General features: G+C 42.3%; 2 protein-coding genes and 1 long non-coding RNA gene across 5 annotated transcripts in view; 2 read left to right on the top strand and 1 right to left on the bottom strand.

Annotated features, from left to right (window-relative positions):
• The window catches only part of LOC137095927 (uncharacterized), a 4,758-nt gene extending 4,605 nt beyond the window's left edge, over positions 1 to 153 (top strand). The window contains exon 3 of the long non-coding RNA XR_010909072.1: positions 102 to 153. This is a non-coding gene — a long non-coding RNA (uncharacterized lncRNA). The remainder of the gene's footprint in view (positions 1 to 101) is intronic.
• A 51,912-nt stretch (positions 154 to 52,065) lies between these two features.
• LOC132779682 (proline, histidine and glycine-rich protein 1-like) lies at positions 52,066 to 56,854 on the top strand. 2 transcript variants are annotated; one of them, XM_060783361.2, is made up of 4 exons: positions 52,066 to 52,226; positions 54,557 to 54,595; positions 54,911 to 55,239; positions 56,719 to 56,854. In XM_060783361.2, exons 2-4 carry the CDS (start codon positions 54,577 to 54,579, stop codon positions 56,758 to 56,760), a joined length of 390 nt encoding a protein of 129 aa, XP_060639344.2. In that variant the 5' UTR covers positions 52,066 to 52,226; positions 54,557 to 54,576; the 3' UTR covers positions 56,761 to 56,854. The 2 variants fall into 2 exon arrangements, with proteins under 2 accessions (XP_060639344.2, XP_060639338.2); XM_060783355.2 differs by having other exon boundaries at positions 52,067 to 52,222.
• Positions 56,855 to 60,500: 3,646 nt separating this feature from the next.
• On the bottom strand, positions 60,501 to 139,283 carry COL6A2 (collagen type VI alpha 2 chain). 2 transcript variants are annotated; one of them, XM_067470005.1, is made up of 28 exons: positions 139,068 to 139,281; positions 128,054 to 128,178; positions 122,743 to 123,344; positions 119,829 to 119,849; positions 118,124 to 118,189; positions 117,684 to 117,737; positions 112,526 to 112,570; positions 110,423 to 110,449; positions 108,960 to 108,986; positions 108,825 to 108,869; positions 106,114 to 106,167; positions 105,745 to 105,807; positions 103,389 to 103,451; positions 102,210 to 102,299; positions 98,049 to 98,111; positions 96,106 to 96,168; positions 94,325 to 94,387; positions 92,097 to 92,159; positions 90,648 to 90,698; positions 88,797 to 88,832; positions 88,400 to 88,462; positions 86,759 to 86,821; positions 84,526 to 84,561; positions 83,561 to 83,606; positions 82,550 to 82,702; positions 77,603 to 78,055; positions 77,219 to 77,257; positions 60,501 to 62,952 (listed from the first exon to the last, which is right to left on the bottom strand). In XM_067470005.1, exons 2-28 carry the CDS (start codon positions 128,154 to 128,156, stop codon positions 62,345 to 62,347), a joined length of 3,060 nt encoding a protein of 1,019 aa, XP_067326106.1. In that variant the 5' UTR covers positions 128,157 to 128,178; positions 139,068 to 139,281; the 3' UTR covers positions 60,501 to 62,344. The 2 variants fall into 2 exon arrangements, with proteins under 2 accessions (XP_067326106.1, XP_067326107.1); XM_067470006.1 differs by lacking the exon at positions 60,501 to 62,952 and adding an exon at positions 69,589 to 71,207 and having other exon boundaries at positions 139,068 to 139,283.
• Positions 139,284 to 144,179: the final 4,896 nt, after the last annotated feature.

The following is a 144,179-nucleotide window of genomic DNA, read 5'->3' as shown; positions in this document are numbered from 1 at the left end:
AAAGGAAAGTGACTAAAAAGAACATGTAGGGGTCATTTATTTATTCAGATGGATTATTTAGCGGCATGATAAATAATGTCATGCGTTTTTTTCCTTTTCAGAGAATACCTGTCTCAAAAAGAATCACCGTTCTTTATCGGAACTCCGATGACAGTAAGTACAATGCACTAGCTGTTTTGGGATACGCTGTGATTAATTATAAAGGAGGGGCAATTGCTCATTATTATGTGTAAGGGAAGGGTCTTGTTTCTTGCCCAGTTTGATGCTCTAATAATCAGGGCATCCTGTCAAAAGGTTTCCTACTGAAATTACAGCAAGTTCTTCCAGGGATAGGAAAAAATATTCTTGGGCTGTGCGGATTAACGTTGCAGTTTGGGAGGTCGCATTTAAAATGCTCCCTGCACAGACTTTGACTTATCATGCGATTGTGTCCTCCCTTCACCAACTTGTCTTCTACAAATAGATGTTTCTGCCAGTGGTAGTCTACTAGGACAGTGGAAACCTCTTACATGTTAACATAAATATAAAGAGGGTTCCTGATCCCATGGAATATCTACAACCAGTTGAATATTGTTGTTGTTGATAAAAATTCTCCATGGGAATCAATTTTAACATCTTTCTTCACAATAGTTTTACAAATTTTACAATAATTTTACAAATTATGTTGTTTGTCAGCAAGACTCAATTACAGTGATATTGTTTTTCTTGATTTTCAGAAGCGACAACATCACAGCAGGCTGGGGAAGCACAAAGAGCAATTCCATCAGTAAGTACAACTATACACTACAAGATATACTTCCATACCAATATTGATCAAAATGAAAGGAGGTGAAGCATAAAGATACCTTATAGTTTTAGTTGAGTTTTGTTGCTGGGCTTTTATGTTGACATAATAGCTGGACATAGCTATGTAAAAAGAGTGTATTGTGGTCTGAAACTGCTCAGAATACACTTGGTGCTGTTTTATTTCACTCGGGAACTTTCATACTAGACTGTTCTAGCACTAAGATGCTACTTTCATTGCCGTGTCAACATCCTATGAAATGTGGCATTCCAGGGCAGGATCCCCTCTGACTCTCTACATCATACAGTTGAGTTACAAATAGCAAGCAGTTCATTGAAAATAGTAAATGCCACAGCAAATAAAGTAATCCACAGCAAAAAGGTAAATCCAATAGATTTGGAAGTAAAAAGAGCAATGAATCCACAAAGAAAGAGTCCCGGAAAATACAATGAACCGGAGGCAAAAAACAACAGCAAAGGTATTTAAACAGGAATCAATCAAATAACAAGGTCCAGGAGCATAACATACAGAACTATCCCTAGAATCCAACGATGCTTTGTCTGAAGTTAAGCTCCGTACTTGACACAATATATTTACTTTGTTTCCCAAACAGCAAGAAATGGATTTTTTCTTAGTTTGGTTTGTCTACTAGCGTCTGTCGCAATCTGGCTGAGCGCCATAGATTCTCATTTGTTTGTCTCTGCTGTCTGAAAGCTCTTTGTCTATTCAAGGCCTCATTAAATTTTACACCTGGTGATAACTGACCCTGTGACTGTCGCTCAGAGCTTCTCCCAGGCTCAAGACCTTGAGATTCCCTTTGCCGCAACACAGGCCTGTCTAAGACATCAACTGAACTCTATTCAGGCCCCACATCCTGAAAACTAGGCCCAGGAGAGAGACTATCATCCCCGTTCCCATCACATTCCCTTCAGGAACATCTACATGAACAGCATCCCCATTCCCATCACAGGAATCAACTTGAACATGAAGATCATTGTCATTCCCATCAATCACAGGCTGAACAGGCTGACATACAACATGAAATCATTTCCAAACCCCATAGCTGATCTGAGGGTGCCTTGGACAGCGAGAAGATCCAACCAGTCCATACTTCAAGAAATAAAGCCTGACTGCTCATTGGAGGGAAGAATAGTAGAGGCCAAGATGAAGTACTTTGGCCACATAATGAGAAGGAAGGAAAGCTTAGAGAAGACAATTATGCTGGGGAAAACTGAAGGAAAAAAGGAAGAGGGGCCAACCAAGGGCAAGATGGATAGATGGGATCCTTGAAGTGACTGAATTGACCTTGAAGGAGCTGGGAGTGGTGACGACCAACAGGGAGCTCTGGCGTGGACTGGTCCATGAAGTCACAAAGAGTTGGAAACGACTGAACGAATGAACAACAACAATAAGCTGATCATGGAGTTTTCTGGACAAGAATTATTCAGAAGAGGTTCACCACTGCGTAAACAGATGAACCGTACCTCTCAATAAGAATTATATACAAAGGATGATACGTTTATAGTAGAGTACTAATGTTTTCCAATAAATTAAGAAGCAGAGACATAACTCATGGCATATCCAAAAATATGTATTTATTTTATTTACATCATTTATATTCTGCCCTTCGCACCCTGAAGGGGACTCAGAGCGGATCACAGAACACTTACATGGCAAACATCAATGCCGTTAAACAGGACAGACAACAGATAGAGGCATTTTCCCCAACTTTGGCCTCTTGGAGGCTGTGCTCTACTCTGTCAAAAGGGGGGTGCTGTCACTCCATCCTCTATGATGAAGAGCCTTGATCACAGACTTCCTCCTTCCTTTGGCCACTGGCATTTTTCTGGTACTTCCTTTATAAAATACCTCCCTGCTCAAGCATGGCCTAATTTCTCTACCAGGGGCGGCTCATCCATTACGCGAAGTAAGCGGTCGCAGAACACTTTTTTTTGCCAGGGGTGCAGAGGCGCCTTTGTAAATGCCCCTCGACTGCCACTTGAGGAGCGCCCCCTCAAAAAAGAAAAAGAAAGCCGATGCTCCCCCCAGACTGCTAGGTGACTTTTGGTGCACACGCCGGGGTCCTCAGGCACGCCTCCGGACCTAAAGCGGGCCAGGCAAGGGAGCAAGTGCGGCAAGTGTAGTTACTGGGATGTATAGTTTACCTACAATCAAGGAGCATTCTGAACTCCACCAATGATGGAACTGAACCAAATATGGCACACAGAACTCCCACGACAAACAGAATATATATATCAATGATTGGTGGGGGGGGGGGGGGCAAAATACTGTTTGCTTACTGTTGAAAATTACCTAGGGCCGCCTCTGTTCTCTACTCACAGCTCACAGCTGTTTTTGAACTGCTTAGGTGAACAGTAAGCTGGGTTGAAGGTCAGGTACTCACCCTGACTTGGACTTCAAACTGGCAACAAGGGATGGACACCACTATATCTCCTGTGGCGGTGTCACATAGTGAAAATGGCCAAAGAGATGTATGGGTAGATAAGGCTGTTTCTTAATAACAGTCCTTTTAGAGAAATATAGGTTACAGCCCTGTAACACTTCTCCAGGGGAGATCAAGTTATACCCAAAAAGTTACTTTTCCAAGGTCTGTTTCACAGGCCTTCTTGAAATCAACTTTTCATATCAAGGGAGATGAAGATTTCCTTCAAATCAAGGAAATATTACAGGGCATGACCTGTTGTTTATTCTGGGAAGACTATGCCATCAAACACCCCCCCCCCCCCCCCAAAGATGTGTTCATTCACCTTTCTTTGATGAGCATGCTGTTTCTCAGGCACCTGAATACATTAGCATTTTCAGGAATAAAATATCATTATGTTATATAATACATTATTAGTATTAATATTGTTGTAGTAGTTATAGTTACCTTTATTTTATCATTTTATTATAGATGATTTAAGATAACACAATATATTATAAATAATACATCATTTTGAGTAAAAATAAACACTTAAAATTAGAAATGTGGACCAAAAATATCCTCCAACACTTCTTCCCCATTAACTTTGGGAATTAGTGGATAAATGTGATTTGTTACACTTTAGAAATACAGCTAGCTGTCACTGTATTAATTCACAGAAGGAAATGTGATAAGTAACCTAAGAAATAAATTGTTGCTTCAAAGCTGTGTTGTAGAGAAGAAAGAGATGAGAATATTAATCATGGAGTCTGAGAACTAGTATTTACATCTAGGAGTAGAAGCATGATGTAGCATGGATATAAGGGAAGCAGGATTAAGTACTATATATCGCATTGGTGAGAAAGTTTCCTTTCCTTTCCTGTCCTTTCTAAAATCTATAATGACTGCTCAGTATTCACTCATTTAGTTCCAGGATTGAATCAGTGAATCCACTGAAAACTGAATTAATTCTTATTTTGCATTTTTTTAGTTGTAGTTTTAATAGTTTGTTGTTTGTAACATAACTAAGTAGTACTACTAGTAGTAATGTGATATATCTCTGCATCACATGTATTGTTTTCATTTTTGTATGTAATTTTAGCTTTTAAAAGTTTTAGAAAGCTATAATGCAGACATAGAAGGATTTCTAGATGTATTTGGTGGGGGCATTTGTAACAGATCTTCTCTCTAGGCTGGCCCTACAGCTCCACTCCTTGGACTCCTATCCCTCTCCTTGGATCCCTATCCCACCCTCTTAAGATCACATGTTGGATCAGACAATTGTGCCTCAAGGTGATCTCAGCATGAACCAATGGAAGTGTTGTTCTGTGGGTTTACTGTTGTAATTGATAGATTTCTCGATCCAAACTTAAAACAGAAACAGACAGACACAATTTTAAATAAAATAAAATAAACAGAGAATTCTATAAATATGCAGTTAAATCACGAATTAGCCCTTGAACTATTTAATCATTCACAGCTTCTCCAAAACCAATTCAGTTCTTCCTCTGATTGATTTTCCTACGTGATGTTCCCTGGGCTCTCCAGGGATATCAAAATCCAAGGATGCCCAAGTTCTGCTAGATCCAATGGCATAGTAAAATGGTGAGCAATTCAAACAAGTGCCTCTGATCATTGCCTTCACCCCATCTCTGTCCAAGTCTTTTGGGAGCATGACACGGCAGGCTCTGAACTTGTGGGCCTTGCAGTAGCTGAGATCATGTAATGTCCCTATCTCCTTTCTTTGTAAGCATAGTAGAAAATGCCATCGTAATAGCTTATAAATTTGTTGAAAGGTTTCTGAATAGATTAATTAATAAGCCTTGGATGGGACAAAGCTTGTGTTGTTTCCTAATACAACAAAAGCGAGTTAACAGGAGCCATTATTGCAAGAGCGGAGGAGAGGGTTCTAATATATTAGCAAACACGGCAATGCAAAATTACTGCTTCTTATTTGACCTCCAGATATACATTAAGTAGTAGGTTGGACTCCCAAGTACAGTGAATAATTTATCAGTAGATTAAATATGAGGCTTCTGCATAATCTGCTGGTGGTTTGTGGCTTGGGATATTTTTACTGTCCATGCATCTGTATTAATCTTCACTTCACTTTATTTCTTAATTAGTCACTCTCCACCAAGGTGCTCCGAGCGACTTACAATTTGAAATAGCATTTCACAATATAAAAACATTCAACAGTGACTATTTGGCAAATTAGATCTGATTACTTAAATGAACAACCAAACAGCCAAGTCTTGAGCGCTTTTACAAAAGGTCGCAACTCCGAAATTGCTCTAACATTTGGAGGCAACGAGTTCCACAGAATTGGAGCATAGGTAAAAAAAGCTCTACACCTTGTAGCTTCCAGGTGTACCTCCCTAGGGCCCAGTATGTATAGGAGATTTTCCTGGGCAGATCGAGGTAACCACTGATGGAAAAAAGGAATGAGGCGGTCCCTAAGATATAAAGGTCCTTGGCCATTTTGAGCTCTAAATGTCAGGATCAGTATCTTGTAAGAGATCCGATGTTCTATTGGTAACCAATGCAGTTGTTGCAGAATCGGTGTAATATGGGATCTTATAGATGATCCTGCTTCAGAAGGTTGGCATATAAGGTGTTACAATAGTCCAACCTAGTGGTGACTGTTGCGTGGATTACCTTTGCCAATGCTTCTACCAGAAGGTAGGATGCCAATTTCCTTGCCTAGCGAAGTTGAAAAAAGGCCTGCTTAATCTGACTTCTAAACAAGGTGAAAGAAGAAAGCGCAAAAGCTGGGTTGCAGCTAAACATCCAAAAAACCAAGATTATGGCAACAAGAATGATTGACAACTGGAAAATAGGGGGAGAAAATGTGGATGCCATGACAGACTTTGTATTTCTAGTTGCAAAGATTTCTGCAGATGCAGACTGTGGCCAGGAAATCAGAAGACGCTTACTTCTTGGGAGGAGAGCAATGTCCAATCTCGATAAAATAGTAAAGAGTAGAGACATCACACGTAACCTACGGATGTGAGAGCTGGACCTTAGGGAAGGCTGAGCGAAGGAAGATAGATGCTTTTGAGATGTGGTGCTGGAGGAAACTGCTGAGAGTGCCCTGGACTGCGAGAAGATCCATCCAGTCCATCCTCCAGGAAATAAAGCCCGACTGCTCATAGGAGGGAAGGATACTAGAGACAAAGTTGAAGTACTTTGGCCACATCATGAGGAGACAGCAAAGCCTAGAGAAGAAAATTATGCTGGGGAAAGTGGAAGGTAAAAGGAAGAGGGGCCGACCAAGGGCAAGATGGATGGATGGCATCCTTGAAGTGACTGGACTGACCTTGAAGGAGTTGGGGGTGGCGACGGCCAACAGGGAGCACTGGTGTGGGCTGGTCCATGAGGTCATGAAGAGTCGGAGACGACTGAACGAATGAACAACACCAACAAATCTGACTGATGGAGGCAGTTCAGATCATTGGTATTCAGCTAAGCATCTTGAATAAGTAAATAAAGTTAGAATTACAACTTCACTGCCAAATATTCACAACTATGTAAAGCCATATGAAGAAATTATTTATTCCATTCTGAATCTTGATGAGATTGCATAGCTAATGTTGATGTTTCTAAGATACTCTATACACTGGCACATAAATTGACCTCCTGTATAAGTCGAGGACAGGCCTGCTAGCCACATTTATGACATTTGATATAACTTGTGGATATAAGTCAAAGGCCATTTCATACAGAAGGAAAAGCTTCAGGAGTCTAGTTGTTTCTGGTGGCAATGGCCACCATTCTCCTGCCCAGTGGAAAGAAGAGAGGGAATCGGTGCTTCTTTTAGATGATTCCAGGATACACTAAGACCTCGCCTTTCGACATTCTGCTCAGAGAAATTTCCTTCTTAAATAAAAGTTGAGGAATGGTACTTACAAAGACCTATGGCTAAGTCGACCCAGTTCTTGAGCCATTTTTTTGAGTAAAAAATTTAGATTTGTGCCATTGTGTAGTAGCAGTAACCTTTATCTGTATCCCGCCTTTTTTCTTACAAAGGGGCCCAAAGTGGCTTCCAACATCTAAAATACATTGAAATACAATACAAAATCAGCACCAATCAAAATACAAACACAAAACATAATAAGCAATCAATAAAACAAACATAAATAAACATTTTAAACGTTGGGACCTATAAAACCTAACTAAATCCATGTTCAATGTATTGTCGAAGGCTTTCATGGCTGGAATCACTCAGTTCTTGTGGGGTTTTTTCGGGCTATATGGCCATGTTCTAGAAGCATTTCTCCTGACGTTTCGCCTGCATCTATGGCAAGCTTCCTCAGAGGTGAGGTCATCACCTCTGAGGAAGCTTGCCATAGATGCAGGCGAAACGTCAGGAGAAATGCTTCTAGAACATGGCCATATAGCCCGAAAAAACCCACAAGAACTGAGTAAAACCATGTTCTTCTCACATTTTACTGCAGACTTACCTAATTTCACACTTTTCTAAATTTTGCAACTAAGTTTTCAAAATTAGAAAAGAACATTTATATTCACTACTTCAGGGGAAAATATTCAGGAGAAATGACTTGCCCAAGTGTGTATTTTAGGCAAAATTACAAAAAAAATATTCAATATGAGAAAAGCATAAAAACACTTCCTCCCTTTCATGCAAACCAAGCAGGTTTCCCCCCAAAGCATTTAGTACAGTTCCACAAGTGGAGGTTATGCATCCCTTCTCCAAAATACTTGGGACCAGAAGTGTTTGAAATTTTAGGAGATTTTGGAATTACAATATTTGCATAATATGATATCTTGGAGATGAGATCTAAGTCTCAACCAAAAATTCATTTATGTTTCATATGCACCTTATAAACATAGCTGGAAGTAATTGTAGACAATATTTTTTTTAACAATTTTGTGCATGAAACAAAGTTTATGTACATTGGTACCATCATAGAGCAAAGGTGTCACTATGTGAGTTGCCCATGTAGAAAAAAATGCATTTCAGAGTATTTTGGAATTAAGAATTACAGATGAATGATGTTTAACCTGTATAGGCAGCTGCCAGTCATACAGAATAGAGCTTCAGTTCTGATCTCAGGTGAGATGGAAACAATAAATATGTTCCTTTTCTTCTTTATTTTCAGCGCTCTAAGTGGCATTTCCCTCCTGTGGTCACAAAAGAAGAGATCGAATTACAGGAAAGAAAGAAAATGGAGCTTCTGGAGCTTATCAAAACGGAAGTAAGTTGGATCTATATATGTTTAGGTAATAAATGCTTACCATGCGTGGCTATCAGAATATGCATACTATGATATTATGATAGCCTATGCACACTATGGAAATTTCTGGTCCTTAATTAGTCTCAAGGATACAGTTGATATATTTTAAAAATAGATAGAAGACACTATCAACTGAGCCTAATTTTGTATAGAAGAATTTCACCATTCCAGAAAAACTTCCTTACCGTGGAGAAACCCCATTTGCAAGAATTCTAGTCACACAAATATTTATTTATTTTATTTTATTTTATTTATTTACTTTACTTATATACCGCTGTTCTCAGCCCGAAAGCGACTCACAGCGGTTCACAACAGATAAGAACACACACACACACAAAATCCAATATTCAAATGTTTTGATAGTAAAGCAATATCTTGGACAAATAAACACAAAATTCAAAATCAACATTTTGATTTCAAAAAGATTGATATCATAACTATGTCCTACTAAATTTAATTAAGCTTATTTTCTGGAGTGTACCTTAAGCCTTCTATGTTCAGTGGGACATTCTGCTAAGGAAATACATTGCATTTTTAGATGGCAGTCTAAGAAGAAGTGCCATTGAATCCCATCGGGATGACTCTTATGTACGCTACTTTAGGTTGCAATTGAAAACTGCAGAGCTGCATCCCGATGGTTAACCGGGGCTGGTGACAGGGAGTATATGGCTCTATGGTTGCAATATCTCCACTGCCTGGTCCATTTCTGGGTATGATTCAAAGTGATCATACCCAGCTTGATGACCCATCAAGCTATTTGAAGAATTGAATCTCCTTTTTTTGAGCCCATTAGAGACCTAAGTTCTTGTGGAGAGGCTCTTCTCTCTATCCTGCCACTTTCTCAGGCTTGTTTGTTGGGAACAAGGGAGGGGGCCTCTTTGGTTGGTGTCCCCATTCCTTCCCAAGGGAGACCCTGTCCTTGGTCTCCTTCCATCAGCAAATTAAAACATTTATTACCACCAGGATTTTAGAAACTGACTGAGATAGGCTGTAATGTTGTATGGTGCTGTTTTAAAGATGTATATATAGTCTTTGAATTTGTTTATTGATTTATTTACCTTATTTATACCCTGCCTTTCTCAGCCCTGTAGGGGACTCAAGGAAGCTTACATATAGGGCAACGATTCAATGCCATGTTGGTATAACTAATTTAAGTGGTGTAGTTTTCAGTGTTTTTAACTATATGAATTTTTATTTGTTTTTTTAAATATGGTACATTTATATTTCGTTGAAACTTTTGTACAGTTTTAAACCATTGTTTTAAATATATTGTTGAATTTCATTATTGAGGTTATTATTATTATTATTATTATTATTATTACTGAGTCTTGTAAATGAATAAAACAACAACTCAAGGGAATCTGCATCACATAAGAATGCTGTCAGCCAACAACAATTGGAAACTCTTCTTTCCTTTAGGAATAAATAGACAAAAACAAAGACTAGTACATCATAAATATTGTTCAAAGTCTATATTTAAAACAGTCTTCTGTCACTCCAATCAAAACAATTAAGCCCTAATATTTAAAACAGTCCAGCTGAATGTTTTCTGAAAAACCTACATAATGACATTACAAAGTCCATAAAATCCTATTCTCATTACTGTAATATCCTGTAGCTTTAAAACAGTCCTCTGGAAACCTTTTACCTTCTCTCTGCACTATTGGCCGATATGACAGGCCTTAATTAGCACAGATTTTTCATGTTCATGGATAGATTGGAATTTGGAGGCACTTAATGAGAAAGGTCTATTACCTTGACCAGGCTAAAATTACAGTTAGAGGACATTTCCTTGCTCTAAAGCCTGACTGCATACAAATATTTGATTATTAACATACTGCATAAAGAAAAAGAAAACATGTGATCTTAAACAATGAAGGGCCAGATGCTCAGTGTCAGTTAATCTTTCCCATTTACAAGAGAAGGCCAACTGCGTTTAGTTTGTCTCCTTCATTATTGGTGTCGTAAAGCAATGGCAGGCTCTTAAGCAAAAGGACTTTGTGTTTCGTGGGGACCCTAACATACACCCCAACTCCTTTGTTCCTTCTGACCTTATCTGCAGTCTTATAATAGCTAAAGGGAAAAATATTTTTCCCACACCAATTTGTCATAATACAAAGCATTTTTTGGCATCTAGGTCTTGATCTGATATGACCATCAACTCTCAGGAACATCTAGTGGTCTTTCTAAGAGATGACCAGTTGGTCTTTCTAAGAGATGAACACTCCTAGAAATTGTTGATGATTTCCATAGCTGATGGCAGTTTTGGAGACGGTGTAGAAATGTGCCTCATGGCTCTTGTTGCTCTGTGCCTTCAAGTTGATGCTGACGTGACAGGAAGTCATAGGGAGGAGGGAGCAAGCTTGTTTTCTGCTGCCTTGGAGACTAGGATGCAATGGAGCAATGGCTTCAAACTACAAGAAAGGAGATTCCATCTGAACATGAGGAAGAACTTCCTGACTGTGAGAGCTGTTCAGCAGTGGAACTCTCTGCCCCGGAGTGTGGTGGAGGCTCCTTCTTTGGAGGCTTTTAAGCAGAGGCTGGATGGTCATATGTTGGGGGTGCTTTGAATGCAATATTCCTGCTTCTTGGCAGGGGGTTGGACTGGATGGCCCATGAGGTCTCTTCCAACTCTTTGATGCTATGACGCTTGGGAACTGTGACTTGTGATTTTGTGATATGAAATCCAGCATATAGATCTCATTTGCTGTGACATGCTGTGTTTTTGTGTCAGTGAAATAATAATGTTGTGTGATTCAACTTTGACTGGCATGGCTCATTCCTGTGGAATCACGAGAGTTCTTGTTCAGTCAGCTATCACTGCTATTTGGCAGAGAAGGCCAAAAAGCCTTGTAAAAAGTATAGCTCCCACGATTCCATAACATTAAACCATGGCAGTTCGTGGTGTCAAGCTACATTCTTTGCATAGTGTAGATGTATCTAAGATTAAAGGAGTCAACTCTCTCCACCAGGAAAGTTTGCCATGTTTGATGTTTGACATCTTTCCCAAAATCTTCCTTGAAAAGGAAGATGAGGTGATTGAAAAGCTATTCCATGGTGAAGAGAGCCAAGATAACAATGTTTTTACACACTAGAAGTTGAAGTGTGTAATAGGAGGAGGAGGAGGAGGGGAAAAGAGAGAGGGGGCGGGGGCAGAGAGATCTCTATTACTGACTGAGTCATGGAAATCTCTTCATTGTCCCACAGCTAAGACCAGAACCTAAAGAATAGTGTCTCTGCACATTTCCCTTATTAAGAATTAGTAGCAGTAACACCGAGGCTTTCAGTTTGTCTAATCCCAGTATTCTTGCTTACAGGGCATCAGAGCGCAGGAGAGGAGGGAGCGGCTCCTGGAGGAGAATTTAAGAAACACCATGCTTCCTCCCATCACCCTTCCAGGTACAGTATCACTTTGTATGAACTACAAATCCGTTTTTTTAAAGGCAGTGCCAGTAGCTTACTATATATAAACTTACTATATATACTAGAGTATAAGCCTAGTTTTTCATCCCTTTTTTTAGGCTGAAAAAGTCCGCCTTGGTTTATACTCGAGTCAATGTTATTTATTATTTTACTCTGTTATTGTTATTATTATTTTACATTTATTATTTTACTCTTGTATTATTAATTTATTATTTTACTTTATTATTGTTATTATTACATTTATTATTTTACTCTATTACTACTGTTATTATGTTTCCCTTATTTTACTCTATTATTATTAAGTTTATAACATTTATGATTTTCCTCTCTTTATTATTATTATTATGAGTCTCCTTCGGGCTGATATGGGCGGGATACATATGTTGTAAATAAATAAAATGAATAATTGGAAGGATACTTAAGCACATTTACATCGGAGAAGCTTAGAATAATGGTTTAATGAGAGTTGGACAGTATTATCTTAAATTCCAGTTTTATGTAAATATTCAAAAACATTTCACTTCCTGACGTCTCAATTAATATAATTTTATTGGTATCTATTTTTATTTTTAAATTTACCGGTAGCTGCTGCATTTCCCACCCTTGGCTTATACTTGAGTCAATCAGTTTTCCCAGTTTTTAGTGGTAAAATTGGATGCCTCGGCTTATATTCGGGTCGGCTTATACTTGAGTATATACGGTAATTCAAATTTACACATTTAAAATACCAAATTCATTTTTCATTGTCACATATGAAATCCAGAAGCAACCTAGAGGAAGGCCCTCACTTTAAGACTTAGGCCCCTTCCACACAGCTGTATAAAATCCACACTGAACTGGATTATATGGCAGTGTGGACTCAGATAAGCCAGTTCAAAGCAAATATTGTGCCTTATTTGCCTTGATATTCTGGGTTAATTGTCTGTGTAGAAGGGCCCTAAATTTTAAAAAACGGCTCCACCTTGAGTGATGTACCTACCATTGCATGAATGGCCATTTATTTATACTGGGTGATAGGGGAAGCCACATTTCATTAGCAGTTCTCCCATCTTCTGGTTTATCAAGGTGATCGCTGCTCCATATGTGCATCAGATATGAGAGAATGATTATGACCTCTTCTTTTCTCAATTGATGCCTGGAATGACAGCAGCAACAACATCTGGAAAAGAAATTAGACAAATTGACTTTTCTACATCAAGGCATTTATTTCTCACAATAATAAATAATCACAGTACGATCAGGTCCTAAAATAAAGATTATTATACCAAACAGCATTTTAAAAATGACTTATGTTTAAAAATAACTTGTGTTTTAATCCCCATCTGGATGGAGAGAACTATCCTTGAAATAAATGAATACAGCATCCAAATTTTCCTTAACTCTCTGGAAAAACACAGTTTCATAATAATATTAGCACTTCCATCCCTTAAAAAATTGTTTTAAACCTCCAAAGTGGACATATCTGTAACTGTAATTTTTAAAAAAAATGTAATCTGTGTTTCTGGGAGGAAAGACACTTGCTAAAATATTGGAAATCAGTTACATTAAGAAGATTTCTGGGAGTTGTAGGCCAAAACACTTGGGGACCCACAGGTTGAGAACCTCTGCTCTAGAGTCAGATATGAGGCTCCCCCGGGTCTATGGCGTGAGCTACCTCTTGTGTGAGCTAAATTCCCTGTCTGACTGTCCATGCATTCCAACTATTTGTAGTCCAACTTTCGCTAGTCACCTCTTCTCCATTTTCCTCAATTCCTTAAGCTGTCTCTACGCTTTGTGTATTTGTTTAGGTATGGCCATATTCAAAATTCATTGAAATGTCCGAAATGCATTCTGATTTTTCATATTTGGAGTATGTTTTCACATTCTGAGTAGCATTTTCCAAACATTGCACGAAGGTGGTTTGGTGCATGTGTGTTAGCAGATTCTTAGCAATGAGTGTTAACACTGTTTATCCCATGATACCATTTCAAAGCAATGGCTTTCTAGTTTTCCCCTTGTTGTTTGGCCATATCTTTGAATGCACAGGGGAAACCCATGAAAAGTCTTATTCCAGTTTTTTCAGAGGAATCAGAAGCCCTGCTGCAGCAACATTGGAAAAATAGATATTGTTTTGAGTATGTTGTGGGCATTACTTTTCTCTGCTCCACTTTCTTGATCCCAAGCAGGGGACTCCCAGAAATCCTAATGGCTGGTAAACTGACTGGGATTTCTGAGAGTTGTAGGTTAAAACATCTGGGGACCCACAGGTTGAGAACAACTGCCCTATCTGAACAGCAAGCTTCTTGGTTCCCATAGAAAGGTAGAGCTTCCTTTCAATACAAGGCTTTGTAAATTATGTCACACTACCTGGAATGCAGGACTCGCCACCTATATGTTGTGGCATACCACAATCCCCTTGGCAATCAAACAGGCCAAAAGGCAGAAAAATGTGAGCTTATGTAATTTGAAAGGTTCATTATACATATTGGTCAGTAAAGTATAGGGTGCTTCAAAAAGATAGACCCAGTTTGAAATCACTATATTTCTGCAACCCCAAACTGTCCATGAATGGCACCTTTACCACTTGGAAGGATGGAGCCTCGAATTTGGAAAGATTGTCACTGGGTGTTCTCCCAGCACACAAACAGCCCCTAGCCCCAGTCATTGTCAAGGTGGGAGCCCCACAACAAAAGGCACCACTTGATAACTCATTAAACCATTTGTCATGTTTTGTGTAATTCTAACATATGTCCATCATGAAATAGACTGCTTTGAAACTGGGTCCATCATTTTGAAATACCCTTTACATTTGGCATGCTAAACCACTACAATTAAGGGACAATGGTAGCTTGCCATTAAGTTCAACTATATGGAACTCCCCCTCTCTCCTTCTGCAAATACCAGAGGAAAGGATTGCAACTCTTGCGGTCGGTCGTGTTAAAGTAGCACGCCCGGTTCAATCTTCTTCTTTTCCTGTCGACAGGTGACTTAGTCTGCAGGAGAGCTTGCTTTGTATTTGCTGACTGAATACAGTTTGCAATTGTCGTGGGGAAGGATAAGAGGGGCTTGGCAAGCAGAGATCCAAATGTCTTCTCTATTGCCTTGAACCATTCACATTGTCTGACCCTTGCCTCTCCCTGCAGTGGATTCCCTGCACAGCTAAGCTGGCCAGCTGTCTGTTTTTTCCACCTTCATTTCAATTCTGCCCAGAGGCTTTTGAAAGACTAGCAGCTGCCTTGATTTAAGTTAGTTTGTGCATGAGGTGGTGCAATACCAATTCTGTTGGTCTTTTCACAAACAAACTTTCTGACATTTGAAGAAATGTCAGAATTGTAGTGGCACTGGAGTCATGGGGCCATGTCCCTAAAACAAGTCAGCATTGTGTCGAAGTGCAGCAAAACAAAGTGGATTATTTTTTGCCATTATGTCTCCAATAGAACCCCCTGCTCCGAAAGTGACGAAGAAGAAATGGTGCTCGTCACGGTTAGAAGAGCTAGCAAAACCAAGACAAAGGTGAGAATAAAACAGGTGATACAAATCAAGGTTATGGTTGGCTCAGCCTTTCCACTACTCTCCTCCATCTTTATTTATTTATTTATTTATTTATTTATTTATTTACTATATTTATACAGTACATGGAGAGAGAGTTGCCAGATGTACAAGCTGGGTTTAGAAAAGGCAGAAGAACGAGAGACCAAATTGCGAAGATTTGCAAGATAATGGAGAAAGGCAGGGAGTTTCAGAAAAATGTCTATTTCTGTTTTATTGACTATTCTAAAGCCTTTGACTGTGTGGATCATAATAAATTGTGGCAAGTTCTTGGTGGACTGGGCATACCAAATCACCTTGTCTCTCTCCTGAGGAATCTGTATAAGGACCGAGTAGCAACAGTCAGAACTGACCATGGAACAACAGACTGGTTCAAGATTGGGAAAGGTGTCCGGCAGGGCTGTATACTCTCACACAACCTATACAACTTGTATGCAGAACACATCATGCGATGTGCTGGGCTTAAGGAATGCAAGGCTGGGGTGGAAATTGCTGGAAGAAACATTAACAACCTTAGATATGCAGATGACACCACTTTGATGGCTGAAAGTGAGGAGGAGCGGAGGAGCCTTCTAATCAAGGTGAAAGAAGAAAGCACAAAAGCTGGGTTGCAGTTAAACATAAAAAAAACCAAGATTATGGCAACAAGACTGATTGACAACTGGGAAATAAAGGGAGAAAACGTGGAGGCAATGACAGACTTTGTATTTCTAGGTGCAAAGATTCCTGCAGACGCAAACTGCAGCCAGGAAATCAGGAGACACTTACTTCTTGGGAGGAGAGCAATGACCAATCTTGATAAAATAGTAAAGAGTAGAGACATCACACTGGCAACAAAGATCTGCATAGTTAAAGCAATGGTATTCCCTGTAGTCACCTACAGATGTGAGAGCTGGACCTTAGGGAAGGCTGAGCGAAGGATGATAGGGACTTTTGAACTGTGGTGTTGGAGGAAAGTTCTGAGAGTGCCTTGGACAGCGAGAAGATCCAACCAGTCCATACTTCAAGAAATAAAGCCCAACTGCTCATTGGAGGGAAAATAGTAGAGGCCAAGATGAAGTACTTTGGCCACATCATGAGAAGGAAGAAAAGCTTAGAGAAAAGTATGACGCTGGGGAAAGTGGAAGGAAAAAGGAAGAGGGGCCGACCAAAGGCAAGATGGATGGATGGTATCCTTGAAGTGACTGGATTGACCTTGAAGGAGCTGGGGGTGGTGATGACCGACAGGGAGCTCTGGCATGGACTGGTCCATGAAGTCACAAAGAGTCGGAAATGATTGAATGAATGAACAACAACAACAACAAAATATTTATATACTGTCCTTCTCAGTCCGCAGGCGACTCGGGGCAGTTTACTAAGCTGGGCTATGTGAATAAGGGTTTCCTTTTGCAGGCTTTAGGAGAAGGGAAGTACATAAGACTCCCAGTTAAGTGGAACTCAGGCAAACCAAATTCCTAATCAATCAACAAAAACACAGATTCAAGTGTATTGCTGGTACCATTTATAAAGGAGAACTAACACTGGGGCATATGTCTTCAATGTTTTTCTCCTCGTGCTTTCTCCTCAGTTTGCCCACTCAGCCATGAAAACCCACTGGGTGACCTTGGGTTAATCACCAACCCTGTCATCACTTTGCCTTACAATTACCTTAAGTCAGAAACAACTTGAAAGCACAGAAGTGATTGAATCTTATTTAGTTGTACTCAACTATCATGCCCTTTTAAACAGTTTATCATTTCCCTGGTGCAGTGCAATTCGGGGAATATTTTCTTCGACGTGGGTGCAGTTGAGTTCATTGGAGCTTGCTTCTCTATGTATGGGTATTACAGCCAAAGCATCTTAACTAGATAAGGCGTGGGAGATCCCATATTTATATATATAGTTTTAACAAATCGTGTTCATAACCTTAATCTAAACCTATGGTGGTGGTTTATCACCCTAAATCCACCTTCTTATCCAGCTGGAATAGATCTACTGAATCAGTTGCTTAAAGATAAATCGGTGCCTCTTTAAATCCCACCGATTCAAGGAAGAGATAGACAACACACCCAACCTCACACTCTCAAACATCTGAGATTTAATTCAGGTTAGAACCTACATGTTTGTACCAATTGGTATTCTCCAAATTTCTTCAACGTATGAGCAAGATATTGTCTCTACTTGTAAAAGTACCACTTATGTATAGACTGACATGATTTGCGTGTTTCTCTGCCATTGGCTATAACATACTAAATGTCTTCATCTGTTTTTTTTTTAATTTCAGAACTATGAAGAAAAAATGAAAGGTCCAGGGGACCGCATCTGCTTGTCCACTCCAACTGCTCTCCATTACCCCCATTAGTTGCATTTGTCCATTTGGTGGATTCCCACCTTAACTGCACACCTCGGAGGGACTCTGAAAGCCAACAGCCTTTCTGCAGAATACAATCGAGCGTTGGGCTGCCTCACTTGGGGAATAAGTCTTTGCGAATGCTTCACACGTCCGCTTACTGGCAGCAATAACTCCAGGACAAGCCTCCGCCTGATCAAAGCACTCCAAAAACAAACAGTGAGGTGACCAAGGTCCCCGTTGACCAAGCCACCACCATTGCCAAGAAATCACTCCGACAGAGGATTGCAGATGAACTGAAACACTATTACAACGGATTCCACTTGCTTTGGATAGATACCAAAGTAGGATGGTGTGGAGACTGTTACATGAGCAGGTGCTCACGCGGAGGAAAAGGCGAAGGCTGATGAGAACGTCTGCTGATCTCTTCCGCCTGGTCCCCTTCCTGGTGTTCATCATCGTACCCTTTATGGAATTCCTTTTGCCAGTGTTTTTTTTTAATATGTCATATTTATTAATAGTCTTGGCTAATGTTGAGGGTACAGTAAACCAATTTTATGTTAATATTGTCTAATACAAAATTAGCCCTTTGAAGTATCCCAATACAAAACAGTAAAAGTGTTAATAATATACTCTTAAAATTGTAAGTATGTTAACTTTTATTCAAGAAAAGTGTTTGGAATGCTCTATAGACTGGCAAGTATCCTGAGGGAGGACAGAAGCTATTCTGATGCCAACTATATTTCCAAAGGTTGAAGACTGCCTGATAATAACTTTAGTTATTACTACTTTTCTTCAACACTAAACATTGGAATACGGCTCACTTTTGCCAGTGTTTGTGAAACTCTTCCCTGAAATGCTTCCCTCAACCTTTGAAACCAAATCCAAAAAGGAATTAAAACAAAGGAAGAAACTGAGTGCCAAGCTGGAGCTAGCCAAGTTCTTACAGGAGACCATTGCAGAGTTGGCCAGAAGGAACAAAGCCAGTACAGGAGAAGCCACACAGCAATTCTCTTCCTATGTTCAAAAGGTCCGGCAAAGCAGCCAGCAGCCCAGCACCCAGGAGATTATTCCGTTTTCCAAGCTTTTTGAGGACAAACTGACCCTGGAGCACCTGGAGAGGCTGCAGTTGATCATCCTCTGCAAACTGCTGGACCTGCAGCCCATTGGCACCAACAACCTCCTCCGCTTCCAGCTTCTGATGAAGCTCATGTCTATCAAAGCAGACAAGGAAATGATTTCCAGGGAAGGTGTCAATGGGCTGAGTGTGTCTGAGCTCCAGGCCGCATGCATGAGGTCCTTGGGCATTTCGAAGGAGCAGCTGAAGGAGCAACTCAACCCGTGGCTGGACCTGCATCTTAGAGAGAATGTGCCCCCTTCTTTGTTGGTGCTCTCCCGCGCCTTGTATTTGACGGAGGTGAAGCCCATACCGATTCCTGTGACTCCAGCACCTGAGCCTTTCAAGAGCGAGAAAGTACAAATTTCCACAAGAGCCAGAGACATATTTGCTAGGAATTGTGAATACGAAATTAGACAAGAGTCAGGAAAGAATACTGTTCCTGCTTAGTACGGCGGCAAGGATAGTACTTGCTAGATCCTGGAAACATAAAGAAGTCCCAAGCTTGGATGAATGGGTTCTCAAAGTCTTTGACATTATTCAAATGGACTGTCTTTCACAAAGATTAAAAGGAACGCATATAAGGGCAAACTGGACCGGGTTTAAAGACTATATTAGAAATAGGGGGATTCCAATACAGATAGATCTGTCTCCCCTCCCCCTTCCTCCCCCTGTTCACCCGATTGTATTGTATTGTATCGTATTGTATGTTAATATATGTCTATATATGTTTATATATGCAAAACTTAATAAAAATCTATTTAAAAAAAAAAGCGAGAAAGTACGTGCTGACGACCGTGAAACCTTGTTGGATCCCGCTCCCAAAGTCCAGGAAAGAAAGAATGAAGAATTTATTTTGCAGCCAAAAGAGGCCTCAATGGTCCCTGAGGTGTCAGTCAGGCCACCTGGAAGTGAGATGGAATTGGAAGCCTCTCAGAGCTTCCAGACTCACTTTTCCCGGTTCTTGTTTTAAATTCCCGAACCCCCTTCCCACCACTCCACTCCCACACACCCCTTCCCCTTCCCTTCCCTACATCTCCTCCCCTTTTATTTCTTTTTTATTTCTTTTTCTCTCTCCCTAACAAGTGCTTTTCTCTATTATGTACTATGAAAACTTGATAAACAATATTTAAAACAGAAAAAGAAAAAATGATTTGCCACTTCCGGGTTGGCGTGACGGCTGCAGGACGGTTTCCGCAGAGCCCGCAGGGTGACCTGCCGACGGTCCTAAGAGACACTCTCCCCTCAAGGGTGGTGTCCAAAGGACCCGGCCAAGGTGGTCCACAGGGCATAGCGGATCGTGCCGGGGCGAGCTAGGGTCCAAAGATAGCCTAACAAAGGAGACAGAAAATCCTTGACTCCATAGCAGAGGGGGGAAAGGTAGAAAGAAGATAGTTTAGGCATAATAAAATAATAAAACACCAAATAAGACACCACATTAACACCCTAAGGGAAATAAAGGAAGTGTTTAACAGAGCTGCTGAAGCAAGAAACAAAGAAGAGAACAAAACAAAATAATAAATAGAACAAATATAATAAAGAATATAATAAAGAAGTGATAAGGGGGAAAAATAAATTAAAAAGAATAAATAATAATAATAAATATAAATATAAATATTATATATATATATATATATATATATATATATATATATAATAAAAATAAAAATATAATAATAATAATAAAAATAAAAATATTGATTGATAGATAGATAAAAATGAAATAAATAAATAAAAATAAAACAAATACAGATATAAGTATACTAAACAAACTGCAGAGTAACTTAAACGGAAGACCAGAGAATAGTAATTTTTAGAATTAAAGGGAAGAAAAGAATCTATTTAAAAGGCAAACATGGCTACATCTAAATCTAGAGTAGATAAAGAAAGCAGAGACCCTATGACACTCAACCTCCACCCCAAGTGAACCAAATATGAAAGACATCCAGGCCTGTAGCGAGGGGGGGGGGGTAGGGGTTCAACCCCCCCCCCCAATTTTTCAGGTTTTTTTAAAAAACCTGGTTTACTCATGAATTTTAACTGGTTAACCAAATCCCCATGCTAAGTCTATGAGACTCTAAAATTGCAACAGCACAACAACAGAGAGGAAGCAGGCAGGGACATCTAATTACCTCTCAAAAAAGTTTGCCCCAGGCACAGTCAGCCCATGGTATGCTAATCAAGGTGGTCAGTTGAGACATTCACACCCAGCTCCAGCAAAGAAGAGTCCTTTGTGTCACCCTGGTCATTCCACAGATATATAAACCCTTTTGCCTAGTTCCAACAGACCTCATTACCTCTGAGGATGCTTGCCATAGATGCAGGCGAAACGTCAGGAGAGAATGCCTCTAGACCATGGCCAGTCCCTCTAAAGTTGTAAGTCCCAATTTTCCTCTCACAGAGCCTTCTTCCTTTGACAACATCACGTTCATTAGTACTGCATGTCTCATCAGATAAACTCACAGCACTTGACACGTTACATTTGGACAGGTAACTTGTGCCGGAGCCATTTAGCACTTTATAGGCCAAAGCCAGCACTTTGAATTGTGCCCGATAGCAAACAGGCAGCCTGTTGAGCTGATGTAACATGGAAGTTATTAATCTGGCTGCCTCTCATTGGACCCTTTGAAGCTTCCAAACCTCCTTCAAAGGCAACCCCACAAAGAGCGCATTGCAGTAGTCTATCCTGGATGTAAAGAGTGCGTGGACTACTGTGGCCAAGTCTTGCTTCCCAAGGTACAGGTGCAGCTAGTGCACAAATTTTAATTGTGCGAAAGTCCCCCCAGACACCGCCTGAGGTTCCAGGAGGACTCCTAAGCTGAGAACCTGCACCTTCAAGGGGAGTGTAACCAGGCACTGGTTCACGACCTGGACAGACTTCTTAGCATGTGGTGGAAATGAGTAATAGAGTTGGACGTCATCTGCATACAGATGGCATCAAACTCCAAAACTCTGGCTAATCTCACCCAATGGCTTCATGTAGATGTTAAACGGCATGGGGGACAATACCGAGCCCTGTGGGACACAACGGGGCAATGGCTGTGGGGCCGAGCAGGTGTCCTCCAACAACACCTTCTGGCTATGATCCTTAAGGAAGGACCAGAGCCACTGCAGAACAGTATCCCCAAAGCCCATCCTCATAGGGCGACCCAGAAGGATACAGTGGTCTATGGTATCGAAGGTCGCTGAGAGATCCAGGAGAACCAACAGGGACATACTTCCCCTCTTGAGCTCTCTGCAATCATGGCTGTCTCAGTTCCATGAAACCAGACTGCGACGGATCCAGATAGTCAGTTTCGTCCAAGAACCCCTGGAGCTGTGAGGTGACCACACGTTCCAAAACTTTGCGCAAAAAGGGGAGATTGAAAATTGGCCAAAAGGTGATCAAATCAGTGGGGTCCAGTGATAGTCACCACCTTTACCCACTCTGCCAAACCCCTTCTGACTTCCTTTATCATCCAGGATGGGCAGGGGTCCAGGATGCATGTAGTTGCCTTCGCTTCTCCAAGAATCTTGCCAACGTCCTTGGGTTGCACAAAGTGAAATGAATCCCTTAAAACCAGACAAGCAGGTCTTCTTGCTACATCTTGAGAGACTTCAGTATCTGCGGCATCCAGGTCGGAGCAAATGACATGTTACATTCTAAAGTGCTCCACTGAAAAATGATAGGTTGATCCCAGTGCAATCAAAATATCATTTTGCACTGGAATATTTTCCCCATTATGAAAACCTAATAACATAGCAACATATCATTTCTAAACTAGCTAGGTTGCTGGAAATACAGCACAAGTTCTGTTGCAAAAACATACAGATATTGCTTAACTTGAAACACTAGAGATCTATTCTGGGAATGGCTAAAATATTCTGCCTTGCCTAATGGTCTAGTACAACTGCACTATGATGTACAGTGTGAAGATATTGCTTAGCCATTACTCGGGCCTTCCTCTTCCGCTTTCTCTGACTTCCACAACTAGGCATGAAGGTAAATCATTTTTAGCAAAAGCAAGACTTGATCCCAGTCCTTCATGTTTTCCACATTAATTGATGGGATACAATGGTGCCCCAATTCTGGTCAATTCTGCCCAATATCTGAAAACTGTTGACTTGGAAAGGATCTACTTGCTGAGCTGCAGAACCAAGAAAAGAGATATTGTGAAGGTTGGTATATATTAATGGAAAGCCATGGTCCCATGGGGGGAATCCCAGTTACAGATTGTACTTCAGGGAAAGCCCTCCAGCAAGACGACTAGCAGAAGAGATGCTCAGCAGAGACCCAACGAGATAGGAAGGCCTCAAAGAACCACTGAGGCTCTTTCTACACTGCCATATAATTCAAATTATCAAATTAGATAATCCACGTTACATGTTTGGACTAGATTTGATGAATCTATACTGTCCTATAACCCAGTTCAAAGCAGATAATCTGGATTTTATATGGCAGTGTAGATGGCACCAGAGGTATGTGTTCTGAGACTGGATCTACACTGCCATATAATCAAAGCAGATAATCCAGATTCATAAACAGGATTACATGGCAGTGTAGATGGGGCCAGATGAAGTTCTTTCTCCTTCCCTTCTCTTCTCCATTGCTTACAAACACGAGACGCCTGATTCCTTTAATCTACAAAACTGCAAAGTATGAAGATGTTCCTAAGACAATGTTCAAGCCAAGGCCTCCCGGGGAGGGAACAGGACACCCCAAAATGTGAATTTGCCTTGATCCCCGAGGCCATGGGTGTATGGATGGACTCAGGGCTCCAGGTAAGTATTCCCTCCATCACTTTGAGACTCAGCCAGCCTGCTCCAGGTCTAATCACATCAATACACCAAGTCTCCTCGGTCATTGGGAGATGCTGAGTAAACAAATGCTTTCCTGGGCATCCTTCTTTAATGGAGCCTGTGGTACCACAAGAGGTAATAATATGGAAAGGGTATGAAAAAGAACCTACATTAAGAAAAAGATGAGTGTGCCAACATGTTTCAACGGGCCTTTATTTAAAGTGATCGGTAGACACATGTGAAGGGGGAACAGTGATGGCTTGGGGGAACAGTGATGGCTTGCCTAGGCGGACACCAACACTGTGTGCCCTCCTGACATACCAAGCCATCTTGTCTCCCTCCTGAGGAATCTGTATAAGGACCAAGTAGCAACAGTCAGAACTGACCATGGAACAACAGACTGGTTCAAGATTGGGAAAGACGTCTGGCAGGGTTGTATACTCTCACCCAACCTATTCAACTTGTATGCAGAACACAACATGCAATGTGCGGGGTTTGACGAATGCAAGGCTGGGGTGAAAATTGCTGGAAGAAACATTAACAACCTTAGGTATGCAGATGACACCACTTTGATGGCAGAAAGCAAGGAGGCACTGAGGAGCCTTCTAATCAAGGTGAAAGAAGAAAGTGCAAAAGCTGGGTTTTAATTAAACATAAAAAACCCAAGATTATGGCGATAAGAATGATTGACAACTGGGAAATAGAGGGAGAAAATGTGGAGGCCGTGACAGACTTTGTATTTCTAGGCGCAAAGATTACTGCAGACACAAACTTCAGCCAGGAAATCAGGAGACGCTTACTTCTTGGGAGGAGAGCAATGACCAATCTTGATAAAATAGTGAAGAGTAGAGACATCACACTGGCAACAAAGTTCTGCATAGTTAAAGTAATAGTATTCCCCATAGCCAGCCCCTATGGATGTGAGAGCTGGACCATAGGGAAGGCTGAACGAAGGAAGATAGATGCTTTTGAACTGTGGTGGTGGAGGAAAGTTCTGAGAGTGCCTTGGACAGCGAGAAGATCCAACCAGTCCATACTTCAGGAAATAAAGCCCGACTGCTCATTGGAGGGAAGAATAGTAGAGGCCAAGATGAAGTACTTTGGCCACATCATGAGAAGGAAGGAAAGCTCAGAGAAGACAATTATGCTGGGGGAAATGGAAGGAAAAAAGAAGAGGGTCCGACCAAGGGCAAGATGGATGGATGGTATCCATCCATCTTGAAGTGATTGGATTGACCTTGAAGGAGCTGGGGGTGGTGACAGCCGACAGGGAGCTCTGACATGGACTGGTCCATGAAGTCACAAAGAGTCGGAAACGACTGAACAAATAATCAACAACAATGTGCTTTCTCTCTCTTTCTTTAGCTGTTTACACACACACACACACAAAGTGCTATTGGCTTCCACATCAGTGGGACAGTTAATCCACTGCAGGTTTGACATGAGCTCTACGAGGTGATGCTTCAAGAGCTCACTGTATATGGGTTTTTTTAGTAATTCATACTCACTAACACAGTTCCTCTTTCCTTGTAAAATTCATGTCTAGACTCAGGATCCCTGCGGAACTATTCAATGAAAAAAAAAACATTGTAGAAATAGTGATCCAAAAGAGAGTACACATGAGGTAAAGGGATTACCCACTTGATGAGTGGTCACTTTGGGGTTGGGGTGAGGAGAACCTGCTAAAATGGCAAATCTTAATGGTTTGCGTTTCCCCAAGCTCCCAGTCTACTCAATCTTGGCATAATGTAATCACTAGAAAAAGCAAGGGCTGTAACGTGAATTTGGCATGGGGTTATCCTTAACTAGTTTACCTGTCCGAACGCATCTCCCTTTATGAATGACCACGAAGACTAAGATCTTCTGGAGAGGCCCTGCTCTCAGTCCTGATACTGTCACAGGCGTGTTTGGAGGGGACGAGAGAGGGGGCCTTCCCAGTGATTGCCCCCCAGCTATGGAACTCCCTTCCTGGCAATATTAGATCAGCCCCCTCCCTCCTGTGAAGACCTGGCTGTGGGACCAAGCTCTTGGGGCAGTGCAATGTGGCAATGATAGAATAGTGTCCTGAGATGGTTTTTAAGTTACTGGTTTTAAAGTGGATAGAAGAGATTTTAATGTTTGTGTATATTTATGATTTTATGTCCCGGCATTGAATGTTTGCCATATATATTTTGTGCTCCACCCTGAGTCCCCTCCGGGGTGAGAAAGGCAGAATAGAAATGTTTCAAAGAAATAAACAAATGGAGTCTGAATTGGAAATGACACGGGGAGAAGAAGGGTTGTTCCCTTGGGCTCTGTGCCGGCAACAGAGAAAGAGCCCAGAGGAGTTGGGTAGACAGCGGCCACTCCTCATAGAAGAAGGAAGGAAGGAAGAGGGAAGAAGCCGGGGACAGCACGGAAAGGTCATGGGGTGGGATCCCACAACCACCGACAGTAAGGGGAGAAAGCCTTATGCAGCACCACAGTTTTCCCTGCGGTTCCCTGGCTTTTTGGCCTCCATGTGAGGTGGCCTTTAATATTCCCCACAATGCCCCTATTGCTTTTTATAGCAATATTTGGTTTTGGTTGCATAGGCATTTAGTTATACCAGCCCAGGAGGAATTTCCCTAATTGTGAGCAGCTCTTTTGACTGTTTTTATCATTTCTATCTAGGGAAGAGAAAGAAGTTGTGAAGAAAAATCTGGAGAAGGAAATGGCTGCTTCCCATCTGCCTGTGCCTGAGATGGAGATTTCTACAAACGCCATGGAACATATTAAGAAAAATGAAAAGGCAGAAATGGTAACGACATAAAGAGGAAAGTGAATCCTATTATCCCTGTGCACGCTACAGTCTTTACTGGCTGGCATACACTCACTTGAGAACTTGACTAACAGCAACTTTGTATTTTGACAATAGTGTGACATCTTGCAACCTCAGGACTACAAAGAAGCAAGCGATTACACCACAGAGGAAGATTTCGCTTTGAAGCCTGTCGGTAAGTTGAGGAGGAAGCCTTTCATTTCATTCTTTCCTTTCTCTATCCTGGGAGATATTCACACAGCATTATTGCAACCATGCAATTCCCCTTTCCTTGCCATGGCCCCATCATTACTTTTCCTAATAGAAGATATAAGGAAAAAATCAAGTAGAAACAAGAGCTTTCCTACCTAGAGTAAAGCAAACCAATCTGATCTCTCAAAGGCTCTTTCAACTTATGGATAAGGAAGAGCAAGCTAATACTGTGAAGCCCCCTAAAGCTAAGAAAGACGAACTAAACCATAAACCTGAACCCAAAATGGAAGTGCCAATGTATCAGACTAAGCCACAAAGGGTCCTAGACGTCCCTGAAGCCAATCAAGTGATATCTCTTATGCAGAATCCTTGGGAAAGTGTTTTGCTTAAAAGAAAGGAAGACAAGGATACCAGCATTGGAAAGGAATGGGTTCAGGACCTTGATGATTGAGATGTGGGGGGCTGGGAGATGCTTCTTGCTCCAAACAGGTGGGCAGTTCCTAACTCTCCGAAGCCCCACGGCCTTCTCTCACCTGCAGCACAGATAGGCCACCTTCTTAGCGTGTTGGATGTTGTGAAGCGCAATGGCATCAGCCCAGCTAAAATAACCCAGCTAGAATATCTTTTTTATAACTACTCACATGCATGGGCAGTAATTACACATGTATAAAGAAGCAAGCAACTAACGAACTCTGCCACCTCAAGAGAAAACTTGCAGAGATCGGGACGCCTACCTCCCGGTATTTTATTAACAGCCCCCTTCCCCCCCCACACACACACACACCTCACTATTCAAACAGGAGCCCAAAAGCTTTTCTATGGCTAATTACAACCAGGGCAATGAAGCCAATCTCATAGATCTAGCAGTAGTCAGAGCAATGGGTGTTTCCTTTCCCCCCCTTTTTCGATAGGAGTTAAGATCATAAATACACATCTGGAGAAGGAAATGGATGCTTCCTGTCTGCCTGAGATGGACATTTCTACCAACGCTATCGAACATATTAAGAAAAATGAAAAGGCAGAAATGGTAAGGGCATAAAGAGGAAAGAGAAATCCTATTATCCCTGTGCACACTACAGTCTTTACTGGCACACAACTTACTTTAGAACTTGACTAACAGCAACTTTGTATTTTGGCAATAGTGTGACATCTTGCAACCTGAGGACGACAAAGAAGCAAGCGATAACATCACAGAAGAAGATTTCGCTTTGAAAACTGTAGGTAAGTTGAGGAGGAAGCCATTCATTTGAAATCAATTTCATCTTCTTTTCTTTCTCTATCTTGGGGGATATCCACACATCATTATTGCAGCCATGCGATTCCCCTTTCCTTGCCATGGCCCCATCATTACTTTTCCTAATCGAAGATATTAGGGAAAGATCAAGTAGAAACAAGAGCTTTCCTACGTAGAGTAAAACAAACCAATCTGATCTCTCAAAGGCTCTTTCAACTTATGGATAAGGAAGAGCAAGCTCAGACAGGGAAACCGCTGGGTCGCGGGGTGGGCGGTACACCAGCAGAAACTCCACACTGTCATGGTTCCCCACCTTCAGGTGGACACACTCAAACCCAGGTGCCTGTGGAACAGTGCATCTGACCACGGGGATGGATTGCCGAAAGACTACTGCGACCCCTCCTCCTCCCTCCCTGCCTGGCCTGCTGATGCACTTCGAAACCCGGTGGACACAGCTGAGTGAGATTTACTCCCCCAGCTCATCCAACCAGGTCTCAGTAATGCATGCCAGATCTGCCCTCTCATCCAGGATCAAGTCCTGAATGGCCGCGGTCTTACCATTGACAGATCTAGCATTAATCAGCAGGACCTTAAGACCGAGGGGACTGCCATGGGGACTACCACTTCCTACCTTCTCCAGGGTCGCAAGAACTCTGTTGCGCTTCTCCCTGGGGCGTTGGTGATCAGCAAATCTCCTCCCCCACACAACCCGAATGGCGCCCCCCTCCTCCGGTCCTCCCCCCCTACATGGTTGGAATCTGTGGCTAGTCAGATCTCAGAAGAAGTGTGGCTGGAGTATAGTCTCCCTTGGGTTTCAGGTAGGGATGCTTCTGATGCTGAGGTGGACAGAGAACCAGCAAGGGAACTGAGTGGGCTGAACAGGGGAAGTGTTCTTGGGCGGGAAAGTGTGGCTGATTGTGTGGGGACTATAAAGGCACGTCGTGTGGCCAAACAACAGCTGGACAGGGGGTAAAGCAGATCCCACCAACTGTCCCTCCAAAATAAAGAATTCACTGGCACCTATATAACGTTTGAGGGGATGTCTCACTAATTCACTTCCGCTGCCACCATAAATAAATGTACAGGAACACTCTAGCTGTTTAAAATATTAAAAGGGGCTTTTAGGACCACCAAGCACTGTATCTTCTTATTTTCTTCTTTAAAGGGAAACAGGTGAGGTTGTTTGAAAAGAACTATAGCCATAAAGGCACACTGGACTCAGGCTTTTTAAGTTTCAAAATAATCAAGGAAAGTTTATTGATAGAAATATACAAGAAAGTAAGTGCTGCTTGAAAATCTTGGCGGTTACAGAGAACTTCTGGCTTGTATCTTGAAAGCTTAATGGTTACTTGTAAAAGGCTCTTTCTTTGTTACAAGATACAGAGATTTTCTTCTCTTTAAAAACCAAGTATACTTGACAGGATCTGAATCTCTGCCAAGATACAACTGTAGCTTAGCTACCCTCAACTGTGGCCTAGCTAACTATACACCAGCTATTTCTCCTAAATAGCTAATCCAGTTTGCTACAGCTTCTCTTGCTGGCAAACCTAAGGCAAACTGCCTTCTCTAAACTAATCTCAAAACACGAACTCCTAAACTGCCTTCCTACTCTATTCTCTAACAACAACAGACTGACTGAAAAAGCCCTCTTCTTTCCCTCCAAACCATGCTAAACTCCGCCCCCTTTTCTAAACCAATCCTGGCTGTTCTAATATTAACTCAGGCCTAGGACACTCCCCCTCTCTGAAATGGTGCTTTCCCTAAACTAAAATGGCTCCTGCTGCCCCCTGCCAGGCCTTCTAAAGCTGCAACTAACTGGCCTGCTTCTCCTAGGCCCTGCCATCCAGGCTGGAAAGGTAAGGGATCTTTATAGGGACAACTGGGGCAGATGGGGTCTCGAATTGGTACAAACCAGGAGGGGAGGCCCTAACCGGGGAGCTATCTGTGGGTTTATCACGGGGACCTGATGGAATAAGGCGGGAAAGAGGCAAAGAGGGGGCGAATATGAAGGTCCACAACTACCCTTCTGATGGTAATGCCCCATTTCTTTAGGCAGGATCGCATTGCCAACAGCTCGTCAAGCCATAAATTGTCTTCTGGTGTGATTAAAAGATGAGTGGAGCGGACAGGTGCCTGATAGTCCCTCCGCAGCCATGTTATGGCTTTCAGTCTTATCTCCCATGGTCTTTTTGCCAGGATTTGGGCCAAGGAGTCACAAATCGCCCTCCTAGAGGTCCATCTGCCTCTGTTAATCATTAGGTCAGCAATGTCTACTGCAAAATTGTCTGTTAGGAGATGTTGGTCCTGGACACAAACTGCGGTTGGCTGAGCAATAGGATCTGATGTTATATTATCAGTCATCCTCTGAGAGTCCATCAAAGTTGACCGCCAATCTAAGATGTTCTCATTCCTATGCATACCCGACATCCCTCCCCTTCCCTCAGTCATCTCATCATCCATCCCTCCTTCCACCCTAAGGTCCAAAGAGCCTTTCTCTCCATTTGAACACAAGTCCTCGGCCAAGTCTGCACACGGGATATTGTCTGCCCTTGGGGGATCGGATTGCACTGATGTTCCTGAGAAAGAGGTGGTCCATTTTCTCGTTCAAAATCTTACATTGAAGCAACAAAAGGTTGAACGATTCACCCAAGAGGTCATAAAAGTGCAATAGATCATTCTTCACACGAGACTCTGTTTCAGCCATTCCTATGTCTATAATAAGTACCACTCACACCACTAACACCCGTCCACTTTTACCAACCCTCACTCACAGCCAACTTCTGTCACAGTCATTCACTCCTCCAGACAACTCCACAGAATCCCATACTCTCCTCATTCTTCCACAATTTCTCTCACCAACTGGTACTGGCCTTCACACTCTCTCACCAATATATACTTCCTATGTCAACACACCTTCACACTCACTCCCCAACATACCCAACCATGTATCATCCACAACCTTCCTATGCCTACAGTTTCTTTCTCAACAGTCAGTCTCGTGGATTCTCTTGGGTCCACTTCATACAGAACATCTATCTAACCCCTGTCCTATGCAATCAATCTCCTATATATTATCCTATTTATTTCTGTCACAATCAACAACCAGCACATACAACAACATACAGCACATAAACAGCACAGCACATCACACAACACATCAGCAAAAAATAAAGTAACATAAAAAACAAAATAAAATAAAACAAAACAAGATGGTGGAAAGACTGCAGCAAAATAGGAAAACCCCAGAGCAGCAATGGGGTAGTTCAGATGACAGAGGGGGATTCCTCTTCCTCCCCCTCCCAGCACGTGATGGTTCTTGGCCCATCAGATAGATAGATATGATTCTCTCTCTCTCTCTCTCTCTCTCTCTCTCTCACACACACACACACACAGATATAGTATCATAGATTTGAAAGAGACCCTTAAAGAAAGACTATGATATGTTGCATATTCCAGCGTAGGCAAACCAGACACTCTCCACATCAACACTGACAAAGAAACAACAAGAAATACTGTTTACTCACAAGCATAAAGGAATTACATATATTCGAAACCAACACTTTTTCATTACTTTATTTTTCAGATCACCAGACTGGGCCACAGCAACGCCTGGCAGGGGACAGCTAGTTGTAATATAAATGTACTTTGTGTGCAGAAAGACATACTCAAAAACACAAGATTTTACAACATTTCTCTCTTCTTATAATTTCAATTGTTTTGTCTGATTTCTCTTTGAATTTTCTGGAGCATGTTGCATGGCTTGGGAAATTCTTCCCAGGAATACTTCACCAGATCTTACAAACCTGGAATCGTTCCACCCGGTTTGATCTTTCTGATGGGCAAATTATATGTTTCAGGTTAGTGCCTTTACTTGGAGTTTTGTTTAGACTGTATAAAATGCAAACATAGTAACCATGTTAGCTGATCTTATTAGAGTTATTGAGCCTGGGAGCAGCACAAAGGGCTGGGCTTAATGATTTTGCAATGAGAAAGCTCTTAAGAAAATCTCAGTGTTGTTGAAGCAACATCTTAGTAACCATACTGAGTGTACAAGCCAACAAGCATGAGACAGAAAGAGACTGAGGATGAAATGTTTCCCCTTTTCCTCACAATAATAGCCTGACAAAGAAAAACTCAATGGAAAATTTTGATAAGTATGGTGGAGAAAAGAAGAGGCTGCACATATTACACGTCCTGGTCTCCTAGCCTCAGGTGGACACATTCAAACAAAGTTGACTGTGGAGTAGGGCACCTGATCAGGGTGATGGAATATTTATAGACTATTGCAACTCCGCCTCCCCACCCCCCAGATCTCGGCTGGTGCTGCACAGAGTAACCTGGCGGGCAAAGCTGGGTAAGAGTCATCCCCCAGCCTCGTCCAACCAGGTCCTGTAATGCACGCCAGGTCTGCCTTTTCATCAAGGATTAAATCCTGAATGGTTGATGGTCTACCATTGACAGACCTGGCGTTCAGCAGCACCACCTTTAATCCGGGAGGACCGTCTACCCTGGTGCTCAGATTTACCATCTCGGGAGAACATTTTGGATTTTTTTTCAACGTATTCTCATGAATTAGCTGAATTGGTTTGTTAACTCTCCTTTTCCCGTATCTCCCCCTCCCCATCATCACCTCTATGGGGGCCCCCTGACCAGTGGAATTCCCCCTCCCACCAGCCCCCTCCCTCCCCTACATCCTGATAATCTGATATTGCACTGTTATATGAAAAATCCACATCCAAAGCAGTTGACATTCCATCATTTTTACCATTCTTATAGTTCATTTCCTCAGCTTCATAAAACCACTTCCAACTCTCCCCAGTCATTCGACCATCCTTGAAAGCAATTATAAAGTGCAAGATGAAAAGTGCAATTGCGGGTTTAAAGTAACAGGTCAAGAGCAACATTGGGCATAGTAACTAACAGATGATTATTATCAATTGGTTAAAGTGCTAGTGGGATTACTTATAACAATAATATAGTGAGGAAGTAAATCTCGATGGAATTCAATCACAAGAGCAAAGATGCTGGCAAAACTGGCAATATTGTCAATAACTCGAATTAATCAGTTCTTGAAATTAAAATCAGCAGACAATAAGGTCAGGGATAAGTGCAAAATAAGGTAGCCTGGAAAGAGGTAGCTGTTCTATAAAGTGCAAATGCAAGACAGGCTACTAGATTAATACAATTACTAAATCTGTTCAGATTAAATTAAATAAAGTGTTAGTAGGGATCCAGTTGAGAATCAGGATTGGCAGTTATCATAGCAACAAGTAATTAATAGCAGGAATGAACAATTAATAAATCTGAGATGGCAATATCAATATCAACTGGCCGGCTCCCAAATCGATGTTAAAAGCTTAGATAATAAAAATTGGGTAAAATTAGCAGCAAGTTGGTTAAGGAGGTGAAATAGTCTCACTGGGTCAGGATTTATCAACCGCGAGCCTAGGAGACCCGTGGAAGCGAGCCGGCATCAGCTAGGCCACGATTGTCCTTATCCCCACTCCAGCAATTTAGTTCCCCACATAATGTAATGTAAAGATCTCAAAGAGAAGATAGGAAGTACATGGGACAACATTAGAAGATATGACTACCAGTTTTAGCGTCGGATGAAAAGAGTATCTTCTTTTTGTTTACAGAGAATATATTGAATTTTCAATACTTCAGACAGTGTGTATAATAATAAATGAGATGAAGATATAGATGTAATAATTATTATAGCAAATACAAGCCTCCCCCCCCCCCCCCGGCCAAACCTCTCTCTTCTTTGGTGATATAGTACACATGTGTACAGATTTTATCTACTAATAAGAACCCTACAACCTTCGTTTTCTTTTCTGTCTTTATTTTCTTTTTGTGTAAAAAGAACCGAGGAAGGAGAAAAAGGCAGAACACAGAGAGGTTGGCTTCCTATGTTTAGCTATGTAACAGGATTCTTCCCTTCCAATGCAGGTGGGAGAATAAATCCAATAAAGTTTTCCAGAATCATGCGATTTTCTTGGAGTAATTCACATAAGTCTAATTTCACTGTGTACTTTGTCCCCAACCCATACAGGTGAATTTCATGCTTGAGTGTGGAGATAAGACAAGGAAATGGTGAAAAGTCTATAAAAAGTGCCTTTTAGTACTGGTTGGTTAGCAACAGCTCCCACTAGCTCCCTGACTGGCAGGAAAGTGTGACAACATTGCTACCAGTTTGCTTACATAAGTGGAGAATATTTATTGTATGATCCAGGAAGAAAAAAGACAGACGTAAGGACTACGTGTTGCTGTGAAGGACTTGGTTTTGGTATTGTATGCAAGCTTTAGCTTTAGTATTTACAAGAGAAATGGTTTGTTTTGGGAGAAAAGAGATGGCTTTCACTTCTGTATTTGGCAAGGAGTTGGAAGCAAAATTATGCCAACACTAAGAGGCATAAGAAAATATAAACATTTTGAATAGCTGGGGAACTAGCTATGTATTTATTTTGCAAACAGATATACTCTACGTATAAGGCGTTCCTCTTTAATCTTTACATACATTCAATCATTCTCTTTATGGATAAGGTTATAGTTCTAAATGACACCATGTTTATTAATGGTAGGAACTCACTAATAAAAATCAATAAATGTTTAAATTACATATCCTATTTCCTTACAATTTTCTCCCTTGAACTTAAAGTGAAGCTTTGGGGATACAAATGGTGCACAACTCATCAGGTAGGCTATTAGCAACGCTTATTTTTCAAAATGGTATCGCCTGTATAAATTTTGTCCACAAATGGTTGTTTACTAGGCAAAGCTCACATTTCCAAACCTTTTTTTTTCAGTCTTTTGTTTTCATTCTATGCGTTCAGCTATTATGAGTGGTACATATTCTCATGCCCCTCTGACTCTCCATTTGAATCATTGTGGGGCATCAGAAATTAAGGATTTGCTACACTATTTGCTTTCCTATTCATGATATTCTGAACCAAGAACCAAATTCTTGGGATCTATTCTGTCTTCTCTTCATTCCCACAATGTCTTGGAAAAGACTATCTGTCTCCTGCATGATACTGGTGGCTCCTCGGCTGTGGAACGCCCTTCCTACGGACATTAGACTAGTACCATCTCTAATGGTATTCCGCAGGAAAGTGAAGACCTGGCTGTTTGAGCAGGCGTTCGAATAATTAGTGCAATGATTGGTTAATGAACATTGGAACAGAATAATGGATGACGAATCTGGATCATGTTTTTGATGATGAGATGATAGTGAATAATGAATGGTTATTGTAGTAATTGTTTATTAATTATGTAATATGTTAGGTTGTTAACTGTTTTTACACTGTAGCATTGATTTTTTGCTGTTCTTATTTGTTGTGAACCACTGTGAGTCGCCTTCGAGCTGAGAACAGCGGTATACAAGTAAAGTAAAGTAAATAAATAAAATAAATAAATTCTATGATGACATGTAAGGTTTCTCTTTTCACTCTGGAGCAATAAAATTTGGGTAAAAATTATCACTGATATTCCACTTGATTTCTCTGGGGATCCTATTATCTAAGTTAATTTTATCCAATCTGAGTTTCAGTACTGTTTTTTAAAAAAATAAATAATGTGTTGTGTTGTATTTTAATTGTATTGATTTTTAAAAATAAGCACAACCCATATACCAATTAATTCGTAAAGTAGTTTATTATTGTACTTTTATATTTTATTTATTTATTTATTTAGTATGTGAATGGACTATGTCCTAAGCATAAATAAATGACTACTACTTCTACTGTTAATTACATTGGAAATTTGTCAATCAAAAGAGCAACTTATTGGAATTCCTTTTTTAAAGCTAACGTGATAAACTTAAGCTAGAATTTCAGCATAAACCGTTCTTTAACATCTTAAGTTTTTTAAAAATACATTAAATGGGAGACAATATGAAAACCCAACATTTTTTGTTTACATTATTCAGCAAGTAAAGCTCTATTTTTGGAAATTTTTGCAAAACAGTGTCTTTCTATTTGTTAGTAAAAGAGAATTGTTGAGTGGGATAGATTGAATTGAGAGATTTCAAAAGTTCATGGAATTTTTCATCTTTTCTTCCTCTGCCTCTGTTTGGAGCATAAACTTGAGTTATAATTATGTTGAAATTATAACTATTCCCTGAAGACTATTGATATGATTTGATTTGACTTTGCATTATATCCTTTGACTGCTTTTTGCTACAAACACAATTAAATCAGAAATTGGTTTTATCAACACTCAGACTAATGGGATAATTCTTTGCCTCAAGCTTTGTTTATATGTGAAATCGAATGTGGAATCGTGAAATGTGAAATCATGCCAGATTTGAATCAGACTCGTTTGGTGTTTGTGTTAAGAACAGCAACTGTAGTATATGAAAACATATTCTTGCCAGGGCAACTCTGTGTAACTTTCATAGATGGTGCATTTGTGGGAATTTTTCACTTCTGATTCTTGGAACTGTCATTATCTGCAACACAGTTGACACTTTTGGATACAACAATTGTGGCAAAAGATTCCCAGTGAATGAAACAAACAGTTTTGAACTTGAACAGGAATGGCTCGATAAAAAGCACTTCCAAAGGGGCCTTAACGCTGGCTAGATTGTTCTTACAGCTACTTCATATGTGACCTTTGGCTGCTTATTTCTGCTGCCTCCCACTCCTTGAGTAAACAGAGCAGTGCAACATGAGCTAGGAAGTCATGAGAGTGTATCTGCAGTGCCTTGGTGATCAAGATAGATCTGGAGGAGAGAGCAGAATTAAGTAAAATACCTCCAACTGATTTCTGATTAATAAATTGACAATTTGGAGAAAGTGTAATCTATACATATGCATGGATTCTTAATCAGAGAAAACATTTTTATTGTCTGAGTAGATGGCACAGCCTTTGAACCTATATGATTAATTAGCTGATCTTTCTAAAAATTTAAAGCTTGATAGAACAGATACAAATAAAACAGCTAGCTTTAAAAATCCAGCATATTTTGCTCAATTGGCTCTAGATATGATTGGCAATTCCAGAGTGCATGACTAACTTCACCATCTAACACAGGACTTAAAATGAGCTGGGAATCAGAGTTGTAGGAACACATATTAGACAGAACATTAGCCAAAATTGGGTCCCCAAATCCATAATGAATGGTTTCAGCCCATATTCAGGAAAATTCATTAAAAGTCCTACAGAAATGATGTAGGACTCCAGAGCTTTAGAAGTAAAGATGCCACACCAGGTTGAGAACTTTAGTTTCATTGAACACTTTCACCTCTGGTCATGATGAAGGGCTCAAAAGAGAGATTCATGGGAGGAAATGCGTGGCTGTTATAAAAAAATGTATAACTCTTTTTCAGATCAAGACCTGTGCTTTGGATATGTGGAACTCCAATCCAGGTAAATTTTTGAAGTCAGAGGCCCTGCTTCTTGGCAGGGGGTTGGACTGGATGGCCCATGAGGCCTCTTCCAAATCTATGATTCTATGATTCTACTTTCAAAAGTCTTAAATGTTAATAGTGATTGCTTCCTGAGGAAAGAGGTAGTGGTTGGTGATATAAATACACTGTTCAACGGAGAAAAAGTTGTGGGCCTGAAAATAGTTGTTCTTTTATGATTTTGGGGTGCTGAAAACGAAAATGACATTTAAAAATGTATATTGGCTCTAGTTTTTATGATATAAGCAATCACGTGATGGTTATGCCTCGCACGTGTGTAAATAAAGCACTATGGAAAAAAGATATCAAGGTAAATGGACTCCGTCAATGCTGTCAGACTACTGCTGGAGCATTGTAAGAGACAATCCTTTCCTTGAATACAAAAGAAAAGTCAAGAGAAGCAAACAGGATATAAACTAAAGTCACGATTAAAGAGACATTTAAACTTTCAGACTTTTCAACTGCATTAGGCCTACTAATATAGTTTCTTGCTGCACAAACATAAACAATAGACTAATTAAATAAATATTTCTCATGTATAAACTATTAGCAATATAATGTGACTAAAATTTAGTAAATATTCAAGGTTTATATACATGCAGTAAGGTTAGGCGCATTATCAATAGGAGCATAGTGTCTAGATCTAAGGAAGTAATGCTACCCCTCTATTCTGCTTTGGTTAGACCACATCTGGAATATTGTGTCCAATTCTGGGCACCACAATTCAAGAGAGATATTGACAAGCTGGAATGTGTCCAGAGGAGGGCGACTAAAATGATCAAGGGTCTGGAGAACAAGCCCTATGAGGAGCGGCTTAGGGAACTGGGCATGTTTAGCCTGAAGAAAAGAAGGCTGAGAGGAGATATGATAGCCATGTATAAATATGTGAGAGGAAGCCACAGGGAGGAGGGAGCAAGCTTGTTTTCTGCTTCCTTGGAGACTAGGACGCGGAACAATGGCTTCAAACTACAAGAAAGGAGATTCCATCTGAACATTAGGAAGAACTTCCTGACTGTGAGAGCCGTTCAGCAGTGGAACTCTCTGCCCCGGAGTGTGGTGGAGGCTCCTTCTTTGGAAGCTTTTAAGCAGAGGCTGGATGGCCATTTGTCAGGGGTGGTTTGAATGCAATATTCCTGCTTCTTGGCAGGGGGTTGGACTGGATGGCCCATGAGGTCTCTTCCAACTCTTTGATTCTATGATTCTATGATTCTATGATCATAATATTAACGAATTACCTATTGTGGAGAAAACTGAAATAGCTGTTACATAAAAACCAGAGCCAATTAACACCTTTAATTATTATATTCGAATTCAGCATGTTAAATTTATTAAGAAACGGCACATTTCATTTCCGAAACTGAGAAAAACTGAAAATTTGTAGAATAGTGTAATGTTCCATTTTCTGGGTAAACTTTATTAAATTTTTGGATTCTATGCTTGATTTAAATCCTCACAATTCCATCAGAGGAATAACTAAACAACAGTTTGAATACCATTTTGTTCCCTGTCAGGAATGCCACCTCAGCAACCTTGCCCTCCTGGTCCTTATCCTGGACCCTATCCTGCTCCTGGCATGCAGCCACCCCCATACCCAGGCTACCCTAGTCCGCATCCCCCACCCACTGGCTATCCTGGTCCATGTGGGCCCCCTCCTCATGGACACCACCACCATGGGCACTACCACCATGGACCCCTCCACCATTTGCTCCACCACCATGGGCATCATCACCATGAGCACCACCACCATGGTCATCACCACCATGGTCATCACTAACATGTGCACAGCCATCATGGCAAAAAGGTAAGAAGCAATTTGGCCTCTGTCCTGAACATCCAGTCTACTGAAGCAGCAGTTTCAGCACTGAGACCTTAAGGGGCACATCTGCATTGAACATTTAATACAGTTTGAAGGCTACTCGACAGTGCAATGTTTACACAATGAATGCTGTGAATGCATGCCATCGGTCACTTTAAGACTTTTAAATGGAGTTAAGGAAAGTTCAGGAATACTCCCAAATTAAGCCCTAAATGCACTCTAGTGTAAACCACATTGCACTGTGAAATGAACCCTGTAGAACTGAAATCTCCTTGCCAACACCCAAAACACTCCTCTGATCAAAAATGTGCATTACAGAGGAGGGGGGAGGAAGATTGAAAAAAACTCGCATTTTATGCATTTTCAGAGACTGTGAATCCTGGAATCAGTGTGAGGCTAATCTCTGTGGTGTGTGTAAGCAACATCTGGGCCTTGGATCCGGTTCAAAGCTGAGATGGTGCTTACACACACCACAGAGGTTGGCTTCAAACTGATTCCAGGTTGCAGTGTAATCATCCACACAGGTTTTTTGTGTGTCAGGAGCGACCTGAGAAACTGCAAGTTGCTTCTGGTATGAGAAAATTGGCCGTCTGCAAGGACGTTGCCCAGGGGACACCCGGATGATTTGATGTTTTCATCATCCAGTGAAACCCTTTCCTTCTGTGCTGTTTTAACCCTGGAACAAATGGTCAGAATAGATGTGCTCAAAGACGGATCAAGCCATTTTTCCTGCTGAGCCGCCAATAGAGGATTTTGATACATCAAGGTAGACTGGGGGAAGTTGTTCCTAATGTTTGCACAGCTTGCCTCCTTCTTTACTTGAAATATTCTTGGAAATGATATTAAGAGAGAAGTTGTATTAGAACCAAGGAGATAAATTCCAAGTGTGAATTGAAAAGGCAAAAGATAAATAAGGGAAGGGGCAAGGATATAACAGAAATTAAGAAATGTCAGTGTTCTTAATTTGATTTAATTCCTTGGGAACTTTTAACAGAGACTGGATGGCCATCTGTCAGGGATACTTTGATTGTGCTTTCCTGTGTGGCAGGGAGTTGGACTAGATGGCCCATGTGGTGTCTTCCAGCTTTGATTCTCTTTTCAGCTCCAGCAGCATCTTGGATTGTGGATGAAGATGTCCTTTCCTGCTCTCAGGAACAGCTCAGCTTTCCAGCATTTTAGGCTACTATTAAAACTACTCTGGAGTTCTTCAGTATCTCTGTGACAAATTGTTTGTTGTGCACTTCTTACCCATTGGCACCATTCATTAAATGTGATTAAATAAACAATTCCAACACAATGATCATGGTAGTCTAATATCACAAACTTTTTTCACAGTTTTTTTACACATTTTTATCCCAAAAGAAAGAAACTGGATTGTATTATATTACTAGGTGACGATGTATACTATGGCAGTTCTTTATCCCCCAAATATATCATTGCAAAATCATAAACTAGATTATTTTAATGCAATTTTGGCTCAAGTTAACATGTCATTCAAGAAACCCCATGAATATACAGCTTGGTTGCACATTAAGCCCATGGCATCATACATCATAGCATGTGGCAGCTCACACTCTTGCCTCGGACAAGTTAAATGCTGTGTTCAAGGCAAGGGAAAGTGTGTTTGTAGTAATTAAAGGTAAAACAGAATATTTTCTATGGGAAGTTTGGGTACTTGGGAAATTCATTCCAATATAGAATGGGGACCTCATCATATTGTCTATGGGATTTGCAATGCACCGAGGTGAGTCTGTCAAGGCCCAACGTTCGGTGTGGGAACCCACTGACCCACATTGCCTGGCTTTCCCCTCCCGCCTTCTCACGAGGGGGAAGCATCCACCATCCAGCTCCCCTCCCATTGATCCTAATGCAACACAAGAAGCCTCCTGTTGCCGCTGTGGTGACATATGATGTTCCTATTCTACTTGCACTGTGGAGCCCTGCTGGAAGTAGTTTGATGTCATGTAATGGGAGCCAGCGATCCCTGTGGTGCAAGTAGGGTAGGACTGTTGTACGATGGGCAATGTAGCCCATCTAATGAGGTCATAGGAAAAGTACAGAAGAAACATATCAACATATCAAGTTAAAAACCCAGAGTGGGTCAATTGTTCTCTCCATGTTGACATGAGGAAGGCAAAGAAAATGATGCAGCTGCCAATGTAATTCTTAGGTGTATCCATAAGTATACAGTAGGGCTGGGCGGTTTCGTTTCGTTAATTCGTAATTCGTTAATAATTCGTTAATTTTTTCAATCACAAAACGATAACGAACCATTCTGGAGCAATTATTTAAAAAAACGAATTTTCAAAAACGTTTTGTAAATGCTTCGTATTTCGATATTGTATTCGTTTTGTTATTGTTTTGAGGTCGTTTCGTTATTATTTCCGCATGTCTGGGCCAGTTTTATGGTTTAATTAGTGAAAAAAAATTATAATATCACACCAACAGTCAACAACAGAGGGAGAGGGAAGCTTCAGAAGGTTTTGGAGGTTTTTTAGCGTATTTCGCGGTCGCGTCCGCCATTAACGAATCGTTATTGTTTCGGAAATCGATTCGTTAATTTTTTACCATTTACGAAATTTCGTAAATATCGAACTTTTTAAAAGGAAAATTTTGTAATTATTTTAAATATCGAAACAAAAAAAAAACCCAAATACAAATCGCTTTTAGAAACAAATTTTTCCGTTGTTACCCAGGCCTAGTATACAGTGTGCAGATCACATACCATCTGGCGTTGCCCACCAAGAACCACACTTTCTCCTAATTTAGCACATACACACACAGACTTCTCCCCAAATATAAATAAAAACTGCTTTACATTTCAATTTTTTTCACCCTTTACATTTCCAGTTATGTATGCACATGTTTTAATGAAGAAACAGTAGAAAAAGACAAAATACATGTTTTTCTCTAAAACTTTAAGACCCTGTCTTTTCCATACATTTCCAGGTGTGTGTGTATGTGTGTGTGTTTGTGTGTGAGAGAGAAAGAATGAGGGCAAAATTAGCACACTATAACATTATGACCGTTTCTGTTCAACATCTTTATCAATGACTTAGATGAAGGGTAAAAAGGCATGATCATCAAGTTTGCATATGACACCAAATTGGGAGGGATAGCCAACAGAATGGGGGATGCCTGGCCCGAGAGCAGTACATGTGAAAAAGATCTTGGAGTCCTTTTGGACAACAAGTTAAAAATGAGCCAACAATATGATGTGGCAGCAAAAAAGCCAATGGGATTTTGTCCTGCATCTAAACACAGGAGTCTAGTGTTTAGATCCAGGGAAGTCATGCTGATGCCGAGGGCTCCCCAGGCCCCTGCTTTTAAGCTGATCTGACCAGCCGCAGGGAGTTCCGCAGTTCCTGGATGTCCAGTTGGACCATAACGGATGAAATGTGCCCCAGCAGCAGCCTCAACCGAGGACTCTTTGCAGTCTGGAGCTCTCTCCTTTCACTTCTTTCCCCAGCCCAAACTATGTAACAAATCCCTAAATAAAGACTAATTGAATTGTAACCTTAACCCAGTGGTTCTCAACCTGGGGGTCGGGACCCCTGAGGGGGTCGCGAGGGAGTGTTATAGGGGTCGCCAAACACCATCAGAAAACACAGTATGTTGTGTTGGTCATGGGGGTTCTGAGTGGGAAGTTTGGGCCAACTCTATCATTGATAGGGTTCAGAATGCTCTTTGATGGTAGGTGAACTATAAATCCCAGCAACTACAACTCCCAAATGTCAAGATCTATTTTCCCCAAACACCACATTTGGGCATATTGAGTATTTGTGCCAAGTTAGGTTCAGATCCATCATTGTTTGAGTCCACAGTGCTCTCTGGATCTAGGTGAACTACAACTCCCAAACTCAAGATCAGTGCTTACCAAACCCTTCCAGTATTTTCTGTTGGTCGTGGGACTTCAGTGTGCCAAGTTTGGTTAAATTCCATCGTTGGTGGAGTTCAGAATGCTCTTTGATTTTAGGTGAACTATAAATCCCAGCAACTACAAATCCCAATTGACAAAACCAACCCCTCGCCCAACCCCACTAGTATTCAAATTTGGGTGTATTGGGTATATGTGCCAAATTTGGTCCAGTGAATGAAAATACATTCTGCATATTGGATATTTACATTACAATTCGTAACAGTAGCAAATTTACAGTTATGAAGCAACAACGAAAATAATATTATGGTTGGGGGTCACCATAACATGAGGATCTGTATTAAGGGGTCGCAGCATTAGGAAGGTTGAGAAACACTGCCTTAACCTCTCCAGAATGATACTTTGTGTCCTTTTCCTAACTCAAACTGTTTAAATGCATGAAATAACTTTTTCCGGGCCGCGGGAGACCACGGGTCTGCCTGGGATGCCGAATCTGTGTTCCTTCAAACAGCAGATACTGCTGATACTGAAACCCCTCGGGCCCCCATATCCGCGACTCCATTTTGGTGCCATATTTTTCTTAGCCAAATTATAACCCTATCTGCCATCTCGCTTTTTGCATTTCGGGTCCCTATGCTTGAGGAGTAACCTTTGATTTCTTAGGAATATTTTTAAAGGGAAACAGCTGATTGTCAAAATCCGAGCCTCACTATGCTGCCGCTGCCATCGCTGCTTCTTTGTGCTTCTGGAGCCCCCTGCCCCGGAGACTTGATGTGGTTACCCCATGGGGCTTTCAGGGAGCAGACCAGTCATCAGGCTCCAGCCCTTGGAAGGAGCTATAGTTTTCCAAGGACCAAGGACAAGCTTCGACCTTAGCGCTGCAGGGCTCCATATTTTGGCTCAGTGGAAATCATCAGACTCCATTTTGTGACTTTTGGACTTTCTGCCACAATTTTTGGACTTTTTTTTCCCCTTCATGAACTTATTTTCACCCATGAATCTTCCCAAAATGAACTATGAATTCATACTGTGCCATGATCAAGGCTTTTATCAATTGCTCTATGGGGGGGGGGGGGGGGTGCCTGGATATGATTTTTAACATGATTCCTGTATTTCTATATTTCCCTTCATGTATCTGACCTTGTCCTGACCTTTTTGCCCCCTTCCCATCTCATTGAGGAAAATGTAGAAGGAAGTTGCCTTGCCTCTGAAAAAAAAAGCAATTAGTGATTGTGGAAACCCTTATCTAAGAACATTCCTTGCATGGAAAATAACAAAGAAATGTCTCCCTGACTTCGAAGGATTTGGCCATCAGGGAGATAATCGCTTGGCCGACTTTTAATCACATTACAATAGGAGGAAAGAGGACTTTCAGAAAGTTCTCCCCTCCTGACCCATTTCCTTTCAAGCCTTCCCATTAAAGACATTAACCAAAATCTCCCCCATTGTGCCCCTGTCTGACCACAAGAGGAAAATCTGGATTAAGTGGTATCGCCCACATCAATGCTTATCTCAGATCAATCACGACACAATAGATTGGCTTTTCTTGAAGGCCGTTTCGGACTTGTTAAGCCCTCTGGACATTTCCTGTAACTCCATAATCCATTCAAGAGTGCATTGTATTCCTTCGTCCCACCTCCCTCCCTTCTGATTCGCTGGAGCACCGAGGCGGCAGGAGGCTTCTGATTGGCTCTGGTGCACTGTGGAAGCCCTGTGATTGGCCCAGACGTGCTAGAGGTGGCCAAGCCTCCTCCCAGCTGTTTTCGCGCCAGCCAATCACCTCCAAGCCGGGCAAGGGGCGGGGAGCGGGAGATTTGAACCACACAACTCTGTATTTTCTATAAAAATGGCATTTATTTGTGTACATGTATGCTTAGCTTGGCAAATGATTGCTGCTTTGCATCCTTTTCAGCTGAATCGTTAATAAATCATCTCAGTGGCGCTTTCTTCAACTTTAGTGAGATTCTTTTTGGGAACCTAGGGGAAATACATTGCTTAAAATTAGGTTTCTCTTTGCTCACCAATGTAGTGATCCCTCTTTGGTGGGGCCGCAGGGTCTCTCTCTCCTCCTGGGGTAGACCCTTCTAAAGTTCCTATCAACTTCAATGCTACCCCTCTATTCTGCCTTGATTGGACCACACCTGGAATCACACTGTGTCCAACTCTGGGCACCACAATTGAAGGGAGAGGTTGACAAGCTGGAATGTGTCCGGGGGGGGGGGGGGTGGTGGTGGTGTGTGATCAAAATGATCAAGGGTCTGGAGAACAAGCCCTATGAGGAGTGGCTTAAAGAGCTGGGCATGTTTAGCCTGCAAAAGAGAAGGCTGAGAGAACCATGTATTAAGATGTGAGAGGAAGTCATAAGGAGGAGGGAGGCTCCTTTTTTCCCTGCACTTCACCCAAGCTCCACCCACTTTCTCCCAGCCAATCACAAGGGTTCTCCACATTTCCCCCAGGCTGCTTCTAAGCTCCGCCTCTACTAGGAAATAACTAACCTAAGATGGCTTTTGCCTCCAGGCAACATACAAAATGGCTGCCAAAAATGGGCCTTATTCCTGAGCTTATTCTGGTTTAAAAGGTAGGCAATTCATCACATCTGGCAACGTAATGCAGAGGGACTGACTTAGAATTTGGTTACCCCTGTGAACTACCGTGGCCTCAGGGAAACATGAAAGTACTTCCCTAGTCCAATATATGTTATAACTTTCCGGGGAAAGTTAAAGATATCATACACAAGGGTAGCTGGAATTCATCCTTTCCTAGTTATATTACTAATGCTTGTAGGTAGGAAATTACATTCAGACCAAAGTGTCAGGGAGAACTTTGAATGCCAGGCACCTCTGAAAAGGCATTATTCTAATTGGAAATAGGTAATTTTTAAATACTTTTTCAAAGAAATACTGATTATGAAAACTTTGCTTGTACCTTTCTGTGTTGTACTGTAGTGACTCTAAACCAGAAAGATGCAGGATTTGTGAACTGAATCAACGACTTTAATGTCTAACTCTGCCTGGCTGTATTCATGGCTGTGTCTCCTTTCCTGGATGCAATATCAGCAAATATGTAAACAGACAAAAAAGAGGGATTTATTTATTTATTTATTTATTTATTTATTTACTTTGCTTATATACTGCTGTTCTCAGCCCGGGGGCGACTCACAGCGGTGTACAACATAGGGAGAACAAAATTCAAGACACAGTATAAAACAATTCACAATCCAACATTATACAAAACATCGTCATTACTAAGAAAACCATTCAGTGTCGTCTCATCGTCCAACCCACAATCCAGTATCATTTTCCATTGTTCCATTCCTATAGTCATTACCAATCATTGCACTTCTTGTTCGAATGCCTTCTTGAACAACCATGTCTTTAATTTCCTGCGGAATGTCATCAGGGAAGGAGCCAGTCTAATGTCCACGGGAAGGGTGTTCCACAGCCGAGGAGCCACCACCGAGAAGGCCCTATCTCTCGTCGCCACCAGCTGTGCTTGTGAAGCAGGCGGGAGCGAGAGCAGGGCCTCCCTGGAAGATCTCAAAGTCCTGGTGGGCTCGTAGGTCGAGATGCGGTTGAATAGGTATCTTGGGCCGGAAACGTTTAAGGCTTTATAGGCCAATGTCAGCACCTTGAATTGAGCCCGGTAGCAAATCGGCAGCCAGTGGAGCTGGTACAACAAGGGGGTTGTATGCTCCCTGCGTCCCGCTCCTGTTAGTATTATGGCTGCCGCACGTTGGACCAATTGAAGCTTCCGGGCCGTCTTCAAAGGCAACCCCACGTAGAGAGTGTTGCAGGAGTCTAAATGGGATGTAACCAGAGCGTGGACTACCGTGGCCAAGTCAGACTTCCCAAGGTATGGGCGCAGCTGGCGCACAAGCCTTAGCTGTGCAAATGCTCCCCTGGTCACCGCCGAGACCTGGGGCTCCAGGCTCAGCGATGAATCCAGGATCACACCCAAGCTGCGAACCTACGCCTTCAGCACAGGCTGTGAGCCCATCCAGCACAGGCTGTAACCCTATGCCCTGTTCGTCCTTGCGACTGACCAGGAGTACCTCTGTCTTGTCTGGATTCAATTTCAATTTGTTTGCCCTCATCCAGACCGTTACAGCAGCCAGGCACCGGTTCAGGACCTCGACAGCCTCCTTAGTAGCAGGTGGAAAGGAGTGACAGAGTTGGACATCATCTGCGTACAGATGACACTGTACCCCGAAACTCCGGATGATCTCTCCTCTTAAGAGGGTCATTCCTAGGCCCTGTGCATTGATGGAAGCTCTGCAAGGCCTCAGGCAAAGATGTCTCTCAGGGGCTCTTTTCCTGAAACACATCCGGGAGGAGCCACTTGCACTCTCACACATTATCTCATGCAGCAACCACAGTAATTACAGTAGCTAATCTATATTGTATTGATTCATGTATCATGCTATCAGCACTTTGTTCAGTAGATTGATTCATTGTATGCACTTCTGAACCTTCCTGATCCATCCCACATTAAAGCTCTGCATTATGTATAGCTGAATGCTTTCTGCATTTTAACCCACTGGGTGTGCTTGCCTTGTGTGTGCTTTGTGTCACAGGGCATGCATCACAGAAAGACCATTAAACTTTGAGTCCTGCACTTGGCTGGGCATGGCAGGATGCATTTCTTAAGTAATTTTGCCCAGAAATTGCTAGCCCAGCCCAAAGGACTTTGAACTGGCCTTTTTCTCTGCTTAAGTGCCCTTCTCACCTAGAAAGCAAATATTACTCACGAGGCCGGGCATGAATTCTGCTTAGATGAGCCTGGAGGGTTGCTACCCAGCAATTCCTTGGGAGAATAGGGTCGATTTTCACTCATCCTCCTTTTGATACTGAGCGCAGCTCAGACCCCTGCTTTTAAATTTATTTGACCTGAAGCAGGGAGTTCCGCAGTTCCTGGGTGCAAAGATTGGGCCAAACTGATGAAATGTGCCCCAACAGCAAGCTCAACCAAGGACTCAACACAGCCCTATTCTCTCTCTCTTTTCACTTTCCTACCCAGCCCCAACTTTGTAACAAATCCCCAAATAAACATTAATTAAATTGCAACTTTTAACTCTCTGGCTTGATACTTTGTGTCTTTCCTTGCCTGAACTATCTAAATGCATGAAACTAACCTTTTCCAGGCCATGGGAGACTGGCGTTCCAGGGAGGCCGAATCTGCGCTTTCCCAACCGTGGATACTGAGTTGCCCCTTTTGGGCCCCAGTATCCATGAGATGGCGGATCGCCTCCATTTTGAGGGGGTTTGGCAGAGCAGGTAAAGGTGGTGGTTAATGCCTCCCTTCGGGAAGGCAATATTCTTCAGGCTAAACATGTCCAGCTCCTTAAGCCACTCCTCATAGGGCTTGTTCTCCAGACCCATGATCATTTTAGTCGCCCTCCTGTGAACACATTCCAGCTTGTCAATATCTCTCTTGAATTGTGGTGCCCAGAATTGGACACAATATTCCAGGTGTGGTCTAACTAGAGCAGAATAGAGGGGTAGCATTACTTCCCTAGATCTAGACACTATGCTCGTATTGATGCAAGCCAAAATCCCATTGGCTTTTTTTGCCGCCACATCACATTGTTGGCTCATGTTTAACTTCTTGTCCACGAGGACTCCAAGATCTTTTTCACACGTACTGCTCTCGAGCCAGGCACTCCCCATTCTATATCTTTGCATTTCGTTTTTCCTGCCAAAGTGGAGTATCTTGCATTTGTCACTGTTAAACTTCATTTTGTTAGTTTTGGCCCATCTCTCTAATCTGTCAAGATCGTTTTGAATCCTGCTCCTGTCCTCTGGAGTATTGGCCATCCCTCCCAATTTGGTGTCGTCTGCAAACTTGATGATCCTGCCTTCTAACCCTTCATCTAAGTCATTAATAAAGATGTTGAACAGGACCGGGCCCAGGACGGAACCCTGCTTGTGGCACTCCACTTGTCACTTCTTTCCAAGATGAAGAGGAAGCATTGGTGAGAATCACCCTCTGGGTTCGTCCATTTAACCAATTACTGATCCACCTCACCATAGTTTTGCCTAGCCCACATTGGACTAGTTTCCGTGCCAGAAGGTCATGGGGGAACCTTGTCAAAGGCCTTACTGAAATCCAGGTACGCTACATCCACGCCATCCACGGCATTCCCCGCATCTACCCAGCTTGTAACTCTATCGAAAAAAGAGATCAGATTAGTCTGGCATGACTTGTTTGTATATATGTATATATGTATATATACCCACCTCCTGGCAACCTCTCCAACCATTTTTTTTGTGGAATTCCTATTAATATTTGCAATCTTTACTGGTGTTAAGTACCATTTCCAAACCAATTTGTAATAATTTTCTTTAACACGTATCGATAAGTTCTTTACATATCTTTGATCCCATAATTGTACCCAATAAGTTTCTTTTATTCTAATCCCTAGGTCTTCCTCCCATATCTCTCTTAATATTACATCCTTTATTTTTACCCCCTTAATATCAATAATTATACAATTTGCTAGTTATTCCTTTCAGCTTGTGGTATCCTCCCATCGCTCTTTCTTTTTGTATCATTTGTTCAACTTGTGTAAGTTTGCCTCCTTCCCCATTATTTATCTAGCGTTCTAATTTCAATTTTTAAAATAGAATATTTGCCCTTCGAAACACAGGGTCAAAATACTAAGGATTTGTCTACATGGCTATTTAATTCATTGTCAGTCCAGAGAAGTAATACACTAGACATGCCAAAAAAGAGGCCACACAGTCAGTGTCAAACCTGTAGTGGCAGTGGAGCAGAGTCTATTAGGGCTGGGCAACCACGGAAAAATTTGTTTCTAAACTCAATTCGTTTTTAGGGGGTTTTTGCGTTTCGATTTTTAAAAGAATTCCGAATTTTTTCTTTAAAAAAGTTCAAAATTTACAAAATTTCAGAAATTACGAAACAATAACGAAACAATTACGAATCGATTCGTTAATGGTGGACGCGACCGCGCAATATGCTAAAAAAAACCTCCAAATGGGACAGGGGGAACTTCTGAAGCTTCCCTCTCCCTCTATGTTGACTGTTGGTGTGATAATTATATATTTTTTCACTGATAAAACAAACAACAACTATAAAACTTGCACCAGACATGCGGAAATAATAACGAAACGATTTCAAAACGATTTCGAAACAATTACTAAACAATTACGAAACAATTACGAAACAAATTGAAAAATTCGTTTCGATTTTTAGTTGCTCCTGAATGGTTCAATATCGCTTCGTTATAAAAAAAATTACGAATTAATAACGACTTACGAAATTAACGAACGAAACCGCCCAGCCCTAGAGTCTATGCAGCCCACACAGGTCAAAACAGATTTGGGCCAGCTGGTGTCTTCCCTTCCCTTCCCTGCCATTGTTGCTGCTGATTGACAGCTGCAGAGCTCCAGGAAAGCTCCTTGGCCACTGTGGGGCTCTTCCAGGCAGGTCCTATATCCCAGGATCTGATCCCAGGTTTCCTGTTTTAAACTGGATTATATGAGTCTGCACTGCCAGTTAATCTGGGCTAAACAGAAAACCTGGGATCAGATCCTGGGATATAGGGCCTGTCTGGAAGGGCCCTTGGACACTTTGTGATGACATCAGCAGAAGTGCCCATGTGTCCAGGGAGAAGGAGGGAGGCAGTCCTCCCTCTTGGTCTTGCAAACACATTTGGTGAAGTCAGCACAAGGCACTTATAATGAGCAGGAGCTCTATGGCCACCCAACAGCAGCAGCAGAGTGGTAAGGCCCAATCTGTCTCCCTTTGCTTATGGTTACACTGGCCTATGTGGACAGCAAACTAGTTCACATAGGAGTTGATCTGTTGTCCACACTGTCTGGGGTGTAGAGCTCCTCTGGAGTTTTCCTGACACTCTGTGGCATTCCACTTTCCTTAGCTTAGGGCTGAATCAGTTCAATTAATTTGCTCTTTGCTAAGGACTGGAAGTCTTGGACCTTGTGTAGATATCCAGGAGCTAACTCTGGCCCACTTAGGGTTTTGTGGCCAATGTAGGCAAGTCCCAAGCCTCCATATTAAAAACTTTTGGAAGAGTCTGAGTGCCATTACACCAGTGATTCTCAACCTTCCTAATGCCCTGACCCCTTAATATAGTTCCTCATGTTGTGGTGACCCCCAACCATAACCCTAACATTATGAATCGCCATGTAAATAATGATCTGCAGGATGTATTTTCATTCACTGGAGCAAATTTGGCACAAATACCCAGTATGCCCAAATCTGAATACTGGTGGGGTTGGCGGGGGGATTGATTTTGCCATTTGGAAGTTGTAGTTGCTGGGATTTATAGTTAACCTGTAAACAAAGAGCATTCTGAACCCCACCAACAATGGAATTGGACCAAAGTTGGCACACAGAACTCCCATGACCAACAGAAAATACTGGAAGGGTTTAGTGGGCATTGACCTTGAGTTTGGGAGTTGAAGTTCGCCTATATCCAGAGCACTCTAGACTCCAACAATGATGGATCTGGACCAAACTTGGCACAAATACTCAATATGTTCAAATGTGAACACTTGTGGGGTTTGGGGAAAATAGACCTTGAGATTTGGGAGTTGTACTTACTGGGATTTATAGTTCACCTACAATCAAGGAGCATTCTGAACCCCAACAATGATAGAATTGGGTCAAACTTCCCACACAGAGACCCCCATGACCAACAGAAAATACTGTGCTTTCTGATGGCCTTTGGCGACCCCTCTGACACCCCTTCGCGACCCCTCCAGGGGTCCCGACCCCCAGGTTGAGAAACACTGCATTACATCAAATGATAACTAATACTCCCCCAATATGATAGAGTAAGTAGATGTGGAGGTGGCAACAGCTGGCAAAGCCCAATGGTGTGCAGTGTGTGAAGTCACATCTCTGGATAAACCTGGAAATGTCCACAGGCAGCATTTTTGGTGGATGGTTGCCTCAGATTGGTCTGCACCGTCATTGTGTACCAAGCCTCCAACCCCATCAGGTGACCTTGGTGTCTGGGTGTGGAGCCTTGGCTTTAAAAGAATGTTGACCAACCTGAAATATATATAAAAAACAAACCAAGAAAAAAAACCTCCAGGGTGGAAAGTCCACAAAAGTGCATGTTATCATGGGTTGATAACAGTGACAGCTCCCGTTGGCTCCCATTGGCAAGAAAGCCTGACTTTGCTGCAGGTCTACTTATATAAGTGAAGAAAACTTACTGTGTGATCCAGAAAGAAAGACGGCAGAAACACTGTGAACTATTTGCTTTGTATGTATGTTTCAGCTTAATTTTTTAAAAAAGAAATAGTGAGCTTAGAGAGGAAAGGGATGGGTTTCTTTTATGATTTTGACAAGGGGTGGCAAGCAAAGCAAAGGATAAAAAGCTAGTATCTTTGTAGTTGATATATCAAAGAAGAAAACATAATTTAGCTGCAGAGCTAGACTATACCCCACGTATATAGAGTCAGGCCCGTAGCCAGGATTTCGTTTCGGGGGAAGTGGGGGCTGAGTTTTTTTCAGGGGGGGATTTTGGGGGGGTGAGTTTCGGGGGGGGGGGGCTGAGTCTGAGTGAAAGAGGGTCTACCTTAGCAAACCTTTTGTATCATTACCCCAATACCCCCATGCATATGGGATATATTGAGTATGGTGATCAGATCATGATATGAATAAACATAACAGTTTACATGATGCACCAGTAAGGCCTTTTCGCGAACCACCATGAGAATTTCGGGGGGGGGGGGGCTGAAGCCCCTCAAGGCATTCTATACAATGCCTGTATAGAATAATACTCTTGAAACCTTAAAGACAACAGAGCCTGTCTGATCTTAGACACTTAGCAAGGTCAGCTTTAGTTAGTGTTTGGATGGGAGACCAGCAAAGAATACCAGGTATTGTGGGGTATATTTCACAGGAAAGAACAGGAAGAACCAGCTCTGAACCTTCCTTGCTTAAGGAAGCCCTTTAAAATTCATGGGGGTTATCATAAGTCTAAAAGGGACTTGAAGGCAGATTTGTGCACACATTTCTTTTGGAGGTTTGTATACATTCAACAACCCATTATTTATTATTAGGTTATGGCTTTCATCAAATGTTTAATAGTATATGGTAGAATCCAACTAATTAAACCTAACCAAGTTTCTAATTAAGTTTAATATTGGCAATAAAAGGAGCAATGTAAATGTAAGTTGGAATTTCAGCATAAACTATTCTTTAATGTATTATGATTTTAAGAAATGCAGCAATGAATGAAACCAGTATGAAAATCCAATGATTTTTAGTTTATTCAGCTGACTAAAGCCTGAATTTTTTGCAAAACAACATCTTTCTTTTTTAGCAAGAAAAAACGGTTTTTGGTGGAACCAGTGAGAAAGGTTCATAGAGGAATTTCATAGAGGAATTTTCCTCTCTCCAAAGCTCAAAATTAGAAAGCATGGAAGATTAACATCATGCATGGGAATTTTTGTCACTTCATTGTCATACAGGTTGTCATGTAGTGATATAATAAAGGCAAATGCTCATCTAAAATTAACTGTTTAAATTATACTTCTTTTGAAACAAACATAATTGAATCAGATTTCTTTTGGTTAATTTTGGTGAATTAGAGTAATGCAAAAATTCCAGTTATCATGTCCATTTTTGCTCATAGTCAATGAATATAGTTTAAATCTACCCCAATCATACCGAATAGAAGCTGAAGCTCTGCCAGATATTGCTCGGCAACATTTAATTCTTTCTCACCTTTAAACAATATCCATACTGATAGCTATTAGGGCTGGGCGGTTTCGTTTCGTTAATTCGTAATTCGTTAAAAATTCGTTTTTTTGTTGTTAACGAAGCGATAACGAACCATTCTGGAGCAGCTTAAAAACGAAACGAATTTTTCAATTCGTTTCGTAAATGCTTCGTATTTCGTTATGTATTCGTTTCGTTATTGGTTTGAGGTCGTTTCGTTATTATTTCCGCATGTCTGGGGCAAGTTTTATAGTTGTTTTTTGTTTAATTAGTGAAAAAAAATTATAATATCACACCAACAGTCAACAACAGAAGGAGAGGGAAGCTTCAGAAGTTCCCCCTGTCCCATTTGGAGGTTTTTTAGCGTATTGCACGGTCGCGTCCGCCATTAACGAATCGATTCGTTATTGTTTCGTTATTGTTTCGTTATTGTTTTGTAATTTTTTTACCATTTACGAAATTTCATAAATATCAAACTTTTTTTTAAAAAAATTCGGAATTATTTTAAATATCGAAACGCAAAAAACCCCAAAAAACGAATCGATTTTAGAAACAAATTTTTCTGTTGTTACCCAGGCCTAATAGCTATGCAGTTACCGGTAGGAATGTACAGGGCTGGCCAATGTATTGAGGAGTCATCGAAATATAATCTGAATTATTTTCTCCTTTTCTCACACAAATATGCCCCACCAAATACAGAGTTTTTATAAACACTAATGTCAAAGCATAGATTTCACAGAACATCAGGTGTCGATGAAAGGCACAGAACTTCTCCAGGAAAATGTTGACAAACCTTGGTTAGAAAGAGAACTTCATGGGAGGCAGGGGAGAAGCATGACACTTCTAACTAAGTTTTAATCATTCATTGCAGGACGAAACTCCGCATCGGATATGTGGAATACTAACCAAGGTAAAATTTGCTATTGTGACAGAGCAAACAGCAAAAGTCCTTCTTGGGCAGGCTGTTGCATCAGTAGAAAGTACATTGCCATGTTTCAGCATGCCAACATGTCCAAGGATAGTATAATTTTATCCCCCCCACCATCCCCTTCCAGTGAGGTGTTATTCCATCCATTGCCTGAAACAGTGGCCTTCAAACAACCATATCTGAGCAACATGAATGACCTATGGGGCAACTTTTAGCTCTATGATGCTCTCAAATCTGGAGAATGCAGTAACTATACAAGGTCTTGTATGTCTTTGTGTTCATTTTGTCTTCTGGTAGGAATGCCACCTCAGCAGCCTTGTCCTCCTGGTCCATACCCTGGACCTTATCCTGGGCCAGGCATGCAGCCTGGTCAGCATCCTCCACCCACTGGATACCCTGGCCCATATGGGCCCCCTCCTCAAGGGTCACACCACCATGGGCACCATCCCCCTCCTCCTGGTCCACCTGGAATGCTCCCAGGAGGACCTGGATGCCCTCCAACTCAGCCACCAGGCTGCCACTCTCCTGGAAGTCATCATGGGCATCACAAGAAGCACAAGAAGCACAAGCATGGTCATGGTCATGGTCATGGTCATGGTCATGGCCATGGCCATCATGGCAAAAAGGTGAGCAGCATATTGGTTATCTCAAAAACAGATCACTTCCCTGCTGGGCTGCTGATCAAAGATTTTGAGGTGTCAAGGCACTTGGGGGAAGTGGATTCTGATTTTTCCACATATTACCTCTTTCTTGAAACAATCTCCCTTGGAAATGAGACTTTGGTGTACTCTACACTGTCCACTAGACTTGTGCATTTCAGCTGAACCTCAATCTATTTCTGCTGGCTTAATTCCAAGAGATCCGCAGATCTGTTTTGGCATGCCTCCCAAAAATGGGTGGGTTGTTGAATAGCCATTTCTGGTCTGCAGCTGAAAGATCCGGGAAGATCTAGCCCATTTGGCGAGAATGGGCTCCCCTTTCCATTCCTGGGATCCTTTCATTTCTTCCTTTCAAGGGAGTCTAGGTCTGAGCAATTGGGTTAAGGAAGAATCCTTTCTGGGATCCTTTCCATAGACACAGCTTGCATAAGACATGTCATGGCAGGCAGGCAAGGCTCACAGGGAAACTCTGTGCGAGCAAGACACAGCAGCTTCTCTGCACCATGTGGTTCTGAATAGGGGAGGAGGAGCCATGATTGGCTGTCAGGTGGTCTTGAAATGGATGAAAATAAGTGATGGCTGAGCCCTTACTGTTGTGGCCATCCAGCCAAGCTGAACAAGTTGGATTGGCTGAAGGGAAGTGACCACTCCAAATCCATGCACAAGCCTACTGGCCACACAACAAGTTGTTTCTGGCTATCTACCTGATGCCCAAGGTCAGTGCAAGGAAAAAAGAATTAATTGAGTTCATGCCCCCCTCCCGTGACTGCTGTTGGATGGCTTCAGAGCTCCTGACCATCATGGGTGCCCTGTGCTGACATTAGAAAAAGCACACATACACCCAGGGAGCAAGAAAAATTGCTTGTGCCTCTGCTGATGTTAGTGAAGAGCTCCTGCAGTTCCTAGGAGAGGTCTATTGGAGTCCTGTGGCCATCTCACACTGGCGATGGCAACAAGGAAGGTAAGGAGATGGTCTAGCCAGGCTAAATTGATTTGGGTGGCTGAGTCATGTAACAACAACTACAACAACTACAACTTTATTCTTATATCCTGCCTCTATCTCCCCAAAGGGACTTGGGGCAACTTACATGGGGACCAAGTCCAATATGAACAAAGGTTACATGGTAGGGTCCACCATGCTACAGTGGTGGATAGTGCTGGTATAGCCAAGTCCTAAGAGAGATGTAGAAAAGAAATTGAGGAGATGAATTAGGAGAGTGGGGTGAAAATTTGTTGTTCATTAGTTCAGTCGTTTCCGACTCTTCGTGACCTCATGGACAAGCCCACGCCAGAGCTCCCTGTCAGCCATCACCTCCCCCAGCTCCTTCAGGGTTGAAAATACAAAAGCTAAATAATGGGGTCATGGTGGTAGAATATAACAGAAATCCAGAAACAAGTGGAATTGCCAGTGTTTTTAAGATGCTTTAATTCGTTTTCTCTTCTCAGCATGGAAGCAGCTCCAGCAGTAGCAGCTCCGATTCAGACTGAAGATGCCCTTTCTTGCTCTCTGGTAGATCCCAGCTTTCAAGGCCTTTCCAGCACTTAAGGCTAAAATTAAAATTACTTTAGAACCTTTCTGGCACATTGCTCCTTGTCCACGTTTTATTCATTTGCACCGTTTATCTGTGTCATTTTTACCTTCAATTTTAGCAATTTTAGTAAGATATTTTTATAAAAAGTCACAACAACATGATATTAATTTTTGTTGATAAAGATCCCTTTTATATTTCAGTCCTGAAATATAATAACATTGCTACTTCTTTGAAGATTTGATATCCATTTTTTTAAACTTATATGCCGCCACTCCCCTGGGGCTTGGAGCGGCTTACAAGAATGGCTAAAATCTAACACAATTTAAAAACAATCTAAAACAATTTAAAAACAGCAATATCAAAAATCAAAGGCCTGTCAAAACAGGTATGTCTTACAAGCCCTGCAGAAAGCTGATAAGTCCTGCAAGGCACGGACTTCAGGTGGCAGAGTATTCCAGAGTGATGGTGCCACTGCTGTAAAGGCTCTGCGTCTGGTTGCTGTTAGACACAAGGTCTTGACACTGGGAATTTCCAATAGATCTTGGTCCTCAGAACGGAGGGATCTCTGGGGTTGGTAGGGGGTGAGGCGGTCCCTCAGGTACATCAGCCCCAGACCATGCAAGGCCTTAAAGGTGAGTACCATCACTTTGAAAGTGATCCGGTGCTCAATTGGTAACCAATGCAGCTGTAGTAAGACTGGTGTTATGTGGCATCTCATCGGAATTCCCGCAAGAAGCCGAGCAGCTGCATGTTGTACCAACTTGAGCTTCCAGATCACCGACAGAGGAAGGCCAATGTAGAGGGCGTTACAGTAGTCCAGTCTTGAGATGACCGTAGCCTGGATCACCGTAGCTAGGTCGTCCCTGGACAAGTAGGGGGCCAGCTGTCTAGCCTGCCGCAGATGAAAAAAAGCAGTTCTGCAAACGGCAGAGGCCGGGGCCTCAATCGTCAGCAGAGGGTCCAAAAGGACTCCCAGACTCTTTACCAATGATGATGGGCGTAGCGCCTCGTCATCCAGGGTAGGCAGCTGGATATCTCCACTGCCCGGTTGACCCAGCCATAGGATCTCCGTCTTTGCTGGATTCACCCTCAACCTGCTGGCACGCAGCCATCCAGTAACGGCCTCGAGGCACTGATGGAAATAATCAGGTACAGAGTCCGGTCGGCCTTCCATCTTCAGCACCAGTGTCATCAGCATACTGAGTGTCATCAGCATACTGGTAACACTCAAGCCCAAAACCTCGGACCTGAGCAAGTGGTCGCATACAGATGTTAAACAACAGAGGGGAGAGAATGGCCCCCTGAGGAACCCCACAAGATAGAGGGGACCTCTCAGAGACCAGGCCTCCCCTCTCCACTCGCTGTCCATGGTTGTGAAGAAAGGAGGACAGCCAATTTAAAGCTGTCCCCCTGACTCCAACAGCAGCAAGGCGGTGGGTCAAAAGATTGTGGTCAACTGTGTCAAATGCTGCTGTGAGATCCAATAACACAAGCAGCACTGACCCACCCTGGTCAAGCTGGCATCGAAGGTGATCTGTGATGGAGACCAGCACAGTCTCTGTCCCGTGCCCCACACGGAAGCTGGACTGGAAGGGATCTAGTTCGGCTGTGTCGTCTAGGAATTGCTGCAACTGCTCCGCTGCTGCCCTCTCAATCACCTTGCCCAGGAATGAGAGATTCGAAACTGGGCGGTAACTGGAGGGAACTGAACAATCTAAGTCTGGTTTCTTCAGCAGGGGAGAGACCACCACCTCTTTTAAACCCTCTGGAAAAACTCCTGGATCAAGGGAGCTGTTTATGATCTTCAACAGAGGGTCACGTAATCCCTCCAAGCAGGATTTCACCAACCAAGAGGGACACTGATCGAGGGAGCAAATGGTCGGTCTAGCTGCAGCTATGAGCCTACCTACAGCCCCTGCGTCCAATTGGATGAACCGGTCGAGGATGGGCCCAGCAAGTGGCCACAGAGTCTCCAGTTCTCTCACTGTATCAATTGTGGCGGGGAGGTCCCGGCGAAGTAGCGAGATCTTGTCTGCAAAATAGCTCTGAAAAACCTCGGCTGAAGGGGCCTGATCACCACTCTTTGGGACGGTAGGGACCGTCATTAGAGATCGAATTATTTTGAACAATTTTGCCGGGCGTGAGCTAGCAGACGCTATCAAAGAAGCATAATTTACTCGCTTTGCCTAGGTGATAGCATGCTCATAGGACTCCCTAAATGCCTCATAAGCTGATCTTGATGCTTCATCACGGAGTTCTCGCCACATGCCCTCTAGTCGTCTCTTTTCCCGCTTCATCAGTCGAAGTTCCTCGGTGAACCAAGGAGACTGATTTCGGTGGGATCGGAGAGGGCATCTAGGGGCAATCTCGTCGAGTGCATTGGATAGCCTGATGTTCCACGTGTCCACCTGCACATCGATCGAATCACTGGCAGGCTCCAGATCCCTCAGAGCATTCCGGAACCTACTGGGTTCCATAAGTCTCCTTGGGCGAGCCCAAATTGGCTCGGCGCCCTTGCAGGGTGGGTAGGCATGCTCCAACTGGACTCTCAGGGCGCAGTGATCCGACCATGGAACCTCTATTGTGGAGGCTTGGGTCACTTGAATTCCTGCGCTGAAAATCAAATCTGATTTTCAGATCCCTCCCGATGCGTGTCCCTCCCGATGCGTGGGCCCAGTACAAAGCGAGAGTCCTAGTGTCTCCATGGTAGACACTAGGTCCATAGCCGCTAATGAACAAGAGTCTGCATCAGCGTGGACGTTGAAATCTCCCAAGACAATAAGTCTGGGGTACCTCAAGGACCACTCCAACACAGTCTCAAGCAGCTGGGATAGGCTGTCTGCTGGTGCGCTAGGTGCACGGTACACCAGCAGAAAGGCTATATTTTCCATTAGCCATTAATTATATCACTTCATATAATTTAGAAGTCCACTTTAGCAAAGACTTTGGCGTAGCCTCTTCAATTATACATCAGAAATCTACATTTCACAGGAGTAGAATGTATTTAGGACTTTACCGCATGAAGCAGCTAATCTACAGCAGTCACGTGATCACCGATAGCAGCATCCACATTATTGGGTGTCTCTCCATTTGTGCTATTGCTCTAGTTTGCCAGTTTGTGGTCCTGCACTCTTTTATAAACCATGACATCTGCAGTTCTGCTGCTGTGTATTTTTTAAAAATAAATTCTTTTAAACAATTTCACAATTCTCAATAAGGTAAAGTAATAATTTAAAAAATGTGGCTTGGGAATGGAGTGGAGGAGAGTGGGAGAACCCTACCAAAGGACCTCATCAGATGGCTAGCGGCAGGCGGTGTGGTCCTTAATGGCAAGGCATGGAGGCCATCTCTTTGCCTTGCATCACCCCATCCTGTATCATCAGCCAGCCGGTGACCACATAGATTGAAGAGAAGTGTGGCTCCAGTTCTGGGCTGTGCATACCTCCCTTCCATGCATGTGATTGCTGGCCGGCTGGTGATGTGGGACAGGGGCAACGCAAGATGAAGCGATGACCTCCATGCCTCACCATTAAGGATAGCGCAATGGGATGCATGCAGCATCATGTGATAGGCTTTGCTGATTTGCCTCCCATTTGTGACAAAGTCCTACCTGACAAACAGAAAAAAATAGGTCATTGTATTTTTAGCACTAGAATAGACCCAATATATAACTGCAAAATAAGAAACAACACTATGTTTAAGGTAGTGTGAAAACTTTTATTTACCATGAGTGCAATTTTGGCTCAAGTAAGGATGTTATTCCAGAAACAGTAATCCCGAGAATACACTGAAATTGCAGTTTGGCTGCACATTAATCTAAATGGCTTTTTGCATTGCAGCGAGTTTGACATTCCACACTCTTGCCTCAGAGAAGGAGGCATGCTCTGTATTCAATACAAGAGAAAGCTGGTTAGTAGCAAATAAAAGGAAGGCACAATATTTTCTATGGCAAGGTTGGCAACATGGCAAAACCACTGCAGTGTAAAGAAAAAAGTCTGCATATAGCTTAGTTGCCATCGACAATACATTAGTTAAAATAGTTCTGCATTGACTGATAGGGGGAAAGCAAAGAAGTATCCAAGGCAAGGCAACAAGGTGTGCTTTCATACCAGCGTCTTCTTTTTTTTCTGAAAGAGGACTTCTGTAAGTCATAAATCAGATGGCACTGTGGCATATCTTGTATTGTGGCAAAGGAACTAGGAAGCGACCCAATTTGGTCTATTACCAGTTAAAAATAGCTGCCACTTGCATTGGAAGCAGTATCATATCAGTGCTGGATACCTGCATGCCACAAGCCTTTTCTTGCCTTTTGGCTGTCATCTAGTGGCATGTACTCAAACTTGGATCACGTAAGAACCCATTTGTTGTTGCAATTTGGAAGCAACTATATGAAAAACAAGGCTGGAGGGCAAACATTCATTTGTTAATACTAGGGCTGGGCGGTTTCGTTTCGTTAATTCGTAATTCGTTAATAATTCGTTAATTTTTTCAATTACAAAACGATAACGAACCATTCTGGAGCAATTATTAAAAAAAATGAATTTTCAAAAACGTTTTGTAAATGCTTCGCATTTCGATATTGTGTTCGTTTCGTTATTGTTTTGAGGTCGTTTCGTTATTATTTCCGCATGTCTGGGCCAGTTTTATGGTTTAATTAGTGAAAAAAAATTATAATATCACACCAACAGTCAACAACAGAAGGAGAGGGAAGCTTCAGAAGGTTTTGGAGGTTTTTTAGCGTATTTCGCGGTCGCGTCCGCCATTAACGAATCGATTCGTTATTGTTTCGGAAATCGATTCGTTAATTTTTTTACCATTTACGAAATTTCGTAAATATCGAACTTTTTAAAAGGAAAATTTTGTAATTATTTTAAATATCGAAACAAAAAAACCCCCCAAATACAAATTGATTTTAGAAACAAATTTTTCCGTTGTTACCCAGGCCTAGTCGAAAGGCCAGGACTTCCTCCTCCCACCAAAATCTTCCTGTCACTGTTTTCATCTATGAAAAAGTGGAAGACTAACACAGCTACTTACAGAATGTGGGTTGTGTATTCTTGAAAAGGAAGCAAGAAATTGAGGGTAGAAATAAAATTAGCCCTGACTGTAAAAAAAAAAAAAAAAAAAAAAAGTCCTGGCAACAGGGGTCTATTTGTTGTGAACCCCTCAAGCAGTGAGAAATGACTGGTTGTTGTGCTCAGTGTGAATGCTTTGTTGTTCCTCTAGTACATATAGGATTACAGTACAAACTTTTTTTAAAGAATGTGTTTTGAAGTGATAAATTACACTGTGTACCCCTGGATCCTTACTCCACTTTTGTTTTTAATTAGCACCATTAACATGAATTTGACACAAGATTTAAAATAAGCCTATGAGAGTTTGGCTATAAAAATAAATCCCTTGCAGATCTGTGACAGCTGCCCTCAGGCAAACTGCATTAGCTTTAAAAACCTCATATAATTATTTAAGGCCATTATTATCTTTGGTGTCTTCCCTGCCACTAACTTTGGTACAAACTATCTTTAGTACTTTCCCTAAAGCTAACAGATCCACCTAATGAATCTGTCAAAGAAACCAGGCTCGGAGAGGCTAGAGTAGTCTTTCTCCCGGAAAATGGCTGTCTGGTCTCCCAGGCTAATCTTCTGCAGGACATCCATGTCCACATCACTACCTAAGGCTACTACTGTGGGCATAACGTTCTGCTTCTTCATGGAGTCGATTGCCTCATCCAAGTTCTTGTTGCCTGTAATGCCATCTGTGATGAAGACAAATGAAAGCTCGGCATTGCGACGGGCGGCCCTCTGCCTGTCCCGTGGGTTGATGACAAGGTTGTTGATAGCGTAAATGATGGCAGACCCCAGGTTGGAAGAAGAGTCCAAGTATTTGATCTGAGCTAAGGCATCTGAGATCTCAGTGATGTTGTACGTCAGTGGGAAAGCGACTGCGTGTTCATTTTCACTTCCATACTGCAGGAGGGCAATACGAGCATTCATGTTGTCACTGTTACTTCTGGCCAGGGTGAGGTGTCGAGCCACATCTTCTACGAAATGATGGGCTTTGTGGAAGTTCAGTCCACCAATTCTCTCAGAGCCATCCAGGAGGAAGACCACATCAACAGGGCGCTGTGTGCACTGGGCAACAGCCAGCTCTGAAAGCAGAAAAGAAAGCAGGCCATCATCACTCTCAGGTGTGATAGGAGATATGCAGGGCCGTAGCCAGAAAAAAATTTCGGGGAGGGTTAAAAAATTGTGAGGGGTTTTTTGAAAATGGGGGGGGGGGGGGTTAGGTTCACGCTGAAGCAAAGAGCACACCAGGGGGCAGAGCAGCCTTCAATAGCCTGCAGCTCTGCCCGTCAACCACCTCCATCAAGTCTGGCCTCCTTAATGAGAGCATTCAACACCTCCCCCCCAACTTGGTTGTTTCGCTACATCAGCTATTCATAGAATCATAGAATCAAAGAGTTGGAAGAGACCTCATGGGCCATCCAGTCCAACCCCCTGCCAAGAGGCAGGAATATTGCATTCAAAGCACCCCTGACAGATGGCCATCCAGCCTCTGTTTAAAAGCTTCCAAAGAAGGAGCCTCCACCACACTCCGGGGCAGAGAGTTCCACTGCTGAATGGCTCTCACAGTCAGGAAGTTCTTCCTCATGTTCAGATGGAATCTCCTTTCTGCTGCAAGTAATGACAGTGTGAATAAATTGTCAATATTTGCTTGAGATAGTGCTTGCAGTTCTGGAGGGACTCTTAATTTTTTGCATCTCATAGACTTAGCATGGGGATTTGGTTAACCAGTTAAAATTCATGAGTAAACCAGGTTTTTTTTTTAACCTGAAAAATTTGGGGGAGGGGGGGAGGTTGAACCGGCTACAGGCCTGGAGATATGTATGCATTTTGGGAGGGGTGTAAGGTCAGAAGACCTGTCAGAGTGATCTAGGCTTTTCTTCATCTCTTGCTTCCAATTTACTCCAGAGAAATAATGTAAAATTAACATAGTCAGCAACTATGTTTCTAAAAACTAAATAGTAGGCACAGAAGAATGGGATTGCTATCAATATTGCAGTATACAGGAAAAGAAGCTCTGAGTAAAGTCCACTTTCTCCCTCCACATCAAACGTTAAGGAAAAAAATTGCAGTACTAGCAATAGGAATGCATTTGTTAATGCAAACTGCAAACCTGGACATTTTATAGAGATTGTGAATGGGATTGGAAGACTTTTTCATTTTTTTTTTTAAAAACGTGGTTATTAATGTCATAGGTTGCAAGGGGATCAATGCAGAGCCTCCTCAAGTTTACTCAATTCATTTATTTCAAGTTCAAGTTCACCCAATTAATGTATTTATTAAGTTCTTGTAGGGTTTTTCGGGCTATATGGCCATGTTCTAGAGGCATTTCTCCTGACGTTTCGCCTGCATCTATGGCAAGCATCCTCAGAGGTGATAGATGCAGGCAAAACGTCAGGAGAAATGCCTCTAGAACATGGCCATATAGCCCGAAAAAACCCACAAGAACTTAGTGATTCCAGCCATGAAAGCCTTCGACATTGTATTTATTTCACTCAGTGGCAACAAATATTTTACATTTGAATGTCTGTAGAAAGCAAGGTTGTTGAAAATGTGCCATGATATTCTGAGAAGAAAAGTTGACTGAAATCCTGGGTGGGAGATGTCCCTGAGGTGACAAAGTGCAACCTGTTTCCCAATTCCATCTTTGAAAACTCACCTTAAAACCCAAGTAGCTATACCAACAAAAAGACTCTGTGATACTGGTGAACAGAGTGTTAAAGGATTACATGTCTAATCTCCTACCAGTAACTTGTGGAGTTGTGTCCTAACTGCGTGTTGCACTGTGGCTCACTGGTGGAAAGGTCTGGATGTGTCACCCCTCAACACCCTACATGCCAACATTGCAAAACTCCAGGTGGTGAAGCTGTCTAACTTTTAAGGTGGGTTTTAGAGGCATTTGTGACCATGACAAAGGTGAACAAGATACCAGTTTTGATTTGTGATTTTTTTCTAAACCTGAGAAAAGCTTAGCTGATGCTACCAGGAAGTCTAGTTCAAATAAAATATGTAGTATCTAGAAGCAGCCCAAAACAATAATGTATTAAAACACTGTAAACAAATAAAAGTTGTCATTCCTAAGCTGTAATTAAAGAAAAAGGCTGGGCCTAAGCTGTATAAGCTGTAATGGCGCTCCATGCAGTCATGCCGGCCACATTACCTTGGAGGTGTCTACGGACAACGCTGGCTTAGAAATGGAGATGAGCACCACACCCCAGAGTCAGACATGACTCGACTTGATGTCAGGGGACTACCTTTACCTTTAAGCTGTATAATACCTTAGCTATGGCCTTGCCCTGCACTTCAGACATCACAATACATTAAAGAAGAAAAAAGCCTACTGCTAGCAAGCATGGAGGGATGCAGAGATGTCATTTAAAGGTTTTATAACAGTGTTTCTCAACCTGGGGGTCGGGACCCCCGGAGGGGTCGCAAGGGGGTGTCAGAGGGGTCGCCAAAGACCATCAGAAAACACAGTATTTTCTGTTGGTCATGGAGGTACTGTGTGGGAAGTTTGGCCCGATTCAATCGTTGGTAGGGTTCAGAATACTCTTTGATTGTAGGTGAACTATAAATCCCAGCAACTACAACTCCCAAATGTCAAGGTGTATTTTCCCCAAACTCCATCAGTGTTCACATTTTGGGCATAGTGAGAATTCGTGCCAAGTTTGGTCCAGATCCATCATTGCTCTTTCGATGCAGGTGAACTACAACACAAGGTCAATGCCCACCAAACACTTCCAGTATTTTCTGTTGGTCATGGGAGTTCTGTGTAACATGTTTGACTCAATTCAATTGTTGGTGGAGTTCAGAATGCTTTTTGATTGCAGGTGAACTTATAAATCCCAGCAACTACAACTCCCACAGGACAAAATCAATACCACCACCACCACCACCACCCCAAAATCCCACCAGTATTCAAATTTGGGTGTATTGGGTATTTGTGCCAAATTTGGTCCAGTGAATGAAAATACATCCTGCATATCAGATATTTACATTACTATTCAGCGAAATGACAGTTATGATATAGCAACGAAACTAATTTTATGGTTGGGGGTCATCATAACATGAGGAAGTGTATTACGGGGTCGTGGCATTAGGAAGGTTGAGAAACATTGTTCTATAACATCATATCAGTTATTGTAGAAATAAGTGTTTCAGAAAAGGAGAAAAGGTTCAACATGCCTGACACATATATTTGCAAATTCTAATTTTCTTTTATTTTTTCAGTTATGAAGAGACCGATCCCTACTGAAGGGTGATTATATGTAGCCATAGGGCCATTACCTATGGTGGTAATAAATGATTGTGGGGAATGAAAAAAACAAAAACAAAAAACGAATTGGGCATCCAGTGATCACAAGACTGGCTAACTGTGGTGTGACTGCAAAGTAGAAGCCAGGAAAGATCTGAGCACAACATTTTTTAAATATAAGATCCCATTGAATGTAGGCAATGTAGGAAAAGAACAGCAACATAAATGGGACAATGCACAATTCATCAGTTGGCTCCTGATAAAGTCCCAGGATCCTGATTCAGTTAAAACTTGACCCTCTCCTCACATTGCCCCTTGCCCTCTACCCATCTGTATTCTGGCTCTCTTTTTAAAATAGGATCTTGTTTGTCTTGGATCATGACTGTTACATCTGGTCCCTTTTGGGTTATGGATTGAAAGAATCTGGAGTTAGACATTAGACTCTTGGTGGACTGTGCCACTAATCTGAACTGTATACTTATTTATAGTTGCAGAGCTGCAATCCTAACTATGCTTAATAGAAAGTGTGACGTGTCTACTACTGAATCTGAAAAGCCTGCTTAGGAACAAGCAAACTTCTTAAATTGCCTGACTTCTTGACATACCCTTTTCTGATGATTTTAGGGTTTTGTTTTGTTTTTTTGTTGTGCAGGAGCGACTTGAGAAACTGCAAGTAGCTTCTGGTGTGAGAGAATTGGCCGTCTGCAAGGGCGTTGCCCAGGGGATGCCCGGATGATTTTATGTTTTTATCATCCTTGTGGGAGGCTTCTCTCATGTCCCCGCATGAGGAGCTGGAGGTGATAGAGGGAGCTCATCCGCCTCTCCCCGGATTCGAACCTGCAACCTGTCAGTCTTCAGTCTTGCTGGCACCCACTGCGCCATTGGGGGCTCCAATTTTAGGGTTATGTTTAGGGTGAGTGTCCTAATCTCTGAATGCTAACTGCATCCTGAGAATGGGACTCACAGTTTTGGCATCAAAAATTTCTAATCAGCTCCTGTCTTTTCTATTTACTTTCATGGGTTTTTCAGATTTTCTACTTCTTGACCGCTGATACACATGGGAACTGCATGGAGATGTCTCAAATATCCTTCGTTTTAGGAAGTTCAGTGGACATACGAGATATATATCCACATGTTGTACAATTCATGCTTTCCAATTAATGAACATCCATTTAAGTATTCAAGTGTTTCCCACTTGTTTAAGCCTCTTCCTTCTCCGAACAGGTTATAGATGAGGTTATGTGTTTACATGAGGGTTGGGAATCCCCTAAACCCTCCCCACTGATTATGCTGGCTAGCGTTATTGGCAGTCCATCGATCGCTGGAGAACACATGATTCCCAGCCTTGACAACACTGATAATGTTCTGATACAGATAATTGAAAAAGTAAACTAGAATCAGGAGGAGGGAGGATTTGTTGGCACTGGCAGGACAACATGAACACCTCCTTCTAATTGACTTGTTGCACCAGATCAACTTCAGTTTAGAAAAGTTACAATTTGGAACCACAGTGCCCAAGATCCTTAGCCAGCATTCCATGCTGTTTGGAGGGGAAATTCTGAGAGATGTAGACCAATCCCCTCCATCAAGGTTTGGGCATCTCTAACTAACTTACCTGACTGATTGTAGAGAGAGCTACTATTAAGATACAACATATGTTGTCTTTTTGGCTCTATTGCATTTCCAGAGGCATACAAGGAAACATCACTACACACCAGGCACATTTTTCTCTTCACAAATTTTAATTAGAACACAGCTTCTCTCATGTAGTTTATATAATGCAAGCTGTGGAATACACTATTGATCCAATTTTTCACATGTTTCTGATGGTCTCTCTAATGTTTATAACCTACAGCATCTCTATTTAAAGGATAGCTGATTGCTTCTTGCAAGCCAGCTTAGCATAAGAGCACCAGAAGCAGCACCAACTGAATCCATGTTGGCCTGTGATCAGACTGTAATCACAAGATGTACACAATTCATACGGTTATGTACCTTGAAGCAATGGCAAAAAATAAGCAGAGACATTTGTTTAACATTTGTGTGAATTCCATTTCTACACCGATAACCTATTTATTGGGAATGGAGTAGTGGCAAGTGATTGGCACAAAAGTTGAATTGTACTCAAAATGTCATTCTGTTTGGCTAGCAAATGCATGTAAGTGATTATTACTCTGGATTTAGGCAGCCCATGTTGAATACTGCAATCCCCAAGGGCTTGATCTTCCTTGGATGGTTCTAACATGCAAAGGAAAGCACTTTCAAATTGGCACTGTCAATGGAGGTTTATTTGGGAGCTACAAAGAACAATACTTGCTGGCAGAGAGCCTGTTACTCTGAATGGAGAAATATTCAGTTACAAGAAAAATCAGAATCTAGATGTTAAAGTATACTTATATATTTGTACTAGGGCTGGGCGGTTTCGTTCGTTAATTTCGTAATTCGTTATTAATTCGTTATTTTTTTTGATAATGAAGCGATATTGAACCATTCCAGAGCAACTAAAAAATGAAACGAATTTTTTCAATTCGTTTCGTAATTGTTTCGTATTTGTTTTGAAATCGATTCGTAATTGATTCGAAATCGTTTCGTTATTATTTCCGCATGTCTGGTGCAAGTTTTATAGTCGTTGTTTGTTTTCTCAGTAAAAAATAAATAAATTATCACACCAACAGTCAACAACAGAGGGAGAGGGAAGCTTCCTGTCCCATTTGGAGGTTTTTTTAGCGTATTGTGCGATCGCGCCCGCCATTAACGAATCGATTTGTAATTGTTTCGAAATTGATTCGTAATTGATTCGTAATTTACGAAATTTCGTAAATATCGAATTTTTTTAAAGGAAAATTTCGGAATTAATTTAAAAATCGAAACGCAAAAACCACCTAAAAACGAATCGAGTTTAGAAAAAAAAATCCGTGGTTGCCCAGCCCTAATTTGTACCTCTGCCTTGCTCTGCCATGAATTATGCATACAGGGGGATGGATTAAAGTCTGGTTTTGCTACTGAGGTGAAAATAATACTATTGCACAGAAGAGTGTGGACAGCTAGCTTAATTTCTCTTACTGGCCTTCAATGAAATGTCTGACATTATTGTGGGCTCTTCAAATGCATACCTTTTATGTCACCTTCCAAAAGCTGGATGGAAACATTAAAGTTAAATTTCACATAAACCTAAATCTTAAATATTATTATAGTAACAAAGTGTTCCTATTTACTTGTGCAGTCACTGGGTAATTAGTTTCCATTCATACTTTTCTCCCAGGTTTAAAGAAATTACTATCTAGATGATGAAAGTGTGCAAAATGGTAAACTCCATATATACAAAAAAGAAAAGAACAGAAAAAACAACAAGCAAAACAATAACAATAAAAATAAGACAAAACATACAAAGCACAAATTCTGAAAAGGACACTCCTTAGGTTTCATTGGGAAATGTTGTCTGGTGGCTAACATCAAGGCCAATTGATTAAAGAGCTGAACTTCACCTTGTCTCTAAGGAGCACCCAAGGCAACAGGGTAGCACTTTTTAAGGTGCTATACTTCCGATATTTTGGAATGTAGCTCCTAGGCCTCTTGGCCATTGGCTATTTTGGCTGGGGCTGATGGAAGGTTATTGGGAAAGGAAGAAGTTTTATGCTGAAGGCAGATGAAATGGTACTAAAGCACTTTTTGCTCTGAAAACAAATGATTTGGAATGTAACGAATGCTTGTTCAAAACATTTTCTATTCTAGCATTCTCCTTCAGAATTCAAGCAAAAGAACATTTATGGAACTCAATTTCCCTTGATGATCTAGGAGTGCCTTTGCAAGTAAACAGGAAGACATGGACAGATATCATTTTACGGACAGTTAATGTGAGAAGAACACACATATATTGCATACACATTGTTTTCAGCTCATAAAAACCAGCTCCTGTTTTCGCCAGGCTGGTGGTCGGAACAGGGGACCATGCCTCATCTGGCTACTGTGGAATGAAGTCCTCTGCATGCTCAGACTATGGACTGGGACAGTTTCTGTCCTATGCACATGCTGGCTGTGCTATTGACTCAAGACAAAAATGGACAATCACTGACCATATGGCAATGTTTTGGGGGCAACTTCAACTGTGCAGAGAAACAGCTACCCCTGAGTATAGAGCAATCCTAAACTACACATTCCTTGCAAATGTAAATGCAGGGATTATCTCATAGTCTACATCATGACCACAGACTAAAATTTCCATGAAATGAAGGCCACCCCATTGGGATAACTTTTGTATATTTGCTTTTTGGTTGTCACCTTATTCTAGCCTTTCCTCAAAAGACCAAGGACAAAAGAGGCTGGATGGGCATCTTTTAGCAACATTATAATTATGTATTTCTGCTTGACAGGGAGTTGGAGTAGACAGCCCTTGGAATCCCTTCCAACTTTTGATTTTATCCAAAAGTTGTCCCTTATATTCCCCAGTCCGATCTACATCTGATGTTAGACTACTTAGTGAGTGAGTGAAAGATCTCTAGTAGCTTCACAGGGTCACTCATCCGTTTCACTTGGTCTCTGCAAACACAGTAACTAAATTATTTTTTTGGCTAGGGACAACATACTGATCTGGAAGTAAAGCTGAATATAAACCACAATAGCACTCGAAACTGACTTTGAAAAAAGACTGCTTCTATTCTAAAAGCCTCTCTCTTAGCAATCTTTTTACTAGGGAGAGTTTGATGAAATTTCTACATCTATTCTGGATAGCAGTAATGCTTTTCAGGCAGGATCAAGCACTTTTACTCTTAGGGACAGCAGTAGCACAGATTCAGCAAAGGCCTATTACAGTATCTGGATCTCCCACAATCTCACTGTGCACCATTTTAAAGGTATCAATGAACAAGTCCATCCATTCCTGCCGCTCATGTCCGGTGGCAAACTTGGCTTTTTCAGCAGTATAGGCCAAGGTGGCTACCAGTTGGGTGTACATGCTGGGATCCTGGACCTGCCTCGTGGAATTCAGGAACTGGGCGATCATGGGTTTGGTGCTGGGGAAATTTATCTTGACTCCCTCTTCCATAGGGCGGAAAGTAACTGGGTTTTCGATCCCAGGGTTCCTCCCATCTGCAAGTGAGTGTCAAAAGAATATTTTCAGGGCTTACTAGAATGGCAAGGGTCTCCTGATTTCAATTCACTTTGGTTTTGTGTATGATATGGGCGGTGGCAGACCCCTGATTAATCTAAAGTAGAATGTAGTAGCTTCTGGATTGAGCCCTCAATCTTGGTAGGCCAAGAAGTGATAAACCTTCATATCAGTTACAGCAATTCAGACCATAACTGAGAGCTCACACTATGGATTGATATTTTTTTAAACAAAAGAAGTGTCCTCCTATGGCAGCGATTCTCAACCTTTGGGTCCCCAGATGTTTTGGCGTTCAACTCCCAGAAATCCTAACAGCTGGTAAACTGGCTAGGACTTCTGGGAGTTGTAGGCAAAAACACTTGAGGACCCACAGGTTGAGAACCACTGTCTTTGAGCAATCAAGAGAGACCATTCCCCCCCAGGTGGGGGTCAGTGAAACCGTGTATATAGGTTCTGCATGCAAGAGGTCTTACTGTATACTTTTGTGTTCCCTCTCATCTCTAAATATTATTAATCTGGTGAATGTAGCACCTAACAACAACTCCTATCCCTCAATCTTTATCCTCTTTTATTTTAAATAATTTTATTAATAAACAAATTTTAATACAATATCATAAAATTATGGTTTAGAGAAAATTAAGAAATGAAAGGTAGGTAACCCTATGTTTCTAAGAAGGAAAAAGAATATATCAAAATATAATACAGGAAAAGAAGGAAAAAGAAAAAAAGAAAAAAAGAAAATCTAATTACTACTTCTAATGGATATGAGTAGGGAAAGGTAAGGGAAATAAGCGGGGGGGGGGGGGGGGTAGATTTGTTGACCTCCAATCTTCTTCATCTTGGTTTACTTATGACTCTTATTTTTTCCTTTCTCCAATTTCACAGCTCACCCTCTTCTTCTTATTTCTAAATGGGAATCCTAATTCATAATATCCTTTATTGTTTACATCAACAGTTTGATTTTTTCCTTTTTTGTGTAATTAATAAAGAGTGCCCAAGCTGTTGCTTTTTTGGCGCTACCCTTGTTGTGTGTAAAGAATTGGATTAATTTGTCCATGTTCATTATTTCTATCATTTTCACTAACCAGTGATCCATTGACAGTACTTCTTTTGTTCTCCAGTTTCGGGCATATATAATTCTAGCCGCCGTTACAAAATAGTTAAAGAGTATATCTTTATTTCTTTCCAAATGTATATTTAATATACCCATTAAGAAGTATTCCAGTATCTTGATTTGAAGAATTCTCTGTATTTTTTCATGTATTTTCTTCCAGAATTTTTTTTTTTTTGCTGTTTTACAAGTCTACCACATATGGTAAAATGCGCCCGTATCTTTCAGATTCTTATAACATTTTGCTAATTTCTGTGAATGTACCACTGGTACATCATTTTGTACCAATTTTCCTTCAAGTCATAGGCATATGTGTATTTTATTTTTTGAATCCATATCTTTTCCCATTCTTCCAAATTAATTGTGTGGTCAATATTGGATGCCCATTTCACTATGTAATCTCTCACTAGTTCAGTATCTGTTGACCATCCCAATAATTTCTTATAGATTTTTGTGATGGCTTTCTTTTGCATTAACATTATTTTATTCTTTCTCTGAAAATCCTATTTTCTTATCTTTATTATAGTATTCTCTGAGCTGTCTGTGCAGAAACCATGAAATATTCTTGTGTACTTAGTTAATTTCTCCTTGAGGTTTTAGTTGATAAACATCACTTTGTTTAATGTATTGTCGAAGGCTTTCATGGCTGGAATCACTAGGTTCTTGTGGGTTTTTTTGGGCTATATGGCCATGTTCTAGAGGCAATTTCTCCTGACATTTCACCTGCATCTATGGCAAGCATCCTCAGAGGTAGTGAGGTCTGTTGGAATCTAGAACATGGCCATTTAGCCCGAAAAAACCCACAAGAACCTACCACTTTGTTTCTTCAATATTTCTTTATATATGGGCCACTTCTCCCAGCCTAATTCTCTTCTATGTCCTGCCTCTAACTAGGATATCCATAATTTTAATGCAGATCTTATAAATTTATTTCCAAAATCTTTATTCTCTTGAAGATTTTTTTAAAGACTGAAAATTTAAATTTCATTTAATGTTGCTAGTAAGGAAAACTTCAGAGGTTGGCACTGTTAGTTATATAGGCCTGTGTAAGTTTCCCGATGTGTCCTTTTTTCAGCACTGTGGAGATTAGTATGCCTTCTTTTACTGTGCCCCAAGTCCCCCTGGACTTACCATGCAACCTATGAAGCCCCGCTGCATAGCCATTCCATTTCTTTTGGGTAGTGGATGAGATCAGATAAGCATCTGACTATGTTCCTGTAATGGACCCAATATGATTGCAACACCACTGAAAGGATGCCAATATTGATGTAATCATTTTGAATCTGACTTTGTGGAGATAGCCAGATGTTTCTCCAATCCTGCCTGCTCCCTTACAGGCATGCAATGGCTGGATTGAAGTTGGTGTGTGTGCTTCAGATGCTGAGGAGGTCGGAGTGAAATATGGCTCAATCTAGCTCAGTCTAGCTCAGGTCTTCATTTGGAACTGCTACACTACATTGAATTATAAGGGATTGGAGTTAGTGTTGGCACAGGAAGGATTGTTACTTAAAACATTCCCGAGTAGTGCATTGATAGCTACTGATTTTTCTATATCCTTTTCTACATTCTTCACCAACATGAAAAGGAGAAACCTACAACCTCAAAATGACTGATCATCCCCACATGATCGTAATTTCATTTGCATCTGGTGTCAAGGTAATTTGATTATTACTGAGACATATTTTGCATATCAAATCCTGCATGTTAAAAATGAACCGAAGACATTCAAAGCATATCTTTGACTCATCACACCGCAATGAGTCACCCTTGGGCTGAGAATTGCGGTATATAAGCGCAGTAAATAAATATCTGTAATTTTGCTATATGCCTAAGATGAAGACTGTAGTCATATCTCTATGCTACAAAGTACAAGTAAAATGAGCTGGTTTTCCCACATCCAACCCTACAGCCCATTTGTTAAGATATAATTCACTGCAATTTAGTTCCTGTACTAAAAGGAAACAGGCCTCTGATCATATTGAAAAAGAGCTCACTGGCCTCAAGTAAAAGCTATAAAAATTTAAAGTACATTTCACCTTTCTCAGCTTCAGCACTGGGCCAGTAAGCTACTATCTTCCTCACTTCTTTTAAGAAAAATAAGTAAATCACAAGCACCCTTGAAAACAATGAGGCTATGTGCTCAGTCATCAGGAAACAGCAATTTTCAAGAGGATTCTTCTGGATAAATTCACTACTACTGTCAGACTACTGTAGTAAAATTATAGTCTTGAAATATTTTTGAACTGTTCAGTAATCAAAAAGATGAAATGTCCTAAATTGCCTGATGGCATCAGATCCAATCTGATCTTAAAAGTGAAGCAACGTCAGCCCTGGTAATACATTGATGGGAGGCCACCAACGAATATATGCACAATATATGTTTTAGAGGCAATGACAAAGCACCTTTGAGTGCCTCAGGATTCCCTTATTAATTTATGAGGCCTCCATAAGTCAACAGACAGGCACAAGTACATAAACACACTATCAAAAAGGAGTGCCATTAAACAATAATAATAGAGAGATAGAAATGGCGGTGATGTTGAAGTTCTTTGAGTGTCAGCCTCCCCATCCAATTCAAATAAATCAATTCCAAATATAAAGCCATTAATTACTTATGAGATAAGATCAGCTAATAAAAAGATTTTTGGAATAGTCCTTTGCTGCACAGCACTAATCATATCTCTTTGATCAATATTTATGGATATGATGTTTAGCTTGAAACGAAGAGCAAAGTATAAGTTTTTCTGTAATCCAAAGTAAATGTAAGGTGGGCAAAATGTGGCCTGCAGGCTACATGCAGTTCCTGGATCACATTTGAAGCCCTCTGACTACCCCTCAAAGTCCTTGTCCAATTTGAAATATTTTTGGTATAGTTTTACGGTGTTTCTCTCCCACTAACGGTGTGGAGAATCTCCCAAACATGTAAAATACGAGGGGTATTTTTTAAGTAAGGTCCGTTTTGTTGTAGACACTAGAAGTTCGCGCGCATACTGCAACGAGCGCGTGCGTCGTGTACCAGATGCCTTGGGAACAACTGTGCTCACCTGTAGCTAACCTGTACGGTTCTGTTCTGCGCTTTAAAAATGTTTAAGACTATCAAGTCACCCGCCGCATGTGAGGTTCGCTCAGTGATACGGTTTTTGTCATCAAGGAACCTGCCTGCTGCAGAAATTCATCGACAGATTTGTGAAGTGTACGGTGATACTGTTATGAGTGAAAGCAAAGTGCGTAAATGGGTAAATTCAAAGATGGCCGTGACAACGTCCATGATGAGGACCGTTCCGGTCGCCCTTCTTGGATTACAGACGATTTGGTGGCTTCCGTTGAAGCGACGATTTGTGAAGAGGGTATTTTAAAATTGGTTCAGAGGTATGCTAAGTGTTTGAACAAACTTGGCAACTATGTCGAAAAATAGAGTGAAGTATGTACTTTCTGAAAATAAATTTACTTTTTTGAAATAAACTTTTGTTGTGTACTTTTGTTGTGTTCCAACGGACCTTACTTAAAAAATACCCCTCGTATATCCAGTCCCACAGAGAAAGCCCTCTTTAACCTCCTCCCCAATAACTATTTTTAAAATCCTTCTCAAAATGATGACAGGAAGTGATGCAACATTCTATTCGCATGTTAGAAAAGAATCTAACAAAGATAGATATATTTGGGAGCAATGTTATAGAGGTGTAACTAGGAGAAGAGCTGAAAAACAATTACCCCTGGTGCCATGATTCTTTAGAAGTCAAGCCACAATGTCAACATGGGACATACAATGGTGGGGTATAAGCTGTATCATAAAACACAGTTTTTAAAGGCAGATCATTTGTCTGAATATTTGGCTAAGGTAAAAAAGGAATGGAGGAAGCCAGAAATGATTGTTTATACTAAGCTAGAAGAGATTGAGTGAATTGGATCTTTTATGATAGGTAGGAATAAGAACAAAAAACTGCGATGCCCTATTAATGAACAAATGTATGGTTCAGATGTTTTTTCCTCGCTGAACAGTAGTTTGCATGCAGGATCTTTTATAAGTCTGGTAATTATCATCAGATACTCAGTTCTGACACTGATGTCTGTGGAGGTTGTTCCTGCTATTTGTTTAACAAATAAAGTAGTATCTGCAATGCTGTGCAAATGCAGTGCTAACTTCTTTCTTGGAACAGAATGATCAGACTGCCCAGATGGAAATGGAAAGGTTCATCATGGGAGGCACAAACAATGAAATGCACCAAACCAATTGGTTATATTCCTGAATTATCATTTGATTTGTTCAGAACCTGAAGGTGAGCATGTGTTTCTAACATTTTGTGTGCCTTTATCCAGATGTACAGATGCACATTATGACTTCACTGACAGGCCAGGTTTAAATGCTGATATTATAAAATATTATTATTCTCAGTCCCTCAGCACCATGTCAAAAATTAGCATTGTTCCCTGATGTAAAACCTTGTTTTTCTATTACAGATTTATTTCTACTACAAACACTTGCTAATCTATTGTCAGAGTCTATTCCCGAAAGACAGGACTGTTATCCTCGGGAATGGGAAAGAGATAAAAAAATATTTTTGCACAGTCACAGAGGTCTGTTTTAGAAAAGCCCCATAAGTTTTGCACAATTAACATATAACCCCTCATATTTTACATGGGAGATTCTCCACACCGTTAGTGGGAGAAGAGGTGTAATGTAACAATTCACCTACCTGCGGAAATGAAAGCAGATGATCCCATGCAAGATGCTGATCAACATTATCTCTACTCCCTTCTGTTTCTGTGGCCAGAAACCTCTTTTTTAAAACTTCAAAACAAGATTCTTTACACATAATAAAATAGGGTAGAGAAGGGGCATGGGGAGAGGAAGGGAACAACAGTGTTTATTCCAGTGTTTACCTGTTTGGCAGGGCAGTTCAGGGCAGACAATCTGAGGATCTGAAATTTAAACCAAAACATTATATACCGAAACCATACAGATTTTTGTGCAGTGAAAGAAAACTATATCTGGTGGATAATGGCAGCCAGGCCTTTAAAAAACCATTGCAAATTTCAGTGTGGTACTTCACACTTTGCTGTGGTGGAAATGGGTGTGACTGCTTACTGAAACACTATGGCAGGGCAGAAATAGTTTTAAGGAGAACACAGCATTTAACACCATCTGATATGTATACTTATGGTCAAAAAACTTATTTTTCAGCAGTCGAAAATAGTTGTAATAGTGATATTATGCCAGTCGTACAATAATAATATTATGCCACTTAGAAGGCAGTGTCTACAGACCTGGGCAGAGCTCATGCTCCATGCTGTCAATGAACTCTTCGGCCACCAGCTCCGTGAATAACTTCATTTTCTGGACCCTCTGATTGTCATTGCAGGCAATTGATCGAAGAGTCTCATCTTCCTCTTTCGCATTGAACATGTCTCCGATCCCAATGGCAGTGACAGTGACATTTCTACCACAGAGTGCCTGCAAGTGGGAGTCATTGTCTCGTGGATCATGGCGTCCATCCGTTACCACCACAGCAAACACTCGTGCTTTCTCCCGCTGGCTTTCCTTGATCAGTGTATTGTAGGCAAACTGAAGGGCAGAGAGGGTCCAGGTGCCTCCTGCAATCCATTCTAACTTCTTCACAGCCTCTTTGAAGCTGGAGAGGGAGTCAATTCGCTTGTCATTCAGCTGGATGGCTTCAAAAGTTCCCTCGTGGCTGTACTGCACCACTCCGACACGGGCACCTGCCAGGAAAATCAATGATCAAGCACACTCCTCAGATGGAGATTATTTACTTTTTTTCATAAATGGGTGCATTTTGTGTGTGTGAGGGGTGACATTGCCCCTGAGATTAATATAGTTGGTCAAATGAAACTAAGGAGGAGAGCAACACCCAAATACCTTCCTTCCTTTCCGATGTTATCTGGCTCTCCCACTCTCAGATGCCTATTCCAAGTTCATCTGTGCATGGATTTCAGTGCCTCTCTTTGCATGGAGCAAGTCCCTTCAGGCATTACCCCACTACATGACAGGGTGGAGAATTTTTAAAGCCATTTTAAAGATCACTGGAAAGTGTCATTATGGAGGAGCAAGGTGACACAAAAGAAGGCCAAGGGATTGGGACGGAACATCACTGTTAATGTCATCAGTCCCACTGTTTTGGTTATCCATGCTATCAGGGATTTCTCTCATTTGTGCCAATAACCGAGGAAAGTATGTAAGCATCAGAAAGACAGTTTCTTAACTTCTCCTCACTCTACTTTGAATGACAGAAGACCAGCTCTGAGGAGAAATAAGGCAGATATGGTGGCTAATAGAAATGATACTCTAAGCTTATCGTTTTGAATTATTGGACTTGTAAGGATAGAAGAACTGGTAAATTTTGGTTATAGTCTGTAATTTTTCCAGTCCTCATTTTATTCCTGCCTATTTATACATCATTTTGCAATTTTAAAATAAAACCAGTACAGTTTTTTCACATTTTGTTCATATTCCCCACATGCTTGTAATTTTGTATATAATATTACCAAACAGAATTTTTCAAATATGTAAATGTATGTAGGCATATATATTTGTGCGTATTTATAACTTTATATCTCTGTCTTTCTATCTATCTCAACAAATATATTATTATCCCACCAATAATACACCTATTTCCTAAGTATTTATGAAGAAAATATTTATCTTTGTTCACATATTTGTCCAAAAGATTGTCCTGAAGAATTACTGTAAATTCCAGGGTACTAGACGACTTTTTAACCCTCGAAAATCATTGCTGAACTTGGGGGTTGTCTAGTATGCCAGATAGAAAAAATCACTTCCTGTTTTGGGTCAAGGCGAGGGAGGCGAACAGCTGCCCTGCGCTGGAGCAGGGCGCCCGAAGCAGCAGCAGCTGCTGCTGGGCTCCTCCAACGCTGCTTGTCTCCCACTGCCAGGCTTCAGCTTTGTTTTAATAATAATTTTCTCCCCTCGATTCAAGTTTAATCTGATAGTTCTGGAGCGCATTTACAGGAGCCGAGCAACACACACATGTACACACATACATAAAAGAGGCGGTGGTCTCTCCCCTGCTGAAGAAACCAGACTTAGATTGTTCAGTTCCCTCTAGTTACCGCCCAGTTTCAAATCTCTCGTTCCTGGGCAAGGTGATTGAGAGGGCAGCAGCGGAGCAGTTGCAGCAATTCCTAGACAACACAGCCGGACTAGATCCCTTCCAGTCCGGCTTCCGTGCGGGGCACGGGACAGAGACTGTACTGGTCTCCATCACGGATCACCTTCGATGCCAGCTTGACCAGGGCGGGTCAGCGCTGTTCCTACTATTGGATCTCACAGCAGCATTTGACACAGTCGATCACAATCTCTTGACCCACCGCCTTGCTGTTGCTGGAATCAGGGGGACAGCTTTAAACTGGCTGTCCTGCTTTCTTCACAACCGTGGACAGCGAGTGGAGAGGGGTGGCCTGGTCTCTGAGAGGTCCCCTCTATCTTGTGGGGTTCCTCAGGGGGCCATTCTCTCCCCTCTGTTGTTTAACATCTATATGCAACCACTTGCTCAGCTGGTTCGAGGTTTTGGGATTGAGTGTTATCAGTATGCCGATGACACTCAGCTGGTGCTGAAGATGGAAGGCCGACCGGACTCTGTACCCAATTGTTTCCATCAGTGCCTCGAGGCCGTTACTGGATGGCTGCGTGCCAGCAGGTTGAGGGTGAATCCAGCAAAGACGGAGATCCTATGGCTGGGTGGACCGGGCAGTGGGGACATCCATCTGCCCACCCTGGATGGCGAGGCGTTACGCCCGTCATCATTGGTAAAGAGTCTAGGAGTCCTTTTGGACCCTCTGCTGACGATGGAGGCCCAGGTCTCCGCCGTGAGCAAAACCGCCTTCTTTCATCTGCGGCAGGCTAGACGGCTGGCCCCCTACCTGTCCAGGGACGACCTAGCTACGGTGATCCAGGCCACGGTCATCTCAAGACTGGACTACTGTAACGCCCTCTACATTGGCCTCCCTATGTCGGGGGTTCGGAAGCTCAAGTTGGTACAAAACGCAGCTGCTCGGCTCCCCCCCTGCCTGTCCTTCTCCCAATTTGTGGGAATTCCGATGAGATGCCACATAACACCAATCTTACTACAGCTGCATTGGTTACCAATTGAGCACCGGATCACTTTCAAAGTGATGGTACTCACCTTTAAGGCCTTGCATGGTCTGGGGCCAATGTATCTGAGGGATCGTCTCACCCCCTACCAACCCCAGAGATCCCTCCGTTCTGAGGACCAAGATCTACTGGAAGTCCCCAGTGTCAAGACCTTGCGTCTAACGGCAACCAGACGCAGAGCCTTCACAGCAGTGGCGCCATCAGTCTGGAATGCTCTGCCACCTGAAGTTCGTGCCCTGCGGGACTTACCAGCTTTCCGCAGGGCATGTAAGACATACCTGTTTCGACAGGCTTTTAATGTTTGATACTGTTGTTTTTAAATTGTTTTAAATTGCTTTTAAATTTTGTTAGATTTTAGCTGTTGTTGTAAGCCGCTCCGAGCCCCAGGGGAGTAGCGGCATATAAGTTTAAATAATAAATAAATAAATAAATAAATATGAAAAAGCACACACATATACGAAAGCCATTAACCAACCAACCAGCCCGAGCGGCTCACTCTCCTCCCCCGCGCTCGCTGCCTCTGCTGGATTGATGGCTCTGCTTGCTTCTCTCCAAACTCTCTATCTCTCCTGAGGAGAGAGAACCTGTGTGCGTGCGCGTGTGTGTTCCTGTGCTTCTTAACCAGCCCAAGCTCGCTCTCTTCCCCCTCGCTCGCTGCCTCTGCTGGATTGATGGCTATCCCCCCCTGCCTGTCCTTCTCCCAATGCCAGGCGCGATGCTGATGTCACTCTCTCACTCTCTATCCCTCCTGAGGGAACCCTGCTTCTCTCCAAAGAGTGACTTTGCAGAGAAGCAGGCAGGGGGATAGCTATCAATCCAGCAGAGGCACTGAGTGCAAGGGAAGGGAGCGAGTCGCTCGGGCTGGTTAAGAAGCACAGGACACACACACACACAGGTTCTCTCTCCTCAGGAGAGATAGAGAGTGATTTTGAAGAGAAGCGGACGGGGGTGGGGGGTGGGCGAAATAGCCATCAAACCAGCAGAGACAGCGAGTACAAGGGAAGAGAGGAAAAAAAACACAGGAACACACATACGTGCACTCTATCTCTCATTTCTCTCTGAAGCCCTGCCCCTGCCAAGCTCAACATCACTCAACACCCCCAGCATAATTTATGCCAGTATCCTGTCCCTTCTCCAAAAAAAAGGGAGGGGAAAAAAGGAGGAGGGAGTTCTAGCGTTCTTTATCCACTCCCCCACTCCTCCATAAGTTTGCCCAGGCTTTGAGGCTTTATGGATTCCATAAAGCAGGAAAGAGAATAGAGAAAATTCTCTGCTGACACCTAAAGGCGCATAGCTGCAACTGCAACTCAGGAAAACTTTATTATTTTTTTGACCCAAAGCAGGAAGTGATGAGCACGTGGCTGGCTGGCTGTGGTGGAGCCTGGCTGCCGGCGGAGGGGAGGCTCTATGGCGCTGAGAAGCTGCCTCAAAGCCCAGGAAAGGAGGCTTTGGGGCCTGAAGGGGCTGGCAAAGAGGGGTCATCTAGTAGGGCGAGTATATCCAAAAATTGAAAATTTTAATTGAAAAGTTGGGGGGTCGTCTAATGCGCCCAGTCGCCTATTACCCCGAAATATACGGTACTATAATTCAGATACTGAAGGATGATGGTGTTCTACCTTGTATAATGATTCAGAAAGTGTGTATTTGAAAAAATATAAACACAATGAAATCCTCCTACATACACAAGAACACTTGAGGGAACAGTGTGGAAATACAAGTTCTCTTTTTTGCTTTTTTTTCATTTTGAATGACACACGTTTCCAGAGCTATCTGTAGATGCATAATGAATGATTCAATCCAGAAGATTAATGAACCAATATTAAATAGCTATGGGAAACAGATGGACTGGGAGAAGATCCCAAATCCTAAATGTACATATACTCAGCATGGAAAGACAAATAGCATAAACATCTAGTAACTTTTCTTTACTAGAAATGAAAACAGAGTGTTAAAGTCTCCTGTCTTTTTCTCTGGCTTATGGTAAAATAAGGAGTATTTGGAAAATGCTAGATTATTGTATCATATAAGTATCAAACAATCATAACATTCAGTTGTGAAAACAGGTTCTCTCTTATGCCACTGACCTGTCTCAGATTTTGGATCCTTGGCGATGGAGCCAAGTCTGCTCACTACATTGATGACAAAGTTCTTCTCCAGGGAGAAATTGTTGTATCCAATACTCTCTGAGCTGTCAATGATGAAGACGATGTCCAAGGGGCCACACCGTTTCTCACAGTCTGAGGAAACCAATCAGAAGCACAACATTGATCCACCAAGGAAAGGCCCAAGCTGTTGGGCCCTGAAGCTGACTATAACTACTAACATTAAGAAGGGCTTTACAATTACAGAAGGCCTGAGCTTGAGCATGCTTGGAGCCCTACATGTGGAACCTAAAGCAGGATGTGAACATTTGAACGCATTTGTAAATCATGCTACATTATAGTCTATCATTATATGAATGAGCAGGACTGAGCCAGTGGGTGTGTCTGAATACCACATTTTTGGTGTGATCAGTTAATACAATTTAAGTTAGTCTTGCTAAACATCTCTCTCTCACTCAGCTTCTTAGAACATTTCTTTCTTTAAGCGAGGCCTCCTCTAGACTGCCATGTAATGCATTTTAAAACTGCATTATATGGTCAGTGTAGATTCATATAATGCGGTTTAATGGCACTGAACTGCATTATATGAGTCTATGCTGGCCTATCTCACACTGGATCTATAACCCAGTTTCTATAATCTACACTGCTCTATAATCCAGTTTCAGAATGTGAATTAACTGCATTGGACATATCAGTCTACACTGCCCTATAATACAGATCAATGCCCTTTTATATCACATTTTGAAACTGGATAATAGGGCAGTGTAGATCGAGCCTTTGGAGCCATACAAACTATTTTTCATCTAAAAAATTTAAGGCCTGACCTAAGCAAGGCTGACTACAAATCTACTAACGAATACTATTTGCATAATAATTAGTTTTGCCTGTCAGCTCTGAGCATAAATTTGCACTTTGAGGAGGAATTCTACTCTAAGGGAGTTTATTCAAATTCATTGCTACTACAAGCCACCCAAAAGAAGACTATCAACTAACCACAACAGCCACAGGTCTCTCTGACATAGGTCATCACATCACAGTCCTATAAACAACAATAACAAAAGGAAAAAAGAGTTGTTATGAGAACAAGATTTTAGTGAGTTAGAATCATAGAATCATAGAATCAAAGAGTTGGAAGAGACCTCATGGGCCATTCAGTCCAACCCCCTGCCAAGAAGCAGGAATATTGCATTCAAATCACCCCTGACAGATGGCCATCCAGCCTCGGTTTAAGTCTCCAAAGAAAGAGCCACCACCACACTCCAGGGCAGAGAGTTCCACTGCTGAACGGCTCTCACAGTCAGGAAGTTCTTCCTCATGTTCAGATGGAATCTCCTTTCTTGTAGTTTGAAGCCATTGCTTCACGTCCTAGTCTCCAGGGAAGCAGAAAACAAGCTTGCTCCCTCCTCCCTGTGGATTCCTCTCACATATTTATACATAGCTATCATATCTCCTCTCAAGGGATAGGAACTCTGCTTCCCAGAATCCTAATCCAGTACTAAAAGTTATATACCACACTGAGTCCCCAGTTGCACAAGTTTGAGGGATATGGCTACATTTTTTGGGAAACCACCCAGAACATGGACAGAGATTATAATAATTTCCATTTCCATCCTCTCAGTAGGAAAACAATTTTTATTCTGGCTGAATAAGAGAACTCACATAGAATCACAGAATCATAGAGTTAGAAGAGACCATAAGGGCCCTCCAGTCTAGCTCCCTCCCATGCAGAAAACACAATCAAAGCCTACGCTTTTCTTATGTATTGCTTGCAAGAGGATACGGCCAGAGTCTGCTTTTGATTATACATTTCCCATGGATATTACCAAGAATCTGCATAGGAGAAGCAATGTTTTGCAGGCCTTGTTACACCCCCCCCCCCCCCCACAAACTAGTATTGAAATATGTAGACAACAAACTCATTGATACATCTATAATAACGGAAAATGTCTTCTACTTACAGTAAGCCCAGGATCTCCAGCAGGGCCAGGTCCACCCTACAAAATGATGAAAAAGCATTATGGATGTCCTCTGCACAAGGAGCAACAATTCTGCTAGCTTCCTTCATATATTGACACAGAAAAATAATGGAATAGATTCCCAACAATTCTTAACATTCTCTGGTTTTGGCAACATGATTACTTCTAAACATTGACTATCTATGTGCATACACCCCCATTAAAACTGTGTTTTTATTTTCTTTCTCATAGTAATGATGATGATGATGATGATGATGATGATGATGATGATGATGATGATGTTATTTCTTACCCGCCTCTTCCCATGGCTTGAGGCAGGTCACAGCTGAGTTAAAAACACACAAATACTATAAAAATTCTACAAACACACATTAAAATTCAGTTTCATAAAAGATACAGATCAAAGCATTTATGTAAAAGGCACAATCACACAGGACAGAGGCCAAAACATGTGACGTGAGTTTAAAATTCATGCTTGAAGACTGGCTGGGTAGGTCTGCTGGAAGAGATAGGACTTTACATGGTTCTTAAATTCCGACAGCTGATCTAGCTGTTGGAGCTCTATCATAGAATCATAGAATCAAAGAGTAGGAAGAGACCTCATGGGCCATCCAGTCCAACCCCCTGCCAAGAAGCAGGAATATTGCATTCAAATCACCCCTGACAGATGGCCATCCAGCCTCTGTTTAAAAGCCTCCAAAGAAGGAGCCTCCATCACAGAGTTCCACTGCTGAATGGCTCTCACAGTCAGCAAGTTCTTCCTCGTGTTCAGATGGAATCTCCTCTCTTGTAGTTTGAAGCCATTGTTCCGCGTCCTAGTCTCCAAGGAAGCAGAAAACAAGCTTGCTCCCTCCTCCCTGTGGCTTCCTCTCACATATTTATACATGGCTATCATATCTCCTCTCAGCTTTCTCTTCTTCAGGCTAAACATGCCCAGCTCCTTAAGCCACTCCTCATAGGGCTTGTTCTCCAGACCCTTGATCATTTTAGTCCCCCTCCTCTGGACACATTCCAGCTTGTCAACATCTCTCTTGAACTGTGGTGCCCAGAATTGGACACAATATTCCAGGTGTCGTCTAACCAAAGTGGAATAGAGGGGTAGCATTACTTCCCTAGATCTAGACACTCGGCAGGTTGTTTCACAGTCTTGAGGTGATGCTCTGTTCCATTCGGCGAATGTGTGCGATATTTGTCAGGAGGTGTGACATTAGGCTCTGTAAGCTGCCCCGAGTCTCTTTTGGGAGATGGGGGGTGGGATATAAATAAAGTTGTTATGGTTATGAATATTACTAGGCTTGTCAGCTGGGAAAGGACAATGTAGTTGTCTTCTACAATTCTCTTCTACAGTTTTTCAAATCTGTGTTAAAGCACAGTAAATATAGTTTTTAAGTATTTGAGGAAATAAAGAGTATAGCATTCTGCCTTTCTGGCCATAGACAAGTATCCTGCTGCCTCTCTTCCTAGGGTCTCTTCACACTATCCAATTATCAGGCCCTTCTACACCGATTGAAAATGTGGGTCTGATCTGGCATCCCAGATGCCGGATCAGTCTCACATGCAGTGTGATAGGTATCCACTAAACCGCTCTGAATGGCAGAGAATCCCCACTGCATAACCATGCTAAACACAGTTTGGCACTGTTGGGCAGGGACCGTAATGGACCCCCTTTCCCTCATGTTGCAACTGTTTTCAGTTAAAGATGCTGGAGGAGAGGATCCCCAGTCTCCCTCCTGTCAGTCTCCTTAGTTCATTTCACCACCTTAATACTTTATGTTTCCTTTTATTTCTTGATATTAGTCACAGTTGGATCTCAGATTCAAGATCAGAGCTCAGTTTTTAACCTTTGAGAGGGAGACCCTGTCTCTTTTTCCTCTTACATCCAGGACACCGTCTCTCTTGATGCTCAGGGTCTATGGGGTACTGCCCACAATGTCTTCACGATGTTTCCAAATCAGTGCAGAAACAATGGCATCAAAAGTTTAAGCCTTATCCACCTCTGTGGTTTGGTTTTCTGACAGTTGTGTCCTAAAATGCTATCTTTTACCCAGCAACAGAGAGATAATAGATTTCAGGATTTGCCTGATTGAGAATCTAGGTGACTGTTGTTCGTGGTTGCAATTATACACCTCAAGAGAGATGAATCGATGAATCAGCCTCAGAATACCAAGGGAAGGGGGTTGATAACACTCTACCAAACAAAGAGCTACAATAATACCTCACTGCCAGGTTCACCAGAACGTCCTCTGGGGCCAGGCTCACCTGGTGGGCCAGGGTCAGCCTAGAAAGAGAAAGAAACACATCAATGCATCATTCTCTTTTGCTTGTGTATGTGGCAAAAAAGAAGAAAAAAGATATTGACTTGGGGACTAGTCAAATGTTTAGTTGCATGCCCAACAAAGTAGGTGTACAATGCTTCAAATATCTATCACTTATAATTCTTACCTCATGTGTCCTCATTAACAATAATGGGAAAGAGGTTGTCTTGGTAAAACAGCCTCATCACTCCACAACCGTGCACAAAATGTAAGTTTTACAGATGGATACTTCACATGGATGTTCATATGTATGGCTGGCTTGGTTGATCTGTCCTATCATTTCTGAGGGGACAGAATCCATGAATCTGCGCCCGTACCTTGGGAAGTCAGATTTGGCCATGGTGGTCCACGCTCTTGTTACATCCCGATTAGATTACTGCAACGCACTCTACGTGGGGTTGCCCTTGAAGACTGCTCGGAAACTCCAACTAGTCCAGCGAGAGGCAGCCAGATTGCTCACCGGGGCGTCATACAGGGAGCATACCACCCCCCTGTTGTGTCAGCTCCACTGGCTGCCGATCCAGTTCCGAGCACAATTCAAGGTGCTGGTTTTGACCTATAAAACCCTGTACGGTTCCGGCCCAGTGTATCTGTCCGAACGGATCTCCCTCTATGTCCCACCCCGGAGCCTAAGATCTTCTGGGGAGGTCCTGCTCTCGACCCCGCCTCTATCACAGGTGAGATTGGCGGGGACGGGGAGCAGGGCCTTCTCAGTGGTGGCCCCCCGCCTGTGGAATTCTCTCCCCGGGGAAATCAGATCTGCAACTTCACTCCTTTCTTTCAGGAAAAAACTAAAAACATGGATCTGGGACCAGGCATTTGGACAAGTGGGCAAATAAAGAAGAACTCCATTGATGGCTAGGAAATGACTAACGGATTGGACATGTGGAACTCTGGAACCGAAACGCTGATTTTAAGAATAACTTTTATATGATGTTTTTATATGTTTATACAATGTCTTAGGTACCAGTTGTTGATGTTTTATTGTGATAATCGTTTTAATTACATTTTTGTATATTGTTCTTTTATATTTTGTATACTATGTATTATTATGTATAGGCATCGAATTCCGCCTTTTTTGTAAGCCGCCCTGAGTCCCCCTCCGGGGGTTGAGAAGGGCGGGGTAAAAGTACCAGTAATAATAATAATAATAATAATAATAATAATAATAATATGAAATGGACTTCTTTGTGAAGCATCTGCCTACTTCTGGTGCCTTATCCTAGTGTTAATGCTTCACTACAGTGGCATAGGACTCCTTTTGGTGCTCTGGAGGTGCATGAAGCCACCTCCATCACCAAAGAAGGCTGCCTTGCCAACTCCCAGAAGCTGATAAGGCAGCCTTTCTTTCTTTCTTTCTTTCTTTCTTTCTTTCTTTCTTTCTTTCTTTCTTTCTTTCTTTCTTTCGGCACTCATAGTCATTTTACTCCAGTCTCTGCTCTTCTGCTCACAAGCTGTGATGACAGTGGAATGAGTGGGAGGGAGGAATCCCAGTGACAACAATCACTCTTGTAGTAAACAGTGAAGCAGAAAATACTTACAGGTTCACCAACTTCTCCTTTTGTTCCTGGAGGGCCTTTGGGTCCATAGTCACCTCTTGCACCCTGTTCCAAAAATGGCATAAGGGGTGAGATTTCCCACCATCATTTTGCTCTTGATATTCATTTTTAGAAGTTCTCCAGGCCACCAATTTAAAAAAATTATTACTAAATTATTTAATGAAATTATTTAAATTAATCAAAATTAATTAAAATTATTGTCGACATCTTTATATCCTTTTGTATAACATAGGCACTCAGGGTGGCATTTAGATAATGTCTGCCTAAAATTTAGGAGAACTGAAATTTAAAAGAAGGATTCAAATACTAAATAATCATATATATAGAAATAGTTAACACACGTGTTAGCGGAAATATCAAGTGTATGTTCACACTATACCTCTGGTCCTGGAAGCCCCTTCTCACCTTTCTCACCCTGAAAAAAAAAACAAGATATAGAGAAAAGATTTATAGCAAGAATGGAGAAATCAAAGGTTATGGCTTTCTTGGACTGTCTTTGTTCCTGTCATTTTTTTTGTTCTTTTTTTTTTTAGGGGGGTGGTGGTGACAAAGACCACCAGCATTGAAGCGATGGTCCTCCGCCACCAACTCCGCTGGACCGGCCATGTTGTCCGGATGTCCGACCACCATCTCCCAAAGCAGTTGCTCTACTCCAAACTCAAGAATGGAAAACGGAATGTTGGAGGACAGGAAAAGAGATTTAAAGATGGGCTCAAAGCCAGCCTTAAAAACTCTGGCATAGACAGTGAGAACTGGGAAGCCCTGGCCCTTGACCGCTCCAGCTGGAGGTCAGCTGTGACCAGCAGTGCTGCAGAATTTGAAGAGGCACGAGTGGAGGGTGAAAAGGAGAAGCGTGCCAAGAGGAAGGCGCGTCAAGCCAACCCCGGCCGAGACCGCCTTCCACCTGGAAACCGATGCCCTCACTGCGGAAGAAGATGCAGAGCAAGAATAGGGCTCCACAGCCACATACGGACCCACAAGAATATTGGAAGACAATCATCCTCGGAAAGCGAGAGATCGCCTAAGTAAGTAAGGTGACAGAATGTGTGAATTTTCTCAAGAAATCAATGAAAGAATTAATTCTTCAGAAATATTGTGAATAAAATGGAGATTTGTAGAAAAAATGTGGCAGCCAAAGAAGAAACAGAAGAAAAAAAAGCTCATTGGAAAGTTGAAGACCAACATTTTAAATCAAACCACAATCTTGCTTCAGGAGTGAAGAGGACACAACACTATCAAGTACCAATGGGGGACTAATGTTTTACAGAAGAGGAAAAGTTATTCCATGATTTGAAAATATAAGGGTATAATGTGTCTTCATTATACATATTTTACACAAGGATGTTGAATATTTGAAATGTAAAAAATTGGGACAATAATTTTTTCTCTGCTGAGCAGAGGAATATAAATGCAGTGGTTTTGTATATAATTGATGTTGTTCAATACCTTCAATAGTCTTATATTCCATCCTCAATTCATTGTTGTTGTTGTTCAGAGGAATATAAATGCAGTGGTTTTGTATATAATTGATGTTGTTGTTATTCATTCGTTCAGTCGTTTCCGACTCTTTGTGACCTCATGAACCAGCCCACGCCAGAGCTCCCTGTCGGCCGTCACCACCCCCAGCTCCTTCAAGGTCAATCCAATCACTTCAAGGATTGATAGATGGCAATCCATCTATCTTGCCCTTGGCCGGCCCCTCTTCCTTTTCCCTTCCATTTTCCCCAGCATCATTGTCTTCTCTAAGCTTTCCTTTCTTCTCATGATGTGGCCAAAGTACTTCATCTTGGCCTCTACTATTCTTCCCTCCATTGAGCAGTCGGTCTTTATTTCCTGATATATAATTGATACTGGATATGTAATGGTCCAGATCGATTGCCAATGATATTCTGGACAAGATAGCCACACTGAGGCTCCTTCTACATGGCCATGTAAATTCCAGATTATCTGCTTTGAATTGGATGATACAGCAGTATAAACTCATATAATCCAGTTCAAATCAGATAATCTGTATTATCTGCTTTGATAATCTGGATTATGTGGCAGTGTAGAAGGGGTCTGAGTTTCCTTCCCAGATTAGGAAGCATGGGAGTTTTTCTTCTTCCCCTTTCTGTGTCTTACATTGGAGGACTTCACATGGCCTCGTCCTCAAGGTTGGATATCTTGTTTTGTTTGAGATAACATTTCTCCTGGTGATAAATTTAAATTGATTAAGCATGCCACACATTACCGGGAGTCCTCTAGGGCCGGGATAGTTGAAACCAGGTCGTCCTCTGTCTCCCTACAATTAAAAAGAAAATGACTTTATAAATAAAGCTTAAGCATTTGGGAACTTTGCTTTGTAACATTCTATGTTGCAATGTGTTTCAACATTATAAGGTTCCTTTCTGGGATAATAACAACCCCCAAAGCTGGATGTAACCAAAGAAACTGCAGAACATCACACACCTAACGAAGTCAGAGCACTAGAGGATAATGGAAATGACTGTCAATATTACATTCATTCTGTCCTGTGACAAACACTAAGGCCCCTTCTACACTGCCATATAAAATCCAGTTTATCTACTTTGAACTGGATTATATGGCAGTGTAGACCCATATAGTCCAGTTCAAAGCATATAATGCAGATTATCTGTTTTGATAATTTGCATTTCGTGGCAGTGTAGAAGGAGCCTTAGTCTCTGAAGTTGGATGTGCTTTACAATGAAGATTTCTTGCATTTTCAGTAATCTCAACATAAAACTGTTCTGTGCTGGTTTGCCAGGTGAGAGAAACTTTGACCTGAATTCACATATTTCATGATTACATTCTATCATTAATTATCAACACATCTCACCACGCTAAAACAGTGGCTGTGGCTCTTAATGAGACATGCTGCATTATCACGGGGTGTCTGCACCCTACCTGGAGAAATTACACTGTCTAGCCGGTATTGCACCACCTGACATCCACCGGGAAGTAGTAGCCAATAGTGAAATGACCAAGGCAGAGACATCGCCAGCTCATCCCTTGTTTGGGTATCAGCCAGCACAACAATGACTTAAATCAAGAAATAGATTTCTAAGATCTACAGAGACACTCGCTGGAACATCCCAGCAAGCGAGAGTCCAAAAGTGGCAGGCTCAAACCCAAAACCTCAATCAATGGCTGATACCAAATGAGAGACTCCCCCCTGGGCACACAGAAAACTGGGTGACTTGGAAGGCGCTGAACAGACTGCGCTCTGGCACCACGAGATGCAGAGCCAACCTCAAGAAATGGGGCTACAAAGTGGAATCCATGACATGCGAGTGTGAAGAAGAGCAAACCACTGACCACCTGCTGCAATGCAACCTGAGCCCTGCACAATGGAGGACCTCCTTGCGGCAACACCTGAGGCACTCTAAATGGTCAAAGGACATTTAATCAACTACCAAACTTGCAAACTTTGTGTTTTGCCTGTCTGTTTGTTTGTTTTGTTAAAAATATAATACAACTGTCTGGTTGCTCCTGACACGATAAATAAATAGATAAGTTATCAACAAGGCTAAATACTTGAATTATCAACATATACAGCAATCCCTATATGAACTTATGTGGGCAGGTACATACATGAGAATGTACCTGCCCACAGACCACAACTATATCTATAAAGTGTTAACATGATTTTACTTCTTTCCAGATGGGATTTCTTTTTTACCTTTGGTCCTGGAAGGCCTGTGTCACCCCTTACACCTGCATCCCCCGGATCTCCTTGTGAGCCCTAAAATAGTGTTTCAGAAAGAACAAAGGTGAACAAACAAATTTCTTTGATGGAAACAAGGCATCCAGCTGCAGCAGAACCAGGCAGGTGGCGGGGGTGGGGGGGGGGCGGAGGGGGGTCCTGCTACTACTGCAAAGCATTCCCTAAAATCAATCTGGGTCAGGTACACTGATCTAGTTGAGCATTAGGAGCAAAACTGTGCAATTATACAAATTGCAATGATTTCACATGGTATTCTCCCCGCAAAGCCTCACTATAAGGAAGAAATGAAGCTTAGTTGGCACCCAGGGAGCAATTAAAACACCAGGGAACAATTAAAACCACTGCATAATGGCAAAAGGCCATGGAAACATTTGTTACATATAGTTGATGGATCAATAGTGGGTGCTGGGAGGGACTACGAGATCCCTTAAGGAGCATCATCAACAGCTCCTTGGAGCAACGAATTTTTCCAGATTGCCTTAAAGAAGCAGTGGTCCACCCTCTCCTGAAAAAACCAAGCCTTGATGCTGCCATACTTAGTAACTATCGCCCAGTTTCAAACCTTCCGTTCCTGGGCAAGGTGATTGAACGGACAGAGGCGGGGGAGCTACAGCAATTCTTAGATGAGACTGCGGGTTTGGACCCCTTTCAATCAGGCTTTCGTTCAGGTCATAGGACAGAGACTATCTTGGTAGCTATTACTGACGAAATTCGTCGTCAGTTAGACCGAGGCGGATCAGCGCTATTGGTACTCTTGGACCTCACAGCTGCATTTGACACCGTGGACCATGACTTGCTGATTCATCGATTGGCTATGTCTGGTGTACGAGGTTCAGCCCTCAAATGGTTCAATTCATTCCTCCGGGACCGGAGACAGAGGGTGGAGTGGTCAGGCCAAAGCTCTGAAAGCTCCTGCCTTTGCTGTGGAGTTCCCCAGGGTGCTATCCTCTCGCCCCTGTTATTTAACATCTACGTCCGACCACTTGCTGGACTGGTGCGGAGCTTTGGCATAGAGTGCTACCAGTATGCAGATGATACCAGCTACTCTTGCGTCTCGAACCTGGAACAACTGCGATTCCTGAGAACTTTAAGCTGTGTTTGGAAGCAGTGATGAGTTGGCTATGAGGAAGCATACTAAAAGTCAATCCTGCAAAAACTGAGATATTCTGGCCCGGCCAGCCGCTAGAATTAACCCAGTCTCTGCCTGATTTCGATGGGGAAGCTCTGGTTCCGTCTGCCACTGTTAAAAGCCTTGGGGTTGTGTTGGACTCATCTCTGACGATGGAGGCCCAGATCACTGCCATAAGTAAGCAGGCCTTTTTTCATCTTCGCCAGGCAAGGAAATTGGCATCCTACCTTTCGGTAGAAGCATTGGCAACAGTAATCCACGCAACAGTCACCACGAGGTTGGACTACTGCAACGCCTTATATGCCGGCCTTCCGAAGTCAACGACCCAGAAGATTCGGATGGTCCAAAATGCGGCAGCCAGGCTGCTAGCGGGATCACCTATAAGATCCCATATTACACCGATTCTGCAACAACTGCATTGGCTACCAATAGAACACCGGATCTCTTACAAGATACTGATCCTGACATTTAGAACTCAAAATGGCCAAGGACCTTTATATCATTCCTTTTCCCCATCAGTGGTCACCTCGATCCACCCAGGAAAATCTCCTCTACATACCGGGTCCTAGGGAGGCACATTTGGAAGCTACAAGGCGTAGAGCTTTTTCAATCAATGCTCCAATTCTGTGGAACTCATTGCCTCCATATATTAGAGCAATGTCGGAGTTCGACCTTTTGCAAAGGCGCTCAAGACTTGGCTGTTTGGTTGTGCATTTAAGTAACCGGATCAAATTTTGCCATAGTCACTGCTGAATGTTTTTATGTTGAATGTTTTATGTTGAATGTTTTTATGTTGAATGTTTTATATTGTGTATAAACTGTTTTAAATTGTAAGTCGCTCGGAGCACCTTGGTGGAGAGCGACTAATTAAGAAATAAAATGATGATGATGATGATGATAACTAATGTCAGTAAGTTAAAACACTGTGCGTTCTGTGGACAGTCAACGGAAAAGTTAACTTAATAAAATATGTGATTTCCTTTAATGAGAAGAGTAGTAACAGAAAGAGCCAGTGGATGTCCATATGCTGAAGATACTTTTGGATGAAATTTACCGGCTTGCCTGGCTCTCCCACAACACCTTGAGGACCTCGTGGACCATGCAATCCGCGGTCTCCCTGTGAGGCAAGCAAACCAAAGAGTCAGACCTATAGATTCCGCATAACACTTCTTGCTAGTAGTGGCACCAGACTAGATACATGTGGCAAATATATTAAACAGGTTAATTCCTTGTGATTCCTTTAAGAAATGATGTGGAAGACCCATACAATCTTGCAAACATTAAAAAAATCTATACTAATATAGAATAGATACTGTTAATTGTCGGCATCCTCAACTGTGTATTAGCCATAATCGATTCCAGAGTCTGGAACAGCAACAAGGGGCCCAGTGGCAGAAGAGCCTTGGGGACAAAGACCTCAGAAAGGAGGAAGAAGGTGGGAGGAAGGGAGGGAGGCCAAAAAGGATACAGAAGGTCTGGATTGAGCAAGAACAGAAACTAGGGGACTCTACAGATTGTTTTACTTGCTGAACAAATGGACATGGGTTTCTTCCTATCCCTATCTATTAAAACATCATTGGGAGTGAAAAAGAGAATTGTCTCCCAACAGGGCCGTAGCCAGAAAAAAAATTCGGGAGGGGTTGAAATGGGGGGGGGGGTTGAAACCTGCCTCCTAGCTCACGCTGAAGCAAAGAGCACAGCAGGGGGCAGAGCAGCCTTCAATAGCCTGCAGCTCCGCCCTTGTCAACCACTTCCACCAAGTCTGGCCCCCAACTTGGTTGCTTCACTACTGTTCTGTCGCGCGTTGGGCCTGTAAATAATTGTCTTTAGAACAGGATGTGCAACCTTTGCCCAGCGGGAAGCCAGGGGGCCTAAAGAGAAGTTCTCAGAGGTTTCCACCACAAACAGTCTTTAGATGGCTTGAGAAGTACAACAAAGTCTTTTATTAATGAACAATCAAACAGAAACTTCTCTTGTCTTCAGTAAAGTTAAGCAAATGATTCCAAACTTTTAGGCAACTGGTGAATTCCTAATCTTGCCCACGAAGGACAGGCAACTGTCTTCAATAATTTCTTCTTATTTTAAAGGAAAATTCTCTTTTTATCTTCTCCCAGGCTGACTGTAATCTAACCCTTACTGATGTGGGCTCCGCTACCGGGTCGAACTGCATCTACAAGGCAGTAGATGTTCCCCAGCTGGAGTTTTTTGGTCTTTAGGGCTGTTTTCCTGGAAATTCTTTGGAGACTTTTAAGACCTTTCTCCCCCAGAAGGTCTTAAGGGTTGAAGCTTTTGTACAGGGGAAGCTTGCACACATCCTATACATAAGCTTACCTTGCTGAGACTAACTAAAAATGGCTCCCTTCTCTTCCCAATTGCCCTGAGCAAGGGGCGGAACCAAAACTTAACAATGATGGACAGGTGACTTGCCCTATGACTGCAACCAAAGAAGCCACCTATCTGCAGAGTCCCTGAAACCTAGGACTGCAAGCAAACATTTAATACAAAGCAAATAAAGTTGGAGATCCTGGTACAGCTGTACCAGAACAACTACATCGGCTATTGTTGCAAGTAATGACAGTGTGAATAAATTGCTAATATTTGCTTGAGATAGTGCTTGCAGTTCTGAAGGGACTCTATGAAGGCATCTCATAGACTTAGCATGGGGATTTGGTTAACCAGTTAAAATGCATGAGTAAACCAGGTTTTTTTAAAAAATCTGAAACATTTCGGGGGGGGGGGGGGTTGAACCCCTAACCCTCCCCCTTGCTACGGGCCTGTCTCCCAATGAACCTAGGCTTAGAGAACGTAGGGCCATAGTCCATGGTTCTTTCATACCCTTCCTCCTTTGTTTCCAACTTCACCAGGTAGTCCTCTTTGACCCTCAGTACCAGGGTCTCCCTGCAGATAAAGAAAGAGTCATTAGACAGAGATTCACCAATTTCAGTCTACAATTAGCATATTCCTTCTTCATTATTTGGTGACATGAAATATACTTACTAATACCAACTCCCTACTGTGTGAGCTCAGAGACTCACATGTAGTTGTGGGGGAGAAGCTATCCCTCAGAGCATTTAAGATCATGAGTTTGTTTTAAGATTAGAGTTGATGACAGGAAATATCTGCATCATGGAACTGATTCCAAGGAATACTTTTTTTGTAAAACTTAATTTTACTAATGATTTCTGAAGCAAATAAAGGACACAAACATTTTTTCTAGTTATTTCACTACAACAAAGAGCTTTCACAGCTGGAATCACTGAGGTGTTGTGTGGTTTTTGGGCTGTGTGGTTGTGTTCTAGCAACATTTTCTCCTGATGTTTCACCTGCCTCTATGGCTGGCATTTTCAGATGCAGGTGAAATGTTAGGAGAAAATGCTGATAGAACAAGTCCATACAGCCCAGAATCCACACAGCACCCCAGCTTCATTCACTCTTTCCTCTTTATCAAAAGAATATGGAAAGAACACAAACATGAGGAAGAAAAGAAGGGTCCAGTAGCTCAGAGGGTGCATCAAATCAGATCAAAGATGGCTTATGGCCAGGCATGTAGCCGGGGGGGGGGGGGGGGGGCGCTCGGGGGGCTTCAGCCCCCCCGAAATTCTCATGGTGGTTCGCGAAAAGGCCTTACTGGTGCATTATTTAAACTGTTATGTTTATTCATATCATGATCTGATCACCACACTCAATATATCCCATATGCATGGGGGTATTGGGGTAACGATACAAAAGGTTTGCTAGGCTAGACCCTCTTTCACTCAGACTCAGCCCCCCCCCCCCGAAACTCAGCCCCACCCGAAAAAAATTCAGCCCCCCCCCCCCCCCCGAAACGAAATCCTGGCTACGGGCCTGCTTATGGCCTTAGGCCTCCAGTTGCCCAACCATGACATTTGGCAATCCTTAGGATTTGGAACATTAGATTCAAATATAATATTAAGTACATTGTTATAATACAGATTCCTTCAATATAATCACTTCTGAAGGATGGGCAAACTGATTTACACCAAAATCAATAATTACAGCTTTGGTTTTGTACCTCTGACTATCTAGAGTAGAAGATGCTCCACCAGGCTGTGTGAGGGCCCTTCCACATAGCCATATAACTCAGAATATGAAGGCAGATAATCCACAGTATCTCTTTGAACTGGATTATCTAGGTCCATACTGCCATATAATTCAGTTCAATGTGGATTTTATACAGCTGTGTGGAAGGGGCCTAAAAAGAGGGGCTAAATTCTCCTTACACCTTTACTGGTCTCAGGCCAACACAGGCTCAACTCTGGCAGGATCTACACTGAACTATATCCAAGGATCTGATCCCAAAGTATGTGTATTGAGCTGGATTATATGAGGCTATGCTGGGATAAGCAGATAATCTGGGATCAGATCCTGGGATATAGGGCAGTGTAGATTCAGCCTCTGTTGACCTCACTGCTCTGTCACTTAAGCCAGCTCCACTCAAATGTCCTGAACAATGAAAAACAGTAACGATGGCAAACACATTATTTAGCCTACTTTCTACTTGAGTGCTAATTTTTGAAAATCAATTCCAGGGGAATGCTTTGGTATTTTTACCCAAACAAGGGAATGCCAGTGGACCAGAGAGCCAAGAATATGGCTGATTTATCGCTGTTTCCTGATAGAAGCAGGGCAAAATCTTTCCCCAGCCAATTCCTTCTTCATTTGTCAATAAAATCAAAATGTACATCTGTCTGGGGGTTGGGGGGGGGGGGGGAGGAGGAAGGATTTCTTCCATTGTTTTGGAAAGTGATTGAACTTACTCTCTCTCCATTTGGTCCAGTAGTTCCAGGAGGTCCTTTTGCTCCAGGATCACCCCGTCGACCCTTAAATAAAGTAAAGAAACCAGTTAAATAGATTTTTTTTAAAAAAAAGTCACGTTTTATGTTTATTGCTGAGCTCTTGTCTCTCTCAGCTGGAATTCCTCTTCTATTTTCTTGGGTGTGGCAATCAGTTTGAATCTAGCCAACTGGTAAGTATTGTTTTTCCAAATGGATTCACACCTTGGTTAAAAGAAAAAAAATCTAGTCTCATACATTCTTACAAAATTTTGTGTGTGTGTATCTATATAAATAAAAATGTAATGTTGGTTTGTGATACCATCAGAACTCAAAAACCACTGGGGGAATTGACACCAAATTTGGACACAAGACACCTAACAACCCAATCTATGTCCTCCACTCAAAAAATTGATTTTGTCATTTGGGAATTGTCGTTGCTTGGATTTATAGTTTACCTACAATCAAAGAGCATTCTGAACTCCACCAATGATGGAATTGGGCCAAACTTAGCACACAGTGCTCCCATGACCAACAGAAAAAATTGGAAGGGTTTGGTGGACATTGACGTTGAGTTTGGGAATTGTGGTTCACCCACATCCAGAGAGCACTGTGGACTCAAACAATGATGGATCTGGACCAAACTTGGCACGAATATTCCATATGCCCAAATATGAACACAGATGGAGTTTAAGGGAAATAGACCTTGACATTTGGGAGTTGTAGTTGCTGGGATTTATAGTTCACCTACAATCAAAGAGCATTCTGAACTCCACCAATGATGGAATTGAACCAAACATGGCATACAGGACTTCCATGACCAACAGAACACACTGGAAGGGTTTGGTGGGCATTGACCTTGAGTTTGGGAGTTGTAGTTCACCTACATCCAGAGAGCACTGTGGACTCAAACAATGATGGATCTGGACAACAGTGTTATACCCTTCAGTGTATTTCTAACTTCTTCAGGTTCAGCTTGACCCAGATGAAACAGAGGGTTTAGAGCCCTTCTGAGGCCCCTTCTACACTGTCCTTTTATCCCAGGGTCTGATTCCAGATTATCTAAACAGTATATATGGCAGAGGGAACTCATATAATCCAGTTCAAAAGGTTACATCCTGAATAGACTACTGCAACACGCTCTACGTGCGTGCTACATCAGATCCACTGGCTGCTAGTCTGCTACCAAGCACAATTCAAAGTGCTGGTGTTAACCTATAAAGCCCTAAATGGTTCCAGCCCAGCTTACTTGTCTGAATGTATCTTGCTCTAGGAACCACCACGGAGATTAAGATTGTCTGGGGAGGCCCTACTTTGGTCCCATCTCCTTTGCAGGTGTGGCTGGTGGGGACGAGAGGCAGGGTCTCGGCAGTGGTGGCTGCTCGGCTGTGGAACTCCCTCCCCAGTGACTCCCTCCCTCCTGGCCTTCAGAAAGAAAGTGAAAATCTGGCTTTGGGATAAAGCCATTGGAGATTAACTATAGAACAATAATAGCTATGAAATATGTGCAATGCTTGTTGGAATGGTCCCGGATTACAATTGTGGATGGTGTGAGTTTAATAGTGAATGTAATGTTTTTATATGTTTTAATGTGTACTAATTTTAACTTAAATCTATTTTAATTGTATGTTGTTCAAAGGCATTGAATAGTTGCCTATATGTAACGTCGCCTTGAGTCCCCTTCAGGGTAGAGAAAGGTGGGATATAAATAGGATACTTGGAGGGAGGTGGCCAGTCTGATGTCCCTGGGGAGGGAATTCCACAGACGGGGGGCCACTTCTGAGGAGGCCCTCTCCCTCATCCCCACCAATTGCATTTGCGATGGTAGTAGGATCTTTTAGGTTATTCCTGGACAGACTAGACTCTTGCTTTTTTCCATTCTACTTAGAGAAGGAGATGGCTTCTTTTTAAATTAAGTTCTTACATACATCCAAGATTAATCAGACTTAGGCTTTTGGAGTCATAATTTCAGCCAAAATGTCTAGATTTATATGTGTATAAATATACTAGTACTTTACTACTGAGGATATGTTAAGAAGATAAGCTTTTATTTAATATTGAATGTGATACACAAATGGAAAAGAAACTATCTATCTATCTATCTATCTACCCATCTATAGATCTCTATATAATGACTTTCATGCATCAAACAAAGACATGGGAAAATGTAAATATCCCAAAGTGGTGGGATCCACAGTAGGATTATAATCTGAATTCTTCTGCAATATATTATACAGAACTGAGGGTACATCTACACTTAAACATTAAATCAGCTTGACACCACTGCCTTGGCTCAGTTGTTGAGACTCAGCGTTTGTCTCATGCACCTACTACTAGTAGTAGAAGGAAACGTGGTTTAGAGAATGATGAAGCTCAGCAGCAGCTGAAAAGGATTAGAGACTTGTTCTTAGAGACTACGGATGAGGAGGATTTTGAGGGTTTTACTCACGAGGAAATGGAGCTGGAAGATTACAGAGGTGTAAAGAGAGTAGCCAGCAGCTCAAATAGTGATGTGGGATCTGTTGCTAAACGCCTGAGAGATGTAGCGGATTGTGGGGAGTTTGACAGCGAAGAGGAAGAGCTGGACTGGACTAAAGTTCAGGAAGTAATGGATGTGATTAATGCTCCCACATCTAGCGATGAATTCCAGGGTTTTAATGATAATTGGGTTGCAGATAATACTTTGCAGGATGGAGCCCGAAGTGCTGACTGGCAACAATGGCGCAGCCTGGATTCACCTGAGGAGTTAGACCCAGCTGAAAGTAACTCCAGCGATTCTGATGAGATTTAAGCAGCAGCTTGGGGACAGACTAATCGCAGAGTTCAAAGTGTCGCATGCCGTGTGCCTTGTGTTTAACTCCTGCCCTGAGCTCTTGTTGCAGCTTCGTGTTTCCTGATCGTGTGAACAACCCTGCTGGATCCAGACTCGTGAGTCTTCCTTGCCTTGACCCTCGGACTGCCTGACAACGCCCCTGCTTAATCCTGGAAACTTCGTTGGACCGCTCCTCATGCGGATTGCTGTTTGCTGTTTTGTTTGCCTTTGAAACGGACTAAGTTTTCCTGCTGAATCCAAGCTGCCTGCTTTTGTTTAAGACTGACTTTCCTTTCGTCAGCCAAGACTGACTGAGACCAGTTTGTTTACATTCCTGCTGACCGCAAGCCTCCTTTGTTTACTTCTCTGAATTGAAGAGTCTCCTTTTGTTTTGTTAATAGACATTAAACATCTTCCTTTAACTCCTACAGTGCCGTTTGTTTTGCTGCTTGGTCTGGGTCTTGACATCAGTACTATAGTATCATGGCAGTTGTTATTTTAGCTTTCTCTGCCAGAGTGCTGGTGGCTCACCAAACTACAATACCTAGTATTCCACAGACTTCAGTCATTGCAATTAAAGTAGGAGTAAAGTAAAGTAGGAGCCCCCCGGTGGCGCAGTGGGTTAAACCCCTGTGCCGGCAGGACTGAAGACCGACAGGTCGCAGGTTCGAATCCGGGGAGAGGCGGATGAGCTCCCTCTATCAGCTCCAGCTCCTCATGCGGGGACATGAGAGAAGCCTCCCACAAGGATAAAACATCAAAAATCATCCAGGTGTCCCCTGGGCAACGTCCTTGCAGACGGCCAATTCTCTCACACCAGGAGTCACTCCTGACACGACAAAAAAAATTATTGCAATTAAAGTGAGGTCAAACTGCATTTACTCAACAATTGAGGCCCCATCTACACTGTCAGATAAAATCCAGATTATTTATTTATTATTTATATATTTAAAACTTTTATATCCCGATCTTCTCATCTCTGTAGAGGGACTCAGACCGGCTATGTACTTTTGAACTGGATTATATTAGTCTACACTGCCATATAATCCAGTTTAAAGCAAATAATCTGGATTATGTATGGCAGTGTAGCCTAGGCCTTTCAATTTCACTTCATTTTGAATTTCATTGGAAAAATCCCTAGTGTGGGGAATTCAGTCTTTAGGATGAAAGTCTTAGGTCTTGTGTTGACATTTAGTTCCTGTGTTTCTAAGTTCAGCTTTGTATATTCAGCCCTTACTCTAAAGCCTACCTTGCCATCTTCCTTTTGGGATGAAAGGATGAAAGATGGGGGTGGGGTAGGTGGGGGTTGTTACAGAAAACATTTAAAATCTTACAGGTTCTCCTTTGGGTCCAGGCGATCCAGGGCTTCCTCTAGCCCCCTTGACACCAGGACTGCCAAATGCTCCATTCATGCCTTTGGGTCCCTTTGGAAAGTAGAAGGAAGAAGAAATTAGAATTAATTGGAGGTGGTTGACAACAGAAGACACTGTTCCGGGCTTACAAACAACTAGGGTGACTTCCCCAAATACTGGCTCTTGAATTTCTGCAGGGCTCTATCCTTCCTCCCTGCTTCAGCCTTCTTCCCAAGAGTGGGACTCCTCACTTTCATCAGCTAGCCAACAATAAAAATAATCAGTGAACAAACTCTACTTGGCCATATCTTGTTGCCAAGCTTTTAGTTTTAATTTCTAACTGTTCAAAATGGCCACTGAGAAAACATTTTGCTGAGATCTTGTGCTATCTATATAAACAGAGTTCCTGTCCCAACTTTTCACTCAGAATACTCAAGGCAGCTCATTGTCCCCTTTCTTCACTAATAGCAGCTCTGTTTCTCACTCTATATATCTCAAAAACAAAACCAGATGAAAAACCTACGGCTAACTGACTCATTGTCAGCAGACAAAAATCAGTTCAACAGCACAACAGGCCTGTCTGAATATAGTATTTGAATATATGGCAGGAAAAGAGGCATATTGCCAGTGAAATGGCCCTTGGGTTTTGTGAAAACAGAATGATAGACTACATTTTGGGCTATTTCTCTGCTTTGGTTATTTTTCTTCTTCTAGATTGAGTAATTGGGTTTGTGTTACTAAATTGGAAGATATGCTTCCCTAGAAAACTCCAAAGGGAAGGAAGAAAGATTACTAATATTAGGCTCCAGTGTCCAATATTTATATCAAGAATGGGAGTGGAAAGTGACCACATGAGCCACACAGGCCAAGCCGTTTCTTCAATGCAGGAAAACACAATCAAAGCACTCCCAACAGATGGCCATCCAGTCCTTGCTCAAAAACCTCCAGAGAAGGAGACTCAAACACTTTCTAGGTTATTACTAGGACATAATCAGATCATTTTATTTATACTTTTAAATATCTCCCTGCCAGTGTTCTTTTCTCATGATTTCATGATTATGCTAACAGCCATGCAACATGGGCTTGAATTTCCAGAGGCTCGAGAAGTTTCACATCTTTTCTAAACTTATTGGTGTGTGTGTGTGTTGGGTTATAACTCACCCTATTTCCTTTTTCTCCAGGTGGCCCAGGTTGTCCATTGCGACCAGGTCGTCCAGCATCACCCTGAAATACAAACAAGAAACCACAGTCAAAAAGGTCACTCCAGCAGCTCATAAGTGGCCTTGTATACCAGCGCTTGCCAAATGGACTCAATTCGACAACCCCGGCAGGAATATTCAGAATTCTAATATAAATTAGAGAGTGTATTCTGTATCGAGTCGGAGTGGTTTGCTATTTGATACTTAGCACTCCACTTTTGTTTTATGTTAACTGTTTATATACCAGTTAAGGTCATTTCCGCAGCATGACAGCCACAGCTGGGAACATTTATATTGCTGCCTTCCTTCAGAAAACTGTATTTCCAATTCACAATTGGCATTGCCGGAATTCAATTTCAAGTGGCTATAAGATGTGCTGAGCAGAGAAATGGCTACATGGTTTTGAATGGCTTATCAAATAGAGATGGGACTTTGGGCTCAGAAAGAGCAGCAACTCTGGATCAGATGAGGTGGTCCACGAGTCCATGTGGGATATTCTACTTCCCACTATTTGCCTCTAAGAAGCTCTGTCATTAACATTTAGGATCTTTCATTGATATTTGCAAGCCTTTATTTAGCTCACAAGGATAGTAGCTTCTGACCCACCTGTTTTCTCTGCCACATGTTTATTATAATTTTTCTAAACCAGAAAGTCCTAGGTGCACTCATCTAAATCCATTTTAAGACTAATAAATTGAAAAGCCCCATTTAAGCAGTTGCAATGGAATATATCTTTGCAAAAGCCATCGTACAAAACACCTGAACAAGAGTTTTTGTAAGTTAATTGGCATTACAGCGGTTGGACCATCATGTTATGCTAGCAGAACTATATTAGATACCATTTGTGTTGAAAATGTACATTTATTTATTTATTTATTTGACGCACTTATTAACCGCCATTCTCAGCCCATTAGGGCGACTCATGGCGGTGTACAAACACATATAGAAGACAGTTTACAAAGGAAACCAATTACAACAACATATAGATTATACAACAATTGCACACAACACTAAAAATCCGCTTCGTCTCTTAGTAGAATCATAACCAGTCTCATATTCCCTGTTCCATTCCGATCTTCTTTACCACATTGTTGTTGCACTTAATTAAATGCCCTCTCGAACAGCCATGTCTTAAGGCTTTTTCGGAAGGCCATGAGGGAGGGCGCCTGTCTGATGTCTGCAGGGAGAGTGTTCCATAGCCGGGGGGCCACCACCGAGAAGGCCCTCTCCCTCGTCCCCGCCAGCCGTGCCTGTGAGGCAGGCGGGATCGAGAGAAGGGCCTCCCCAGACGATCTCAAGGTCCTCGTGGGCTCGTAGGCCAAGATGCGGTCCGAAAGGTATTTTGGGCCGGAACCGTTTAGGGCTTTGTAGGCCAAAACCAGCACCTTGAATTGGGTCCGGTAGCAAATCGGCAGCCAGTGGAGCTGGGACAACAAGGGCGTTGTGTGCTCCCTGCTACCCGCTCCAGTTAGTAACATGGCTGTCGCGCGCTGAACCAGCTGCAGCTTCCGGGCCGTCTTCAAGGGCAGCCCCACGTAGAGAGCGTTGCAGTAGTCAAGGCGGGATGTGACCAGAGCGTGTACCACCGTGGCCAAGTCAGACTTCCCGAGATACGGGCGCAGCTGGCGCACGAGCCTAAGCTGTGCAAATGCTCCCCTGGTCACCGCTGAAACCTGGGGATCCAGGCTCAACGATGAGTCCAGGGTCACACCCAAGCTGCGAACCTGCGCCTTCAAGGGGAGTGCGACCCCATCCAGCACAGGCTGTAACCCTATACCCCGTTCGGCCTTACGACTGACCAGGAGTACCTCTGTCTTGTCTGGATTTAATTTCAGTTTGTTCGCCCTCATCCAGACCGTTACAGCGGCCAGGCACCGGTTCAGGACCTCGACAGCCTCCTTAGTAGCAGGTCGGAAGGAGTGACAGAGTTGGACATCATCTGCGTACAGATGACACCGCACCCCGAAACTCCGGATGATCTCGCCCAGCGGCTTCATGTACATATTTTTTATAACTCAGTGGCATAACTGGATAAAAGATCTTTTTGCCTTTCCTATATAAAATCTGAGTCATTTTAGATGCACTTTCCTAGTACTGCTATGACATACATGAGTGCTATGAGTACAGGTGATCAGAACTGTTTCCAATATTCACAAAGCAGTTTTATATAATGCCATTATGATAGTAGCTGTTTATTGGATACACCCTTCACATTCATGAGCTAAACTAATCTCATGCCTCTCTCTCAACAGCTTTAGCTTACTCTCCCTGACAAGTTGGAGCCTTCCTTTTTGGTCATCTTAAAGAATGGCACAGACCTTTATCCCTTCATCTCCAGGTGGCCCTTGATCTCCAGCACTTCCAGGATAACCATCAAGACCCTGAAAAGAAATCCCAAAAAGAACTGTTTATAAACCTGACTATGAGGCTTATCGTTCAGAAAATATAGCAACAGAACCAGGTAAAAGAATGAACAAACCATTAAAAATAAACACAGACCTCACTACCTCTGAGGATGCTTGCCATAGATGCAGGCAAAAGTCAGGAGAAAAATTGCCTCCAGAACATGGCCATATAGCCCGGAAAAACCTACAACAACCCAGTGATTCCGGCCATGAAAGCCTTCGACAATACATTTGCTTTTGTTCCCTGATGCCTGGCTCTGATAGACCTGAACATATTCTTACCCTGTCGCCTGGGTCTCCTTTGCAGCCAGGAGGTCCAATACGTCCCAGTCTGCCCTGGAAATATCACAAATAAAATTGGAGGAGATTATCAACATTATTCACCAAAATTCCAATCCCTATCTAGTGATTTACCTGATTTTAATAAACACACTGAATCCAGGTTAGTTTATCAAACTGAGGAAATCATCAATATAAATAAAAATGTAATGTTCGTTTGTGGGATTAACAGAACTAAAAAACCACTGGACGAATTGACACCAAATTTGGACACAAGACACCTAACCACCCAATGTATGTCCTTCACTCAAAAAAATGATTTTGTCATTTGGGAGTGTCCTTTGGTTTTGGAGTTGTCGTTCACCTATATCCAGAGATCACTGTGAACTCAAACAATAATGGATCTGGACCAAATTTGCCATGAATACTCCATATGCCCAAATACGAACACAGATGGAGTTTGGGGGGAATAGACCTTGACATTTGGGAGTTGTAGTTGCTGGGATTTATAGTTCACCTACAATCAAAGAGCATTCTAAACCCCACCAACGTTAGAATTAGGCCAAACTTTCCACACAGAAGCCCCATGACCAACAAAAAATACTTTGTTTTCTGATGGTCTTTGGCGACCCCTCTAACACCCCTTTATGACCTCTGCAGATTGAGAAATGGTGCCTTAAGGCCACCCAGTCCAACTCCCTTCACCAGGGCAAGAAAACATAACCAAAGCCCTCCTGATAAAGAGCCACCCAGCCATAGGTATAGATAGATAGATATGATTCACACATCTACACAACCACAGAATGTGGCAGAAGAAACTCCTGAAAATACCTGCAAAGGTCTGGATCTTACTGGAAGTGTCAGACCTTTGCAAGTATGGAGGAAGTGGGGGCTGTCTCCTGGGATTGCCATTTGCGATCCTAGATAGCATCCCCACAGTTATCCTTCTTCCTCAAGCTAAGGATGCCTGGGGAGGAGGGAGGGCAGTGCCTTTCCTGTCTCCTGTTTAGCCAATGGCAATAGAAACAAAACATCTGTATGGTGCACTGAGGTTGCCTTACCTTTCTGGGGCTTGAAAATGAAACTAGGGAGCTTTCAAGAAGGGAAGGGGGGAGGGAAATGAAACTAAAGCTCTTTAGTCTCATTTTCAAGGACTAGGAAGGTAAGACAAGCCTAGTATCTTTGTGCAGAGAATTTTTCTCTCTTTTTAAGAGCTAAAGAGGGTCAGGGAGAGAAGGTATAGGTCCCCATCTGTGTTGATTGTCAAAAAGGTGGAGTTTCAGCCCCCAGTGAGGCTGAGAAATGTGTGTTTAAATGCCCATTCCACTCACGTTTTGGCCAGCGTAGAAGGTCCCTGAGTAACAATAAGTACCATTTCCCGAGACATGACTAGAACTTTTCTTGTTAGAGCACCATGGGACACAATGCTGCCTTTTAATTCTTGAGTGAGTCAGACATGGCAAATAACAGTCAGCACACCTCAAATATTCTTCATCTCTTATGTGCCTTCTACTTCTCTTTTAACTAATGCTATTCTGGGTTTTTCTTGGAAAGATTTATTCAGAGGGCATTGGTTAAAGCACGTGACTTCCTCAAGATCATCAAATTGATTTCCATGACTAAGTGAGGATTTGAATCCTAGCTTTTCCAAGTCCTAGACTCCTTTTAGGTTAGTGTGATCATGGGATCAGCCTACACAACAGATGCAAGCTGATCTGTTTTAACCCAGGGAAAGTTCCTCAACACAGCCTAAAAACAAACAAGGATTTGGCCTTTCTCACGCACCCTGGGATTGTAAGCATCCAATTCTTATGCAGAACTGATGGTGGATGTCTTGATAGGCATCTCATGCTTCCCCGGGACTGTCTCCTCCACCCAGGCATGTAGCCGGGGGGGGGGGGGGGGCTTGGGGGGCTTCAGCTCCCCCCCCCCCGAAATTCTCATGGTGGTTCGCGAAAAGGTCTTACTGGTGCATTATTTAAACTGTTATGTTTATTCATATCATGATCTGATAACCATACTCAATATATCCCATATGCATGGGGGTATTGGGGTAATGATACAAAAGGTTTGCTAGGGTAGACCCTCTTTCACTCAGACTCAGCCCCCGCCCCCCCAACCCCCCCCTGAAAAAAATTCACCCCCCCCCCCCAAAACGAAATCCTGGCTACAGGCCTGCCTCCACCCCTCTCCCACCCACCCACAGCAGTTACAACAGGACCTACCTGCTACTAGTCCCTAGCTCTTCCTAATCCCGTGCCATGTGACTGGCAAAGAGGGTGGAAGACTGAGGAGGGGCAATGGATGAGAAACAGGTAGGTCTTTTTGTACCACTGTAGCTGGCAGTGGTGGGATGGAAGAGGGGTGGCAGTCGGGGTCCTGTCCTGTTGTGCTGAATTGGCTTTGCTGAAGCTGGGCAATAGGGACTCACTCTTGCTGCCAAGGCGGCTCAAGATGCCCCTGTTGGACGACAGTGTGAGTCAGAACTGATTCCTGCTCGCATTGTATGTCTGTGGAGAGCCACTACACAAAACATTGCCCTACTCTGGTTCTATATCTGTGTGTACTCCAAATATGCTGAAATGACAATGATTGGGAGAAAGAGATTCAAGAGATACTTATTATAAATATGAATTATAAAGGGAATGACTGTTAAAAATTAATCTTAGTATTTACAGTTTAATCAAAATGCTCATAGTACTGAGTAATGTTACCTTTTGTCCATCAGTGCCGTTCCTTCCTGAAAGGCCTCCAGACCCCTGAAATTAAAGAAACCAGAGCATTAGAAATAGATTTCAGTACAAAACCAGAGCTTGAATCATGGGCCACATTCAAAGACTGGGTCTTACCTTTCGTCCATCTCCTCCATACTCTCCCTGCAAAAGACAAGAAAAATAATAAATATGTCATATTTACTAAATCAAAAGGTTATAGTGGTTTGACAGATGCCTAAGAAATCATTTGGGACATAAATTGTGGAATCTCCCTTTACTTAAATAAAGATCATTTGAGAACAGAACAATGTATATGCAGCTCACCAAGCATTGGCCTTGTGGAATCTAAATACTTCCACAGACTATATGCAGAAGAGGCATTGGTTTAGGATTATTTAGTTTTTAACAAAAGTGTTGAATATATTTAAATCTGTAACATGTTCTATTATTGCTTTATTATGTTTCAACTGCTATTTTAAAATTATAACTACTTCTTTTTATCCCAGCGTGCCATGACCGTCTTTCCTAGTGTTGAGGGGAACCATGAAAGTAGGCCATCCCTTGGCCTGTAGCTCACTTGAAGCAAGGGAGATGGTTTCAATGGAAACGGGGCTGTGAAGGAGAGGTCCAAAGCGAGGGATATGAGGTGAGAGGGAAACCAACTGTCAGATGGAACTTTGCTTGTAACTGTACTGTATGCTTTGAGAAATAAAGCCCTTCCAGTCTGTCTGTGAGGTAATTTCTTCTCTAGAAAACTGAACATGGGTGAGAAAAGTAGGATATAAATTAATAAATAATTATAATTGATTGGACGTCGGCTTTGAGTAGCCTGCCCCTCAGAATTATTCTGATCTAACCTGATCAATGCACATTGCAGTTGTCATTATTCTCTCTTTCAAATGTGTGCTAATCTACACAGGGTAATTCATGAAGAGACACAAAAGATTTTTAAAAGAACATTCATAAGAAAACCGGAGTATTATTTGTTAGGTTTTACAGATTTAGATCTACAACTGACGGAACAAGAGGATAAACTTTTTACATATATGACGACTGCCACTAGAATTGTTTTTGCTAGAGAATGGAAGAAAGACTCAGTACCACCCATACAGGAATGGGTGGAAAAAATCAGGGAAATAAAGGACATGGATGAATTGACTTTTTTGTTGAAGAAAAATACAGGTATAATACTAAGAAGAACGAATTGGGATAATCTCCATGAATATCTGGACAATTTGGGAAAATAAGAAACAAGAGAAACAATTTATTTTTGAACTTATTTTATATTTTTGAATAATAAGAAGATATGATCCAAGAAGATGGAATGGAAGTCATTTTTTTTTGTTTTTCTTTTTTTTGTGTTTTTTGTGTATTTTTGTAGAATTATTTTTTTAGGAGTTATTTGGGATTTTAATATACTTTTTTGTTTCTTCTTTTTTTCTTTTATTCTTCATTTCCTCACTTTCCTATACTTTATTGTTCTCACTCTTTCGTTGTACCCTATATAAAAATTAATAAAATTCTAATTTAAAAAAGTGTGCTAATCTACTGTTTAATTTAATATCAAACCAACTAATGTCATAGTTAAAACATCTTACCTTTTCTCCTTTAAATCCACGGATACCCTGTGAAAGGAACAAATAGGTATATTATTTAATATTTGTTTAGATGTATGCCAGATAGAGTTCTATCTTCGTTTGGCTATTATATTTAAATTATGGTAATTTAAACCACGAAAATGCTCAATTTTAAATAAATAATCTAAAACCATTTTCCAGCTTTGTAATTCACACATTTCCTGACCACATATGCATGCTCAGCCCATTGTGAAAATCTGACTACATTTTTTCCACTTTTAACATTTACATTTGAAATTCTGAAATTCGGTTTGTATGTTGGGGCTGCTCCATACACAAAGAAAGCCACCAACTTGAATCTGAACATTACCACAATGTTCTAGATCAAGGTTTGCTATATACCAGGCAGAATATATTTCCATATATACACACACACACACACACATATATGTGTGTGTGTGTGTTCATATCAACAGTTTCATTACTCATATCAGATCAAATATTTATTATTTTTGAAAAGAACAGATTAACTCTTTCTCTCACAGTACATTAATGTTATGGCCTTCTGCTACATTGCTTGTTGAACATTCAATAATGTTCAGCACTTAGAGTTAAAGATGTTTTGGAGAGAGCAATAGTGATAGAAGTAAATATTTTCCAGTGTCTGTGCCTCTTATCTAAACTTTCCAATATGTAAAGCAATATTCTTAGGGATCATTATACCTCTTTTTTTCATCCCTTATTCTCTCACTTCCACTCAAAATGAAAATAGCTTGCATCAGTGTAAATGTACCAAACTTAGAAAAAAAAACGTATCTCAAATGGAATTAGTTTTTTAATCAAACGGGTTCTTACACCTTAATCAAAATTGCATGCAGACAAACACACTTTCCTTTACTGTTGAAGGAGATGGCTAGGCCTGTAGCGGGGTGGGGGGGGTGGGTTTAGGGGTTCAACCCCCCCCCCCCGAAATGTTTCAGATTTTTTTAAAAAAACCCAGTTTACTCATGAATTTTAACTGGTTAACCAAATCCCCATGCTAAGTCTATGAGATGCAAAAAATTAAGAGTCCCTCCAGAACTGCAAACACTATCTCAAGCAAATATTTATTTATTTATTTATTATTCGAACTTATATGCTGCCACTCCCCTGGGGCTCGGAGTGGCTTACAAGAACAGGCTAAAATCTAACACAATTTAAAACAATTTAAAAACAGCAATATCAGAGATCAAAGTCCTGTCGAAACAGATATGTCTTACATGCCCTGCGGAAAGGTGATAAGTCCCGCAAGGCACGGACTTCAGGTGGCAGAGTATTCCAGAGTGATGGTGCCACTGCTGTAAAGGCTCTGCGTCTGGTTGCTGTTAGACGCAAGGTCTTGACACTGGGAATTTCCAATAGATCCAATGGATTTCCAATGGATTTATGGAACTCTGAACACTGACCATGAGATTGTTTACTATTGTGTTATGTACTGATGTTTTTAACCTGTTAACTGTTTAATTGCTTTTATGTATGTATGCATTTTTGACATAGGCATCGAATTGTGCCTTCCTTTGTAAGCCGCCCTGAGTCCCCCCTTGGGGGTGAGAAGGGCGGGGTAGAAGTAACTGAAATAAATAAATAAATAAATAGATCTTGGCCCTCAGAACGGAGGGATCTCTGGGGTTGGTAGGGGGTGAGGTGGTCCCTCAGGTACATCGGCCCCAGACCATGCAAGGCCTTAAATATTGACAATTTATTCACACTGTCATTACTTGCAGCAATAGCCGATGTAGTGAAGCAACTAAGTTGGGTGTGTGTGTGTTGAATGCTCTCATTAAGGAGGCCAGACTTGGTGGAGGTGGTTAACAGGGGCGGAGCTTCAGACTATTGAAGGCTGCTCTGCCCCCTGCTGTGCTCTTTGCTTCAGCGTGAGCTAGAAGGCAGGTATCAACCCCCCCCCCGCGAAAATTTCAAACCCCCCCCCCCGAAAATTTAAACCCCTCCCGAAATATTTTTCTGGCTACGGCCCTGGAGATGGCCACCGCAGAGCTGTTTAGATTGTCATTTTAAAATGGTTTCCATTTATTTAGACATCTACACAAGGAAAACAACTTAAACATGAGACTCTAAATGACTCACCTTGGGACCAGGATATCCAATTGGGCCTTCAATTCCTGGGTCACCCTATATTAAAAAAAGCCAAAAGACATTATTACTGTAATTGTAATACATAATTTAAAAGATAATGAAGGCTGCTATCCTATACACATATACCCAATGAGTTTAGCAGGGCTTATCTCTAAGGCCCCATATAATATAGTTTGAGACTGCATTATGTGGTCAGTGTGGGCTCATGCACATAATGCAGTTAAACTACATTAAATTAAGTTTCAAATTGCATTATATGGCAGTGTAGATGGGACTTGGCTGACATATTTAGGATTAGCCTGAATACTGTTGCTAGTTCCAAGTAGAGCAGACCCTTTGAATTAATGAGATATACCCATATGCCGATAATAATTGATTTAATGGGCTTGATCTATTTTGGGTTAACCAACAGAATTCCAACCTGCATACTCACTTCTTTCCAATCATGCCAGTCTTCATTGCCAAAGGCATATGCCAAAGATAGGTACTGCTGTATTCTATCAATAGTGAACTGAATTGCTAAGACGGGGCCTTTTAAAAAGTTGAAAGCTGCTTGAAATAGTCTGCATAAATATTTCTCTGTTCTCATTATCTCCTCCTAAACTAAAAATGTTGTTGCTCAGAGGCAAATGCTGGCTGAACGTTTAATGACTGTGGTTTCCACGAGTCCCTTTCACCATGATTGGAAACCAGTATACAACGGAAGGAGGGAATACAAGACATTTGTGACTTAAGTATGTCATAACAAACTATGGTTTGTCGTGATGATGGAATCAAGCTATTTTCAGCCGGATGTTGATAGGATGTACATATATAAGTGTATGATGAGCGAGTAACCATCAAAGTAGACATTAAAGGTAGTTGTGTCTTTCTAGAAGGCAGCATGTTTTATACTTTGAAAATGGGATTTCCTTGCAGATATCTGTCTTAGCAGTCAGACTTTTAATTAAATCCATGTTTGGTTATTTAGAGGTAGTCATAAAGGAAAGTATATTGGAACACAAGAAAGTATGTAGTAGGACATAAGCATTGTTCATCACTTAAAGGAGCATCACATTGAAATATTGAGTAAGTAAATGGTCTAATTTGTTCCATAATATGATGTGTGTGGCTGGGTCCCTCTTAACTTTTAAATATACATATGTATTTTTAATGCACACTTTCAGTATCAAAATTGCTTCAATTACCGTGAATATATTCATATACAAGTCAACCCAAAGTATTGGTTGAGGGCAGGTCAGTTTTGGAGCTAAAATTATGGATTTTGATATGATTCATGGCTACTCTGAGGGGCATTCTGTTAAGAGGGAAAGGACTATTGCTACCTCAGGGGGACAGCTGTCTCTGGCCATAACCATTATTCTCCTGCCCAGAGAATAAAAAAAGACCAGAAAGTCAGTGCTTCTTTGGAGAAAGTCAGTGCTTCTTTTAGGGTCTCTTGAGACAATTGAAGGCCCCTTCTACCCTGCCATATAAAATTAATATTATCTGCTTTGAAAAAGATTATATGGCAGCGTAGACTCATGTAATCCAGTTCAAAGCATATAATCTGGATTATCTGTTTTGATAATCGGGATCATATGGCAGTGTAGAAGGGGCCTCCATGGATCAGAGATGCAATTTGGACTAGAACCTGGTCTGGAAGAAAGGGTTTAATGTCCTCATTTTTTCAAAGAAGTTTCAGTTCAGCTAAGGGCCCTTGCACTTAAGACTTGAGCTTTCATTTGGTTGCTCATTGAGGCCTTTTCTAAACTGTCACATTATCAACTTTGAACTGGATTACATGGCACATTATCAACTTTGAACTGGATTATATTCATATAATCCAGTTCAAAGTTGATAATGTGACAGTTTAGAAAAGGCCTCAATGAGCAACCAAATGAAAGCTCAAGTCTTAAGTGCAAGGGCCCTTAGCTGAACTGAAACTTCTTTGAAACTGGATTATATGAATATACACTGCCATGTAATCCAGTTCAAAGCAGTTAATCTGAATGGCAGTGCAGAAAGGGCCTTAGTTTGGACCTAACGGATTCTCCCCTATGAACCATCGAGGTCTTTAAGATCTTCCGGGGGGGGGGGGGGGGGCTGCTCTCGATCCCACCACTGTCACAATCGCGGTTGGTGGGGACGAGAGACAGGGCCTTCTCGATGGTGGCTCCCCGGCTTTGGAACTCCCTCCCACAGGAGATTAGAACTGCTCCCTCCCTCCTGACGTTCAGGAAGCTAACAAAGATTGGCTATGGAATGCGGCCTTTGACAACTGAGTCAACTTTGGTTCATATGGAAGGAGAATGAATAACTGTGAATTATGACCAGGAATGCTTTGACAACGTGGCTATGTGATTGTGATGATGACGATGTTGTATTGTAATATGTTTTTAATTGTGTAATGATGATGCATTGTGTGGTTTGTATTTTTGTATATGAACACATGTTGTGAACCGGATCTGAGTCCCTCTTGTAGGTGAGAAGATCGGTATGGAAAAATTTAAATAATAATAATAATAATAATAATAATAATAATAATAATAATAATGTATTCACAGTACAAGTCATGGGTGATGCAACTAGATGGAATGACCAGGGTCAAGGGTAAATGAGCATTAAAGGAACCTAGGCAGATGAGTAGTACACCCCTCACAACTTTTATATACATCCATCCTGTCTGAGCGTGTATCCCCCATTATTATTTAGAAAACAGAAACAGAAGCATGGTATCAGATTTATCTCAGTCTTTATGCTTTTCTTTTTTTTAATTTTTTATTGATTTGTCACATTTGTTACATACTATTGCATTTTATACAGCAGCCTCTTTAACATGTTGTTTTATTATTTTGCTTTGACATTTCCCCCCCCCCTTTTCTCTCCCCCCCCCCTTTTTATCACCAAATTGCTCCCCTCCACCCGCCTCAAGCCACAATTCTTACATTCCATCTGTCCAAAATTTCATTTCTTCTTGTGACGGTAATTTTCCTTCCTTATTTTTTAATCCATTTACCACAAATCTTCCCCATACAGCATCAAAATCACTTTGTTTCTATATACCTTTTTAACCTTTAATATGCATGTCAGTTTATCATTTATTGCTATTTTCCATGCTTCCTTATACCACTCCTCTATTTGTATATTCATTTCTTTTTTCCAATTCCTTGCTATGAGCAGTCTTGCTATGAGCATTCCTTGCTATGAGCAGTATATTCATTTCTTTTTTCCAATTCCTTGCTATGAGCAGTCTTGCTATTGTTAGTAAGTTTGTTGTCGCTTCTTTATCCTCCTTTTTCAATTGCTTATTGTTATATAATAATAATAAGGTTATACTAGGACTTTTATCTATTTTCATATTCATTATAGCTTCTATTTCTCTAAATACTTTCTCCCAAAAATTATTTACATATTTACATTGCCACCACATATGTATATATGTTCCTGGTTCTTGACACCCTCTCCAACAATTTATTGAGTTATTTTTGTTCATATATGCTATTCTTACCGGTGTCAAGTACCACTTCCATATTAACTTGTAATAATTTTCTTTAACTCGTATCGATAAGTTTTTTAAGTGTCTTTGTCCCCATAACTGTTGCCACTCTGTTTCACTTATTTTCATCCCTAAATCCTCTTCCCAAATCTCCTTAAGGGTACACATTTTATTTTTTCATCTTTCATTTCAATTAATATCTTATACATTTTACTAATTATACCTCTCAAGTTTTCATATTCTTCTACAGCCCTTCCCTTCTGTATTATTTGTTCGAATTGATTGGGTTGGCTTCCATTTCTATTGGTTTTTTTTTCCAGTTTATTAACCATTGTTCTAATTGTATACAATGAAACCATGACAATTTTATTTCTTTAAACTCTTCCAACATCATTTCCCTCTTCATTTCCACCTTCATCCAATCCCCTATCCTATCTAAATTTATTTCCTTTACCTTTTTATCCATTACTTTTTAAAAAAAATTTGGGAACTTCTTTTCCATCATTATTGGGGTTATAATTGATCCCTCCTTTATTAACTTCCTCCTATATTTGTTCCATACTTCCAGTATGTTGCTCAACATTGGGTTTCTAATTTCCCTCATTTCTTTTCTAGTAAACTGTTTAAAAAATATATTCCAAATTTCATCTTCCACTTTTCCTGAATCATTACTAAGCCAATCTATTCCCTCTTTTTTAACCATTCCTTCTATAACCAAACTTAAAAGTGTTCCTGCCATACATCAAGGGAACCACTGACCGCATAGGGAAGCTGATGAGGAAACACAACATACAAACAATCTACAAACCCACCAAGAAAATCCAACAAATGCTACGTTCAGCAAAGGACAAGAGGGATCCTCTCACCTCTGCAGGAGTCTACCGTATACCATGCAGCTGTGGACAAGTCTACATAGGGACCACCAAACGCAGCATTGCCCAAACACGAATCCAGGAACATGAAAGGCACTGCAGACTACTCCAACCAGAGAAATCAGCCATAGCAGAGCACCTGATGAACCAACCTGGACACAGCATTTTATCTGAGAACACAAAAATGCTGGACCACTCTCACAACCACCATGTCAGACTACACAGAGAAGCCATTGAAATCCACAAGCATGTGGACAATTTCAACAGAAAGGAAGAAACCATGAAAATGAACAAAATCTGGCTACCAGTATTAAAAAAATCTAAAATTGCAACAGCAAAAACAGCAGGGAGAAAAACAGGCAGGGACATCTAATCACCCTTCAAGAAGAGTTTGCTCCAGGCACAGTCAACCCATTGTATGCTAATCAAGTTGGTCAATTGAAAGATTCACACCTAGCCCAACTTACAAAAGCCTTTTGTCTCACCCTGGTCATTCCACAGATATATAAACCCCTTTTTTCCCAGCTCCAGCAGACCTCACCTCTGAGGAAGCTTGCCATAGATGCAGGCGAAACGTCAGGAGAAATGCCTCTAGAACATGGCCATATAGCCCGAAAAAACCCATAAGAACTGACCAAACTTAATCTACTTGCTTCATAGTACTTTTTATATTAGGTAGCGCTAGTCCACCCTCCTTTTGCGATCTGTACCATAACTGTTTATTTAGTCTGTTTCTTTTACTTCCATTACAGTACTTATTCATCATTTGTTGCCATCTTTATGCTTTTCATGTACATACCTGGCGTCCTTTAAGGCCAGATGCTCCTGGAGCTCCCATGTTACCCTTTGCACCCTGAACAAAGAATCAAACAAAAGAATTAGATTGCAATTTCCTGTAATAATGGCAATTTCAGTAACTTACCGAGATCCAAATATGTATGCTAGCTGATGCTTACATGGAATATCAGGCCAATGTTTTTGGCAGACAGGGGTCAACTCATTCTGGAACCCACTTACATGAAAAACTTGTTCTGGGTAATTTACAGCTACTAAAGAGATTTTTCTTTTCCACAGAGATCCTTGGGAGGAAAAGTTCTTTCTCTTCTCTCCTATTAATATTTATCTCGCATGCTTTTCTTATATAAGCTCTAACAGTAGCCTTCAGGACCTTTTCAGACCGAAAGGCAATTAATAAACTATTTGAAATGGAAAAAGTTTTAATGATGCCCTTTAGCTTACCTTTTGTCCCCGGAAACCTTTGGGGCCAGGTGGGCCTTGGATTTCTAAGCAGCTCATTTTGTAGCACTGCAACAAAAATCAAAACAGAAATTAGTTTAAATTTTCGCAGTAAAGGATATTGTGAATGCCTACCTACACTGTTGCAGAAGATGCCTCTGCACCCTTGGGCAAAGTGATCTTCAAGTGTCAGGAGCTCAAATTAAACTCATGCTCGCCTACAAAACGGCTCAGAGGCATCTGCTCCTGCTGTGTTGCATCTCCTAGAGCAAAGAAGGCTTGGGACATTAGGGGCATTTTTCACCACTGTGTCTTCTCAGAGAGCCATAACACAATGTTCATGCTGGCCCTGAAGAGACAAGGAATTACTTCTGGGTTCAGTTTAATCTGAATTTTTTTGGGGTAACTTTTGGGCTGGGCCTTTTCCCCCCCAAAAAAGGTTTTCTCCATTTTCCCAGGAAAAAATGTTAAGAAAATTCACAAGCTTCATTTTATTATGCAGTCATCTTATTGTGAATCATAGAATCATAGAATCAAAGAGTTGGAAGAGACCTCATGGGCCATCCAGTCCAACCCCATTCTGCCAAGAAGCAGGAATATTGCATTCAAATCACCCCTGACAGATGGCCATCCAGCCTCTGTTTAAAAGCTTCCAAAGAAGGAGCCTCCACCACACTACAGGGAAGAGTGCCACTGCTGAACAGCTCTCACAGTCAGGAAGTTCTTCCTCGTGTTCAGATGGGATCTCCTCTCTTATAGTTTGAAGCCATTGTTCCGCTTCCTAGTCTCCAAGGAAGCAGAAAACAAGCTTTATCCCTCCTCCCTGTGGCTTCCTCTCACATATTTATACATGGTTATCATATCCCCTCTCAGCCTTCTCTTCTTCAGGCTAAACATGCCCAGCTCCTTAAGCCGCTCCTCATAGGGCTTGTTCTCCAGACCCTTGATCATTTTAGTCATCCTCCTCTGGACACATTCCAGCTTGTCAATATCTCTCTTCAATTGTGGTGCCCAGAACTGGATACAATATTCCAGGTGTGTTCTAACCAAGGCGGAATACTTCCCTAAATCTAGACACTATGCTCCTATTGATGCAGGCCAAAATCCCATTGGCTTTTTTTGCCGCCACATCACATTGTTGGCTCATGTTTAACTTGTTGTCCACGAGGACTCCAAGATCTTTTTCACATGTACTGCTCTCGAGCCAGGCGTCCCCCATTTTGTATCTTTGCATTTCGTTTTTCCTGCCTAAGTGGAGTATCTTGCATTTGTCACTGTTGAACTTCATTTTGTTATTTTTGGCCCATCTCTCTAATCTGTCAAGATCGTTTTGAATCCTGCTCCTGTCCTCTGGAGTATTGGCTATCCCATCTCTTGCTAAGTTTCTGAATTATGCAGGTTTTTTTGGTAGGATTAAATGGAAACCTGCTGAATTTGTCTTTGTGCAATTGTTGAAGTGATCCATAGCAAATTCACTGAAAAGACGATTAAGCCAAATTATATGGATTTAGATCAGACCTCCATCTGATCTGGAGATATTTTATAAGAAATACGTTGGACTGAGTTAAATTTGATTTTCTCCTATACAGAAGTGGTATTTCCTTGAAGCCCGTAGCTATGCAGACTTTTCTGTGGAGATCCAGATGTTCCCAGGTTTTGACAGCAGTTCGAGTGTATCCTTTTGGAAACAACACATGAAGGTACTTACCTCCCCGTAGGCTTCATGTTTCTGTGGGGGAAAGGATAAAAATGGCAAATTAATTCAGCTAAATTTAAGGAGAAAACTGTCACTGCTCTTCCTCCCATATATATGGTCTGTTACCTCAATGACCTATGTTGTTCATAGATTCCAGCAGAGAACTTGAGCACCTTGAGGATCTCAGCCCTCTGCCTGGTAAAGGCTTTGCCATCCAGGCTTTATGTTGTAAAGAATAATAATACACTTTATTTATATTCTGCTCTATCTCCCCAAGGGGTAAGGTAAAGGTAAAGGTAGTCCCCTGACATTAAGTCCAGTCATGTCTGACTCTGGGGTGTCGTGGTCATCTCCATTTCTAAGCCGAAGAGCCAGCGTTGTCCGTAGACACCTCCAAGGTCATGTAGGCGGCATGACTGCATGGAGCGCCGTCCCCAAGGGGACTCTGAGTGAATTACAACATACACAGATAGGCAGACATTCAATGCCTTAATACAGTGGAATAACAATGACATAGAAATACACAGAACAAAGGTAAAAGCTTCCCCTTTCATCTCCGGCTTTCTGGAGCTCAACTCTGGCCATGGGGAGGTGCTCTTGTTCCATTTCCAAGTCAACAAGTCTGTTGTCTGTAGACACCTCCTGGGTTGCCGGTATGGCTGTATGGCCACTTTTATTTCCTTCCTGCCGAAGTGATACCTATTGGTCTATTCACATTTGCATGTTTTCGAACTGCTAGGTTGGCAGGAGTTAGGGCTAACAGTGGGAGTTCACCCCAACCCATGGCTTTGAACTGCCAACCTTTAGGTCAGCAGATTCAACAGTTCAATGGTTTAACCCATTGTGCCACCACGGCCCCTGATGTGAAATGTTTATTTGGTTGTTCACTGACAAAGGAACAAATGTCAGCAAAAGATAGTATATTTTATTGAGAATGGGTGTTGAAGAGCCCTGTATTTTATTACTGCAATCCTTTCCAGGAGGAGCTAAATAAACTGTGGGAGCACAAGGAGCAAAAGAAAAGGGTCAGAGCTCAGTAGTACAGGGCATGTTTTGCCTGTATACTTGACTCTCCATATTTGCTGATTTGCCTTTGCAAACTTGTTTAAAATGTTCTCTTTAGAAACTTCTAGGATCTGCACTGCATATAATTCAGATTATCAAATAAAATAATCCAGATTAACTGAACTGGATTATATGAGTCTACGCTGCAATATATACTAGTTCAAAGCAGATAATTGCAGTGTAGATCCAGTCTTAGTCCTCCAATGTGACTTTGTGTGTCCATTTATATTGGAATTTTACCACAGAGTCATACTTTGGAGGAGGGGGTGGCAGTGGCTAGAGATTCCTAGAGGGAATTCATTCCAGGAACCTCTAGGTCCTCTAGTGCAACTCTATGATCAAATTTTAATGTTTTTTTTATTTGTGGTTTTTTTAATCATTTGGGTCTTATGCTTTATCTTCAGTGCATGTAGAGGACTGACTGTGTAAGGAATCATAGAATCATAGAATCATAGAATCAAAGAGTTGGAAGAGACCTCATGGGCCATCCAGTCCAACCCCCTGCCAAGAAGCAGGAATATTTCATTCAAATCACCCCTGACAGATGGCCATCCAGCCTCTGCTTAAAAGCTTCCAAAGAAGGAGCCTCCACCACACTCCGGGGCAGAGAGTTCCACTGCCGAACGGCTCTCACAGTCAGGAAGTTCTTCCTCATGTTCAGATGGAATCTCCTCTCTTGTAGTTTGAAGCCATTGTTCAATCATCTGGTTTAATATCTGACTTTTCAGATTAATTTTGGAAATACAGTCTGGACAGCCACTATTAGCATTCTTTAAGTGAGGCAAGCTAACATATTGGTCTAGTTCAGAGTTTTCCAAACATTTCATGTTAGTGATGCACTTTTTAGACATGTATCATTGTGTGGCATTGTAATTCAGTTTTACTAACAAACCGAAGTTTAAAACAACTCATTGGAAGGGATATGAACATACACATAAATTGTAATAACAAAATGTATCTGAACACCACATATCTCATGAAAACCTTTCATTTATATTTTTAAATGTATAATTTGTAAGATAAAAACATTCATTTCCAATATTTTGTTATTTCTTGTTACGTTCACATGCCACACCTACACATTGCAGCAACACACTAACATGTCACGTCACACAGTTTGGAAAGCTCTGACCTAGTTAATGTACCTTTGCAGAGTTTGAGTTTTTGGACTACAGGCTACTCTGTTCTGCAGGACACCTTTCCTTGGAAGGCTACCAGTTACCTTTGCTGACATGGGAAAGAAAAATACCGTTTTAACTCCAAGTCAGCTAAAGTCAATATTCCAGCCTGACTCACTACACACCACAAAAAGCTTTGGAAAGTAGGTTAAATTGGGATGTATGAGTCACCCCTGGATACACATATGAATGTTCAAACACTTAGTATGTTCACTGAATAACATTATGGTGACCCAAGCAAAGTTGCAACATTATACTAACTGATTCTTGGCTTTGAAATTTGTGTTTCTTTGGAAAATTCTGGTATATGTCGAATTTTTCTCTGTTTCCTATGGAAAGGCTGGTGTGGCTACTAGACCGTCTTGGAAACCAGAAATAGCCACCCCAAGTCCCTTTGGGTGGAGAGGTATGGGTTAGAAATAATAATAATAATAATAATAATAATAATAATAATAATAATAATAATGGTCCTCAACCCCTGTGACGTTCTCCACCTTTCAATGACTATTCTCTCCTCTGTACTGTCCACTAAAGATTGGATGAGGAGCTTCCTCTTCCTCCACTAGGATGTAGACAACCAATGGCCATAGATGACCAAAATCTGAGCAATCTCTTGTTCATGAGAGAGAGAGAGAGAGAGAGATTATTTAATTAAAAGGATTTAAAAAGATTTTAAATCTTACCATAACTTGGATGATCCTATCAATGGTTTCAGTATCTACTTCAATGGTGTGTTTCTTTGTGGTGGCATAGTTGTTGCGGTAAAGTTCATGGGGGGAGCTGGCAATTTCTCGGAGCCCCTGTTCATATATGTTCTGACTGGGGGCTACAGCGAAAAGCTTGATCCCTGCCTCCCGGGCACGTTCAGCTTGGTGCTTCATCCCCCCACATGGGCTACCCGTGACGTGGCCGTCGGTGATTACAACTGCATAGTTAGTAACACCTGGAGATGTATTGGCAAGTATCTGCGCAGTCATGTTGGAGAGAGCACAGTCTGTAAAAGTGCCTCGCCCGATATACTGAATGTTCTTCAATTTATCGAGGTATATTTCTTTGCTGTTGGTGAAATCGCTGTAGAAAATCACCACATCTGAAAAATGAAGTCCCGCAAACTGCCAAGTGATGGACACCTGGTTCTGGTACAATTCATTCTCCAGCCTAGTGATGAACTCTGGAACAAAGCGCTTGATGTGGTCCACCAGACTCTGGATGGGCACAGTCTGCAGGGCGATACTCTCAGATGTGTCAATCACGAAGTACACTCTGACGGGACAGTCAGTTTTATCTGAACAGGAAGAAAGCAAGAAAAAACATGCTAAACAAGTCTGGGTGCCATCCATTTAGCACCATGCTACCTGGGCTTGCCAGATATCATCACAGGGGAGAAAGGTAGACATCTGAGAGTCTGTGCCCCTTCTCATCTTATTAGTATGCATAGCAGACAAGGGACTGGCTTAGGAAACCTGAGATGTGAACATCAAGGCCAGCATGAACCTATTAGGTCTTTCTTCCTCTTATAGTCTGTTTGGAATACAAAAAGAATAATACTGATTTAAATTTGAGGGTTATGGTGAGAAATGTGGTTAAAGGCTGATATCCTGTCGATTAGTCTCAATTTAATTTTCTGTGAAAGACTTCAAATCAAATCATTTATTTCGGTCATTGACCAGCACAGGAAATAGAGTCACATTTCCATACAAACCTGACATGTCTGGTACATTAAAAATATAAATATAACTACTAAAAGCACAATATGGGTGAGGGAGCGGAAGGGGAACCAGGGTAAAAACATACAATGCCCAAATCCATCACCAAATTATAGATTCAGGGAAGAAGATTACTGGACACACAGTTGACTTTTGGAACTAGTCATTCCCTGGCGGATTTTGTATGCTGCTGCACAGAACTTTGCGACATTGTATGTTGTCGCTGAATTAGTATCTGCCAGTAGCAGGGAGGTATAAAATTGTCCTGAATGGCCTGGGTGCTTGTCTATCAGAGGTAAGATAAGCCTGGCACGGATATCCCTGTAGAACGGGCACTGAAGGAGCACATGTTCTATTGTTTCTACATGACCCGAGTCACAGGGGCAGAGTCGATTAGTCTCAACTAGAATAAATCTGGCCTAAATGCCACAAGATCCTATATGATCTTGGAATCTAAGCAGGATCAATCCTCATTAGTATTTGGTTGGGAGACTGCCAACAAATGCCACGTGTTGTAGACTATATTTTTAGAGAAAAGAACTGACAAGACCACCTCTTGAGTATTCTTTGTCTAATAAAGTGCTATAAAATTCCACGAGTCACCATCAGCCAACTGGCAATTTGAAAGCACCTGTACATTCACAGAGTAAACTCATTAAATCCATTGTTGAATGATACATCAACAGAAATTGATTCAGTAATTTTACTCTAGATAGGACTAAAATATGATTTAGGCGATAAACTGTGTGAAGTACTATGAACAATGAACACTGAAACCGTACTATAATATTGATTCCTACATCTGGTTAGAACCAAATATTGGTGTCTACTTCTATCTGGGATGTCCAACCTCTCTAGACATGAGTTGTGACCATGAACGGTTCTCACTTATACACAGTATCATGGACTGTGTATAAGGGAATTATTGAAGAAAATATTCCCACAAGATTCTTATATAGGTATCATATATAAAAGAAAAAAAATGCTTAAAACTCTTCTGTCTTGTATGTCTTACGTTCTACCAAACATAAAATGGAGGTTTCCTTCCCAGCTTCTTGAGTGTGATCCTGGACTCTTTGCTAAGCTTGGAACCCCAAGTTTCGGCGGTGTCCAGGGGAGCATTTGCACAACTCAAACTTGTGCGCCAGTTGCGCCCGTACCTTGGGAAGTCTGACTTGGCCACGGTAGTCCACGCTCTGGTTACATCCCGGATTGATTACTGCAACGCGCTCTACGTGGGGTTGCCCTTGAAGACTGCCCAGAAGCTTCAGATGGTCCAGCGCTCGGCGGCCAGGTTGCTAACAGGAGCGGCACTCAGGGAGCATACCACTCCTCTGCTGAACCAGCTCCACTGGCTGCCAATCCGCTACCGGGCACAATTCAAGGTGCTGGCTTTAGCCTATAAAGCCCTAAACGGTTCTGGCCCTGCTTACCTCTCCGAACGCATCTCCACCTATGAACCGACCAGAACATTAAGATCGTCTGGGGAGGCCCTGCTCTCGATCCCGCCTGCGTCACAGGCGCGCTTGGCGGGGACGAGAGACAGGGCCTTCTCAGTGGTGGCCCCTCGGCTATGGAATGCCCTACCGGCAGACATCAGACAGGCACCTTCGCTGCTGACGTTTCGGAGAATGGTTAAGACCTGGCTTTATGAACAAGCGTTTGGTTAAGCAGTGCAACCAATCATAGGAAGACGGTAAATGGAACATAGGAATGGCACAAGGATTATGAGAACGGATCTGATTTCAACTGAGGCGTTATGTTATGTCTGTTTTGTTGATCTGTCTTGTTGATTGTTAACTGTTGTGGATTGATGCTGTTGATCCTGTTTGTTGCATTGTTATGTTTTAATTGCACTGACACTGTTTGATAATTGTACCATGTAAACCGCATTGAGTCGCCTGTTAAGGGCTGAAAAATGCGGTATAGAAATAAAGCAAATAAATAAATAAATAAATAAACAGGGAGAAGCTGTTAGACCACATATAGGCAAAGTGGCTCACTTGTTCATTCTGAAACGACACTCCACCTTCGGGGACAACTTTCTTAGACAATTAAAAGTATAGTCTGAGTTACAAGAACACTGACTTTATAATGGCAGCACTCTCTTGTGTAGCCCTTAATCTCAGAGGTAACAATGGCATGAGGACACTGTGCATGCCCCCTACTTCTTGGTCCTACCTCCTATCTGCACATGTTAACAGCTGCTCATGACAGGGCAAACATCAGCAAAAAGGTGGCTGGATAAATATTACAATAAATATGCATGGGAACCTGGGCTCTCTTGCATAAATGTCCAAGACAGAACTTGGGACAACATGATGGGATTCAGTGAGGTTGCTGTCTAGCTACTTAATCACACTAGAGAATGGATCCACTTTAAATCTGGTTTCTACTTCCTGCAGAATTCTGGGGTTTGTAGTTTAGGAAGGATGTTAAAGGCTCCTCTCTAAACTACAAACCCCAGAATTCTGCAGGAGGCAGAAACCAGATTTGAAGTGCCACTGTTCAATGTTTATGCTATTTGTGTATGAGATTTATTTTAATTGCTTTGTATTAGTATTTGTATTTTGCTTCGCATTGCAATTGTTATTGCTTGTATTGATGCATTGTGGGCTCGGCCTCATGTAAACCACACCGAGTCCCTTGGGAGATGGTAGCGGGGTATAAATAAAGTATTATTATTATTATTATTATTATTATTATTATTATTAAACTTTATTTGTACACCGCTAGCATCTCCCGAAGGACTCGATGCGACTTACAAAGGCCAAGGCCTCAAACAACAACAACAGACAATAACAATATAATACAAGCAAATTAAAAACATAAGCAATAACAACAACAACATTACACAATAAAACCAGGGCCGGACCAATGAAGGGTACAGGTTAAAAAGTGCTGGGTGTAAGAGGTGATATGTTGGGGTTCTGGGCAAGTGCAATGTGCAGAGAGTCTTAAGCTCTAATAAAGTGCTTCTGGGACGTAGTGCTGGAGGTTATCCTATTCCGGAAAGGCACGTCGGAATAGCCAGGTCTTCAAGTTTTTCCTAAAGACCGCCAACGTGGGTGCTAGTCTAATGTCTTTTGGGAAGGGTGTTCCAAAGTTGGGGGGCAACCACAGAAAAGGCCCTGTTCCTCGTCTCCACCAAACGAGCCTGCAACGCAGGTGGAATCGTGAGCAGGGCCTCTTCGGATGAACGGAGGGAGCGCGTGGGTTTGTATACGGAGATGCGGTCACGCAAGTAGGCAGGTCCCAAACTGTTTAGGGCTTTGTAGGTAAGCACCTGCACCTTGAATTGGGCTCGGTAGGTAAACGGCAGCCAATGGAGCTCCTTAAACAGGAGGGTTGACCTCTCTCTGTAAGGGGCGCCAGTTAACATCCTGGCCGCCGCCCGTTGAACCAGTTGGAATTTCCGAGCCGTTTTCAAGGGCAGCCCCACGTAGAGCGCATTACAGTAATCCAACCTAGAAGTGACTAAGGCATGGACCACCCCGGCCATTAACGTGGATTCATTCTCTAGTGTGATGAGTTGTTAGATTGCCTTTGAAGAGGGGCATAAGAATAGTTTTACTGGATGTGACCAAAGATCTATTGGTTCAAGCACACTCTTTCCCAAAATTATCAGCCAGAAACTTCTGTGTAACCCACATTAGAGGCTTGCCTTCATTTAGTGACAGGTCTTGGGAAGCAATGAGAGACCAAGTGCCTCCCCCCACCCCTTTCTGAGCCACTCGCTAGCTATAACTTTTCTGAACTAGCTCCAAACACTGCAGCAGCAATAGCAAACAGGACCATAGTTACATTACAGAGTGCCAGAAAAAGGACCTTCTTGTCTCCCCTGAAATTGCTGCCCATCATTTTACTGAATAATCCTGAGTTACAGAGAGAGGGCAGAAAAATATTTCTAATAAATAATGCTATAAATCTTTCCCCTGTATTGTCGAAGGCTTTCATGGCTGGAATCACTAGGTTCTTGTGGGTTTTTTTGGGCTATAGGGCTATGTTCTAGAGGCATTTCTCCTGACGTTTCGCCTGCATCTATGGCAAGCATCCTCAGAGGTAGTGAGGTCACCTCACTACCTCTGAGGATGCTTGCCATAGATGCAGGCGAAACGTCAGGAGAAATGCCTCTAGAACATGGCCCTATAGCCCGAAAAAATTGGCTTGTATGAGGCTCATTGCTGTCTTGCAATTGTCAGCAACACAGAATTTCTATGAAGTGTAATTGGAAAAAAGGTAAAAGAAGGACAGTGAAGCAAGCTAAGCTTTTTAATGGTGTTTTTACCTGCACAGGAAGATGCTCCGAGAATTACATCATCATCATTTTGAGCGTGCAGGGGAATCAGAGTTGTGCAGAGCAAAGCAGCCAAAAGGGCTTCTGAGAACATCTCAGCGATTGGGTTTTAAGTCCTGTGAAGCAAAAATAAATATAAAAATCACAAAGTGTAATATTTAAATAAGTTTTATTGCATCTCAGCAATTTTTGTGGTTAGTCTGGATGACTAACTTGAATGTTAGGTTAGAAAATTTTAGTCCCGTGAATGTTGATCTTGGATGCTGGAAAACTTAGGTCTGAATGGCAGCTTAACCATGGGTGACCTTGGGCAAGTTATACTCTTTCACCATGCATCCATGTTGTAGAGTTAATGCAGTTTAACATCCCTTAACTGCCATGGTCCAGTGCTATAGAATCCTGGGAGTCACAGTTTGGTGAGGCACCAGCATTCTTTGGCATAGAAAGCTAAAGATCTTGTAAAACTACAACTCCCATTATTTCAGAGTATTGAGCCACAGCGGTTCAAGTGGTGTCAAACTGCATTGATTCTACAGTGTAGATATACCCCTTTTTTCAGAGAAAAACAAGACCAAATCCCTCTGAACAAATCTTGGCAACAAAAACCTACAATAGTTACCGTAAGTTGGAGTTTATTTGAAAGCAATTGATAACAACAAAAGAGAATGTGTTAAATCAAGTGTAGGAAAGGATTTTTCTCAAAAGGAGCTCTCAAAGTGAGCTCTTCTTGGCTGTATTTCTATCAGGAATCTCCCAGATTCTTTATTGGATGTCCATATTGTTTTAGCACCAAGTATTGGTAAGAGCCCCCAGTGGCACAGTGGGTTAAAGCACTGAGCTGCTGAGCTTGTTGATCGAAAGGTTGCAGGTTCGATTCCGGGGAGCGGCGTGAGCTTCCGCTGTCAGCCCTAGCTTCTGCCAACCTAGCAGTTTGAAAACATGCAAATGTGAGCAGATCAATAGGTACCGCTCCGGCGGGAAGGTAACGGCGCGCCATGCAGTCATGCCGGCCACATGACCTTGGAGGTGTCTACGGACAACGCTGGCTCTTCGGCTTAGAAATGGAGATGAGCACCACACCCCAGAATCAGACATGACTGGACTTAGTGTCAGGGGACTACCTTTACCTTTTATTGGTAAGGGAAGCAAAATGAAGGCTGTGCATGGGACCCCATCCATATTTGATGAGATTAGTCAGGTATGAGTGAATTTGTCTAAACTTGTGTTCTTCTCCTCATTATCGCACACCATGAAGAAACCATAATACAATAAAACCCTCTTATCCACAGATTCAATGCCCACTATTATTCACAGTTTCAGGTATCCATAGGGGATGTCTTAGAATGTATCCTCCAAGGATATAGGGAGGTCATACTATATAGATGTTGGTAGCTAAGGGAAAAAAATGCCCAGGGGCTGGCAAATCCACTACTGTCTAATTTTTTGCAACATGGTGGGTTGACTTCAAAAAGTAATACATCCCAAGCTAAAATGTTATATTGTGCCCCTAAACAGTGCCTAATCCGTTTTAGCCAGTGATTTTTTTGAACATGTGATCTGAGTCCTTTCCTTCTGTCAGGGATTTTCGATAGTGTGGCTGGGAAAGACCCAAGAAAACAGGATTACCATATATTCTGGTGTATACGACTACTTTTTAACCCAAGAAAATCTTCACAAAAGTCAGGGGTCATCTTATACCCGGGGTCGTCTTATATGCAGGAGTAGTCTTATACATGGGAATATTCTTATACCTGGGAGTAGTCTTATACACAGAAGTAGTCTTATACGTGGGAGTCGTCTTATACACTCATCATATAGAGCACGTGCTGAAACTTCCAATCAGGATTGGAGAATCTGTGGTTGCTGCATATGATGGGGGGAGCTCAAAAATGGCAGTGGCTGCATCCCTGCCATATGCAGCGATTGTATGAAAGCATTAAGGGCAACACTGTACAAGTACGGTAGAAGAAAATCCATTCATCAGGATTCGTGGACTTAATGCGGTCCCGATGGTGAGATGAAGGGGCACCTCACTGGGAAGGGCGGAGCAAGCTGCAGGCTTCCGGGGCGCCTGGGGTATGGAAAAACACCTCTTTTACCTGTCTGGCCCGCCCTTGTATCCTATTACCATACCTCCTCCTCTGCCTCTCAGATTTCGCTCCTGAAGTGCTGCAGGTGCGAGATCTGAGAGGCAGAGAAGGAGGTACAGTAATAGGAAAATGACCATATTGAAATCAAATCTGATGCTTTTAAAAATTTTATTTGGTGTGCGTTGGAAGAGGGGTAGTCTTATACGGCAAATATATCCCAAACTCTATATTTTAACTGGGAAAGTTGGGGGTCATTTTATACGCCCAGTGGTCTTGTATGCCGGAATATACGGTATCTGCTTCATGTCAGGGATGACCGCAGAACCACCCCCTCCCCCCAAATGGTATAATCTCATTCATGACTAGTTGGAATATGCTGCTCGGGAAAGTTAAATTTTCCAGAATAAGACTGTTATGAACAGTCAGGGAAAAATCCAGGCTTTTGGTTGTGTTTGTGTTGTCTGAGTGACAAGGCAATGGGAAGATATGTCCCTTATAGCAATGCTGATGGCATACTGGCATAGCTTTTTCAGATACAATATACATGGCAATATTCCTCTCATATTTTCACAAAACAGAGAGAATATGGCCCGGTTACTAGACATGGTAATCCTGTTTGGGTGGTTGTACCATTTTAGATATATTTCATTGATTTATAAAGCTCTCTATTTTTAAAAAGCTCCTGTTCTAGACTGGACATTGTAAAGACCTATAGGGGAACATTCACACATGTAGTCTGACACAGGCAACTCTTCACTTTGGCCCCTTCTACACTGCCCTATATTCCAGGATTTGATCCCAACGTATATGAGACTACACTGCCAGATAATCTGAAATCAGATCCTGGGATATAGGACAGTGTAGAAGAGGCCTTTGTCCCCCTCTTGTCAACCCTGTGACTTGCACTGCCTTTTACACTATGCCACCAACCATAAAGATAAAACATTTTTGGCATTGCACTGACCCTGAGGTTGTCATCCGTCTGCTTCATTACTGTTGTCACTTACCGAATGCTTGTTTGCATAAGCAAACTTTTTGTTGTTGCCTAAACACCAGGAGGGAGGGGGCTGATCTGATCTCACTAGGAGGGAGTTCCATAGCCAAGGGGCCACCACCAAAAAGGCACTGTCTTTCGTCCCCGCCAATTGTGCCTGCACAGGAAGTGGGACCGAGAGCAGGACCTCCCCAGATGACCTTAATGCTCTAACTGGTCTATAAAAGGAGATGCATTCAGATAGGTAAACTGGACCGGAACCACTTTCAATTGTGCTCAGTAGCAGACATCACACTGGCAACAAAGATCCGCATAGTTAAAGCATAGTCACCTATGGGTGTGAGAGCTGGACCATAGGCTGAGTGAAGGAAGTGAAGGAAACTTTTGAACTGTGGTGCTGGAGGAAAGTTCTGAGAGTGCCTTGGATCGCGAGAAGATCCAACCAGATCTTACTTCAAGATATAAAGCTTGACTGCTCATTGGAGGGAAGAACAGTAGAGGCCAAGATGAAGTACCTTGGCCACATCATGAGAAGAAAGGAAAGCTTAGAGAAGACAATGATGCTGGGGAAAATTGAAGGAAAAAGGAAGAGGGGCCGACCAAGGGCAAGATGGATGGATGGTATCCTTGATGGATGGATGGTATCCTTCTTTAGAAGCTTTTAAACAGAGGCTGGATGGCCATCTGTGAGGGGTGATTTGAATGCAATATTCCTGCTTCTTGGCAGGGGGTTGGACTGGATGGCCCATGAAGTCTCTTCCAACTCTTTGATTCTATGATTCTATGATTCTAAGTGACTGGATTGACCTTGAAGGAGCTGGGGGTGGCGATGGCCGACAGGGAGCTCCAGCGTGGGCTGGTCCATGAGGTCATGAAGAGTCGGAAACGACTGAACGAATGAACAACAATAAAAGCAGACTGGCATCCAGTGGAGCTGATGTAATGGGGGGGGGGGGGGTGTTGTGTGCTCCCTGTACTCTGTCCCTTGATCATCACTTTATACTGCCATTTAGATTTGGCCAACATGCACTTTGCTCAAGTTCCTCTGGTTTTTCATGGTGGATGTACACTGCCATATAATCCAGATTATCCAAGTAAATAATCTACATTATCTGATTTGAAATGGATGAGTCTATACTCCCATATAACCTAGTTCAAAGCAGATAATCTGTATTGTCGAAGGCTTTCATGGCTGGAATCACTAGGTTCTTGTGGGTTTTTTCGGGCTATAGAGCCATGTTCTAGAGGCATTTCTCCTGACGTTTCGCCTGCATCTATGGCAAGCATCCTCAGAGGTAGTGAGGTCTGTTGGAATTAGGACAATGGGTTTATATATCTGTGGAATGGCTGGGGTGGGGCAAGGAGCTCTTCCTTGCTTCAGTTAGGTGTGAATGTTTCAGCTGATCACCTTCATTAGCATTTGAAGACCTGCCTGAGCCTGGGAAAATCTCTTGCTGGGAGGTGTTAATCTGTGCCTGGTTGTTTCCTCTCTGTTGTTTTGCTGTTGTAATTTTAGAGTTTTTTAATACTGGTAGCCAGATTTTGTTCATTTTCATGGTCTCTTCCTTTCTGTTGAAACTGTCCACATGCTTGTGGATTTCAATGGCTTCTCTGTGTAGTCTGACATGGTGGTTGTTGGTGTGGTCCAGCATTTCTGTGTTCTCAAATAATATGCTCAAATAAATTACAACAGTAAAACAACAGAGAGGAAACAACCAGGCACAGATTAACACCTCCCAGCAAGAGATTTTCCCAGGCTCAGGCAGGCCTTCAAATGCTAATGAAGGTGATCAGCTGAAACATTCACACCTAGCTCCAGCAGGGAAGAGCTCTTTGCCCCACCCCAGCCATTCCACAGATATATAAACCCATTGTCCTAATTCCAACAGACCTCACTACCTCTGAGGATGCTTGCCATAGATGCAGGCGAAACGTCAGGAGAAATGCCTCTAGAACATGGCTCTATAGCCCGAAAAAACCCACAAGAACCTACAGATAATCTGTATTTTATATGGCAGTGTAGATGGTGCCCCAGCATTCACATTTGCAGACCTCGATTAAGTTTCCTACATCTTTTCAACCTTATTAGGCCAGTATCCCCTAAACTGCATTGCGTGTGCACAATGGAAACAATTTCCACCCAAATGAATGTCTTGTATTTATATTACACCATCTGAGGAGCACTGGCAAGACTTCAGAGAAGTGGAGTCCTTAAAACATAGGTGTCCAAACAGACCCCTGACAGGCAAATGTAGTGCTCTTGCAGAATACTGGCATTTCTCCATAGCAGAAACAGAAAGATAAAAATAAAATACAATAATGAATTGCAATTAATGCCTAAAATGGAGATCCTCCAAGCAAGCCTCATCTACACTACCATATAAAATCCAAATTATCTGCTTTGAACTGGATTATATTGCAGTGTATACTCATATAATCCAGTTCGAATCAGATAATGTGGATTATCTGTTTTGATAATCTGGATTATATGGCAGTGTAGATCCAGCCTTAGTGTTCCTGCCAAGATTTGGTACTGAGACATTTTCTTGAAGGACAGGAGCAGGATTCAAAACGATCTTGACAGATTAGAGAGATGGGCCAAAACTAACAAAATGAAGTTCGACAGGGACAAATGCAAGAGACTCCACTTTGGCAGGAAAAACAAAGTGCAAAGATATAGAATGAGGGACAATGCCTGGCTCGAGAGCAGTAAGTGTGAAAGAGATCTTGGAGTCCTCGTGGACAACAAGTTAAACATGAGCCAACAATGTGATGTGGCAGCAAAAAAAGCCAATGGGATATTGGCCTGCATCAATAGGAGCCTAGTGTCTAGATCTAGGGAAGTCATGCTCCCCATGCTCTATTCTGCTCTGGTTAGACCACACCTGGAATATTGTGTCCAATTCTGGGCACCACAATTCAAGAGAGATATTGACAAGCTGGAATGTGTCCAGAGGAGGGCAACTAAAATGATCAAGGCTCTGGAAAACAAGCCCTATGAGGAGCGGCTTAAGGAGCTGGGCATGTTTAGCCTGAAGAAGAGAAGGCTGAGAGGAGACATGATGATAGCCATGTATAAATATGTGAGAGGAAGCCACAGGGAGGAGGAGGGAGCAAGCTTGTTTTCTGCTTCCCTGGAGACTAGGACGCGGAACAATGGCTTCAAACTACAAGAGAGGAGATTCCATCTGAACACGAGAAAGACCTTCCTGACTGTGAGAGCCGTTCAGCAGTGGAACTCTCTGCCCCGGAGTGTGGTGGAGGCTCCTTCCTTGGAAGCTTTGAAACAGAGGCTGGATGGCCATCTGTCAGGGGTGATTTGAATGCAATATTCCTGCTTCTTGGCAGAATGGGGTTGGACTGGATGGCCCAGGAGGTCTCTTCCAATTCTTTGATTCTAAGGCAATGCTGAGGCCTCAAACACTTTCCCTGGCATTGCATATACAAGTTCAAGCTTTCTTTCCAACTTGCCCACTAGATGTTCCCCCAAATCTTATTTGTCTGAATGCTGCCCAAAAAAAATTACATGCTGCTTTTATTAAAAGTCTGATGCAACTTTTTACTGAAGCATTGCGATTTCTCAGCTGTAGTTAATAATATGTCCACGGCTGTCTGGGGGTTTTCGGATTACAAACACCAAACCAAGGAAAGAAAAAAGAACAATTAATATCTTTCTGGAAAAATCACATTGTTAATACCCCAAATCCATGCCATGGTACACTTGGCCTTTTCTACCCACAGATTCTGTGTCCATGGATTCAACCAGCAGTGGCTTGAAAACATTAAGAAAAAAAATCCCAAAGGCAAAACTCAATTTTGGCATTTTATACAATAATCGCCATTTCAATTTGCCATTGTGTACAATGGGGCTTGAACATTCAGGAATTCTGGTGTCTTAAAGGTAAAGGTAAAGGTAGTCCCCTGACATTAAGTCCAGTCATGTCTGACTCTGGGGTGTGGTGCTCATCTCCATTTCTAAGCCGAAGAGCCAGCATTGTCCATAGACACCTCCAAGGTCATGTGGCCGGCATGACTGCATGGAGCGCCGTTACCTTCCCGCCGGAGCGGTACCTATTGATCTACTCACATTTGCATGTTTTCGAACTGCTAGGTTGGCAGAAGCTAGGGCTGACAGCGGAAGCTCACGCCGCTCCCCGGAATCGAACCTGCGACCTTTTGATCAACAAGCTCAGCAGCTCAGTGCTTTAACCCACTGCGCCACCGGGGGCTCCTGGTGTCTTAGCAGACACATTATCTGCTTTAAACACATGATCTGTGTCTACACTGCCATATAATCCAGTTCAAAGCAGATAATCTGGATTTTATATGGCAGTATAGAGGGGGCCATAGTATGCACACTCCACTGGGCAACAGAACTGTGCCCAAGCAGCAAATGTACAGAGAGGTGTCAAGTAGAGTGGGCACCTATCAACTATCCACATCTTAAAAATATTTTTTTCATCTCCAACAGCCAAGTTTGATTTTCTCATTTTGTTTCAGGGATACCATTTACTACACCATAATATATTCTGGTACATAAGCAGCCTGGGGTTGAGGGCCCTGAAACCAAGTCCAGCAAATACCAAGGACCCATTGTAGTTTCAATGTATTGTCGAAGGCTTTCATGGCTGGAATCACTAGGTTCTTGTAGGTTTTTTCGGGCTATAGGGCCATGTTCCAGAGGCATTTCTCCTGACGTTTCACCTGCATCTATGGCAAGCATCCTCAGAGGTAGTGAGGTCTGTTGGAAATAGGAAAATGGGTTTATATATCTGTGGAATGACTGGGGTGGGGCAAAGAGCTCTCTGCTGAAGCTAGGTGTGAATGTTTCAGCTGATCACCTTCATTAGCATTTGAAGGCTTGGCTGACCATGTGGACAATTTCAACAGAAAGGAGGAGACCATGAAAATGAACAAAATCTGGCTACCAGTATTAAAAAACTCTAAAATTACTACAGCAAAACAGCAGAGAGGAAACAACCAGGCACATCTTAACACCTCTCAACAGAACATTTTCCCAGGCTCAGCCAAGCCTTCAAATGCTGTGGAATGACTGGGGTGGGGCAAAGAGCTCTCTGCTGAAGCTAGGTGTGAATGTTTCAGCTGATCACCTTCATTAGCATTTGAAGGCTTGGCAGACCATGTGGACAATTTCAACAGAAAGGAGGAGACCATGAAAATGAACAAAATCTGGCTACCAGTATTAAAAAACTCTAAGATTACTACAGCAGAACAGCAGAGAGGAAACAACCAGGCACATCTTAACACCTCTCAACAGAACATTTTCCAGGCTCAGCCAAGCCTTCAAATGCTAATGAAGTTGATCAGCTGAAACATTCACACCTAGCTCCAGCAGAGAAGAGCTCTTTGCCCCACCCCAGCCATTCCACAGATATATAAACCCATTTTCCTATTTGCAACAGACCTCACTACCTCTGAGGATGCTTGCCATAGATTCAGGCGAAACATCAGGAGAAATGCCTCTAGAACATGGCCCTATAGCCCGAAAAAACCTACAAGAACCATTGTAGTTTCGTTTAGCAAAAATGTCCCCTTCTATATTGCCATTATATACGTCAGATTATCAAATCAGATAATACACATTATCTGCTTTGAGATGGATTATGTGAGTCTACACTGCCACATAATCCAGTTCAAAGCAGGCAATCTGGATTTTATATGGCAGTGCAGAAGGGGCCAAAGAGGAACAGGCTAGAATTTTTGCAATGGGCCTTCTGTCTGGCCTTTTTTCATGCCATAACACTGGTGAGCACATTATCCCTGATTATGGAATTGCTGGAAACATGCAACCCACTTCTGGGAAATCATTGTACGCTATTCAGACATGCTTTAGCTCAGAGGAAACAAAAAATCGACAGCAGTGAAAGACTCCTGAATGAGGGGACACCCCAAATTAGGATGGCAATATTAGAGAGAGGAAAACATAATAAAAGAAATGGATGTTTTCTGGCCACATCGACTGCAGTTCCCTTGCAAGCATCTCATTCCACCTTCAAACTTTCACAAAAACAAACACAACTAGCTAGACTGTAGACCAGTGTTTCTCAACCTTCCTAATGCCACGAACCCTTAATACAGTTCCTCATGTTGTGGCGACCCCCAAACATAAAATTATGTTCGTTGCTACTTCATAGCTCTAATTTTGCTACTGTTCTGAATTGTAATGTAAATATCTGATATGCAGGATGTATTTTCATTCACTGGACCAAATTTGGCACAAATACCAGATACATCCAAATTTGAATACTGGTATTTGTGTCTGGGGGGGGGGGGGGGTTGATTTTTTCATTTGGGAGTTGTAATTGCTGGGATTTATAGTTCACCAACAATCAAAGAGCATTCTGAACACCACCAATGATGGAATAGAACCAAACTTGGCACACAGAACTCCCATGACCAACAGAAAATACTGGGTTTGGTGGGCATTGACCTTGAGTTTTGAAGTTGTAGTTCACCTCCATCCAGGACTCAAACAATGATGGATCTGGACCAAACTTGACACAAGTACTCAATATGCCCAAATGGAAATGCTGGTGGCAGGCCCGTAGCCAGGATTTCGTTTCGGGGGGGGGGGGGGGGGGGGCTAAAAATTTTTCAGGGAGGGTTTGGGGGGGGCTGAGTTTCGGGGGGGGGGGGCTGAGTCTGAGTGAAAGAGGGTCTAGCCTAGCAAACCTTTTGTATCATTACCCCAATACCCCCCTGCATATGGGATATATTGAGTATGGTGATCAGATCATGATATGAATAAACATAACAGTTTAAATAATGCACCAGTAAGGCCTTTTCGCGAACCACCATGAGAATTTCGGGGGGGGGGGGGGGCTGAAGCCCCCCGAGCCCCCCCCCCCCCCGGCTACATGCCTGGCTGGTGAGGTTTGGGAAAAACAGACTTTGACATTTGGGTGTTGTAGTTGCTGGGATTTATAGTTCACCTACAATCAAAGAGCATTCTTAACCCTGCCAACGATAGAATTGGGCCAAACTTCCCACACAGAACCCCCATGACCAACAGAAAATACTGTGTTTTCTGATGGTCTTTGGCAACCCCTCTGACCCCCTCCCCCCATAACCCCCCCAGGGGTGCTGACCCCCAGGTTGAGAAGCGCTGCTGTAGATGGTGTAGGTGTAGACTTCCTCTCTAGACATTCATCCAGTTCAACCTGAAGAAGAGAAGGCTGAGAGGAGTCTCAGCCTTCTCTTCTTCAGGCTAAACATGCCCAGCCGCTCCTCATAGGGCTTGTTCTCCAGACCCTTGATCATTTATGGGAGGAACTGCTGAGAATGGTTCAGAGGTAACCTGTGTTACCTCAAAACATCTGGGCATCCTCTGGGCAACGTCTTTGCAGGCAGCCAATTCTGTCACACCAGGAGCGACTTGCAGTTTCTCAAGTCGCTCCTGACATGGAAAACAAACAAACAAAGATCCTGTGTTGTCAGTCAAAGTGATAGCAATGGAAGTGGTTATTAAGCCTTTTAGTCCACCCCCAAATTTCAAAAGGCTTTCACCCCTGAGCTCAGACATAGCAAGGACATAAGATCCAGCCTAAACAGGCTGGATGGCCATCTGTCAGGGGTGATTTGAATGCAATATTCCTGCTTCTTGGCAGGGGGTTGGACTGGATGGCCCATGAGGTCTCTTCTAAGATGCTAAGCTAAGCTCTCCTTAGAAACAGCTCTTGACAAAGTGGCTACAAGCCTGTCCCTGGATCCCATCTACACTGCCACAGCTTGAAACTGCTGTATATGATCACCGTAGACTCACATACAAATTCAAGACAAGTCTATGTTGTCTCTATAAAGCCAATGCATGTCCCAATAGCATAGCAGGGCCCCTTCTTCATCCAAACGACTCAAGTCAGGCAAGAGAAGGAAGGAAGGGCTGGGTGCAGGAACCCCTTACCTGTCGATCAAGGAGGTCATCCAGGCTTCTTGGAGGGGCGAGTGGGGATCAAGGGCAAAACGAAGGGATTCTTTGGGTTTCAAGCGGGACACTGCTGTCTTCCCCTCGATTTTTGAGGGAGGAGAAGGACCCAACCGGGTGTGGCAGAGGCGCTTCCAGCTGCAGGGCTGTGCAACTTCTCTGGCAGGAAAAGTCACTGCCTACTTTATAATTCCCCTCCTTCCTTCCCAGGCGAGTTTTCAGCCGAGCCGCAATCCCGGGCCTGGCCGCGCGGTGGCGCTGTGGGTCCACGAATCTGGCGAAGGTGGGGTGCTCTGGTCCCAGCCAGACTTTCCCCAACGCCAATGGAAGCCGGGCGGGAGGAGGGAGGGACCTTGTCACCTGGGTTTGCAGCCAAGATGGGAAAAGGCACCCCTTGGAAAGGGATCAGGAGCGGAACTCCATGACAAGCAGGGCTGCGCTGCTTACATTCGCCCAAGCCTGGCTGCTACTAGGTGGAATTTCCTTCCAGAACTGACCAGTTAGAACTGTGTTCAAAGAGGAAGCCTCCTGTCTCAGCTAAATTCTCTTTTTCTGCAGTTTTCTTAGAATCATAGAGTCAAAGAGTTGGAAGAGACCTCATGGGCCATCCAGTCCAACCCCCTGCCTGCCAAGAAGCAAGAATATTGCATTCAAATCAGCCCTGACAGATGGCCATCCAGCCTCTGTTTCAAAGCTTCCAAAAAAGGAGCCTCCACCACACTCCGGGGCAGAGAGTTCCACTGCTGAACGGCTCTCACGAGGCCCGTAGCCAGGATTTCGATTCGGGGGGGGGGGGGCTGATATTCGGTGGGGGCTGAGTCTGAGTGAAAAAATTGTATCCAATTCTGGGCACCACAATTCAAGAGAGATATCGACAAGCTGGAATGTGTCCAGAGGAGGGCAACTAAAATGATCAAGGGTCTGGAGAACAAGCCCTATGAGGAGCGGCTTAGGGAACTGGGCATGTTTAGCCTGAAGAAGAGAAGCCTGAGAGGAGATATGATAGCCATGTATACAGGCCCGTAGCCAGGATTTTGCTTTTTTTTGGGGGGGGGGGGCTGATTTTTTTTCAGGGGGGTTTCAGGGCGGGGGGCTGAGTTTCAGGGAGGCTGAGTCTGAGTGAAAGAGGGTCTAGCCTAGCAAACCTTTTGTATCATTACCCCAATACCCCCATGCATATGGGATATATTGAGTATGGTGATCAGATCGTGATATGAATAAACATAACAGTTTAAATAAGTAAGGCACCAGTAAGGCCTTTTCGCGAACCTTTTCGCTGAAGCCCCTCAACCCCCCCCCCCCCCCCGGCTACATGCCTGGCTCTCACAGACAGGAAGTTCTTCCTCATGTTCAGATGGAATCTCCTCTCTTGTAGTTTGAAGCCATTGTTCCGCGTCCTAGTCTCCAAGGAAGCAGAAAACAAGCTTGCTCCCTCCTCCCTGTGGCTTCCTCTCACATATTTATACATGGCTATCATGTCTCTTCTCAGCCTTCTCTTTTTCAGGCTAAACATGCCCAGCTCCTTAAGCCGCTCCTCATAGGGCTTGTTCTCCAGACCTTTGATCATTTTAGTCGCCCTCCTCTGGACACATTCATAGAATCATAGAATCAAAGAGTTGGAAGAGACCTCATGGGCCATCCAGTCCAACCCCCTGCCAAGAAGCAGGAATATTGCATTCAAATCACCCCTGACAAATGGCCATCCAGCCTCTGCTTAAAAGCTTCCAAAGAAGGAGCCTCCACCACACTCCGGGGCAGAGAGTTCCACTGCTGAACGGCTCTCACAGTCAGGAAGTTCTTCCTCATGTTCAGATGGAATCTCCTCTCTTGTAGTTTGAAGCCATTGTTCTGCGTCCTAGTCTCCAGGGAAGCAGAAAACAAGCTTGCTCCCCCCCTCCCTGTGGCTTCCTCTCACATATTTATACATGGCTATCATGTCTCCTCTCAGCCTTCTCTTCTTAAGGCTAAACATGCCCAGCTCCTTAAGCCGCTCCTCATAGGGCTTGTTCTCCAGACCCTTGATCATTTTAGTCGCCCTCCTCTGGACACATTCATAGAATCATAGAATCATAGAATCAAAGAGTTGGAAGAGACCTCATGGGCCATCCAGTCCAACCCCCTGCCAAGAAGCAGGAATGTTGCATTCAAATCACCCCTGACAGATGGCCATCCAGCCTCTGTTTAAAAGCTTCCAAAGAAGGAGCCTCCACCACACTCTGCGGCAGAGAGTTCCAATGCTGAACGGCTCTCACAGTCAGGAAGTTCTTCCTCATGTTCAGATGGAATCTCCTCTCTTGTAGTTTGAAGCCATTGTTCTGCGTCCTAGTCTCCAGGGAAGCAGAAAACAAGCTTGCTCCCCTCCTCCCTGTAGCTTCCTCTCACATATTTATACATGGCTATCATATCTCCTCTCAGCCTTCTTTTCTTCAGGCTAAACATGCCCAGTTCCTTAAGCCGCTCCTCATAGGGCTTGTTCTCCAGACCCTTGACCATTTTAGTCACCCTCCTCTGGACACATTCATAGAATCATAGAATCATAGAATCAAAGAGTTGGAAGAGACCTCCTGGGCCATCCAGTCCAACCCCCTGCCAAGAAGCAGGAATATTGCATTCAAATCACCCCTGACAGATGGCCATCCAGCCTCTGTTTAAAAGCTTCCAAAGAAGGAGCCTCCACCACACTCCGGGGCAGAGAGTTCCACTGCTGAACGGCTCACACAGTCAGGAAGTTCTTCCTTATTCAGTTCTTGTGGGGTTTTTTTCGGGCTATAAGGTCCTATTCTAGAGGCATTTCTCCTGACATTTCGCCTGCATCTATGGCAAGCATCCTCAGAGGTGAGGTCTGCTGGAACTGGGGGAAAAGGGGGGTTTATATATCTGTGGAATGACCAGGGTGAGACAAAGGGCTTTTGTAAGTTGGGCTAGGTGTGAATATTTCAACTGACCACCTTGATTAGCATACAATGGGCTGACAGTGCCTGGAGCAAACACTTGTTGAAAGGTGATTAGATGTCCCTGCCTGTTTTTCTCTCTGCTGTTTTTGCTGTTGCAATTTTAGAGTTTTTTAATACTGGTAGTCAGATTTTGTTCATTTTCATGGTTTCTTCCTTTCTGTTGAAATTGTCCACATGTTGGGCTAGATTCACACCTAGCCCAACTTACAAAAGCCCTTTGTCTCACCCTGGTCATTCCACAGATATATTAACCCCCTTTTCCCCCCAGTTCCAGCAGACCTCACTACCTCAGAGGATGCTTGCCATAGATGCAGGCGAAACGTCAGGAGAAATGCCTCTAGAACATGGCCATATAGCCCGAAAAAACCCACAAGAACTGAGTGATTCCAGCCATGAAAGCCTTCAACAATACATAGTTCTTCCTCATGTTCAGACGGAATCTCCTCTCTTGTAATTTGAAGCCATTGTTCCGCGTCCTAGTCTCCAGGGAAGCAGAAAACAAGCTTGCTCCCTCCTCCTTGTGGCTTCCTCTCACATATTTATACATGGATATCATATCTCCGGGATCCCCCGGTGGCGCAGTGGGTTAAAGCACTGAGCTGCTGAGCTTGTTGATCGAAAGGTCGCAGGTTCGATTCCGGGGAGCGGCGTGAGCTACCGCTGTCACCCCTAGCTTCTGCCAACCTAGCAGTTCGAAAACATGCAAATGTGAGTAGATCAATAGGTACCACTCCGGCGGGAAGGTAACGGCGCTCCATGCAGTCATGCCGGCCACATGACCTTGGAGGTGTCTACGGGCAACGCTGGCTCTTCGGCTTAGAAATGGAGATGAGCACCACACCCCAGAGTCAGACATGACTGGACTTAATGTCAGGGGACTACCTTTACCTTATCATATCTCCTCTCAGCCTTCTCTTCTTCAGGCTAAACATGCCCAGCTCCTTAAGCCACTCCACATAGGGCTTGTTCTCCAGACCCTTGATCATTTTAGTCGGCCTCCTCTGGACACATTCCAGCTTGTCAATATCTCTCTTGAATTGTGGTGCCCAGAATTGGACACAATATTCCAGGTGTGCCCTAACCAAAGCAGAATAGAGGGGTAGCATGACGTCCCTAGATTTAGACATTATGCTCCTATTGATGCAGGCCAAAATCCCATTGGTTTTTTTGCCGCCACATCACATTGTTAGCTCATGTTTGTTGTCCACGAGGACTCCAAGATCTTTTTCACACGTACTGCTCTCGAGCCAGGCATTGTCCCCCATTCTGTATCTTTGCATTTCGTTTTTCCTGCCAAAGTGGAGTATCTTGCATTTGTCACTGTTGAACTTCATTTTGTTAGTTTTGGCCCATCTCTCTAATCAGTCAAGATCGTTTTGAATCCTGCTCCTGTCCTCTGGAGTATTGGCTATCCCTCCCAATTTGGTGTCGTCTGCAAACTTGATGATCCTGCCTTCTAGCCCTTCATCTAAGTCATTAATAAAGATGTTGAACAGGACCGGGCCCAGGACAGAACCCTGCTTGTGGCACTCCATTCATCACTTCTTTCCAAGATGAAGAGGAAGCATTGGTGAGCACCCTTTGGGTTCGTCCATTTAACCATTTACTTCTTCCAGAGTATCTTATTGCTAAATGCCCCTGTCCCCAAATAAGGATTCTTGCAGACTTAGGTCCCATAAACACTGCCATATACAATCCAGATTTTCTGCTTTGAACTGGATTATATGAGTCTACACAGCCATATAATCCAATTCAAAGCGGATCATCTGGATTGTATGTGTAGATGGGATTTAATAATAATAATAGCAATAATAATAATAATAATAGTGATTATAAAACTTTATTTGTACCCCGCTAATATCTCCCCAAGGGACTCGGTGCGGCTTATGTGAGGTCAAGCCCACAACACATCAATAAACAAAAACAATAACAATAGTCAATACAAAACAGTTAAAATAAACTCAAAAAACAAAAAATACACAATAAACAATAACAATATCGTCGAAGGCTTTCATGGCTGGAATCACTCAGTTCTTGTGGGTTTTTTCGGGCTATATGGCCATGTTCTAGAGGCATTTCTCCTGACGTTTCGCCTGCATCTATGGCAAGCATCCTCAGAGGTGAGGACCTCACCTCT

This window comes from Anolis sagrei, chromosome 1, assembly GCF_037176765.1.
Source record: "Anolis sagrei isolate rAnoSag1 chromosome 1, rAnoSag1.mat, whole genome shotgun sequence".
Lineage (NCBI taxonomy): Eukaryota > Metazoa > Chordata > Lepidosauria > Squamata > Dactyloidae > Anolis > Anolis sagrei.
Note: the sequence above shows the minus strand (reverse complement) of the source record. Positions and strands in the feature narration are given on the sequence as shown.

What these genes read in the sequence shown, in the direction of transcription:
- COL6A2 (XM_067470005.1), bottom strand. Translation starts at nt 128,156, where the DNA reads ATGTTCTCAGAAGCCCTTTTGGCTGCTTTGCTCTGCACAACTCTGATT. An exon ending in CTGGAGATGAAGGGATAAAG is followed by an intron (nt 103,452 to 105,744) that starts GTCTGTGCCATT and finishes TTTGTATTTCAG; the next exon opens with GGTGATGCTGGACGACCTGG. An exon ending in GGATCCAAAATCTGAGACAG is followed by an intron (nt 78,056 to 82,549) that starts GTCAGTGGCATA and finishes TTTTCCTGGCAG; the next exon opens with GTGCCCGTGTCGGAGTGGTG.
- LOC132779682 (XM_060783361.2), top strand. An exon ending in ATGGCCATCATGGCAAAAAG is followed by an intron (nt 55,240 to 56,718) that starts GTGAGCAGCATA and finishes TTCTCTTCTCAG; the next exon opens with CATGGAAGCAGCTCCAGCAG.